This window comes from Bos taurus, chromosome 3, assembly GCF_002263795.3.
Source record: "Bos taurus isolate L1 Dominette 01449 registration number 42190680 breed Hereford chromosome 3, ARS-UCD2.0, whole genome shotgun sequence".
NCBI classification, from domain to species: Eukaryota; Metazoa; Chordata; class Mammalia; order Artiodactyla; family Bovidae; genus Bos; species Bos taurus.
The window spans coordinates 110,763,941-110,904,858 of NC_037330.1; the positions used below are offsets into that span (position 1 = coordinate 110,763,941).

Below are 140,918 nucleotides of genomic sequence, written 5' to 3' on the forward strand. Positions count from 1 at the left end.
CGTGGAGGGAACAGATGAAAACGACACCATTTCCTAATTCTAATATATGTCAATGCTTTTATACAAACTGTAAGAGAAAAGTAGAGAACCACACAAAATGTCCCTATCCTTTGTGAGATGCGTTTCCAGTTTCAGAATAGTGAACAGAATGTACATTTTAGAACTGAGAAGGACCTCCCTGGTGGTCCAGTGATTAAGAATCCGCCTGACAATGCAGGAGACATGGGTTCGATCCCTGTTCCGGGAAGATTCCACATGCTGTGCGACAACGATGACCATGTGCCCCAACTATTGGACCTGCACGCCCTAGAGCCTGTGCTCCGAAATAAGAAAAGCCGCTGCAATGGGACACCTGTGCACCATGCTCACTGCAACCAGAGAAAGCCTGCAGGCAGCAATGAAGACCCTGCACAGTCAAAAATAAATAAATAAAATAATAATAATTAAAAAAACCCTGAGAAAACGTGGCGGTGCCTTTTAACATCCTGCATGAAGGCTGTTCTTATGCTTCATGGCAAGTGAGATGCTTCTTGCAGTTCTAAAGTGGGTTCCTAGGATCAGCTTTCTATCTGATTTTCCCTGACATCTGGTCTTGGCTGATCTCTGGGCTGGGAATTCTCTGCAACCTCAGCTCAGGGTGAAACTTCTTGATTGACTAGGTCTTGTAGGCAGCAGGACAGGTGACCAGTCTACCTATCTCCCCCCAGAACTTTATGTCATGTGGCATCTTTAAACATCTTGGGAAAAGGGGAAAGAGTGTGACTCTCAGTTTTAATTCACTTGGGCCTGTGACTTCTACTTCTTCTATCTTCAGTTTCCCCCTTTATATAAGGAGAGCCAGTGGCCCCAAAGAGGTACAGGGAGAAGGTTGTCGGGTGGATATTGAATCAAAACTATTCCAAGGTCTGTCTATTTCTAGAGAGGAGGATGGTCAGTCTCCCTAGCCTCCCAAACCCACTCCTCACCGTCCCAGCTTTCCAGACCAGAAAAGGTGGACGAAGGAAGAGGGAAGATGGCTTTAAGGATGCACGCTACTCTCCACCCCAACTTTCAGCGCCTGAGGCCGAGCTCCCCTCACACCCACCTCAGGAAATCAGAACCCAGAGCCAGCCCCTCCCCAAGCGGTTTCCCCAGTGCGCCCCCTCCCCCCCATTACAGCACCGCCCTGGGCGCCAAGACGGATTCCAGCCAGGGACTGCTGCAGTCCTTTCTCCTCCGCCTCTCCTGGCTCCCGCAGCCCGAGTCCCGGCTCTGCAGCCTCCGGCTGTGCTCCGGACCGTCCCTTTTCCCTCCCCCACCCCGCCTCCGCCTTGGCACGACCCCTGGCTCAGGGCCTAGAGGTGGGCGGACACAGTGGGCACAGGTGGGGCCCCGGCAAAGCCCGCAGGTCGAGCGGGGTTTTCCCTCCACACAGTGGGGCTGCCTGGGCTGTGGGTGAGGGACTCTATCCAGTCTGTGGTTCTGAGCCCGGCACGGCGCCCCAGCCGGGGACGCAGGGCTGAAGAGGGGCCCTTAGACCTGCGGCCAGCAGCTGCAGTCGGGTAGCTCATCCGCGAAACCCGAAAAGCGTCTCCTAGAGGGATGCGCCCGGGGGGCTGTGTGACATTCAGGGTGTGACTGTGCCTCGGTGGGGCGCGAGACCCTGTCTGGGAGGCTGTGTGACTCTTTCCCCAAGCGCCCGTCTCTGGGCTTCGGACCTGTGCCTAGGCGGCCGTGCGTGACCGTGACACTGTGTGTGCCCGTTCCTGGGTCCCCAGCGGACGCGGACCCGGTGGTCCCCGGGGAGGGGGAGCTTATTCGCACCCCCGCCTGGGCCTCCCAGCGCCGTCGCTCAGCCTCCCCTAGGCGGGCGCTCCTCGGAGACCTGGGCGGCCGTCCGCTGGCGGCGACCTCGGCCCTCCTGGGTCCCGTGCGGGGGCGGGGAGCTCGGCCCCCTCCCTCTCGCCGGCTCCGGGCCCGGCAGCCCTGCGCGGGGGCGGGGGCGGGGGCGGAGCGCGCGGGCGGGATCCCCCCGCCTCCCCTTCCTGGTCCCCGGGAAATCCAGCCTCCGTGGCTTGGCCACCTCCCGCTCCCGCGCCCGCTGCCGCTCGGCGCTCGCTCGGGGCTCCGCAGCCGGCGCGGCCCCTCTGCCGGGGGCTCCGCAGTGCCGGGCCCCGTCCCTGCCCGCCCGCCCGCCGCCGCCGCAGCGCCCCCGGCCCGGACCGCCGGCACCATGTAACCCGGCCGGAGCCCGAGCCGGGCCAGGTAAGCCGCGGGGAGGGGTGGGGACCGGGCCGCGCGCGCCGCGCCCTCTGCAGCGCCCCCCAGCCTCGGCCTGGCTGCGGCCCCGGCGCCGCCCACGCCCCGGGCTCCGGCGGCCTCGGCTCCCGGTCCGGGGATGGGGGAAGGCTGGGCCTCCTCCGCCGCCCCCGCCCGGGCCTGGCTGTCGGCGGGCCTGACCAGAGGGACGGCTGGGAGACCACGAGGAGCGGGGACCGGCTCTTGGGGAGAGCCGCGGGGCTACCAGCCCCGGCCCAGCCCCGGGCCGGCTGAGGCTTGGGTCTGAGCGGGAGTAGCCAGCAGGGTGGTGGGGGGAAGTGGAGGTTTCAGGGAGATCCGGAGAGAAGTTTTCCTCTGCAGGTGTGTGAGTGTGAGTGCATGTCACTGTGTCTGTGATGAGCGTGTGTGTCACCGTGTGGGTCTGTGGGTGGCTGTGTGTGCCAGTGAGTGTATGCAGCGAGAGTGTGCGTGTGTCATTGTGGGTGAGTGTGTGCGTGTCCGTGGGTGTATGCAGTGTGAGTATGGAGGGTGTTCCCGTGTATGTATCTGTGAACATGTGTGTGAGTGTGTGTGTTGTCACCGTGTGTGCTTGGGGGGGGTCCTCTGAGTGTGTATGTGAACAGATGTGTGTGTGCTGGTGTGACTGTTTCCGAGAGTGGGTTCGGGTATCCGTGGCCTGCGTGAATGTGTGTGTGTGTGGTTGGGGGGTGCGTGCTGTGTGAGAATGTATCTGAGCTGGGTTCATTCGAAATCACGCACACCTAGGCTTTGTCCCCTCCTCCCCCAGGGGATGCCTGGTGAGGTGCTGGGGATGGGACAGAGAGATGGGACTTTTCTGAGGTCAGATCAAACCCCTTCCCCTGGGACTCCTCACCCCACTCAGGCAAGAGCTGCATGGCACTTTCCACCTTGGTTCCCACCTTCACCTACCCCAGGGGGTACCCTCTGTGATGCTACTGGTTGTGTTCTAGTTGGACACTGAGGCCCCTGGGGGTTGTGGGGTGGGGGTGCAGCTGGAGTGTATGTGCCTGTGTGTGCTTCTCCTTCTTGAGGTCTGGAACCTGTGTCACCCCAGTGATGTTTCACCAAGGGCCCTTTAGCGCCACGGGCTCAGGAGGCCAGGTGGAGGCTTCTGTCCTGTTCTTAGTCATCAGAGCAGGTGGCTGTCTCTAGACTCCCAAGTCCTCAATTTCTAAGTTCTGGGTCATTGGTTCAGCCCACTGACTCCAGGTGGGTCTGTGCAAAAGCTCTTTGAAGTAATAATAATTTAAGAGACAATGTCCTTGTATCAGTTCAGGGCTTTTGAAAAATGCTCCCCTCTCAACTCTTTCTCTTCTTCCCAACAGCCCCAGGAAACAGGCAGGGCAGGTTAAGTCATATGAAATTACCAATATTCAACTGTCTTTGCTTTTTACCTACAAAAACAGCAATTTCATGTGGTTCAACCTAATATAATGCCCACTTACAGATGAGGATGTTGAGGCTTGAGAGTTGAATTGCATTCCCCACAATCACACACTGCTAGTTACAGGTTCAGAAAGACTCCAACCCGGGTCTTTTGCTGACCCAAAGAGCTGGGTTGGGCCAAGGTTAGAGAGTGGTACTCCCTGGTGTGCTCTCTCTGACCCTGGTGGCACTGCCCTCCACCTCCGCCCAGCATTCCCTGAGTGCTGAGGCTACTTCTGCACCCAGCTGCCAAGGCCTAGCTGGGAGAGAGGGGGAGAAGAGAGGAGGGAGGGGTGGGAGAGGCTTCGTGAGTTGGCAGTGAATCAGGGTCTAAAAAGGGAGCTGGGAGGGCTAGGGTGGCAGGTGTTTCTAAAAGGAACACGAACATAGGATGAACAGCCTCAGATACACCCCCGCACCCCCACCCCCCACTGCCCCACTGATCTGGCAGGCAGTGCCCACTGCATTTAATGCCAGGGGGCTCATGTCCAAGGAGTGAGCTTATATGTAGTTACAGAATGATGGCCAGGGGAGGAAACTTAGAATTGACTTGGTCCAATCTCTTAATTACAAAGTGAGGAGACTGAAGCCCAGAGAAGGGAGAGGACTTGCCCAAGGTCACACAGCAAACTTGTGGGTTCCTAGCTATCTTAGCCCAGGAACTTTCCAAACTTCCATGTTGCTTTCCATTCCTGGAAACCCCCACTCCCACCTTTTGCTCCTTAAAACAGAGCCGAGGGGATTTGGGGAAAAGAAGCAAAGACTCAATAACCCTAAGGCTATAGACCCTTTGACCTGGGACCCCTTTCCAAAGAGAAGGAGTTAACAGATGTTCCTAAAAATGGGGATTCCTAGCCATACCCACCACTGAGGTAGGCCATGGCATCTCTTAATTCTTGCCAGTGAGGGGCTGAAACTGCTGCAGGCCAGACTCCCAGACTTTCTTCTGTGGCAGCAGCTGGCTGCTACCTGGCAGCTCACATCATCTCTCTCCAGTTGATGTTGGAACCTGGGCTGGCTGAGCTCCATTTTGCTTCATACCATCCAGTTTCTGATGCATTTTTTTGGCCTGATAGTTCCTTATTTTATAGGTTTATAGGTTCCAGTTAGGTAGAGAAGCTTCTGGGGCTTGTCTGATTTTGGAGGGTTTGTGGTTACTCTTAAACTCTTTCTGATTAAACTTTCCCAGAGTCTCGGGTAAATGATAAAGAAAAGTGTTCCCATTTTATAGGTGGGAAAATCAAAATTCATAGAAGAGCCTCCTATTTGTTCGTTTTTTCTAGTAATCTACTAATATCAGTAGAAGAGATTCTTTTGAGTGAGGGGACAGAGGAGCAAATGACAACAGAAGCTTTTGTCTAGAGGGACTTCTACAGACCCCTTCCAGTATCTTACCAGCCCCATGGTCAGGAAACCTTTCCAGAGTCTGATGTCATTCCCACTTGGTAGATTCAAAGCTTTGTCTCTCAGTGGGGGGTGGAAGAACAGCTGCGTACCCTCCACTCTACAAGCGCTATGTCTTGATTCCCTCTTCCCCCCCCCAGCCCCCCAGTCTGAAGGCTGCTGGCTCAGCGGGCCTCCTGCTGTCTGGGGAGTCTGGGTTTGAGCTGGGGTGAGGTGGTGGCAACATCGTTATGGTAACGAGCTGCCAGCTCATCGTTGCTAATAACTTGTCAAGTCCCTGGGCTCAAATGCAGCATGCCTTCCCACCATCCCTTCTCCCCATGTCACAGAAAGAAAAAGTGAGGCTTTGAGGGAGGGGCCTGTGAATAAGGGAGTCTGGGGAGGTGGGTGGCCTTGTCCTTGGGACTGTAGCTGGGGAGCTGTGGGGAGGTTGCTTGGGGACTGGTTTACACATATGATTATATAAGTTTGCATATGATTGCAGGGGCTGTTACATGTGCATATCCTGAAAACATACTTGTAGAAACCTGTACATGCTAGCTGACATGTTCATGTACCTTTACACAGCAGCCCACATGCAAACATGCCTCCAGCATCAGAACATGCTTGTGCATGAATACTGCCTCTACCATCTGAACATAAGGCACCCAAGAAATCTGGGTTTGTGGGGGTGTCCAGGTATGTGGGTGGGGATCTGATCTTTTTCTGATGCTGTTTCAAAGTGTCTTGTTAACAAAGGGACAGAATGGTCCCAGAGTTCCTTCTTCCTTCCAGTCAAGAGCTCAGAATGGAAATGACCTGGGGATGGTGTGAGCACCCAGCTCTCCAAGGCTCCTGCCTCTATCCCCTTTGAGCTCAGGTATCCCCTGCCCTCCTCACTCTCTGTTCTTTCTCATCCTCTCCTCTTCCTGTGTGTAAATATTAAAGAGCTGAGCCTGCAGGGCTGATGTAGACATGGGGAGAGAATGAAATTAAAAAGGATTCCCTCGCCCCTATCCTGACATCCCCACCCTGCAGTCCCCCGCTCTTGCCTCCTCCCCTCTTCCTTCTCCCCTCCCCTCACTCAGTGCTTCCACATATCTTTCCTCCCCCCAGTCCAGATGGGAGCTGGCTCTTTCAGAAAGGGGGCTCAGAACAGGGTGTGGGGAGCTACCTGTCTCTGCCTCCCCCCACCACATCTGCCTGCAGGGCTGGGAGCCCCCACGTGAGTATTTCTTTTATTTTTGGGGGTGGTGGTTGAGAAGGAAAGTGGTTTTAGAACCAGCTGTGAGTGGCGTTGAGAGGCTCAGGGCTGAAAGGAGGTGGGTGGGGTCCTCTCTCTAGGCTCACTCAGGGAAGTCTCGTGTCTGGGTTTCTTTCCTTTCTTTGGACACAGAGAGAAAGGAGGAGTACCAGGTGCCTCCGGTGGATGGGAGCGAGTGTGGGAGGGGCATGGGAGAGGGGCTTCTGTACTAAAGAGGGTGTATAGTGGGGTAAGCCTTTCGTTTCTGGCATCCTGCCTTTCTGGCAATGGGGCCACAGAGTGGCTGGGAGCTGTCCCAGGTGCTGAATTTGACTCGGTAGGATTTGCTGCTTTGGAACTGTCCTGAGTATTGAATGGGGCTGCACTGGGGGACCGGTGATGGGCAGAGTTGAGGGCTCACTATAAAAATTCTTCCAAATGACCCACTTTCCAAGGACAGAGTCCTTGGATGGACAGATAGATTTTGGGGTCCTTCCTCTGGCCTTAGGCCTCACTGTTCTTAATAGTATTTGGGAAAGGGACCCCTCTTTTCCTGTTTCAGTTCCTCCTCCCCTTTCTAAAACTACCATATGGTTAGTGTGCGGGTATGGCTAGATGATGATGTTTCTGCTGTGAGCTCTCTTCTCCTGGATAGTTTTTAGTGCAATAAGCTTGGGGGTACTGACATCAGCCTTTCTCCTACTGGGTCCCAGAAGTTCAGGCTCAAGGCAGATCTGAATTAAGAGGGTTCAGGTTTTGCTGGTTTAGGCCTGGGTTGGGTAGAGCTCAGGAGTTCTGGGTAATTATACCATGTAGCATACCCCTGCCCATTATACTTTTGAATTCGGGAAAGAGGCAGTGAAATACTCTGCAAGACTGTCTCATGTTTTGCCCAGCCCAGCCACAGCTCAGAGCAGCATTTGAGAGAGACTTTGGTTGGGGAGGAAGGTTTCCAAGCAAAGGACTCAAGGAGTGGGTGGGGTTGTTCAGTGCCATGGAGCAGAGAAGGAGGAGGCTACTAGTGATGGGGCAATGGGAAAAGAGGAAAATATGGGGGAGAAAAAAACTACTCAAATTGGGGGATTGGGGTTCTGGATTTCAATCCTCATCTTCTTTGTAAATCTTTTCCCCACTAACTTAGGGTCAGGATCATCTCAGTTTTCTGGGTTCTTATGCTCCATCTTTGTAAATCTGAAGGGAATAGAGCAAGGATTTATTTCTCTGGGTCCCTTCTCTTGTCATCCCAGGGGGATGAGAGCCAAATGTCAGGACATGCAGATGAGACTGGGGGGGAACAACAGGCAGGAGTGGATGATGGCAGCTTCACCTCCCATCCCCAGGAGAACAATCAAATATTCAAATGGCATCCTTCTTGAGGGGAGAGGAAGGAGAAAGTTTCTGGATGCTGGGCAAAAAATGGATGTGGCAGGGAGTTCAAGAAAAAAGGGGAGGCAGTTAGGGACCCCAAACGGAACCAGTTCTAACCTTTCCAGATGTGACTTCTGGTTAATAAGGAGCCCCTCACCCATCATGTTTTTCCTGTAACTCGTCAAGATGATTCTTCTCTGGTTGCTTGGGAGGAGCTGAGTTTTCCTGTGCTGTGGGTGCTGGGAGGTGGTGGGTGTGGGTGTGGGTGCCTGTTTGGGGAGGGGAGGTGTTTGTGCTCTACTCAGCTCTCTTGGTTACATAACAGCTTTGATAAGACTTTACTTTGGAGCTGCTGCTACTGCCTGAAGCAGTCACCCCTCCACCCCCACATGGAATGTTGGATGTCCACCCCCTTCTCCCTGGCCCCTTGGAGAGTCTTGCTACATTCACGATCTAGTGTTCCAGCAGCTGCTTTCCTGCTGGGAGGGGTCTTCAGTTTGCTTCCCTGCTCCCTAACCAGCTCCTGCTCTCTAAATAGTTGCTTCTTTTAGTCTTGTGAGCCCAGGTTACCCCCACTCTTTACATTTTTAAGCCTCCAGGGGTGGGAGGGTTTCACCGGACATCATGAAGCTGCCCTCTAGGGAAGAAGAGAGGTATTCCAAGAAGTTTTAGTGCCCAGAGACAATGTTTGTACTGTTCTTTTCTCTGCCCCAATAGCTGTTTTGGAATCTGGGAGCTGTGGGCCATACCCAGAGGGGCTGGGAGGAAGAACCCTGGCCTTAATATTTTCCCTTCATTTCTCCTTTTAGAATTAAAAAGTTTTAGATATATGGGAGTGAGGGCTGCCTTTTGGGTAGAAAAAGGTGCTCCTAGTCTGAGGTGCACTTGCTTCATGTTCCCTGCCTCCCAGGTTGTCTGTGGAAATACTGATTATTCCAGGCATGAGACAAGTGGATAACAAAGCCCTTTTTTGGAATGACATTTTTTTTTTTTTTCTGTGAGTGGGTAGAAATGGAGTATGTCCAGGAGTAGGGCATATCTTATTGATAATACGAACAACTTTCCAGAAGGAACTAGGAGACTGGCAAGAGGAGAGAGCAAATGCAAGCTTGTGGTGTCACTTGGAGAGAAGATGGACTTCCGGCTTTGTGCATAGGATAGAAAAGCCAGAGGAGAGGCTGGGTGTTTCTGCTCTTCCGGTGCCTGTGCATGTGTATTTCTGCCTGTGAGTGTGTATGTGACTGCGTGTATGTCCATACGTAAGTGTGAGAGTGCTGTATGAATGTGTACGAACACATTTGTGAGTTTGCATAGACACATGTGTATAGATATGTAGGAGTCTATGTATGCATCAGGGTATACATGTGACTATAAAGGCAATTACCTAATTAAACCTGTGGGGGTGGGGTGCTCACTCAACCGTATGTATATGTCAATGTAAGTGTGCACGTGAGCGTGTACGTGGCAGCACATGAATTAACAGCATATGAATATATGTATATAAGTTGTCATCCGCGTGAATAGATGTGACAGAAAGGATGAAAGAGAGAGATTCTGACTGAACACTGGGGCCGTTCAAAAGTTGTTTTCACACATGCTTGAACTCGATCCACTCTGATGCCTGTAGCTCTTCTCCAAAAATCAGGCTCCTTGAGGTCTCTCAAATTATCTTTCATGGGGCCTCACTCTTCCTCACCACCATCCGTATGAAGGAAGTTTGCAGAGGAGAAACCTGTTTAGGCCTTGGGGACAGCTGAGTAAGGGAGCTGAGCTCAAGGCTGATCAAATGCTATGGTGCCCAGGAGTGTATACAGGGAAAGAGTTTGAGAACTTGAACGTGAACATTACTACTGAGGTTTCAAGAATCAAACAGGACAGTCTGGGCTCAGTGGATGAAAGGGGCAGGGATTTTATGGAGGTCCACGTGTGTGTATCAGCCTGTGCACACATGTATATGTGTTTGTGTAGATGTATATGTGTACATCACTTGTCTTTGCCTTAATATGCATAACTCAACATAAATGCACTTTCTAATGTGTACATATGAAAAAATCTACAGGAATATACCTACCAAAAGAGGGATTTGTTGATGTAAACATACATGCTAATGCTCATATGTATATAGACAGAATATGCAAAATATGTATGCACTTACTAACTATGGAGGCATTTGCTAAAACTGAGCTTCCCAGGTGGTGCTAGTAGTAAAGAATTCAGGTGACTTAAGAGATGCAGGTTCGATCCCTGGGTCAGGAACATTCCCTGGACAAGGGCATGGCAACCTACTTCAGTATTCTTGCCTGGGGAATACCATGGACAGAGGAGCCTGGGGGGCTACAGTCCATGGGTCGCAAACAGTAAAGCATGATTGAAGCAAATTGACGTGCATGTGTGTCCTAACATTGGCCCGATGGCAACCCATGACCTCACTCACCCAGGTTAACCACAGCTTACGAAGAGTCCCTCTTCTACCACATGTGCCTCACATTCATCCATTCATTCAGCCAGTGTTTGTCTCATGCCTGTGTTGAGCCATGTACTGTGCCGGACACTGGGAATGGTCCTCGACCTCAGGTAACTTACAGTCTAGACCTGGATCCAAGAAAGGAGAGTGTTCAGGAAAGCAGGAGGACAGATGTATTCATGGGGGCTAAGGAGTGGGGGCAGTCTGTGGAGGGCTTGGTCAGTTCCGGAGTGTGAAAGGGAGGGCCTCAGTAAAGGATCCATAGAAGAGGAGGCCATTGAGCCAAGGCTTGAACAGCTATTCACCAGGTGGGCAACTTTAGAGAAAGGTGTTTCAGTGACAGGAAATGTCCCAACTGGTCTCCCTACCTCCTCCCTTGCCAGCCCCTCCTCCAGAGAGCTTTCCCATGAAAGCAGCCAGCCTAAGACAGTGTTAGTTGCTCAGTCATGTTGTATTCTTTACGACCCTGTAGACTGTAGCCTGCCAGGCTCCTCTGTCTATGGACTTCTCCAGGTGAGAATACTGGAGTGGATAGCTATTCCCTTCTCCAGGGGATCTTCCTGACCCAGGGATTGAACCCAGGTCTCCTGCATTGCAGGCAGATTCTTCACCGTCTGAGCCAGTGGGGAAGCAGAATCATGCCTTTCCCATGGCTTTCCATCTCACTCAGAGTGAAATCCTGAGTGCTTGCTTAGTAGGTCCTGAGTGACAGAAGTGCTGTGTGTAAAGTAGCCTCTGGTGACCTTCCTGATTTCAAGTTCCTTCCCTGCAAGTGCTTCCTTTCGGTTCCACAAAGATGCTGAGCTGAGCACAGCCTCATCTCAGGGCTGCTGCTTTCCCCTCAGCCTGAAGCGCTCTCCCCCCAGGTACCCACGTGACTTACTCCTTCATTTGATTCAAGTCTTCGCTCAAAAGTCACTTTTTTGGAGAGGCCTCCCCCACAGTCTATCTTAAATAGCCCCCTTGTCATGCTGTCCTCTCACCTCAAGAAAAAAATTTCAGCACTTACCACCTCCATTATTTCATGCATTTGCTCAGCATCTCCTTTTCCACTAGGATATAAACTTCATGAGAATGGAGCATGAAGAGATCTGGTGTTGCTTCGGCACCCACTGTGTTCCGAGAAGTGCCTGGCTCAGAGGCACCCACTACACACAGATCTTAGGTACATCACAGTGGCAGGCAGTGAGGAGAGTGGATCGGGCCGGGCCGAGATACAAGGTGGGGAGACCAGTTAGGAACCGGCTGGAAGAGCTTTGGTGGAAATTTAGGGTGAGGGCAGCCTGATGGGGAACATCAGGAGAGGAGGTGGCGAAAGGGAGACACAGTGTACACGACACACGCATGCATGCACATGCACACGTAGGCCCACGTGTGCACACGTATTACAGTTAAGCCAGTCATATCTACTGTCGTAGTCAAAGAAAGCTAAGGGAGAAAGTAAAAATGTCTTTATATGTTAATATGGTATGGATGCCATGAGCACTGAGTGACAAGCTGGACACCCTCCAGCTAACCCTGGATGATGCTCTCCACACATCTGCCTGCCTCTGTCAACCAGGCTCAAAGGACTGCCAGGCAGGTTCTGCCATCTATGGGGTCGCACAGAGTCCGACACGACTGAAGCGACTTAGCAGCAGCAGCAGCAGCAGCAGCAGCAGCAGGGCTTCTGCCTCAGCAAACAAGGGTAGGGTCCTGGGTCCTAGCAGGGAAAGGGTCTTCAGACATCAGAGTCACAGAGACTTAGAGACAAGTGGGGGAGGCACGTGGACCCTGAGAGGGGTGCTCAGAGGCAGCGACCTTTGGCTGGGCCCAGACTTCCTGAGGCCAGATGTGGTGGGAGGCAGGACAGCATCCTCAGAGGGCATCCACTGGGTGGCCCCCATCTTTCCCCGCCCCTCCTCCTCTCCCTGCTCCTCTCTGGTCCTTTTTCCTAGTAGGGTGGCTGCTGTGACCGCAAGTATGGATTTCGGAGTGAGCGGTTCCCGCCTGCCCCAGGGTGTGCGAGTTCAGGGATATGGGGACACCCAAGGAATGGAGAGCCAATTTCTAGGACAGACTGGGGGTTTGGTGGTAGGGGAGGAGTCTCTCTGAGAGTCTCAGCTTGGTTTGATTTCCTCCCTAAGGAGAGAGCAGGGAGACTTGAGCTTCGGTTGCAGAAAGAGGCACTGAGGTTAGCCCTCAGGCAGGCCCATTCAGCGTCTAGGGTGAAGCGACGGAAACTTAGTACCTGGGGGAAGCTTGGAGGCCGGCGGGTGAGAAACGGAGGAAGAGGTGGGAGCGTGGGGCAGCCCCTCCGGCGCCGCCCCCTGACTCCTAGGGGCCGGGGATGGGCGGGGATGAAGGCCTCAAGTCCTCTTTGAGAGCTCCTCCCCGAGACCCCCAAGCCTGCATCTGGGTTGCTTCCTTTCCAAGAGCTAGAGACCCGTCGGGCTTCTGGGGTGTGTGACAGGGGACTTCTGCCAATCTCTGCTCGCCTCTGGACCAGGGGCGGGGGCGCTGCCGCCGCTCCCCTCCCACCTGGGCTCTGAGCATGGGGGTTGGGCCGAGACAGCCGCCAGAGCCGCCCACCTGCCCGCGGTGTCATGGCAACGACTCTGCCCACGTGGACGTTGAAGAAAGGGAGAAGAGAAGCGAGGAGACACCACACAGACAGGAGGATGGGAGGGGGCTCCTCTAGGTCCTGCCTGCCTGAGCGCCCCCCGACCCCTCCGGTTGGACCCAGGGCCCCTAGCGTAGGGTGAGACTTGTGCTCCCGGCCTGGCTTCAGAGGATGCATGTCCTTGGGCGTCCTGAATGATGATGACCTTGGCCTCCTGTACCGGGGGCCGCAGTGGGGTCCTGGGGGGGAGGGGGAGCTTTGGCAGGTGCCGACCTCTCCTTCTCGCCCCACCCCACAAGGGATGGTGCCTGGGGCTGAGGGGATGAGAGCCCGACCTACTTCTCCATTTTCTCCCTATTTTTCAAAAGGAAAATGACCCACTTTTCAGCCAATCAGACTGGGGCCTGTTCCCAGGCTCGTTCCCTGAGCCCCCCTGCCCAGGCCTCTGCTCCTTCCTCAGCCTGTTAGTCACGTGCTGGCCCCTCTTCCTGAGGGAAGCAGGCCGCACCTGTGTGGAGGGCCCTTCCCCGCCCTCTGCGCCAGGCTGGGGAAGGGCCTGTTCCAGGGGTGGCCGGGGCCTGACTGATTCTGCATCAGTGCCCCTTTGGGCAGTCGATCACCATGGATGACGATGGTCCTGGGCACTTTGAATGTTCTGTCCCCCATCCCCTCACTCTCCTAAGATCCACACCCTGGAGAGACAGGAAGGGCTCTGGGGCTGGTGGGAGAAGGTCATACCCCCCTCTCATTCTGTATGAGTGGGTGCTGATGGGCCATCTTCCCAAGCTGCTCCATTTTCACATGGAAAGGGAGGGCTGGCAGCCCTGGAGAACCATGGCTGCTTGTCTGCCTTCTAAAGAACCCTCCTAGAGGGTTCTGTCTAGGCCTCTCTTCCCAAGCCCCTCCTCCTCTCTAGGATATTGGTCTGGGCCTGAGAGCCCCCTCCCTCCCTCAGCTATATTGGCTTGGGCTGGCTTGGGGGGTGATTAGGGATTTAATTATTTAGTTTCTCCAGCTCAGTAGATTAATTCCATCCATCACAGGCAGGCTGAGCCATCTCCCCATCTTAGGGCTGCCTGGCCAACCCCAGAGGGAGGCAGCATCATTGCTCACCTGGGCCCAGTATTAGATCTGGGAACAATGGATAAAGTTCTTGTTGGGGGAGGATTTGATGTATGACATTGAGCAGACGTGGGTGCTTAAGCGATGTGAGATGAACATGGGTATGTTGTATGGGGATAAATGTGAACATGTATGTGAGGTTTTGTGTCTGTGAAGCTTCCGTGTGCATAAGCATCCATGTCCTTTGGATGAAAATGCACATGTGTGAACCCTTGTGGGAACAAGTCTGTATGTATGTGTGCACATTATGTGACAGTGACTAGTTATTTGAGGACAAATGCCATGTGAGTTGTGTTGGATGAGTCTGCATGGCTGTGTAAGCTGCCTCTGGAGAACACACGTGTTAAATTGTGAATAAACATTCTTGGGGCCATGGATGCCCATGTGCAAGGGGAGGGATGGCGAGGGTGGAGATTTCCTGAGGCTGAGTGATGAGTCAGGGCACACTGGGAGTCCACTTGGTGATCTCATCAGACCAGTTTGGTCAGAGAGATGCTCCTTCAGATGTGCCAGGGCTTGATCTCCTAGTGGTTGAGAGTGTCAGGCCAGGACCAGATCCATATTCAAATCCTCTACCACCTGTGTGACTTTGGGCAATTTTTACATTTCTCAGCCTCAATCTCCTCATCTGTAAAATGGGAGTAATAATGGCACCTACTGCAAAGGATGGTTTTGAGGACTACACAAAAAAGTACACTCAGCACTTGACACAGTGCCTGCTCAGTTGTAGACATTCAGTGAGTTGAGCCTTAGGCTTTGGAGTTGAAAGGTGCCAGAGGTTGTGTGATCTGAAATGTGTTCTGTGCTTCAGTGCATCCTATACCATCCTCCAAGGTGGTTCTCCAATCTCCGCTTATATGCCTCCCTGGACAGGATACTCCCAGCTCTTCAGGAAACCCACATCATACTGGACCAGCCCTGTCTGCTACAGAGTTCTGGTCCAGCTGCAGGGAGTCATTTCCCTCATGCCTTCTCCCATTTCTCACCCTATTTCTATGCCCCAGCAGATGGGTACTACAATGGCTCAATTACTAACCTGAACTTATTGAGCATCTAGCCTATGCCAGATTTTGTTTATACAGAGATAAAGCAGATGGATCCTGGTTTTTAAGGAGCTCACACCCTGCAAACACATTTTTATCCTACTGTGTTGAAGTATGGGACCTTAGAGAAGGTAGCGACTGCTATGCCCTGGGGTTGATAAGGTGGGCAAGCTTAGGTGAGGTTTCTTGGAAGAGAGGGTGCCTGAACTGCATCGGAGGCAAAGGTAGGGGGACAGGCTTTCCATATGGAAGAATCCTACAGTCTGTGCTGACTCCTCTCCCCATTCTCTCTCCTGTTGTGGTCCTGGCTCCTGCTAAGCCCAGGAATCTAGAGAAGAGAGCAGAGGTTAAGATACCCTGGATGCTGGGGGAGGACCAGGCAGAGCTGAGGAGTGAGAGGTGCCACCTCATGAACCTGGCTGTTAACCAACCAGCCAGCCCTCATGGGACCCAGCTCTGTGCTTGAATCCTTTGTGGGAGAGGCCTGGAGGAGACAGCAGGCAGCCCCTGTCCCAACTCACACAGAGAGCCTGCAGGGCAGTGTGCCAGCCCAGGAGGCAGGCTTCGTGAGGGAACAAGACCTGTGGGCCAGGGAGTAGGACAGGCCACAGGCCTGACCTGGCTGAGAAACTGCTGCCCAGTGGACCCTTGCCATAGACTGGGGATTCTGCCTGTTGTTTTCTGATAGCAGGCTCAAGGCTGGCAGCATTCTGGAGCCCAGGGCAGCAACAGCCCAAGTCCCACCAAACACATACAAATAAAAGAAGACACTAAGGTGCTGAAGTCAGAAGTAGCCAACATGTGGAAACACATGTGCTAGTTGCCTTGGACGGATCAACTTGAGTACTCATTGCTGCAACTTAGGAGGTAGGTTTTGTTAGCCCTGCTTTACAGATGACAGAATTGAGACCTGTGGTCATGCAGGTAGGCTGAGAGAAAATGGTTGGAAGCAGATGATTGTCTTCGCAATACCCAGCAAAACGTCACTCTGGACTTGCCCTCCCAGATCCTTGGAGCTGGAAGAGAGACCATTAGCCCTGGCTGCAGGAGTTGCTGGGGTCTACAGATCAAGGGCCTCTGGTTCCCTCAGATGCCATCATCTTTGACCACTGGGGCTGCTCTGCTGTCTTCAGCATCTCCAGGGGTGGGAGGTCTTCAAAAAGAACCCAGGCAAACAGAAGGTCCTGGGTGAAACATGGAACAAGTGAGTTTTCAGTTGTGGATCCCTGGTCCAGATCTGAGTCAGGTGTGTCTCCAGCCTCTGCTGGAGGCTGAGAAATCCTCTCAAAGGCCCTGCTTCCAAATCTCACTGGTTCTCGCAGTTTCTCCCTGGTTGTCAGGAGCTAACTCTCAGCGCTGTGCTGTTTTACCTGCATGACCTTAATACTCATGACATTGTGGTGAGAAGGGACCTATGCTTGCTCCCATTTGAAAAGTGAAGACACTGAACTAGAGGGAGAGGTCCAGAGACTTCCTTAAGGCTTCATGTCTAGTAACCGGTGGACCCTGGAGGCCCAGGACCCACAGGCTGTCTCGCTAGCTATCCCTGACCAGGGTCCTATAGGATTCTAATCCTGGTGGTCTGTCTCTCAGTGGTGGACTGGGATGTCTTCCCCAAAACAGGCAGGTAGAAGGGGGAGCATAGGCAGGCAGACCCTCCTGAGGACTGATCAGTTGACAAAAAGGGAAGAATGGGCCCAAAGCAGTTGACCATGGCTGCGGCTAGGGGGTGAGGCGTGAGACTGAGCAGCCTGAACTGTATCGCTTATTGCCTTTGACAGCCCTGAAAAAGCCTGAACTTTGCTTCTGGCACCTCTTGGCCACATGGCTTCTGCTGGGAGAGGAGCTGGAGCCCAGATTGTCTGGAAGAAGAGAGCAATTTGGGGCTGGGAGATTCCCCTCCTCTTCCCCCTCACTGCCTTCCTTGAAGGCAAAGGGGGCACATCTGGAGAGCCCCAGACGTGGCTGAAAAAGGACTATCCTTACCTGCTAGTTGAGAGGGGCTAGATAAACATGATGAGCAGGGCTGGGTTTGGTGGTGGGATTTCTAATACCACACCCTCCAGAGGCTCTCCAGAGCCCTTAGGGGGAAAGGAGTGGAGGTCCTGTCTGTGGGCTGTTGGGCACAGGAGTAGAGTGGAAAGTGAAGACATGCAGCCATACACTTGATACTTTCTGAACACCTGTTCATGCCAGGCATTGTTCTAGACACTCAGAGTACCACAGCACGTGACAGACAAAGTCCCTGCCCCGCTGGGGCTTTTATTCTGCTATGGGGAGACATACTATAAACATGGGCTAGATAAAGAAAATAATTTCAAAGAGCGATAGCCCTATGAAGGCAATGGAAACAGGTGATGTGGAGCATTCCTGGGGGAGGGAGCTCGACTTCAGCTAGTGAGTGGTCAGGGAAGGCTTCTCGGAGCTGAGACCTGAAAGATCAGACAGAAGAAGCCATGGGAATATCTGGGGCAGAGTGTTCCAGCAGAGAGAACATCAAGTATAAAGCCCCCTGAGGTGGGATTTTCAAAGAGATTATAGGTAGTATGGGTTATTCACAGGCTGAGCACCGTCTGATGGGTCAGGAGATGGATTTAGCCTTTGGATCTTCCCGTGTCACAAGTGTTTTGGAGCAGTAAGCCCATTTTCTGTAAAATTCCTACCCTAAACCCCCAGGAGGAGTTCATTAAATAAAGTAATAAAAGTGAATGGAAAAGATCCCAACCCTCCCTCTTATTCTGTTCACCCTTCCTTCTTTCCACTTTTTGGGGCAGTGAGGGGAAGAGAACGTTTTTCTCGGGTCCAAAGGGTGGAGGTTGGGCAGAAGCCATGCGGAGTCTTCAGCGACAAATCTGGGGAGTGAGGTGAAGAGAGGCCAGGGGCGAGGAAACCAGCCCAGCAGCAGAGATCCTGCCCAAGAGAGCGGAACAAAGCCAGTGCTGAAATGGTCAAGGGGGCTCAGACAGCCCTGGATGCAGGATAAGGTGGGGGGCCAGAGGAGGAAGGCCCATCAGTGAGCATGGGGTACAGGTCAGAGGCTCTGTGTCAGGGCTCCCCAGTAGCTGGCCCCTTCACAGTGGACAAAACAGCCTCAGCCTCCAAGCTGCTGTCAGGATAGGGGGTGGAGGAGGACTGGAAAGGGAAACTGAGGCAGAATTCTGGCCATTCTGGTTAGGCTGACCCAGGGAAGGAGAAGAAAGCCTGAAGCTCTGAGGTCCTCCACCCACAGCCATGGAAGAGCCCAGGCCTACGGCAGTGAGCTGAGTTCCAGGCCTAAGTTGCTGTAAGTTCTGCTGTATTGGAACTGGTATGGGGATGACCTCAGAGGCTCAGTGTGAGGGGACTAGAGAAGGCTGATCCCCAGCCAGAGAGCAACCGTACCCTTTGCTGCCATCTGGACCATCATGTCCAGTGTGTACCTCTTCCAGACAGCTTCTTGGGGGAAGGCATGAAGCAGTTAATACTTGCTTTTTTGAAATCTTTAACCCAAATCATCACTTTGTGTTCACCTCTGAGACACTGGCCTTTGTCAAAGGCTCCTTGATCCTTGAGGGTGCAGGTGTGGATGATTTTGAGGAAGAACTGCCTTTTTCTTTTTTTTAAAATATGTATTTAATTATTTGACTGCACGAGGTCTCACTTGCAGCATGCAGAGCTTTTTTAGTTGCAGCATGGGAACTCTTAATTGTGGCATGTGGGATCTAGTTCCCTGACCAAGGATTGACCCTGGGCCACCCGCACTGGAAGTGAGGAATCTTAGTCACTGGACCACCAGGGAAGTCTCAGAACTGGTTTTTTTTTTTTTTTTTCCCTATAGAATACTTTTGGTCTTATACAATTGTCCCAGAGAGATTAAGTGACCTACTCAAGGTCACACTGTAAACCCATGGAGGAAGTTTAAAAAATGAAAATACAAATACCTATCGCTCCTTTATTGAGGATTCACCATGTGCCAGGCACAGTATTATATGCTTTACCTGGTTGACCCTCACAGCCTTCATAGCTTTCTGATAACTCTAATTGTACAAAGAGAAAATAGGCTGAACGAGGCGAACCATCTGCCCAGGTACATACAGCTAGCGAGTGAATGGAAAGGGATTTGAACCCAGAGAGTCTGACAACAGAGGCTATACCAGGAACTACTTTGATGCAGGAAATCCAGGAGTCACCTAGGTCTCAAGAAAGGAAAATCAGCTGGCTTGACCAAGCAGGGCCCTGGGGGAGAGGAAAAGAAAGCACCGTGACTCTTTTCCTCTGCAGCCCTTTTCCTTCCTCCATTTTCCATTCTTTTTCTGGAAGGTAATTGCTTGGGGCAGTGACAACCTCCTGGCGAATTACACAGCTGGTTTCCCAGTGAGATTTGTAACAACAACCCCGCCAGCCTGGCAGCCCCAGCAAGTTCCGGTTTAAGAAACTAATTGCTGGATTGTGTAGTTGGTGCTAAATTGGGTAATTTCTTGGTGACGGCATGTGTGCCACTTCTTCCAATCCCAGAAAGATGTGAGTTGCATCAGAGAATGTGTCACACATGGCACCCTCCTATTTCCCAGCCAGCCACAGGCGATCGCAAGAGTGGCTGCTTCCCTGGGCCCAGAAGTTCACCCCCTGGGCAGCTCGCTGTGTCCTGGGGAAGTAGGTAGATGCTTTGGTGCCATATAATGGGGGAAAGTAACACCAGCACCCAGAGTTGTCTGAGGGCTTCAGGGAGCCTCCTCTATTCTCTACTCGTTTGACCTTGGACTTGGGACAAATTCAGTACTCACCACACAGGGGAAAGGGCTAAACCACACTCTGGTTACCTCTGAAGAGTGTGGTATGTGTGAGGTTCTTAGTTTTGTGTTTCCCTTTTTTAAAAAAACAAATCCATTACTGCGTTCCTTCAGAACGGTGTTTAATCAGTTTGGCTTCCCTGGGCAGCAGCATGGGAAGGAGAAAAGCTAAGGCATTGGAGTGAGGCTATGCTGGGTTTCACTTCTGGGTTTGCCACCGACTGTGTAGTCTTGGAACTGTCTGTTAGGCCCTCCCAGCCTCAGTTTCTTCTCCTGCAAATTGTGGGGTGGGGTAATATCTATCCCTTGGCATTTCTGTTGTTGTTGTTCAGTTGCTCAGTCATGTCCGACTCTTTGTGACCCCATGAACTGCAGTACGCCAGGCTCCCCTGTCCTCCTCCATCTTCTGGAGTTTGCTCAAGTTCATACCCATTGAATTGGTGATCCCATCTAACCCATCTCATCCTTTGCCGCCCCCTTCTCCTTTTGCCTGCAATCTTTCCCAGCATCAGGGACTTTTCCAAGGAGGCAGTTAAAATGTCATAAGTGAATGGATCTTGTTCTTTGTAGGTTTGCATCCACTTTCCCAACACATGCCATCTGCCAAGCATTGTTCTAGGAATGGGGGAGATAATGCAGTGAATAAGATGGATGGAATTCCTGCACTTTCACGGAGCTTACCTTCTAATGGGAGAGACAGACAGTTTCTGAATCACACAAATTGAAAATGGTAATGATAGAAGAGCTATAGAGGTACACAGTGCCTTGAGAGCAAACAGCAGGGGGATCTGACCTAGTCAGGGAGGCCAGAGAAAGCTTCCCTGAGGAAGCAACAACTGGGCTGAGATCTGAAGGGTGTGTAGGAGTTAGCAAGGCAGAGGTGGATGGGAAAGGCTTTCCAGATGGGAGGGAAATAGGCCCCTTGATGGGAGGGATTGTGGGACTGCAAAAGACCAGCCTGGCTGGAGCAGAGGAAGCAAGTGGGGAGCGTGTTGTGAGAGGATTTTGGAAGCCCAGGAAGGGCCAGAGCCTGCAGGCCTTGTTGGATGGGTTAAGGCATTTTATCCTAAGAACATCAATAAGCCAGTGAAGAGTTTTAAGCAGGGAAGTGACATGATCAGATTTGTGTTTCCAAATGACCATTTGGAGGGGAACTGGGTAAGAATGGAGGCAGGGAGACCATTTAGGAGGCTTATGCAGACATCCAGGCAGGAGATGATGTTCTGAGGTAGTTAGATTAGGTAGCAGCACTTTCTGCTGCAAATACAGAAAATCTGGCCAACAGCGGTTTAAATAAAGAGGACTTTATTCCTTCCTGCGTTTAGGCCTGGAGGAAGGCGACTGCTTCTGTTGGTTCCCTGGCTCGATGACTCCAGGGCCGGCATTTCTGTGATTCTCTATGCCTTGCTCTCATGGTGGCAAGACAGCTGCCCTGGGTCCAGGCATTGTGATTGTATTCAAGCTGAAAAGAAAAGAAGGATGGTACTGGCGAGTCCTGCCCCTTTTATTATAAAGGCAAAATCTTTCCCAGAGACTCTCGTCAGATTTTTTTATGTATATATTATTATCGAAATGTGAATCATATGACTTCTAGGTACAAGGGAGTCTGGGAAAGGGGAAAGGAAGTTGAGAATGAGTTTTGGCCAGTCGGCCCACAGTGATTTGGTAGATATGGAAATAAGTGGGCAGATCTATTTTTAGGAAACAAAATCCATAGGACATGGTGATGGATTGAATTATTAGTCCCCTCCTTGCTTGTTTTTCCTTCTTATTGATTATGTTTAGTAATGGGGAGGCAGCAGAAGGAATGTGATGGTAATCGTGAGATATAGGAGGAAGTTTATATAATTAAATCTATATCAATTAAATCATCTCTTTAAGAAATCCAGAAATCGGATAGCTTCCTTTTCTCTCAGTAATTTGAATTTGATTGTTTTGTGTAGTATTTGGACATTGGGGATTTTGGAAATCCAGAATGAGGGCTTCACATGGGGGACTATATTGCTTAATCTTTAGAGTTTATAGCGTGGTTTCATGTACGTTGTATCACTTGATACTAAAATCCTTGGAGATAGGTGAGCAGGTATCATTAGGCTTCGAGAGGGTGGGTCACCAGGTCTCAGGGTGGTCTGAGGGTTTGTGGTGTCAGGGTTTGTGCTTTTTCTCCACTAGCAAGTACTACCCCATAGGACATGGGAAAGGGAGTTGGGAGTGCTTTGTCTGGAGAGAAATAAATACAGGGCACATCTCCTCTGAGACTAGAGCTGGGGGAACACGGTGCATGCGTGTGTGCTAAGTCGCTTCAGTTGTGTTCGATTCTTTGCAACCCTATGGACTAGAGCCTGCCAGGCTCCTCTGTCCATGGGATTCTCCAGCAAAAATACTGGAGTAGGTTGCCATGCCCTCCTCCGGGTGTGGGGGAGAACATGGATTGATGCTAAAGAGACTGAGTTTGATAAGATCTTGATGAAGGCTCAGTGGCTGGCAGCAGCACCTGTGTAGTGATGGGGGGCGTGGGAAAACCTGGGAATGTCCAAACCATTGGTGTGGACATTCCCAGGCTTGATGTGGCCACAGACAAAGCAAACGGGGTGGTCTGGGTTTCTGCCAAACTAGCCTTTTGTGCTGTGAGTCTCAGACATGGGTCCTGCTTGGGGAAGGAAGAGGAGGACTGTGCCATGGATGAAAGACCAAGCTATCAAAGCATCTTTCCAAGGTGGAGAGATGCTTCTCGGTGCTTTTCCAATAACTACTTGAGAGGCCATTTTGGTCTGAAGTCCCCTCTGCTTCCCCAGAGAGGGGTAAAGGTGGAGAAGAATTGCCATCTGGAGGTAGGCGGTTGATATCTGTAAGGTTACCCCAGTTCCCCCTCCTGGCAGGGTAACCAACAGCCTCTCCAGCTCAGGCCATAGGGTGGGCCAGAGGCTGGACAGGCCCTCCCCTCCCCTCTATGGAAGATTCCCAGGAGGCTTCACAATCTTCCTCATTGTCTCACATCCCTCAGGGTCAGGAAGTTCTTCTTGTTGTCTGACTGTGTCTCTTCCACTACTATTAATCATGTCCGCAAAGCTAGCTCTTCTTCCTGACATCCCTGTGTCTAATAATGGCATCATTAGTCTTCCAGTCACGGCTGCTGCGAACTTCAGAGTCGTCTTCCTTTCTGACTCTCTCCCATCTCTTCCCAGGGTTTTCCAAACCTCAAATGTCTGCTGGAACTCTCTCATCCCACCCCTCAAAATTGCTTATTTCCCACCTCCTCTGCCTTTGTGCATGCTCTTGCCTTCACTGGGAATTCCATCTCCCTTACACACAGCCATCTTGTTCTCCATCTCAAGCAAACTCTTCTCTGGGAAGTCTTCCTCGGTTTCCCTCTACTGGATCTGCTCTTGCCCTCATCTTAACTGGCCTAACATTTTGGAACCTCTTTCCAGCACGGTCATTTATTCATCTACTTAGTGAACATTTGTTAGGTACCCTCTCTGGGCAAAGCCCCGAGCTGAGTGCTGGAGATCCAGTGAGAAACAGAATTTGGTTCCTACTCTGCAGAAGACCAGATTCTACTTCGGGAGACAGAAACTGAAAGAGACAATTTCAGTGCAATGTGATAGTTGCTTTCATGGGGGAACCCAGGGTATTCTAAAAACGCAATAGAGAGGCATAACCCAGAAAAGTCTTCAAGGGAAGGCGGAGCTTAATCTGAATAAGTGTTAGCCAGGGGAATGTGTTGAGGGGTGGATGAAAGAAGATTCTAGGAGGAGGGAGCAGCTTATGCAAAAATACAGGGACCTAAAATAACCCTCTCATGTGAAAGGTTGGTCCCCCTGTTAGACTATAAGCCTCTTAATGACAGGGACCACTCTTAAATCACCTCTATTCATGTCTCACTCTGAGTCTTGTATGGTAGCTGCTCAACAAATATTTGTGGAATGGAATCATATTTGAGGGCAATGAAAATGCAGTGGCTCAGCACCACGGACAGATCACACAGACACCTGCAGTTGGAGGTAGTCCAACCTGTAAGCTTATTTGCATGCATTTGCATAATGAAGCCAACTTCATTTCCCTGGGGGTCCAGAGGCTCTGCATCATGGGGGATCCAATCAGTCCTGGCTTGGGGGGTTGGGCAGGGAAACTGTCAAGGCCAGAGACTGGTCCTCTGAGGACTCCGGGAGAATCTCTTTTCCTCTTTGCTTACCATCCTTTTCTTTCCGGTTAGGAGCCAGTGGTCCTGAGCCTTCTGAAGTTAGGATTCTGCCTGGCGGTGGAGATCCTGACACCAAGGATGGGACACCCCAGATGGTGAGTGATAGGAGAGTCTGGGGGATAAGGTTCTGAAATCAAAATAAGCTGGGTTTGAATCTTGATGCAAAGTGACTCACCCACTTTACCGGCTTTGTGACCTTACCATTTTGAGCTATTTTCTCATGGGTAGATGTGGATAACATCTACACATAGGATTTCAGGGGGATTAGAGAACATTGAGTATGCACAGTACCCAGTACATGGCAAGTGCTCAGAGATGAACTGTGAGCGGGATCTGGAAGAAGCTTGAACCATGGTGGGTATGGGGAGGCCGTGGTGGGGAGGAGGGGAGGGTGAGCCTTGGAGGGGCTGCTGTCTGGAGTCTTTGAGGCTGTCATCTCCTACAGTCAGCAGATGGCCCAGGAGCCTGGTCTGGGATGAGGGAGGGCGCCGTCTGCCAGCTCCTTGGTCCCCATCCCTCCTGCTGGCACTCCCTCCTGCTGTAGCTCCTGTCCTGGCAGCTCTGGAGTCCTGATTGGAGGCAGTTCTTGCTGAGAGCTGACCTCTCTGTCCTGTAGCCTTGGCAAGCCTGGGATGGGGGCCAGGGCCACTGGCTCCAATGCTTTCCCTCCATCTCCTCCCTGCCCTGCCAGCCCACTGTTCCTGGGAGGAGGAACTCCTGGGGTCTAACCCCAGTTTAGGATTCAGATGCTGCCTGGATAGCCAGTGTTCCTCTTTTATGTTTCTCCTCCCTTCATGACCTCTCCTCCACTGAAATGGGGGTGGCGGTAAAAGGCATGGGGGGAATTTCATCAGGGAATACTTGGAACCCAGCAGAGGAGGGAGGAGTCATCTCAGGTTATCCCTTCCTGTCTCAGCCCTGGAGGGGAGGGAGAATGAGCCTCCAGCCAGATGGAAGGAACTGGGTGTGGAAGGAAGGGGAGGGGTTATCCTACAGAATTGTGATGGATATGTAGATTTGGGTCCAATGTTCTCTTTGGTTATTGCTTCTGGGAGCTGTGACCCAGAGCCCTGGCTCTTCATAGCAGGGGAATTGGGTAGGGATGGGACACAGGTGTGGTGCTGACTCAATTTGCCTCACACCAGCTTGTTAAAAGCTAGTTCACATGATGGCTCGTATGTTTGACTATTGTTTTTATGTCTGTGTTGGTATCTTTTTACTTTTGTTTACCTAAGATTTTTTAAAAAAACCCGTTTGGTTGAGGACATTTCCTCTTGGGAATAAGTATTTATCATCTTTGCAGCATTTGATGAATGGTGATAGTACTTTGTGCCCTTGTGAGTGTCTTTGTCTAGTACGACTTTTAAGCCTGTAAGGACAGTACAATTAACCACAACGAACTGATATGCATTACCTAAGCAGTTCTAAGAATACCTGATAAAAGTTTCAGGTCAAGTGGCCTGTTGTTTGATCCTAATCCCATTGCTCCCTATTTTCCCAGGAGGTTCCTGGGGCCTGGCCCCCAGCGCTATGAAGAGCCCTTGCTGAGGCCATGAGGGGTTACCATGGCGACCGAGGCAGCCATCCCCGCCCAGCCCGCTTTGCCGACCAGCAGCATATGGACGTGGGCCCTGCTGCCAGGGCCCCGTACCTGGTGGGCTCCGGGGAGGCCTTCTCCACCGAGCCCCGCTTCTGTGCCCCAAGAGCTGGCCTGGGACACCTTTCTCCTGAAGGGCCCCTGAGCCTGAGTGAGGGGCCATCCATAGGCCCCGAGGGAGGGCCAGGAGGGGCCGGGGTTGGGGGGGGTAGCAGCACCTTCCCCAGGATGTACCCCGGCCAGGGCCCCTTCGACACCTGTGAAGACTGTGTGGGCCACCCGCAGGGCAAGGGTGCCCCCCGCCTGCCTCCCACACTGCTGGACCAGTTTGAAAAGCAGTTGCCAGTTCAACAGGATGGCTTCCACACGCTGCCATACCAGCGGGGTCCGGCAGGGGCTGGGCCCGGGCCTGGGCCGGGGTCTGGCACTGCCCCGGAGGCCCGCAGCGAGAGCCCCAGCCGCATCCGGCACCTGGTCCACTCTGTGCAGAAGCTGTTTGCCAAGTCCCACTCTCTGGAGGCTCCAGGGAAGCGGGACTACAATGGGCCCAAGGCCGAGGGAAGAGGTGGCTCCGGGGGAGACAGCTACCCAGGCCCGAGCTCTGGTGGCCCCCACGCCTCCCACCACCACCATCACCACCACCACCACCACCACCACCAGTCCCGGCATGGCAAGAGGAGTAAGAGCAAGGACCGCAAGGGGGATGGCCGGCACCAGGCCAAGGCCGCGGGCTGGTGGAGCTCCGATGACAACTTGGACAGTGACAGCGGCTTCCTGGCCGGTGGACGGCCCCCTGGGGAGCCCGGGGGTCCCTTCTGCCTGGAGGCTCCGGATGGGTCCTACCGGGACTTGAGCTTCAAGGGGCGCTCGGGGGGGTCAGAAGGCCGCTGTCTTGCCTGCACTGGCATGTCCATGTCACTGGATGGACAATCAGTCAAGCGAAGTGCCTGGCATACCATGATGGTCAGCCAGGGCCGGGATGGATACCCAGGGGCCGGGCCCAGCAAGGGGCTCCTGGGGCCGGAGGCTAAGGCCAAAGCCAGGACTTATCACTATCTGCAGGTGAGGCTTTGGTGGGGGTGGGGAACAGGAGCCTCAGTCCTCACCAGTGTTACCCTGGGGGCTGTGGAAGGGGTTGGATGGGAGCCAGCTCCTCCCATGATGACGGGTCTGCAGGCAGCGGGTTCTTCCCTGCCTCACTGTCTTGGGGACTTCAGTTTCCCCATTTGTGCAGTGAAAGGGCCCTTCTATTTTGATGTATGTCAGTGCCAGGAAGACTTTTCCTCTGCCTGCTGTTTAGGACAAGCTGTGCCGGCCTCTCTCTTGTGAGGCTGGAGGCAGAATGAGGTTGAGGGTGAGCAGTGAACAGGACAGAGTGGGGCTGCCTGCCTGTGCTTCCCCGAGATTGGAGGTCAGCAGTTGGAAAGCAGCTGTCTTGCCCCCAGGCCTTCTCCAGACCTCTTTTCTGCCCAAATCTGGGTGGTCCAGATAGTGTTTGGGTATGAAGGTCAGTTATTTCTAGAATGTGCCTCTGCTGGTATTGTCATTCTGGGGAACCTGCGGTGGGACACCCACGAGGCTGTGGAAGAGCCAGGAACCTGTCCTGTGGGTTTTGCTGAGCTGGGGTGCACACTGAAGTCTGAGCTCCAGACCTAGCAGCGGGCTAGGGCTTCCTGGGAGTGGATGGTGTGGGTGATAACTGGAACACTGTCCCTGTCTTCTTTTACCACCTCTGTGGTGTCTGCAGGTGAGGCTAGGAGCTCTGACCCTTTCTTCTTATGGAGCCTTGGTCCATCCCTCACTGTCCCCTCTCCATCATCCTACAGAGATGGGGTTAGGGGCTCTTCCTGCCATCCACCTTCCTCTTCTCTGCCTCACACTCCTCTCCCACATCCCACTTCTAGAACTTCCAGTTCTTCCAGTTCTAGAAGTCCAGTAGACTTAGGGTTATCCCCCAAACCCACATTTCACATAGTTAATCCACATCCATTCATTCTATGAGTGTTCCCTGGGTGCTGTGAATGCAAAGATGCAGACACAGATGCTGCCTGGAGGAGTTCACAGTTTAACAGTGGGATAGACAAGGCAGCTTCCCTGGTGGCTCAGATGGTAAAGAATCTTCCTGCAATGAAGGCGACCCGGGTTCAGTCCCTGGGTCGGGAAGATCCCTTGGAGGAGGGCATGGCAACCCACTCCAGTATTCTTGCCTGGAGAATCCCCATGGACAGAGGAGCCTAGCAGGCTACAGTCCATGGGGTGGCAAAGAGTCGGGCATGACAGCAACTAAGCACAGCACACAGAGAATAGAGTGCAGGGAGGCGGCGAGAGGAGAGAGCTTTGGGAACCTTGGGAGCCCAGAGGAGACACCTCACCCACTTGGGTGGTGGTGGCCAGGGGCTGCTCAGAGCAGCTTCTAGGAAGAATGTCCCCTGAACAGAGTCGCAGTGGACAAGTTGGAGTTAGTCGCGTGCAGTGTTTCCAGGACTGAGTGTTCCAGGAAGAGGCTGCAGCATTTTCAGAGGCATGGAGAATTGAGCTTGCACATGTCCTTTGGGTATCACTGGCCTGTTTGGTAAGTTGTTCACATGTTAGGGCTCTCCTGGGTGGGGAACTTGCTAAAGCTCAAGGGCCATAGTGGAAGCAGAAGGGGGAGAGAGAGAGAAGGGGAGACTGGAGACTTGTGGGATTCAGGATTGGTCTTGCACTGCCCTCTCCCTGGGTAGGAAGGCTCTCTAAACTGGGAATTGAAGGGTCCAGAAGAAAGGGCTCAGGAGAGAACACCAGCCCTTCTTCTCCCATCCCTGGAGCCTTGCCTCCACTCCGCTGCTCCCTGCTGCTTCTCCAGGGCTGCCCTGACCTCCCTGGGGGCTTCCTTTTTAACATGCACCTCACAGTGTCCTGCAGAGGAGCCGGCAGCTCTGCGGTGGCTATGGAGTGGGAACCCTGCAGAGTGGCAGAGCGTGTCCTGGCTGTCCTGTCACCTCCCTCTGCCTGCCTGTGGCTCCTCTCTGTAGAGTATGGGGAAGGGGAGGCCCTGTCAGGGGCTAGGGTTCCAGGGGGTCTGAGGACTGCGAAGTCTGAGCCTGTTTGGCAGAGAACAGACAACCTGCACTCCCCTGGCACAAAAGCAGGGGAAGCTGGCTGCATCTGCCCAGGTGTCTTGGTTGGTTCCCCAGCCCTTTTGTTGAGACTCTATTCTCCCACTGGATTCAGGTCTCCTGCCAACTTCCAGAACCCCCCTTCTCACTTGGAGCCCTTGTTCCTTTATGGAGCCTCATCTCCTCCCTGTGTTCCCATTTGATTGAGCCCAGCACCCCCCCATCCTCCCACCGAGGGCTCCTTCATGGGGCCCACCCATCCCTTAGTCCCTGTTCTCACACTAACCTCTGGCCTCTCCTCTAGCCTCACCCTACAGTCTCTGTTCCTCTCTGGAACCCTATGCTCTCCCCAAACCCTGATCCCCACCCCCACTTAGCCTGTTCTTTTCAACAGGCACAGGCCAACCATTATGGACTCCCTCACCCACGTGCAGACTCATCAAGATCCCCAGCCCCCATCATCCCCTTCCTTCTTGGCTCAGAGATGATGCTAGGACCACGCATCCCGCAGTGACCTCTCCATAGGGCTTGAGCCCATCTCCTCGGAATCCCTTTCATCCATGAACTGTCCCTGCTTCCTCCCCACATTTAAAGACTATCTTTCTCTTTACTGACTCTTTCCCTCATCCTGCAAACATGCCCAGATCGCTCTCATCCTAAAAACAAAACAAAACAAACTTTCCTTAACCCCATACCCCCTTCCATCTCCTTCCTGTCTCCCCTTCATTTCCAAGTTCTTAGAGCATAGACTCCACCATTTGCTTTCATTTTCCCCTTTACTGGACTGACTTCCACACTCCTGGCCTCTGAAATGTCCTGGCAGTGGTCACCAATGGCCTCTTGAGAACCCTCCTATCTCTCAATGCTTACCGTTATGGTAGTTAATCTTGAGCCCTTACTCTCTGTTGGTTCATTTATTGTTTCCACCAGTGCTGTGATGCAGGCGTAATTATCATTACCAGTTCACAGGTGAGGAAACTGTGGCAGAGTTTAACCAACTTTGCTCACATTTACACAGCTAGCAAGTGATGGGGCCAGAATTTGAATATGGTTCTAACTCCCCAGCCCAAACCGCTAACCTTAGCATGCACTGTGGCATTTGACATTATCAACTCCTTCTATTCTGGAAATGTCTCCTGTTTCCGTGACAGGGCGTTCTCCTGACTTCCCTCCCACCCATCTGCCCACTCCTTCTCAGGTGACTCCATAGGCTCCTCTCCCTTTCTTCTCATCCCCCTTTTAAATGTCAGTGGATCCCTGCCCACCTCTCTTTCTTCTTTCCTCTGGGCTCTTTCATTCACTCCTATGGATTCAGCTGCCACCCATGACTCCCCCATGTCTGCCTCCAGCTCAGATCTCTCCACTGAACTCCAGAACCAAACACTCAACCACCTGCTGCACAGTTCTTTGCCAGCTCAAGATGCTCAACCCTGAACCTATCACCTTTCCCCCAAATCTGTTTCTCTGGGATTCTGTGGCTCAGTGAGCAACAACACCATCCCCCAGGTCCTCAGCCGGCAGCCTCCCAGTCCTCCACGACTGCTCCCCGCCCCCTCACCCCCCAAGTCTAATCAGGCTCACTGATGCTCCTGAACACCTCTCATTTCCATCTTGTCTTCCCCCTCGTTGTCATTGTCTTAATTTAGGCCTCATCATCTCTTGCCTGGATAACAGCATCAGCCTCTTAATTGGTCTCCCTCTCACCACTTGAGCCCCTGCCCTGCTCCTGGCTCTCCACGATCCAACCTCTGTTTGGACTGTTGAAGTGCTCTTTCTGAAACACAAACTGATGTCGCTCCTCCTGTGGCTCTTCACAGAAGGGAGGGGGACGTCAGAGGATTTGGGATGTAAGCACATTAAGAGGATGAAGGAGAAGGAGGGGTGAAAGGTGACTGATGTCAGGGGCTGCCTTACTGCTAGGCGTGAGATTGACACAGGTCACTTTGGCCTCTGAGCTTCTTGGCACCTATCATGGGAGCCCTTAGACTCTTTAGATGGCCCTCAGTCAGGTAGCAGAAGGCCCATGGAGGATGAAGAGGCATGTCCTGTAGGGGAGACCTCACCTGATCTGCCTTGACATATTCCTGAGCGTGGTTTGCTTGAGCCAGGGCTGTGCATCTCCCACTGGCAGTGAAGAAAGAGGGTCCCTGCTTCAGGATTTAGTAGGTGCTTGAGGCCCCTTGTCCCTGCAGGTGCCGCAAGATGACTGGGGGGGTTACCCCACTGGGGGCAAGGACGGGGAGATCCCCTGCCGCAGGATGCGGAGCGGCAGCTACATCAAAGCCATGGGGGATGAGGAGAGCGGAGACTCAGACGGCAGCCCCAAGACATCTCCCAAAGCGGTCGCCCGGCGCTTCACCACTCGCCGCTCCTCCAGTGTGGACCAGGCCCGGATAAAGTAAGGACAAGGGAGAGCTGGGGGCTGGGGAGGGGGCAGCAAGCTGATGCTGGGTGCCTGCAGGAGGTGTGCATCCTGTGGGTACCATCAGGTTCCCTGCTTAGGGTTCCACTGGGCAGTCTCGCTCTGGCCCATATGAAGAGGGGGTGCCCGTGAAAGCCCCTATCTGAATGCCTCTTTAGCACAGTCCTTTTACTCAGCAGTCTCCTCCTGGAGGTTCTGGGGGCTTCTGAGGAACAGAACCCATTCAGGGACCCCAGTGCTCTCATTCCCCTCCCCCACCTCCTAGCAGACCCCCATTCTGAATCTGGAATTTTGACCTCTCCCAGCTGCTGTGTACCACCCCGGATCCACCCGCGGAGCTCCATTCCTGGCTACAGCCGTTCCCTCACCACCGGACAGGTAGGAAGCAGCCCAGCATGCCAGGGGTAAGGGGTGGGGAGGAGGACTCGCTCCCATGCTCAGCCTTGGTCTTAAAAATCAGGAATCTGCCCCTGGAGAGAGCACAGCTCTGGTTCTGGGGAGCTGGGAAGCATGCCCTGGGATTCTCAGAGCTGAATCAGACTGAGGATCTCAGAGAGGCACATCCTTAAAAACCGCCAAGCATCCTCCAAGTGATGGACTTGGAAGGGCAGTGTCAGTTCTCTGAGCTTCCCTAGCCCTGTCCTGGTCTGACTGCCCCAACTCCCCCACCCCATGTAAAAGGCAGGCCTGACCGCACAGACTGAAGAGGGCAGAGCTTCAGTCTCAGAGATGATCAGGGCTTGAGCTCTCTCCTCTCCACTCCACCCTGGGGACCACTGGCAAGATACTTTCCTCTCAACGCCTCTGTTTTCTCATGGTGGAAATGACAATTGTAGTGATGCTTATCTCAGAGGGTTTTTGGGAGTTCAGAAAAAATATATGCAAACACAAGGAAGCTAGTCCCAAACTGGTATTTTATAAGTGTGAGTTCTATACCCAAGTATAGACTTTCCCCTTAACTAAAGAAGGCAGTGCAGTTTAGTAATTGAATGCTTGAGGTGGGTTTGAATTCCAGCTCCACTTCTTACCAGCTGAGTGACCTGGAGCAAGTTACTTGACTTTTTTGAGCCCCACTCTCCCTATTTAAAAATAGGCATTATAATAGTGTTCTTGGCACAGAGCCAGCACTTGATAAAGGTTAGCTATTTTTACTGTTTGCTGGGGGAAAAAAGCAATGCAAAAAGCAAAAGTCTATCCTCCTTGGCTCTCATTGTTTGTTGCTGCTGCTGTCTCTCAGCATTTCTTTGTTACATTTCCTGAATCAGGGAATCTTGACTGGCACAGTCATCTTTTCAATAAGACCAGCCTATGTTGCTAAACTTACTTGTTAATGCTCCGTCTTTGCTTCACTTGAGCCATCAGCAACATCTAACACAGCTGATGATTCTCTCCTGCCTGAAACACTTCTCTCAGTGGGCCTTGAGGATGCCACATCTTTTAGATTCTTCTAGATTCTCTCTCTGGCTGCCTATTCTCAGTCTGTGTCACTGGGGCCCACAAACTCTTCAGGATCTAAACACTGGAGCTTTCCAGGGCTTACTTCCTGGACGACTTCTTACACTCACTCATTGGGTGAGCTCATCCAGGCTCATGGCTTTCAATCTTATTGAGAGCCTGATGACTTCCAAATGTTTATCATCAGCCCACATTCTCCCATAAATACTGGGCGTGTATATCTAACTGTGTATTGAAATCTTGCTTGGATGCTGAGTAGACATCTCAAAATTAAAATGTCCAAAACCAAACTGCTGGTGCCCTTTCCCTTCCTCTCCAGGTTACTTGCTCCATCCACTGTCTTCTCCATTTGCTTCTGATCACCTCTTCCTTTCTCACATGTACTTGTTGCAGTATTTTAGTTTGTACTTCAGTACTTTAGCATGTACAGTATTTTAGTTCCCTCTCACTATACCTTCTTGCGTTTCATTCCTTCCTTTTATTTTATTTTTTGCTGTGCCGTGTGGCTTGTGGGGTCTTAGTTCCCTGACCAGGGGTTGAACCTGGGCTCCAGGCAGCGAGAGCACCACATCCTACCCACAGGACCATCAGGGAATTCTCTCGTTCCTTCCTTTTAAAGTAAATTCTTTAGTAATTTTTTTCAGTACATGTCAGTGGCAAATTCTGCCTTTAACCAAAAATATAGTTTACCCTCACTATTGAACATAATTTAGCTTATTACAGAATTCTAGGTCAACATTTATTTTTCTCTGTGTTTTGAAGATATTCCTCTGTCATCTGTTCTGTTGTTACTGTTGAGAAGGCTGCTATTAACCCAACTGTCTTTGTTGGTAATTTTCACTTCTCTCTGGTTGCTGTCAAGATCTTTCCTTTGATTTCAGTGTCCCGCAGTTTCACAGTGATGTGTATGTGTGTGTGCATGCTCACACACACACACACACACACACACACACACACGTGTATGTTTCCAGAATCTGAGGATTCATGTCTTTCATCAAATCTGGAACGTTCTCTCATGTTCCTGTTCGCTGGTACACCCTTTTACTTTCAACCTATGTGCTTTTTGATCCAGTCTGACAATCTCTGGCTTTTGAATGAGTGTTTTGTCTGTTCACATTTAATGTGATTATTGATTTGGTTGGATTGTCTCATGTCATTTTTGTTCCTCTGTTCTTCCTTTATGCCTTCTTTTGTATTAAATATTTTGTGTACAGTTTTATTTCTTTTTGTTAATTCCCTTTACTATATTATTTAGTGCATTAGTGATTGCACTAAGAATTACCTGTGTAACTAATTAAAACCTAGTTTATTCTAGTAAAATATACAAGCATTGCTCTAATATATCTCCTTTTCCTCTCCCTTCTTTGTGCTATTATTGCCATATATATTTTCTATATATGTGTTATAAGCTAAAACTTATTATAAACTGATAATAGTAATGGAATAATTACTTTGCACACTCTTCTGTCTTTTTTAACCTTTTTAAAATCTTATGTCTTTTAAAGAATTTGAGAGAAAAAGTGTGAAACATATTTATATTTACTCACATATTTACCATTTCTGGTGCTTCTAATTTCTTCCTGTGGATTTGAATTACCCTTGGATGTCACTTCCTTTTAACCTGAATAACTTGCATTAGTATTTCTTATAAGATAACTCTGCTGGCAATACTTTCTTCAGTCTGTATTTATTTGGAAACATTTTTATTTTTCCTTCATTTTTTGAAGGATAGTTTTGCTGAATATAGAATTCCTGGTTGATTTTTTTTTCTTTAAGCACTTTGATTATACACTTTGAATATCACTGTTTTTGGTGTTCATGGTTTCTGACGAAAAGTCAATTAATAATTTTTTTTGGTATGCAATGAATTGTTTTTTCTCTTGTGGTTATTAAGATTTTCTTAAAAAATATGTTCTCTTTGTCTTTAGAAAGTTGACTGTAATGTGTCTGGGTATGGATCTCTTTGTATTTAGTCTGCTTTGGATTCATTGAGTTTCTTTGACCTGTGGATTAATGTTTTTCAGCAAATTTGGAAAGTTTGGGGCCATTATTTCTTCAGATATTTTTTCTTCCTCTCTCTCATCTTTTTTCTGGGACTCCAATTACATGCATACTGGTATACTTGATGTCGCCCATAGGTCTCTGAGACACTGCTCATTTCTATTCAATCTTTCACCCCACTCTATTCTTTATATTGGATAATCTATGCTGATTATCTTAAGTTTTACTGATAACTTTTTATGTTGAGCCTTTCTAGCCAATTTTAAATTTCAGTTATTGTACTTTTCAGGTCTAGAATTTCCATTTGATTCTTTTCTTCTTTTTTAAAAAATTTTCTCTTTGTTGTGATTTTCTATTAATGCCATCGCTGTTGTCATACTTTCCATTAAATATTTAAATATGATTTCCTTTAGTTCTTTGAACATTCTTATAATAACTACCTTGTAGTCTTTGTGTAATAAATCAAACATTCAGGGACATTCACATTTTCTCATTTATTTACACAGTGTCATGAATACTGTACATTTTATTTAATATATTGTAGCAACTCTGGATTCTTATTTTACCTCTTGAAGATTGCTATTGCTTTGTTTATTTGTTAATTCCTGGTCTAAATCTGTGAAATCTGTCTACCTTGCCAGATGTAGCCTCTGATGTCTCCACTAATTTTTTTTCTTTCTTGATTTTATTTTAAAGCCTGGTTTCCTAGGGGTTGACCCTGTCTCTGCATAGCTTAGTGTCCAGCCAGAGACTGATCAGAGGTTGTGCTCAAAAACTTCAAGCCAGTAAGGCTTCCTTCCTCTCCTTTCATGGTTCTGTGTGTGAGCTGAGGAATACAGACATTGCTGTTTTCAAGCCTGCTCTGGCTTCTATTTTTCACAGGCTCTCCTACATTCCTTCTGTACATATGCATAGGCTCTATTGGCCAGGGATATGTGGGTGGGCTCAAGGCCTTTCTGATTTTTGTAGTACATGCACCCAGCCTCTAGTTAACCCAGATTGTGTGAAGTGCTTTTCACTCTGTGGCTATCTTTCCCCTCTAGAATTCCCCATCAAGTTCCTGTCTAGTCTGCCAGGCCCATTGCTTGCCTCTAAACAGTGCTGAAACCTCAACCTGTTAGTGCTGCTGGTTATTCTTATTCTTGACACTATAATGGACAGTGCTCAGAATAAAGTGAGCCCCCCTTTGTTAGTTGCAGTTAAGCAGCTGGTTTTCATAGCCTGGTCCACCCTAGTTGAACTATTGCAACTTATAGAGCTGGGAACTTGTGTTATGGGATCAACTCCAGGTGAGGACACTACAGACTCATTGTTCTTACCCAAAGTTCAGCAATTTTCATGAATGTGTTTCTTTGTTGTATAACTTTGATTGATTTTCAGAGTGATAAAATGGTTGTTTTGGAGAGCTTTGTGCAGCTTTATAGTTGTCTTAGGGCATAGGGTTTGGTATCCTCACTCTGTTATGTCTGAAGTCAGAAGTCTGGAAAATTCTTAATGACTAGACTATTATTATCAACACACTCCAGTATTCTTGCCTGGAGAATCCCATGGACAGAGGAGCCTGACAGGCTACAGTCCATGGGGTCACAAGAGTTGGACATGACTTCACAACTAAACCACCATTATTATTTCTTAAAATATTGCTTCTTCTACATTTTATCTGGGCTTCCCTGGAGAGTCCACCTGCAATACAGGAAACCCAGGTTCGATCCATGGGTCAGGAAGACCCCTGGAGAAGGGACTGGGTACCCACTCCAGTATTCTTGCCTGGAGAATTCCGTGGAAAGAGGAGCCTGGCAAGCTACAGTCCATGGGGTAACACAGAGTCGGACACGACTAAGTGACTAACACAGACATATTTTATCTAGTCCCTCCTCTAGAACTTCTATTGGTTGTGTTTGGGGTATTTTTTATCATTTCCTTTATATATCTTAACCTCTCCTTCATATTTTCCATTTATTTACCTCTCTTTGCTGCCTTTGGAGTAAGTTCCTCGGATATATTTTCTGGTTCTCTATTTTTCTCTTCTGTTGTGTTTCATTTACTACTTAACTCATTATTTGTGTTTTAATTTTCCCCTCCCCTCCCCCCACCTAGAAATCTGATTTGGTTTCTTTGGAAATCTTTCTGCTTTTTTTCCCCAAAGCTTTTATTCTATCCTTATGTTTTCAGCTTTATTGATCTTTTAAGTTTTAGAAAATTTAAACATAGCTTAAAAGCTAATCTGCTTTAGCTAAGGTAATACTAGCTGCTATAGCAGATAAACCTTGAATTCTCAATAGCTTAACTCAATAAAAGTTTAGTTCTTATTTCTGTCGCTGTTTATATTAGTTACCTATTGTGCTAAGTTGCTTCAGTCATGTCCGACTCTTTCCTATCCTTTGGACTGTAGCCTACCAGGCTCCTCTGTCCCATGGGGTTCTCCAGGCAAGAATACTGAAGTGGGTTGCCATGGCCTCCTCCAGGGGATCTTCTCGACCCAGGGATCAAACCTGTGTCTCTTATGTCTCATGCATTGGCAGGCAGGCTCTTTTCTGCTAGCATTACTTGGGAGGCCCAGTTACCTATTGCTGCATAAAAAAATTACCCCAAAACATAGTGTCTTGGAACTTTCCTGATGGTCCAGTGGTTAAGAATCTGCCTTCCAGTGCAGGAGACGCAGGTTTGATCCCTCGACCAGGAACTGAGCCTGCACAGCACAACGAAGACCCAGTGTCGCCAAAACCAAACCAATAAAAACATGAGTCTTAAAACAAAAAATACTTATTATTTCACAATTTCTATAGGTCAGGAATCTGAGCACAGTTTAGCTGGTGCCACCTGGGTCAGATGTCTTATAGGCTGTATCAAGGTGTTGGCCAAGGCTGCAGTCATCTCAAGGTTTGAGTAGAGGAAGATCTCTTTCCATGCTCACCTGCGGTCAGCAGGCTTCATATCCGTAATGTGTAGGACTCACTGTATGGCTCATAATATAACACAACTCACAGCACAGCAACTTGCTTCCCCCAGAGCTAAGGCTCCGAGAGAGTGAGAGAATGTGTCCAAGATGGAAGCCCTGGTATTTCTGTGATCTAATCTCAGAAGTGACATGCCATTGTATCTGCCATATTCTTTTCATCAGAAGTGGACAAATAGGTCTAATCTGCACTCGAGAGGAGGGGACTATGCGAGAGTGTGAATGCCAGGAGGTGAAGATTTAGGGGCCACGTCAGATCACACTTTCTAATATGAGGTCATCTTCAGTGGAGCTTTATTTGTGATCATCCTCATCAGCTTGGCTTAAGAGTGGGTCCCCCAGATTTTTAGATTGCTCTGTTGGACTGTTCTTGGTCTGGGACCATTTCATGTTTATTTTTAATTTGGGGAGGGATCTGGCCCATGTAGATACAAAATCCTGTGTCTGTGTGAAAACTACCTTGTGAGTGTAAATCCTTAGGGAATTTATCTTCTTTCCCCCCTCCTCAGTGCCTAGACTTCTGACTACCTCCTTTGTCATCAGTCTGTGCCGATAATTGATTTTTTTCCTAGTTTATCATTTTATCAAAGCTTTCTCCTTTTCTACTTGTATGCAGGTTCCCATTTCCAATTCCATGCTTCATGTGGGCCCAGGGCCTTACTCCTACGCCCAAGTGGGCGTCAAAATCTAAGTCCTTTGGTTACTGAGACCAGCTCCCCCTTCCCCCTACCTCCCACCTCCACTGGGCTGTTTGCAGCATTGGCTCACACAGTTAATATTCTGGTTTTCCAATCTCCTCTTTGTTTTTGTCCCCTGGGGACTTATCTCTCTTTCTTGTGAGCTCAGCTATGCATATGAAATGTTTGTTATATTTTATCCAGTGTTTTAGAATGTTTTAAAATGAGAGGGTTTTCCAAAGTTATCTAAGCCAAATGCTATATGTAAAGTGTACAGGATGTTGCCTCGCCCCCAACTAGACCCACCAGCACCAGTACAGACAGTTTTCAGTTAGACACAAACAAAATATTTTCTTTTAAATATCCCACAGCCTTGGAAATACTGATTCTGAGTCTGGATTGCAGAAAGGCTAAGGTTCTTATTTCCCAAGAGGATTTTTTGATGTTTGACTCACCTGAAAGTAAGTGTCAGGGGGAGCAGGATAGAAGGCTGTATAGGGAAAATAGGAGAATTCACAGCATAATGTTACAATTTCATACTTGTAATACAGTAAATATCAGCTCAGATGCAATATTCCTCTGAGAGTCTATAAAAGTCTGCATTTCTCTTGGGTCCTGGTCCCTTATTGGAACTCTAGAAGTTCCTCTTGGCTAGTAGAGATGGAAGATGTGTGGCCCTGGGGAGTTCCTCACCCGCCTTCTGTCTGCCTTAGATAGAGTTGGTTATGGAACTAACATATGGTTGGGATTTCAAGAGCTTGAGAACCTTTGGGAAAGAGGGGCCTCTGAGAAGTATTGTCATTGTGATTTAAGAACCTCTTGCTACTAATAATAGTAGCAATGTAAATTTATTTGTTTTTATTATATACATGAGTATTTTAAAATTTTGGAGAAAGAAATGGCAACCCACTCCAGTACTCTTGCCTGAGAAATTCCATGGACAGAGGAGCCTGGGGTACTACAGCCCATGGGGTCGCAAAGAGTCAGACATGACTGAGCAACTTCAGTTTCTTTCTTTCTATTTTAAAATTTATTTATTTTATTATTTATTTTTGGCTGCACTGGGTCTTCATTGCTGGTGCAGGCTTTCTCTAGTTGCAGTGCATGGGCTTTTCATTGTGGTAGATTCTTTCATTGCAGAGCACAGGCTCTAGGTGCATGGGCTCAGTGGATGCGGCTTTTGGGCTTAGTTTTCCCATGGTATGTGGAATCTTCCTGGACCAGGGATTGAACCTATCTCCTGCATTGGCAGGTGGATTTTTAATCACTGGACCACCAGGGAAGTCTGCTCATGTTTATGAAGCATCTGCTATATGCCAGATATTATGCCTAGTGCTTTACACACAGAAGAGGGCTAGAGATACAGAGATAGGCCACAGAGTGAGACTCCTTCTATCCTTGGTGTTCAGACTTGAGGTCAAAATGCTCTCTCCTGGGGTTGGGTCAGCTTTCTTGTGCTTCAGAGGGACCCTCTGGGCTGGATTGGTTCTGGTTGGGGAGTGTCTTGAGCCTCGCCTAGAAATAGCAGGAGTTAGCTTATCTCTTGAGCTTTAGAAATAGCCTGGCACCACTGGTGCTAGGTACCCCAGAGGTCAAGAGACAGGAAACTGAGAGGTAGACTCACAAGGAGTTGTGATTTGTCCATTGGCTTCCCTTGTACCTCAGATGGTAAAGAATCTGCCCGCAATGCAGGAGACCTGGGCTTGATCCCTGGGTCGGGAAGATCCCCTGGAGAAGGGAATGGCTACCCACTCCAGTATTCTTATCTGGAGAATTCCATGGGCAAAGGAACCTGATAGGCTACAGTCCATGGGGTCACAAAGAGTTGGACACGAATGAGCGACTAACACTTTTTTTGTAATTTCTGTACACTTGTAATGAAGTTCGTTTAGAAAAAAGCTGAAGACAGTCTTCCTTTTTAATTACTGGGCCAATATTGGAATCACTGGACCTGAATCTCCAGAGAATTTGGCTCTGACCTTCAAAGCAGTCAAAACAAAGAGAGGCTTAGAGTTAGAGAACTCTGGGTTCAGATCCTTAGGGTAGTGCCCAAGTTAATGTAAATTTAACAAGGTCTCCAGGAAATTCTGATACTCAGTCAGCTTGGCAGGAGAGCCAGGAAACTGAGCACTTTGGTTTTCTCACGTACATGCTGGGCATCTTTGAATAATTCATCTACCTTCTCTGAGCCTTGGTTTGCCCATCGGTAGAATAGGATGGGAATTCCTGCTCAATTTGAGGTAGACTGTAGTGTTATAATATCATATATACTTTGGAGGCCGAGTTTGGAAATGAGCTACATTTTACACGTGGATCAAGCCGCTCCTTTCTCTGTTGACTGCACGTAAATAGGATGCCATGACTCTTTCCTGGGAGGTGTCACAAGATGCAGCCACGGGATACTTGCTGTCATATTCATCCTCTGGTTGCTACTGAGGACCTTGTCCATGACTTCATCCAGTGACCTCTGCATAATCACCCGTGGGGGAATTTCTCTGGGACTCAGTGACAAGACTAGTGTGGTTGTCATGAGTGCTGGCCTGTGTTTGCCAGGCAGGCCCTGAGACACACGGCACAGATGGAGGGCTTACAGGCACCAGGTGCCTCTCATGTTTTTCTTTGAGTTCCCTAAATAGCCCTACGAGTATGGTACCATTATCTTTCCTATTTGACTGGTGATTAAACTGGGGCCCAAAAACTTTAAATGACTTTCTCAGGCCACACTGCTAGGAACTAGCAGAGCCAGCATTTGAGTCCAGCTGAGTCTTACAACACAGCCCTTGCAAACAACCCACAGCCTATACGCAAAGTGCTGGCTGTTCTGAAGCTCAAGGTCAAAGATGCAACCATCCTGTTCCCTGAGTGTTGAGTTTACCACTAACCCACCTTCTTCCATACCTTTATATTTTCTTTTTGCCAGTTTGCTCATTCAAAGCAAATGAAGCAACAGCCTCTGGTGTATTTAGTCTTAGTGCAGTGTTATGCAACATGGTTCCATGAACAAAATTCTTGTTTTGCTTTTTCTTAGTTGCTTAAATTCTTTTTAACACATCACAAAGTGATTCTGCATCACAAACTATCAAAACCAAAAACAAGAATCTTGATCCTCAGTGACTGAACTTCCCTCAGAGGAGGAGGGCAGGCTAGGAACCTGTAGGCTGAACCAGGCTGAGTCCCTCGTTAGTTAGTGGGCAGAAGGTGGGGGAGGGCTTGAAACACTACAAGGTTGATAATTTTTGCTCCATTATGTACTCATTAATTTCCTTCCTTCCACATGATTATATCTCTATAGGTTGCTTTTGATCATTTTTGTAATGCAGTAGGTCATAAATGGGCTTCCCTGGTGGCTCAGACAGTAAAGAACCTGCCTGCAATGCAGGAGAACTGAGTTCAGTCCCTGGTTGGGGAAGATTCCCCTGGAGAAGGAAATGGCCACCCAATCCAGTATTCTTGCCTGGACAATTCCATGGACAGAGGAGTCTGGTGGACTGCAGTCCTTGGAGTCGCAAAGAGTTGGACATGACTGAGTGACTTTCACTTTTTCAGGTCATAAATAATAAAAGTTGTTCTTCCCTGCAGTACTCACCCCCCATACTTGGCTGTCAGCTCCCTTGTCCTCTCCCCCAGGGGTCAGGTGAGAGAACCCTGAGGGGATGGGATCAGGTGGAGAGGAAGATGGCGCTGTCTGGGAGAGGTATAGCTGGGGCAGAGGGAGGAGTATTTAGGGGAAAGATTAGACACCAAGGTTGATCCCAAAGCAGGCCCCGGGACCAGCACAGGGCAGAGGTGCCTCCATCTTTCTCTGCATGGGCTGGGGGTTTCTTTTAGTTCAAATACCTAAGTCTCACACTGAGACCCAGCCTCTGCAGAACTAGAGATGTTCCTAAGGCAAAGTGCCTCAGACACGCCCCCATTCCAGCACCACGGTAACTGTCCTTCTGGTCTCTGCTCCCAGCTCAGCGAGGAGCTGAACCAGCAGCTGGAGGCCGTGTGCGGGTCCGTGTTTGGGGAACTGGAGTCCCAGGCCGTGGACGCTCTGGATCTGCCCGGCTGTTTCCGCATGCGGAGCCACAGCTACCTCCGGGCCATCCAGGCTGGCTGCTCTCAAGACGACGACTGCCTGCCCCTCCTTGCTGCCCCTGCCTCTGTCTCAGGGAGGCCCGGCTCCTGTGAGTATGCCCTCTCTGCCCCTGGCCCAGCCCTAGGTTGGAGAGTGATCTGGGTTCCAGCTCCGGCCCTGGTCGCGGCCGTGCTGCTCAACTTTGGGCAGATCGCTTGCCTCTCTGGGCCGGATGAAGGGATGATCCGTGGTTCTTTACGTAGCGGCACGTGGGTTAGGCGTGGCTGCTGGGTCCTGTGCTACTGCGTGGGTGTGGGGGGTGGTCGGCCACAGACTCTTACCGGGACGGCGTTTCTCACCCGCTGTGTCTCTGGGTTCCCTGGCCGCAGCCTTCAACTTCAGAAAGGCCCCGCCCCCCATCCCGCCGGGAAGCCAGGCCCCGCCCCGCATCTCCATCACCGCCCAGAGCAGCACCGACTCCGCCCACGAGAGCTTCACCGCGGCGGAGGGCCCAGCCCGGCGCTGCAGCTCCGCGGACGGGCTGGACGGCCCGGCCATGGGCGCGCGCACCCTGGAGTTGGCGCCGGTGCCACCCCGGGCCAGCCCCAAGCCCCCCACACTCATCATCAAGACCATTCCTGGCAGGGAGGAGCTGCGGAGCCTGGCGCGGCAGCGGAAGTGGCGGCCGTCCATCGGGGTTCAGGTATGGCCGGAGGAGGCGCCAACGAAAGTTTTGCTTTTTCTTGGTTGCTTAAATTTTTAACACCATGGATTCTGTATGGCCTTGGCCATGTTGAGGATGGGTTGAGAGGGTCAGTGGGGCCTTCTGGATACACAGACCTTTTCCTCGCTTGCTCTTAGCCTGATCATCGACGGGGCGTGGGTTGGGGTTGCTGCTTCAAACAGCCGGGCCCACATCATTGTCCCTCATCCTGGCACCATCACCCCTGGCAAGCGGGGAGCGGTGCCCAGAAGTTGTAACCTTAATGCATCTAACCTCTGGGGTCTGCCGTCCTGTTCAGGCAGGTCATATTGGCAGGATCTACCCCCTGGCTTGAGATTCAGGCATCGCTTGCCCTTCTCCCTGAGGAAGAGCTTGAGGGCCTTGGTCTAGCTCTGCCTACTGACTCCCCAACCTTGCCACCAGGTGGAGACTATCTCGGACTCAGACACGGAGAATAGGAGTCGAAGAGAGTTCCATTCCATCGGTGTACAGGTAGAAGAAGACAAGAGGTAGGTCCCAGTGGGGATATCTCAGGCCTTGTGGGCAGGGGGAGAAGAGGAGAGAGGGCTGCATAAGGGCCTCACAGGCCTGGTCTCCCTGTAACCCTCTCCTCGTGGTCCTGGGGAGCAAGCCCTTTTACTGGGGAGGCATCAGAGCAGCCATAGAGGTTCTTCGAAGAGATGCCCCACCCTGGGCAGTCATCAGATCTCAAGTGAGTTCTCTTAGTTCCAGTGCCTGTCCCAGGTGCTGAGTGGTGGACAGGAGGTATACAGAGGTCCAGGGAAGGGGGTGGTAGGGAACAGTGGCAGGTGGGTGCAAGCAGCTGTGCTTTACAGAGGATCACAGGATTTTTCCAGTCCCTGCTGACTTCCTGTGGTGTACAAGTATGTGAGCTCAAAAAGAAATAAACATGAAGATTGCCTCTCAGGGACCCCTGGTCGATAACAACACTCCTCCTCATTCGGCTCACACAAGCATTTAACCAGTCGGGGGTACCTATTATATGCTTGAGTGTGTGTTGTACCCAAGAAATCAACAGCCACTCTCTGGCATTAGATGGCCTCAGAAAGATTGTTTTCTTAATTTCCAACTGAAAAATTAGCACTGAGAGCTCTGGAGGGAACACTGGAAGGAGTCCCTCTGTTGTTGCGTTCCTGTGGAAGATGCTTTCTTTCCCTAATGACCAGGCAGCAGTACCACAGTGGCCCATCTACCTTCTGGGCTGCCCTGCTCCCAGGCCAGTGGCCCTAAGTGGTGCCTGGGGCTGGCAGGAAGAGTTTCATGGTAATCTGTGTGGCCCAGGCGTACCCCCTGAAGGAATAAAACTAGAGTGCCCGTAGCAGTCCTTAGCAGCTCTGTTTCTGGTTGCCATTGTTGGGCTTTTAGACTTTCCCTAAATTCCCCCAGCTATTTCTGGGAACCCCTGGGAGCATTTTGTGTGTGTGTGTGTGTGTGTGATCAAGACTTCTTGAAGTTCCTGTGGGGCTTCACCATTTTCCTCCTCTTCATGTTAGCTCCCTGCAGCTCCATATGTTCTTAAGGCTGTGAACGTCTCTATCGAGGACAGCAAAAAGACACCCTTGTTGCCCCCATTATTCCTGAAAGCTCCTGTCCTCCAAATTCTTTTTATTTATTTACCTTCACCGGGTCTTAGTTACAGCATGTAGGATCTAGTCCTGACCAAGGATCGAACCCAGGCCCCTGCATTGGGAGTGTGGAGTCTTAGCCACTGGACCATCAGGGAGGTCCCCTTCAAATTCTTAATATACCGTAAAGAGCTCAGAAAAGTTGTACTTTATGGCAAACCAAATCCTGCAAGTCCATGACTTGAGTTCTTGAGAGGTGGGGTAGGAGTCATGGCTAGGTGCAGCTCTGTGTTCAGAACCCTGCCGCCAACTCTAATGCTGAACCATGGACCATCAACCAAGCCCACGTGGCCCCGTTTGCCTCTTGATGAGGCTTCTTGGTCCCTCATCCACAGAGACCCCCAGAGGTCCCCCATTCCGCAAAACAAACCTGAATCCTGGGAAGAGTACAGCAAGCATGCTGCTGAGACCTGAGCTAAATCAGCAAACTCTGTCCTTCACTCCTGGATTGATTCATTTAGAAAATGCTTATTAAGCATCTGTTACATGACAGCTTTGTTAAATGCTCCGGGAAGCGTGAAAGACATGACTTTTGCCCTCGTAGGAATTGTGGCCTAGAAGGGAATCAAGGCAACAAGTAAACAATCCATGAGTGGGATTTCCTCGGAGATCCAGTGGTTAAAACTGTGCTTCCAGTGCAGGGGGTGTGGGTTTGATCCTTGTCAGGGAACTAAGATCCCACAGGCTGTGTGGTTCAGCCAATAACTAAATACATTAAATAAAGTTTAAAAAGAAAATAATACATGAGTAAAAATATGATTACACACTATGGTATAACAAGTAATGGGATATTATTACACATTACAGTGGTCATATGAAAGAAAAAATCAGGTGCTAAGAGAGAAGGGACTTTATTCAGATTAAGCAGGAGACATTTAAGCTGAGACTTGAGGGCTGACTGGGAGCACTCAGGTGATAGCGGGTGGGGGGCTGGTGGGCTTGCGGGAAGCATCCCAGAAAGAGGGCATAGTGCTATGTGGGAGCATTGGGAGAGGAAAGAGTGACACGCTTCAGGAACTGAAAGAAGCTTCATATGGCTGGTGTGGAACAGGATGGGGTGGTTGTGAGGCAGTGGATTGGAGAATAGGTGGGGCCAGGTCATGTAGAGCATGGGCATGATAAAGAACTGGAACTTAATTCTTTTTGAAAAAACCTTCTTATTTTATATTGGAGTATAGTAGCTCAGATGGTAAAGAATCCGCCTGCAATGCAGGAGACCCAGGTTTGATCCCTGGGTCAGGAAGATCCCATGGTGAGGGGAATGGCTACCCACTCCAGTATTCTTGCCTGGAGAATTCTGTGGACAGAGGGGCCTGACGGGATCACAAAGAGTCAGACACGTCTGAGTGACTAACACTTGGACACTTGGATAGCTGATGAACAGTGTTGTGATGGTTTCAGGTGGACAGCAAAGGGACTCAGCCATGCATATACATGTATCCATTCTTCCCTAAACTCCCCTTGGAATTTGATTCTAACTGATGAGTGGCCTTTGAAAGGTTAAAGAAGGGGTGTGGTGTGATCTAATTTATGTTTACAAAGGATCACTAGCTGCTGAGTGAAGAATTAATTTGAGGGAAGTAAGGGCAGACATGGGGAGGCTAGGAAGCAGGATTTTTTCATGGTCCAGAAGGAGGGCATGGTGGACAATCTGAGGTTAGGGATCTTTTTTCCCTGTTAAATGTATACCTGGGTACTACCAATGTATGGGAACACTGTTAGGTTTTACATGTTGATTTTGTATTCAGCAACCTTCTGCTCTGTCTTATTAAGACCCAAAGTTTGTCTGAAAATCATGACTTTTTTTAATGTAGTCAGTTTTGCAAATGAGAATATTTCTTTTAAATCTATATTTTAAAAATTTCTTGGAATTCCCTGGCTGTCTAATGGTTAGGACTCCACATTTCCACTGCTGAGGGTGTGGGTTCAATCCGTGGTCAGGGAACTAAGATCCCACAAGCTGCATGGCACAGTCAAATAAGTAAATAAATAGATAAAAGTAAAATCTCTTTTTCTTATAACAGTGTGTCGACTAGGACTTCTAGTTCACTGTTGAGTGTAGCATTCGTGTGTCATTCCTGATATTAGGGAATATCTTCTAAGTCCCACTTAGAAGTATGATGATGTTGGCTGCAGATTTTGATGGAAATCGTTAACCAGTTAAGGAAATTCCTCTCTATTTCTAGTAGGCTAAGAGTTTTTATTTTTCAATAAAAAATGAGAGTGGAATTTTATTGAGTGCTTTTCCAGAATCTACTGAGATATGATCCTAGATTTTCTCCTTTCATCTGTAATGTGCTGAATTATATTGATAGATTTTTCCATGTTGACCCATTCCTTCATTCCTGGGTTAAACCTCGATGGATCCCATTATCAATTTGGATTAAGTTTGGCTAAACAGGGCTAAGTTTGGCTAAACAAGGCCTACTCACTCCAGGGTTCTTGGGCTTCCCTTGTGGCTCAGCTGGTAAAGAATCCTCCCCCAATGTGGGAGACCTGAGTTTGATCCTTGGGTTGGGAAGATCCCTTGGAGAAGGGAAAGTCTACCCACTCCAGTATTCTGGCCTGGAGAATTCCTTGGACTGTAGAGTCCATGGGGTTGCAAAGAGTCAGACACGACTGAGGGACTTTCACTTTCAGCAGACAGGGAAGATGCAGGATCCATCCCTGGGTTGGAAAGATGCCCTGGAGAAGGGCATGGCAACCCACTCCAGTATTCTTGCCTGGAGAATCCCATGGCTAGATGAGCCTGGCAGGCTACAGTCCATGGGGTCACAGAGAGTTGGACATGACTGAAGTGACTTAGCATGCACACAAACAAATAAAAAGCCTGGATGTTGAAGTTCAGTGTCAGGACCCCAGACTCCTCTTATCTTGCTGATCTTCCACCCTTTGTATAGCACTCATCCAAGAAGCTGATGATAAAACCCTAGCTATCCTGTCTGCATTCTGAGCAGTACCAAGGAGGAAGAGAGGAGGAGGATGCAGTCCCTCCTTTTTAAGAGACTTCCTAAAAGTTACAGACAGCACTTTCACACATCACATTGGCTAAAGCTTCATCCCATGGTGGCATCTGGCTGCAAGGGAGGCTGTGGAATAGTCTTTTATTGGGAAGCAAAGTGCAATGAGCAGAGCTGAAAATTAGGGTTCTTATTGCTGCAGACAAAGAGAAAAATGAGTATATGGAACTCTAACATTTTTTGTCACAGTCTTGTGGTGTTATTTTCATAGACATTGCTGGATTTTTGAATAGCTGTTACTTTACTTGAGATTTTTATATTTATGTTCATAAATGATATTGGCCTACAATTTTGTTTTGGTTGTTGTTATTTAGTTCAGGCATTAAGGTTATGCTCGACTCTGAAAATGAGCTTGGTTGTGTTCTCTGTGTTTCTGTTCTTTGAAACGATTTGTGTAAAATAAGGGTTATCTCTCCCTTAAAGTTTTGGTAAAGGCTGCCTATAAAGCTGTCTGGGCCTGATGCCTTTCTGGGATAGGAGAAACTTCAAACTACAGCTTCAGTTTCTTTAGCGGTTATTGATCTGCTGCTGCTAAGGCCCTTCAGTCGTGTCCGTGTTCAGTTGTGTGACCCCATAGACGGCAGCCCACCAGGCTCCCCCATCCCTGGGATTCTCCAGGTTATTGATCCAGTCTGGTTTTATTTTTCTTCTTGAGTCAATTTTTGTGACTCATGTATTTCTAAAAAATGGGCCCTATAACAAAAATCGACAGTTTTCAAAATTTTTGGTATAAATATTCTGATACTATTATAATTTTATAAAATTTTAACATATTTATAAGCTGTGCCTCATTTTTATTCCTAATACCACATATTTATACCCTGCCTCTCTTTCTTGACTCATTTTGCCCAAGGTTTGTATATTTTATTATTTTAATATATTGTTAAAAATTGTCCTTTATTAGTCTTAAAAAAAAAAACTAGCTTTTGGTTTGGCTGAGTGTCTCTATTGTTTCTCTTTGACCCTTAATATTTCCTTTCTTCTACTACTTTTGTGTTATTATTTTCTTTCTTTCACCATGTTTGTTTATTTTCAGCCTCTAGAACACTACTTCTTATTTTCTAATGTGTTTTTAAGGTTATCCATTCGCTTCTAACTACATTGCTGTATCTGTATCTCATCAGTTTTAGGGTGCAGTGTTTTCATTGTTCAGTTCTAACTAGTTTGTAACTTTCATCATAATTTCTTTTTTAACTTGTAAATTATTTAGAAGAATTTTTTTTAAAGATTTCCAAATGTATTTTGTGTGTGTGTGTGCGGGGCTCCTTTTCATTCTCAGTTTCTAGATTTTCTACATTGTGGTTATAGAATGCATTCTGTATGCTATTTATTCCTTAGAATATGTCAGGGCTTCTTCATCATATACGTATATGTAGTCAGACTTACAAATTACATTTTTCAAATGTTTACCTTTGGTTTTTGGATGTTTAACAGTTATGAGACAGGTGTGTTAAAAATGTCTTACATGATTATGGATGTGCTGTTTCCCCTGGGAATTTTATTAATCCTTTTCTTTAACTTGAAAGAATGCTATTTAGTATTGTCGACCACAAATTGGCACCTGCCGTGGGTGCTTGCCATCCATCCACCTCTACGAGGATTACATCATGTGCTGTTGCTGCAGCAGCACCTCCGATACCCATGAAGGAGCTCAGAATGGAGAGCAGAAATGAGGCATTCTGCGGGAAAACCGGCAGGACAGGCCTTCAGATAGTCAGATGTTCTCAGGAGCTGTTTCTATGAGCCCAGTTCTTGTATCTCATCATATCTAGAAAAGCACTAAAATCCTTCACCGTGACAACTGTTTATCAGCAGAAACTTTCTACAAAAAACTGAGCTTGATTGCACGTACTCCCCCTTTTCCAAAATCGCGTGTATACTGTCCCTCCACCTCACCTCTCTGAGCAGTTTCTCAGAGCTATCTGAGCGTGTATCTCCCAGGCTGCAGTCCTTTTTGCCTCCAGTAAAACTTAACTGGCAGCCCTTACATTGTGCATTTTTTTAAGTCAGTAGTATTCAGGCTTATGATTATTGTATCTTCTTGATGGGTTGGCCCTTTTATCATTAAATAGGATGCTTTTCATCCTTATTGCTGGTTTTTGCCTTGAAGTTGATTTTGCCTGGTTTAATTGCTATGTCTGCTTTCTTTTGATTAATTTTCCACTGCATCTTTTTCCATCCTTTGTCTCCTCATGTCTCTGTATCCTCGTGTTTTAGATATGTCGCTCATAAGCAGTATGGGGCTAGAGTTTAGTAGACCTATTTAATCCATTTATATATTTTTGATTACTGATTTATTTGGCCTTATCTCTATCATCTCTTGGAAAATTTTCTTCCGGACATGCTTTTTCTTTGTTTTTATCCTCCCCTACTTTCTGCCATCTATTGACCTGATCAAGGTGACTTTATTTCTCCTGTTCCCTCCATCTCTCCACTGGTTTGGAAGTATATGTTTTAGTAATGATTTCCCTCAGATTTCAAACAAATATACTTAATTTCACATTTCTCTAATAGAGTCTGAAATTACTATTTCTATCTTGAAATAGGCACAAAATAAGAACCTTGAAACACTTTAATTTCCTTCTTAGTTCTCATTTTCCATGTTATGTTTTTCTATTATTCTGATTATACCTCTTTAAAAAACCCTGCCAAATCAGTTGTTGTTATATCTTTTATGGTTTAATAGTTTGGATTTACAAACATGTTTTAACAATTTATGTGTTCACTATTGCTTGTTACTGCCCACTGCTTCCTCCTGGGTTCAATTCCCTTTATGCCAAAGTACTGCTTGAGCTTGGGACCAGTTTTAGAGTTAATATCTCAGCTTGAGGTTTCTGTATTTCACTGGTACTACTCATTCAGACCCCACACCCACACACAGGGCAGCCTTAATATTCTGATTTTTCAGCATCCTGCTTCCAGGCCACATACCTGAATCATGACATGAGTCTTTTAGTCTGCGTTTGTAAATGAAACAACCTTTTTTTTTTTTTTTTTTTTTGGCTGCTGGCTTTATTCATGGGGTCTCCTTCCAGGTCCCCAGGATGCACAGGCTCAGGGTGTCTCCTTTTATCCTCCCTGGGCATTACCATCTAGCCTCTAGCATATGTCTGGCCCGTATTCCTGTGGCTCACTTGGCTGAGATTCCTGTTCACCACTCAGATTTTGAATCTCTTCTTTGTTTCTGATACTTGAAGTTGTCTCTTTCCTATTTTCAAGCTTGGCATTGTAGCAAAACCACCTTTTGGGCTTTGCTTGATCCAGCATTTCTATGTGAATGGGGGTGGTGGGTGGGAACTTCTTAAGTTGGTTCAGTCCACTACATCGATCAGTCGTCTGGACTAGGCCATGAACAGCAGACAGAGAAGTGGACTGATTTTGGAAGCATTTGGAGTGAAGTCAGGAAGGGTGGGGACAGGTAGAGACTGAGGTCTTCCTTGTCCTCATGTAGGTGCTCAGAGAGGTTTGGAGGGGTGAGTTGGGGAGGGGAGATGGTGTTGGATCAATGTCTAAGGAACTGAATTGCTTGGGACAGGTGATCACATTGGGAGTCCGGAGGGGGTGACAGGTGGGGAGAGAAGAAATCTGGCGCATCTTTCTGGCCAGGTTCGCTTGTATGTCTGCTGGAGGCATCCTTAGTTATGCGCCTGCGCTGTCCTTTCTGTCCCTTATGTCCCTGGCACTCAAAGTCTGACTTACCACACACCATGTCCCAACTGGTACGTAAAAGTGAGCCATGAGTACCAGCAGCCGTTCTAGGCATGCATCCAGGCTTAGCCCCCCCACCCGCTGCCACCAAATTTTCTTGGACTCTCTCGTCCTTGCTCCTGTCTCACTGGTCCCAGTATTTCTCTCTTTCTCTCTCTGTACTTTGGTTTTAAAAATGGCAGGGGAGGAAAAGTTTCTCCTTTTCTGCCATGCAGGGGTTCTCTGCTAACGTTTTGGGTGAAAAATTCAGATTTATTGCCCATAACACCTGAGAGTTGCCTGTGGGTCTTTGCTGTTGTTCATCAGCAGTGGTGGCCTGGCTTAGAGACAGACAGGAGTTTGGGTTGGTGCCCCTTCAGTTCCATCTCCACCATGCCCCCACCTAAGATTCATTTGTCCACAGGCGTTAATTGTATCCCTGGTATTTGTGTTATATTTTGTGCTGGGCACCAAGGATACAGAGGGGGACCCAGCCAGACACAACCCTGCACTGTGAAGCTTGCTGCTGCATTAATCTAGGAACCTCCTAAGTGATGCAGAAGTATAACTGCAGGAGCCTCAGAGGAGAGGTATATACACTGTGAGAGTGTGTGATACGGGGCTTGGACCCGTCATGGGGGTCAGGCATGGACTCCCCATTGCGGAGAAGGTGACATTTGAGTGGAGACCTGAAGGATGAGCAAAAATCAACAAGGTGGAAGTGGGAGCTGAGCGTTCCCGGCAGAAGGACCAGCAGGTGCTAAGACTCTGTGGTGGGAAGGAGGGAGGGAGCATAGTTAAGAAACAGTTACCAGCCCTGTCTCAGAGCATCCCACAGCACCTGTCTTTCCAGACCCAGCATACTCTGGGCCTTGATAAAAGAATGCATCAAATGTCCTTGCTGAATATCAGAAGTCTGTTCTAGGGCCTTCTAAGAACATCGAAACCATGTGATTTTTACTTCTGACTCTCTCCAATCATGGGATCCCCTTGTAGCTTCCACTTCTAGATCTCTCCCACTAAGATCTTATCTTAAATCCCAAATTTAGCAAAAACAAAACAAAACAAAAAACATGAGTAGAAAACACTATACTAGCCAATTAAATTTGATTATCAGATAAGCAGTGAATTATTTTTAGTAAAACTATTTCCCAAAGAGTACTTGAGACATATACTAAAAAATTAGCTGTTATTTATTTGAAATTAAAATTTAACTGAGAGTCCTGTAGTATTTTATCTGACAACCCTGCTTACATCCAAATGCCCACTTAGGGATACCTGGTGAACTCTGTGCAGGAAGTCCACCCCTTTCTTAGTATCATGGTCATTTCTGGCACTTCGACTTGTGAAGGGAATGTGCTGAAAGAACAGGATGCATCCATCCTCATGATGTTATATTCCAAGAGCAGTCCTGCAAAAGCAGTGAGTTGCTGACTGGCCACAAGACTGGGGGGTGGACACCACCTCTAGTCCTCTGCTGTCAACTCCAAGATGGTCATGATTCTCAGTCTCCCATCCTAGCCCCACTTGGGTGGAGGTCGGGAGACAGCCCCCAGGCTAGGGATGGTGGACTCGGGGATCCCTGATTGATTATATGCTTAAGCTCTTGGATGCTTTCTCAGAGAGGGAGCTGGTACAATGGCTGAGCCTTGCTGAAATCTCCAGGCCCATTTTCCCTCCCACCCCTGCCAGTCTGCTGCCAAATACTCCTAGCAAAACCACTTGATAACTCCTAGAAAGTTGAGCGTTCCTTGGACAATGCATCTCATGGGATAAGCCAGTTTCTTCCCAGAGCCTTTTGTTATCCCTTAGAGAATCACAGTAGAAACATCTTCCAGAAGTAACCATGATGACAGCTTCCAGAAGCATCAGGAATGTGACATTGTCATTCTAAAGGACTTGAGGGGAGAAGGCCTCCTCAACCGTGTTAAAAGGCTTGGGGAGAAAATATTGTGAAAGGCATTGTTATGAGTTAATGGTGATTCATAACTGAAGCCAGTTTCTATCCTGTGTTTGCAGCTGTTGGTGAAGACTGCAGCAAATACTGCCAGATCCAGAACTAAATAGGGGCATAAGCCCTGCACTTCAGTGCCCTGAAAATGGATCTGTTAGAGTTACGATTAGGTTTGGCTGTGAGTTATAGAAAATCCCTAAATGACAGTGACTCAAATATGACAGAAGTTTATTTCTCTCTTGCCTAGAAGTCCAGAGAGTCAGTTGAGGGCTGGTGGGTGCTACACGGTGTCAGGGCCCAGTCTTCTTTTACCTTATTGCTTCTCCATCCTCAGTACTTGGCTTCCATCTCATGTTCCAAAGTGGCTGCTTGGGGTCCAGCCATCGTGTCTGCATTCTGGGCAGCAGGGAGGAGAAAGGAACAAAGAACGGCATACCCTTTCCCTTTAGGAACATTTTCTGAAAGTTGCACATTCTACTTCTGCTTATATCCCCTGAGCTACAACTTAACCACATGCTGCACCTGGCTGCAAGAGGAATTGGTAAAAGAATCTTTGTTTGAAGTGGCCATGTGTCTAACTTAAAACTGTGGGATTCTATAATTAAGGGAGAAGGGCAATGGATGTTGAAGGGTGATTCATAGTCTCTGCCATCCTTCCTTCCACCCAACAAACCAACCAACCTACCACTCAAGCAACGTTTATTTGAGGAACTGCCCGATTGAAGAAGGGAGACAGATATACAAATACACAACTATAATGCAGTGTGATATGGAGTATAAAAGAGGTTTTATTCAGAGTGCTGTGGGAGAACAGATGGAAATGATCAAAAGCAATCATGATAATCAGTAACTACAATGGTCTTGCTGGGTTCTCAGTGCTACACTCCCATTATTTTATTTTCCACCTCCCTTTCTTTTCAGTGCAAGCTACAAGCCTTCCTGCCTTACCATATAATAGCTAACATTTGCAATGGGCAGGCCAGGTGCTGTTAAATTTTTTAGATTTATCGTAACACTCCTGTGAATAGGTACTGTTATCGTTCTCATTTACAGACAAGGAAACTGAGGCACAAACCATAGAGCTGGGCTTTGGACCTAGGCCGTGTGGCTCCAGAGCATACATGCTTAACCACTCTGCTAGCCTGCATCCCCAAAAGCTGTTCATTCTCATTTCCTCTCCCAGCCTCCTTACCCCCTAATCTCCAGCAGACAACTGCCCTGCTTACTTTATTATTTTTTTAATTTATATTTCATTTTTTGGCCATGCCTTGCGGCAAGTAGGACCAGGGTTCAAACCTGTGCCACCTGTAGTTAAAGCATGGAGTCTTAACCACTGGACCTCCAGTGAAGTCCCGTCCCTGCGTATTTTATTGTAACAATTAAGGTCATCTGGTGGGATCTCTTTCCACTTCTGGACCAACCTCTAGCTTGCATGTCTTCCCTTGCCTTCTCCAACAGTCTGGTCTCAGGGCTTGAGGTATCTGCCTTTCTGGTTAAGGCTGCCCCTCTCCCTCAATCCTAGGGAAGCAGTGGAGTGTCATGGTTTAAGAGTTGGCCGCTGTGGACAGACTGCCCTAAATTGATACCACCAGGTCTCAGGAAGTCACCTAACTTCTCTAAGTCTTAGTTTTCTCACCTGTAAGTAGGGTTGATACTAATGTGATGATTGAGCATATTGATTAAAGCATATAAAGTGCTCTAGCACATGCTAACTGCTCAGAGGATATTCGTTTTTATTTATTCCCCTCATATCTGGTCCTTGGATTACTGCCTTTCTATTCTCTAGCTTCAGTTGACTTCTCTTTACAAATTGCATTGTTACCTATTGCTGATAGGATATATAGTCACAAATTTAGCAGCATCTAATAATCCATATTTATGATTTTACATTTCTAGAGGTTGGAAGTCTGAACTGGGTTTCACTGGGCTAAAATCAAGGTGTTGGCAGGACTGATCCCTTCTGGAGTCTCTGGCAAGCCTCCATTTTGTCACCTTTTCCAGTTTAGAGAGGCTGTCTGCGTTCCTTGGCTTGTAGCCCATTTCTGGTTTCAGAGCCAACAGTGGCGGGCAGAGTCCTCACATGATATCATTCCAGCCTTGATCCTGTTGCCCCATTGCCTTCTCTGATGCTGACTTTCCTGCTCCCCTCTTTCACTTATAAGGACTCTTTTGACTAAAATGTACACAACTGGAGAGTGCAGGATCTCAAGATCCTTGATGTGGTCATTTCTGCAAAGTCTTTTTTTGCTGTGGAAGGTAACCTATTCACAGGTTGTGGGGATTGGGACATGGACTTCTTTGGAGGGCCATTATTCTCCCTGCCCCTTAGGGATATAGCATGTGAGAACCATCCTTAATAAAATGTCCCTCCTCCCAGTCCTATTGAGATATAATTGCCAGATAATCATATTATCCCTTCCTTAAAAGTACTTTGCCTTCTCTCTTCCTGCCTTCTCTACCAGGCTCTTTAGAAGAGTTGTCTTGCCTGGTGGTGGTGGTTTAGTCGCTAAGTCCTGTCTGACTCTTTGAGACCCCATGGACTGTAGCCCACCGGGCTCCTCTGTCCATGGGATTTCCCAGGCAAGAATACTGGAGCGGGTTACCATGTCCTTCTCCAGGGGATCCTCCTGACCTGGGGATGGAACCCGTGTCTCCTGAATTGCAGACAGATTCTTTACCGCTGAGCCACCGGGGAAGCCCATTGTCTTGCCTGGTGTTCTCCACCTCCTGCCTGGGGAATCCCAGGGACAGAGGAGCCTGGCGGGCTACATACAGTCCATAGGGTCGAAAAGAGTCGGACACGACTGAGCACTCAGGCACACACTCCTTCTCACAGCCCCCTGCCTCTGCATCTTGCTCATACTCCACCAAACTGGCTCTTGCCCTGATCACAAGTGGCTTCCATGTTGCCAAGTTGGTGGACACCTTTCCTTCTCTGCTGCTGCTGCTGCTAAGTCGCTTCAGTCGTGTCCGACTCTGTGCGACCCCATAGATGGCAGCCCACCAGGCTTCCCCGTCCCTGGGATTCTCCAGGCAAGAACACTGGAGTGGGTTGCCATTTCCTTCTCCAGTGCATGAAAGTGAAAAGTGAAAGTGAAGGCGCTTAGTCGTGTCCGACTCTTTGCGACCCCATGGACTGCAGCCCACCAGGCTCCTCCATCCATGGATTTTCCGGGCAGGAGCACTGGAGTGGGTGCCATCGCCTTCTCTGAATTTCATTCTCAGTTGGTTGCATTTTCCAGTTGGCTGCTCATTCCCTCTTGAGACCCTTTTTTGGGGGGACTCCCCACTTTTTTGGTCTCCTTTCTGCTTTTAGGTGACTTTCTCTTGATTTTCTTCCTTTTCCTCGCTGGCTTAGACACATCTGGGGCTACACTGTCTCTACCAGCCCCTGAAATGCCTTTGCATCTTCGTTCCATTGCTCTTTTCTTGGGTAATCTTATCCCACATTGCTAGTTTTATTTATTTTTAAAATCATTTATTTATTTTTGGCTGTGCTGGGTCTTGTTGCTGCGGGCAGGTTTTCTCTAGTTGCGGCAAGCGGGGGCTACTCTCTGGTTGGTGTGCCCGCGGTTCTCATCGCGGTGACTTCTCTTGTTTCAGAGCACAGGTTCTAGGCACCCAGGCTCAGTAGTTGTGGTGCGTGGGCTTAGTTGCCCCACGGCATGCGGAATCTTTCTGGACCAGCGATCAAACACCTGCCCTGCAGGCAAATTCTTAACCATCGGACCCCCAGGGAAGTCCTACATTGCTAGTTGTAAGTGCCACTTGCTCAAGGATGACCAGTTCCTGCTTGCGCTGTGCAAATCTCTGGCTCCTGGCTGGAAGTGTTGGTAAAGATTGTGTTTCCAGTAATCCTATAAGCTCCTCAATTTCTTTGGTCTTCCTTCAAGTAGACACGATGAGAGAGCTCCTTGAGGTACTGATTTGAGAACCATGAAGCCTGGAGCACTCAGGCTTCTGAAGTTCCAGACTATGTGGCCTATTTCCATCAAGACACAGAGTGATCTTCTCAGGACCTCTCAGAGGATAGTGAAAGGCACAGACCCAGGGATACTGAAGGACAGGTCCATGCTTCGTGGGGGTAACAGGAAAGCAAATAGGAAAGGCATATTTTCACTAATGTATTTACTGGGGCAAGCCCCACCTTTCCCAGCGTGGTTTGCAATTGCTGGAGCACTGAAGGAGCCAGACACTAACTGGAGCTCAAAGCACAAAAATATTCAAAGGAAGCCAAAGGGCATCCTAACAGTTCAGTTAGACACACAAAACTCTCACCAGAAACAGAAAAATGTAACCAAACAGTGGCATGCATGAGTGCTCAGTCATGTCTGACTCTTTGCCACTCTATGGATTGTAGCCCAGCAGGCTCCTCTGTTCATGGGATTCCCCAGGCAAGAATACTGAAGTGAGTTACCATGCCTTTCTCCAGGGGATTTTCCTGACCCAGGGATGGAACCTGTGTCTCCTGCTCAGCAGGAGGATTCTTTACCCACTGAGCCACCTGCTGCTGCTGCTGCTGCTAAGTCGCTTCAGTCGTGTCCGACTCTGTGTGATCCCATGGACGGCAGCCCAGCAGGCTCCCCCATCCCTGGGATTCTCCAGGCAAGAACACTGGAGTGGGTGCCGTTTCAGCCCTAAAGAGTGGGATTGCCTCCGTGTGCAAGAAGACCGCTGAGAGAGACATGTTCTGAGGATGGTCTAGGGAAGGCTCACAGAAGAGGGCACTTGAGCAGGGAACCAACAGGTGGTGGGGAGGAGGAAGGCCCTTTCAAGTGAGGGAATAGCAAGCGCAGAGGCTAAAGTCAGGGCCACGAGAATCTACTTGGGGAGCAAAGAGGGTGCAAGCTGGATGAAATCAGAGGGAACTGCATCCAGAGTAAACATCAGCACAGGAAGCCTGGACTCTATCTTGGTGGCAGTGGGGAGCAATGAAGGGTTTTGAGCAGGGGAATGAGTTGGGCAGAGGTCAGCTTCAGAAAGACTACTCCAGGGACTTCCCTGGTGGTCCAGTGGCTAAGACTCTGCACTCCCCATGCCAGGGGCCCAGGTTTGATCCCTGGTCAGGGAACTATTATTAGATCCCACATGCTGCAACTGAGTTCTCATGCCACAACTAAAGATCCTGCACTGCAGAATAAAGATCCCTTGTGCCTTGACTAAGACACAGCACAGCTAAATAAGTAAATAAGTATTAAAGAAAGAAAGAAAGACTATTCTAGTCCTGGGTGGATTGGTGAGGGAAAGTTGGGCCCCAGATCCTAAAATATGCATAGGTATAGTTGTGTAAGACATAATTTTTAAAATTATAATTTTATTTAAAAATTCAGTATTTCCATACACTATATATATATATATATATATAAAATATATATTGCAGTGGTCACCACGATAAGTCTAGTTACCATCTGTCACCATATAAAGTTACTACAGTAGTATTGACTATATTATTCATGCTGCACATTTCACCCCTGTGAGTTATTTATAATATTTTATAGCTGGAAGTTTGTCCCTCTTAATCTCCCTCACCTATTACACTCATGCCCCACCTGCAAAGTATAATTTTAGAGAAACGAGATACCTTGACAATGGTACTGGTCCATTCATATCATTTTATATCATATATGGGTGTGTGTTTGTATGTAATATATATTCATATATACCATATAATGTATTTTACACACACACACACACACATATATGTACTAGGTGGTCCAGGTGGAAGGTGAGTGACTTCCCAAAGGCACATAGCATCAAGGCCAGCATTAGAACTCAGGTCTGCCTTCTATTCCTGTGCTCTTCTCTGCTATACTGAGTGGAGGCAGTGGTGTCTAAAAGGAGGCTGATCCAGTAGTCAAGGTAAGAATGATGCAAATCCTGATCAGGGAAGACAGGGCAGGCGGCAAGGTGAAGACCATGCAGGACGCAATGTGGATATGTTCTTGCTTTCTCTCTCTCTCGGTGGGGGTTGGGACATAGGGCTGGTTGGAGACTGCACATGAGTGCATCTCTCTTTCCTGGGTCCTGCTGCATCCTTGCGGGCCTGGTTTCTATGGCAACAGGCTCCCAGCAGGCAGCCCGCCAGCTGGAGGGAAGCAGGCAGGGAAAGAAGACCTGGACAGCAAGAGGAAGGCTGAAGTTGTGGGGGTTGTGGGAGTCTCCCAGGAAGCTGGAGGAGCCCCTAAACCTAGCTCCCAACCCCCTTTTTCTTCTGACCATGAGAGTGGAGGTAGCTTAGGACACATGGGCTTTTCTTGCCTGCTCCTTGAATTTCCAGACCGCAAACTTCTATTCATCTCTCCCTGCCACCCCTGCATCTCCTGACTCTCACTTTAAGTGTTGTCTGACCCCACCCTCATGCCCCTCGGGAGCAGTGACTTCTTCATAGAAAAGAGCCCTCACTCTGACTGAACTCAGTCAGGTGGCGGGGTGCGGGGGGCAGAACAAGGCCAATTGACTCTGTTTTGCATAAGATTTGCATATTATTAACTCAAAGACAAGAAATTTCCAGGCCCTGTGTCATTCCTGTCAACAACTTAATTCAGCTGTCTTGGCACTGGCTGACTGTCTGGCCAGGCTCTGTGCTGAGCCATGAGATCCCTAGAGGAGAAGTCCTCCCAGCTGAAGCCCACCCCCCTTCCCCCAGCTGCTCTAAGACAGTTCTTCCTGATGTTCTAGCAGCTGGTGTGATGGGGAGTTCTTGGGCTGTGGTGCGTGGCAGCCCTGTGTCCACATTCTGGCTCTGCTGTTTCGCAGCTGGGTGACCGTGGGCCTCTCTGGGCCATAGCTGATTTGTCTCTCCATAGAGCTAAGGACATACCCATACAGCTGGTATAAATTAGCAAAGACACAGTGTTAAAATGCTGAAATACTTCTGTGCTTGTGGCGAAGAGCCACCACCCTGGACCCTCCTGGGGCCCCTCTGGTCCACCCCTCAACCCAGCTTCTGCAGGATGACGCCCTAGCACTTTGGCTTTGTCTGTCTGATGGGTATATGCCAGCCTCTGCTCTGCCCATCGAGTATGTGTGGTTTAATGTTTTGACCATCACCCCTGTCCAGAACCGGTGCAGCAGGTAGGTATATTATGTGCTCACTGGTGGCAAAGACTGATCCATTTAAAGGTGGTGGATGACTGTCCATCACTTTGTAGGTTTCCTGTCTCATCCCTTTTGGCCTGGGGTGCAGGTGAGGCTGGGGTGAGACTGGGCAGGGGCAGAGATGACCGCCTCCTCTCTCACCAGGCGGGCGAGGTTCAAACGCTCTAACAGTGTGACAGCCGGCGTGCAGGCTGACCTGGAGCTAGAGGGCCTGGCCGGCCTGGCCACCGTGGCCACAGAAGACAAGGCCCTGCAGTTCGGACGCTCCTTCCAGAGGCACGCCTCTGAGCCCCAGCCCGGGCCTCGGGCCCCCACCTACTCAGTCTTCCGCACGGTCCACACGCAGGGCCAGTGGGCCTACCGCGAGGGCTACCCACTGCCGTACGAGCCGCCGGCCACCGATGGGTCGCCCGGCCCTGCCCCTGCCCCTACCCCTGGCCCCGGGTCCGGGCGCCGCGACTCCTGGATGGAGCGCGGCTCACGTAGCCTCCCGGACTCGGGCCGCACGTCCCCCTGCCCACGGGATGGCGAGTGGTTCATCAAGATGCTGAGGGCGGAGGTGGAGAAGCTGGAGCACTGGTGCCAGCAGATGGAGCGCGAGGCGGAGGACTATGAGCTGCCGGAGGAGAGTGAGTGCGGGGACTCTGTGCGCCGGAGGCACGGGGGCTGGCGGTGGCTGGGAATGCGGTGGGATAGGAGAGGACCTTGGGCGTGACTGTGCCTTTCTGTTTGGCGGCGTGACCCCAGGCCTTGGTGGCTCCCACTGGCAGCAAGCCGGGAGCTCCTGGAAGGAAGTGCAAGCAGCTTCAGAGGCCAGAGCTAGGACTGGGGAAAGTGAGCGGGTGAAAGGGCTGGGCTTTCTAGGATCGCTACCAGCCCAAGGCCATGGAGATTCCAGGAGCCCCTGTTCCCACCTGGACTGGCTGGGAATCCAGGTCTGATCCAGGTGTGAGAGCAGGACTTCAGGCAGAGGGGGAGGCGGTATGCGGGTCAGCTCTTGTCTGCGGCCTGGGAGAAGGAGACTCAGCCAGGAAGACATGGTCCTGCCAGAGGTGCCTGCCAGGTCCAGTGTGAGGGGAGACAACGGTTTACTGCCGAACCCTCAAGCTGATAGGATTGTGACTAGAAGATGAGTCGGGGACGTTTGGTAATTTGGTAATTCATTCTTTGGTAATTCTCAGTGAACCAAGGACTCACCTGCTGATGGGTGACGAAGTTCTGCCAGCGAGGCATCACTGAGCTAGTGCCTGGCTGGCTAAGGCTGTAGGACTGGACTGGTGCTGATTTCCATCTGTCCTCTGACATGGGAGGGAAGAGGACACAGGAGGATAACCAGTCAAGAAATGTAGATCGTATGATGGAAGAAACATCAGTGTCTGGGGAGTCAGTCTTCTTGGTGAAGTGGGGCAGGAATTGCTTGTTAGTATCTTGAACATATGGGATGGGGAGGGGCCGGAGGAGACGGATGGATGGTGCCAGATAACAAGAGGGGTCAGAGTCATCCCATGCAGACTTCCTGGAGGCAGAGGAAGGAGAGGCATCATTCCCCTCCCCCATCTCCTTTTGCTCTCCAGTCCTGGAGAAAATCCGCAGTGCCGTGGGCAGCACACAACTTCTCCTGTCCCAAAAGGTTCAGCAGTTCTTCCGACTGTGTCAGCAAAGCATGGTGAGTGCTCATGGGCATAGAGCCCACCGGGTGTGTGTGCCTGGTAGATGCCCAGAGCGTGTGGCTGCCTGGAAGTGAGCACAGGTGTTTGTGCCCATGATGGAGAGGTCTGGGCTCTTTCTTGTCTCCCTGCCTCCTGGTCCCCACTCCACTCTCCCAGATTGAACTGGACAATGAGGGTGGGGTGGGGCTTTCTCAGGTTCCGGCTGGGGCTCAGGCCTCTCTGACTGGCTGCCTCCCCTCTGACTCCTTCCACTGCAGGACCCCACTGCGTTCCCTGTGCCCACCTTCCAGGACCTGGCGGGTTTCTGGGACCTCCTGCAGCTCTCTATCGAGGATGTGACCCTCAAGTTCCTGGAGCTACAGCAACTCAAGGCCAACAGCTGGAAACTCCTGGAGCCTAAGGTGGGGGGAGGTCCCTTCAAGCCAAGAGTGCAGAGCCTGGGAAATGCCCTTCCCCAGAGAGTGCGGGCGGGGGAGAGGAGGGCAGGAGAAGAGACCCTGGGTAGCCAAGGCAGACCTGGACAGGTGATGGGGACCCTCTACGACCACCCTCTGGGTCACTGCCCTTTGCTTGGCTCCAAGGCAAGAACCATCTCATCACTGCCTGAGCTGCAAGAACCCCTTTCTTTGGTGGCTGCGGCTGTAGTTTGAGGGAGCCAGAATGGCAGACTGCCCTCAGCTTGGCTCTAGGCACGGTGGGGGGACCTTCAGCCCTCATCTCACTAGACCTTCATAGAGATGGGGCCCAACAGCTTGGAATGTGACCCGCATTGCCTAGCCCGGGTCAGGGGCGCTGCACTACCCCCTGGGTCTGGAGGGAGAGCATCCACTCCCCAAGAGGGAGCGAACCTTCTCTCTCAGATGCGAGAGGGCGAAAACGGCTTCACCAGGGGGCGCACGAGTCCACCTTTTTTAAAAGATGAAAAATGTGAGTTTGACCTTGGCAGAACAAGCACCCCTGGGGCTTCGGGGTGGGGGGTTGGGGGGGCCCGCACGCGCTCTCGAGAGCCTGGCTCACGAGTCAGAGGTGTGCGCTGTGAACTCCTCGGGGCCGAGGGGGAGCGAGGTGGGGAGTCGGCCGGGACCCCGCCCCCAAACTAAGCGCCGCTCCTCTGCCGGCAGGAGGAGAAGAAGGTCCCTCCGCCGATACCAAAGAAGCCCTCGCGGGGCCGGGGTGTGCCGGTGAAGGAGCGCTCCCTGGACTCGGTGGACCGGCAGCGGCAGGAAGCGCGCAAGCGGCTCCTGGCGGCCAAGCGCGCCGCCTCCTTCCGCCACAGCTCGGCCACCGAGAGCGCCGACAGCATCGAGATCTACATCCCCGAGGCCCAGACCAGGCTGTGACCGGCCCGGCCCGCCCAGCCCGGGCCCGGGCCCGCGGTTTTCTACCCGTACTGTACACCCAGCGTCGAGGTCACTGTGAACGCGGGCCGCCCCGTGCGCCCGCCCCGCCGGCACCGCACGCCCCGGCCCCTGCTGCCCGTCACGCGCTCGTGGGTTTTTTACCTTCCTGACCCCACGCGAAGGCGCCCGGGCTGGGCTGGGGGCCGTGCCTCTCCGCCCTGTGCCCCCACCGGGACCCCTCTTCCTCGAGGTCCGACGCTTCGTCCCCACCTGCTCCCCACGGGCACCATCTCTGCCATTACTCCCCCACCCCACCCCCGACGGGCCAGGCCGGGCCGGGTCCCCCATCTGGGCTCTGCGTCCCCCTTCTCCCCACCCCACACCCCCCTCCCCACCCCGCGGGGCTGGGCTTCGTGGGGAAATCAAGCTTCGTGGCTTTTTATGAAGAATCCCGAACCCCGCCTAGGAGCCCGCCCCACCCTCCCAGGGGCTCTCCCCTGAGCCCTCAGCCCACCGGGCCCAGGGACCACAGTGGCTGGACCAACCCAGGACCAGGGCGCCTGGGCCGCTCCCCTTTCCCCAGCTGCTGGGGAGGGGAGATGGGGGCTTCCCCTCACCACACCTGTGGCTGTTCCCACATCCCCTTGAGTATCCCAGGAAAAATAAAACGGCAGAACTGCACTTGAGCCAGCTGCTCTCTCCAGAAGAAGCCACTTCTGCGCGTGCGTGCGTGGGGGAGCCAGGGAGCCGGGTGGGAAGGCCCGAGCCCACATTCTTGATCTGGGGAGAGCAGGGTTTCGTGGGCCAGCTGGGGGAAAGGGGCTTTGGCCCCCTGGTGGCGACAGAAGGACCCTCCTAGAGGGGCCGGGGTGGGGGTGGAAAGGCCAGTCTTTCACCTCCTAGTTCAATCTGGTTTCCTTTACGCCTTCCAATTCCCTGGGCTTCCTAACCCCCTTCCCCGTGCCCCCACCTCCACCCCGCCCCAGAGGGAAGCATGTGCTTCATAAACAGTGAGGGCTGCTGTTCTTCGATATGAGCAAATATTGGTGTTCTTTCCCCTAAAAAGCCAGTGTTCTCTCTGCTCCGGAAAACTGTTAAGTTCTGCGCCGTCACATTTTCTGATGCCTCCAGTGCATGGGCACATTGATGGGAAGCAAAAGAGAACAGAACTTCCCTGGGAAGCTAAGTGGCATCCCCAACCTAATGTTTATCAGATGCTTGCTGTGGGTCAGGCAAGATGTGAGTGCTTTACATGAATGTAGCTCAATCTTCTAACAGATGAGAAAGCTGAAGCTCAGGAGAGGTCAAGTGTTCAGGCCAAAGTCACAGGCAGAGCTAAGAGTGTAGATCCAAGTCTGTCCAGTGTCAATCCTGAGCTTTTAGCTCTACAGCCTTTTGAGCCCAGAAAAAACTGGCAGCTCCTACCCACCATGTCTTCCTTACAGTCCTCAGGTTGACATGTCACCTTGAGACAGGAGGAAGAACTTTCCCAAGGGGTTGCCTGCTCTTCTGGGTCACTCTGGACTAGCCAGTTCTCATTCATTTATTCAGCAAGTATTTATCAAGAACCATGGTTGGCCCTGTCCATCACTGGGAAGATAGTCCTGAACAAGTTTCTACTCTTGTGGTGCTAGCAGCTGTATGGGAAAGTAAGCATGCAGTTACATTATAAGGATGAGTGCTGGAGAGATGACTAGGTATTAGCCCCTGAAAGAGGGCTCTGAAGAACATACAAGATCAGAGAACATCTCTGCAGAAGCCTGGAGGAGAAAGAGGCATTGGGAGTGCAGAGGCTTGATCATGCTGGGCTTTTGGGTCAATTTGAGGAAGGTGGGCCTGGGTCCTGAGGGCCATGGGGAGCCATGGAAGGGTTTTGAACAGGAGAGTGACATGAGCAGATATTTTACAGGCTGGTTTGGAAGACCACCTGAAAAGCAAGAGGTCCTCTATACACTGGGAGGTGAAGAGGGCTCCTGTGCAAGACAAAGTGAATAGAATCTTTGCCCTTGGATAAGTTTTTGACAAATGAGGTGATTCTGATGCTGGCCAGGTTTGGGAACACTAAAATTGTTTGGTTCTCTCAAGTTTCATCTAGAACTGCTCATAAGTCTGTTAACCCCAGACTTGCCAAGAGAGACATTGGCTGAGTGACTTTATCATCCTGAGGTTCGAAAGTGGGGACCTGGGTGAAGTTTGAACTAGACAACACTCAAAGCAATCATATGAGGCAGGTGTTGTTATCAACTCCAATTTACAGATGAAAAAACTGAGGCTTGGAGAGGTTCAACAACTTACCCCAAATCATGAAGCCAGGAAATGGCTGAGTCTAAGTTTACCCCTCTACATTATACAGCTTTTTATGAGTCTGCATGTTTTCCCAGAAACTAGGCCAGGCTTGCTGGGACCAAGAGGTATATGGGAGTGGATGGCAGAGGACAGGCAGCATCTGAGACTGTGCAGGCTCCCACTGCAGACGTGGTGTCTAAAACCTCCCTGTGTGGGGCCAATGGAGGGGCTGACGGGGGCAGTCTCCTTAGGGTGTTGTGGCCCAGGTTGTTGTGCTGGGCTCCATGGGCATGTGAAGGATTAGATCCAGTCCCTGAGTTGCTCCTGTCTGGCTTAGCGAGTCACATAAACACAAAGTTATGGCACAGTTCAGTTCAGTTCAGTTGCTCAGTCGTGTCCGACTGTTTGGGACCCCATGAATCGCAGCACGCCAGGCCTCCCTGTCCATCACCAACTCCCGGAGTTCACTCAGACTCACGTCCATCGAGTCAGTGATGCCATCCAGCCATCTCATCCTCTGTCGTCCCCTTCTCCTCCTGCCCCCAATCCCTCCCAGCATCAGAGTCTTTTCCAATGAGTCAACTCTCTCATGAGGTGGCCAAAGTACTGGAGTTTCAGCTTCAGCATCATTCTTTCCAAAGAAATCCCAGGGCTGATCTCCTTCAGAATGGACTGGTTGGATCTCTTTGCAGTTCAAGGGACTCTCAAGAGTCTTCTCCAACACCACAGTTCAAAAGCATCAATTCTTCAGCGCTCAGCCTTCTTCACAGTCCAACTCTCACATCCATACATGACCACAGGAAAAACCATAGCCTTGACTAGACGGACCTTTGTTGGCAAAGTAATGTCTCTGCTTTTGAATATGCTATCTAGATTGGTCATAACTTTCCTTCCAAGGAGTAAGCGTCTTTTAAAAAATTTCATGGCTGCAGTCACCATCTGCAGTGATTTTGGAGCCCAGAAAAATAAAGTTTGACACTGTTTCCACTGTTTCCCCATCTATTTCCCATGAAGTGATGGGACCGGATGCCATGATCTTCATTTTCTGAATGTTGAGCTTTAAGCCAACTTTTTCACTCCCCACTTTCACTTTCATCAAGAGGCTTTTGAGTTCCTCTTCACTTTCTGCCATAAGGGTGGTGTCATCTGCATATCTGAGGTTATTGATATTTCTCCCTGCAATCTTGATTCCAGCTTGTGCTTCTTCCAGTCCAGCGTTTCTCATGATGTACTCTGCATATAAGTTAAATAAGCAGGGTGACAATACACAAAGGGAGGCGTATTCACCCAGGGGGCTGAAGAGACCAGAGGAGGGAGCCTCTAACAGCCAGCAAGTCTGGGAAAGCTTTCTGCAAGAGAGGCCTTTTGAACTGGGTCTTGCATGATGAATTAAGAGTTTTGCAGTCAGGGATGAAAAGGGAAGACATTCATTTCAGGCAAACGAACCCACTTGGGCAAAGTCATGGAACAGTACGTGTGTAGTAGATGATGGGAAGAGCAGAGACTGAGAGAGGTGACAGGCAGGACGGGGGTAGAGAAGAAATAAAGGAGGTGTGGCTGGAAGGGACCCATGAGTGTAAGCTGGAGATGTCATGGTTTTATTTAGGCGTTTGAAAGAAATGGACTGAAGGAGACAATGGAAGGCAGGGAGATCACTGAAGGAGTTGCCAAGGTGGTCCAGGTAAGGGATGATGTTGAATTTGAGAGACACTGAGGAGGCCTAGGTGCCGTAAACTGGATCTGGGGACTAATGCAAAGATGAAGAGGCCTTGAAAATGTCAGTCAAGTTTTTGGCTTACTAAATAATGCCATAAATGGACATAGGACATTGCAGAAGGAGGCCTGAATTTGAGGAACACTAAAAATAAAGTGAAAGCAAAACATATGGGTGACCAATTACCAAGCACTTAGGAGGAGCTGAAAGTGAAGTGTGTGAAAGTGTGTAAGTTGCTCAGTCGTGTCTGATTCTTTGTGACCCCATGGACATGGAATTCTACAGGCCAGAGTACTGGAGTGGGTAGCCTTTCCCTTCTCCAGGGGATCTTCCCAACCCAGGGATTTTTTTTTTTTTTATTAAGATTTTTTTTTTTTTTTGGAAGTGGACCAATTTTAAAGTTTTCATTGAATTTGTTACAATGCTGTTTCTGTTTTGTTTTGTTTTTTTCCCGATTTTTTGACCGAGAGCATGTGTGATCTTAGCTCCCAATCAGGAATCGAAAGTGCACATGGCACCCCTCCCCCCTCATCCCCGAAGGTGAAATCTTAACCACTAGACTAACAGGAAAGTGTCTCTTTGTCATTTTTTTTAAAACACTGGGTGAACAGATTTTCTGAGATTAGCAGGCAGCAGGGCCAGCATTTGAATCTACAACTCTCTGATTCCTAAGTCTGTGTCCTGGAGCCCCACTCAGTTCTCAGGCAACAGAACTGCTCGCCAGCACTTGAGACTCAAGGTTCCTCTGGGGAATCTTCCCTGATTCTTCCTGGGGATCCTTCTCTGTGCTGCTTGTGCACACTCCTGTCATCACATTTTGCACCCTCTCTCGACATTTCCTAGACCCTTCTGCTTCCACATTAGACAACTCCTGAGGGAAAAGATGGTCCCAGCTATTTTTGCATCCCCAATGCCTAGCACATGTTAATTGGCTGACAGAAAGCTAGTTAATGTAGGCAATTCTGTTCCCTTCTCTGTTGTTGTTGTTCAGCACTAAGTCACGTCCAGCTCTTTGCAACCCCCTGAACTTCAGCACACCAGGTTCCTCTGTCCTCCACTATTTCCCAAAGTTTGCTCAAACTCATGTCCATGGAGTCAACAGTGCTATCCAACCATCTCATCCTCTTTCACCCCCTTCTCTTCCTGCCTTCAATCTTTCCCAGCATCAAGGTCTTTTCCAATGAGTCAGTTCTTCATATCAGGTGGCCAAAGTATTGGGAGTTTCAGCTTCAGCATCAGTCCTTCCAATGAATATCAGGATTGATTTCCTTTAGGATGGACTGGTTGGATCTCCTTGCTGTCCAAGGGACTCTCAAGAGTCATTTCCATCACCACAATTCAAAAGCATCAATTCTTCAGCACTCGGCTTTCTTCATGGTCCAACTCTTACATACATACATGACTACTGGAAAAAACCATAGCTTTGACTAGACGAACCTTTGTTGGCAAAGTGATATCTCTGCTTTTTAATATGCTGTCTAGGTTTGTCATAGCTTTCTTCTCTCTACATATTCAATTAGTGAACACTTTATGCTAATAGTGGTTTCCTATACATTTCTTTTTCAAATACTTATTTACTTGGCTGTTCTGGGTCTTAGTTGCAGCATGGGATCTTTGATCATCATTGTAGCTTTAGGGATCTTTCAGTTGCAGCATCTGGGAGCTAGTTCCCTGACCAGGGATCAAACCTGGGCCCCCTGCATAGGGAGCACAGAGTCTTGGCCACAGCACCACCAGGGAAGTCCCTGGTTTCCTACACCTTTCTTTATCAGTTCCTTTTTCTCCTCCTCCATTGTCAGAACTTAGCATTGAGATCTTTGAGATTGTACAGGAAGGGGATCTAACCTGATAATGCAATCTAGGAGGCTTCCTACCAAGGTGTCCTTTAAGCTTGAAAAACAAGCCAGAGCTCCTTTGGTAAAGAAAGGTGGGAAGGGCAATCCAGGTAGATGAAAAAGTGTAAATAAAGGGCATGGAGGTGTGAAACAATGGTCTCTATTGGGGGAAGAGGAGGGGTTAATATGTGTTACTGCTGCATCACATGGGTGGTGACGCAGAGCTAGTTGGGGTGTTATGAAGCCTACACTCTGGTGTTTTTTTCTTCTTCTTCTATACACTATAAAATAAACATCTGTACAGGGTGCAGTCGGGACACAGAGGAGGGAGTGAATACTTGCACCTGGGGGGCCAAGTAAGACTTAGGTGTTGCTGCTGCTGCTGCTAAGTCGCTTCAGTTGTGTCCGACTCTGTGCGACCCCAGAGACGGCAGCCCACCAGGCTCCCCCGTCCCTGGGATTCTCCAGGCAAGAACACTGGAGTGGGTTGCCATTTCCTTCTCCAATGCATGAAAGTGAAAAGTGAAAGTGAAGTCACGCAGTCGTGTCTGACTCTTAGCGACCCCATGGACTGCAGCCTACCAGGCTCCTCCGTCCATGGGATTCTCCAGGCAAGAGTACTGGAGTGGGGTGCCAGGCCAAGTAAGACTTAGGTGTTACTGTATTTTAATTATTTGTATGAGAGAAGAGTGAAGAAGTTGGCTTAAAGCTCAACATTCAGAAAACTAAGATCATGGCATCTGGTTCCATCACTTCATGGCAAATAGATGAGGAAACAGTGGAAACAGTGGCTGACTTTATTTTTTTGGGCTCCAAAATCACTGCAGATGGTGCCTGCAGCCATGAAATTAAAAGACGTTTACTCCTCGGTAGGAAAGTTATGACCAACCTAGACAGCATGTTAAAAAGCAGAGATATTACTTTGCCAGCAAAGGTCCCTGTGGTCAAGGCTATGGTTTTTTCCAGTAGTCATGTATGGAGGTGAGAGTTGGACTACAAAGAAAGCTGAACGCCCCGAAAAATTGATGCTTTTGAACTGTGGTGTTGGAGAAGACTCTTGAGAGTCCCTTGGACTGCAAGGAGATCCAACCAGTTCATCCTAAAGCAGATCAGTCCTGAGTGTTCATTGGAAGGATTGATGTTTAAGCTGAAACGCCAATACTTTGGCCACCTGATGCCAAGAGCTGACTCATTTGAAAAGACCCTGATGCTGGGACGGATTGGGGGCAGGAGGAGAAGGTGACGACAGAGGATGAGATGGTTGGATGGCATCACCGACTCAATGGAGATGAGTTTGAGTAAACTCCAGGAGTTGGTGATGGACAGGGAGGCCTGGCGTTCTGTGGTCCATGGGGTCGCGAAGAGTCGGACACGACTGAGCGACGGAACTGAACTGATACTAACGGTAGTGTCATTTATTCCCCTGCTTGCGATGTGCCAGCAGAGCACTTTGCATACATTATCTCATCAACTCTCACAACATCCTGTGAAATGGGTGTTATTACGTCTATGCATAAGACGGAAAGGAGGCTCAGTCACACGGCTGAATGTCACACATTTCCCAATGTCACACGGCTAGAAAGCTAGCCCAGATCGGAATAGTTTTTTAAGAGTTCTAGATTTTACTCTGCTGAACCCTTCTTGAGGTCAAGGGTCATGTTTTTTATTTTTCTGTGCCCAGACCAAAGTCTTAGGAGCCGCCTAGTCAACATCACGGAGAAGGCGACGGCACCCCACTCTAGTACTCTTGCCTGGAGAATCCCATGGACGGAGGAGCCCGGTGGGCTGCAGTCCATGGGGTCGCTCAGAGTCGGACAGGACTGAGCGACTTCACCTTCACTTTTCACTTTCATGCACTGGAGAAAGAAATGGCAACCCACTCCAGTATTCTTGCCTGGAGAATCCCAGGGACGGGGGAGCCTGGTGGGCTGCCGTCTATGGGGTCGCACAGAGTCGGACACGACTGAAGCAACTTAGCAGCAGTCAACATCAGTTGAATCCTTTCTCCAACCGAAAGCCCGTGGTGACGTCACTGAGAAACCTCCCGGCCGGAAGGCGACGCTCTACGCATCTCAGCTCAGCGCGGCCGGCTGCGGGCGCCTAGCTTCCCCAGTCCTTGCAGCCAATCCCTGCGCTCCGAGGGAGCCGGAGCCAGTGGGCGGGTCCCGGGGCTAGGCCCCGCGGGCCGCTGGGAGAGGCGGTGTCTGGGCTCCAGGAGCTCGGCTGGAGGGCGGGGTCCGGACGGTGGTGTGCGGACTTTCGCGCAGGTGAGCACGCGTCCCGGCAGGCGGTCCCTCTTCCGGAGCTGCTGCTGGGCCGCCCGTAGCTGTGGTGACGCCTCGTGGCCTTGACCTCTGAGTTAGGGGAGGGGTAATGCCTAGCTTTGGCTCTGGCCCTGACGAGGCCTGAGAAGAAGAGATGGCCCCTCTCTCATCCCCGGGCTCGGCGTGAGCGTCTGAGCGCCCTGCGAACACTTAGCGGTCAGGGCTTCTCGGTCTTAGGCACGTGGGTGAGGACGGACCCGACGAGGTCAGACAGGTGGGACAGGGGCCGGGCCCGGGCAACCCAGAGAAGGGCGAAGGGCAGACCCTTGGACCCTGACCTCCTTGCGCTCTCATCCCTGGACCGGTCTCAGTGAAGGTCAGGGTTGATTTTTCCACCCAGTCTGGTCTCCTTTGCCCTTGTTAACGGTTTTCAAATCTCCTGACTGCAGTTTCTCATCTCACTGGGCCTCCAGGACCCCCGGCACAAGGGCAGGTTTCCCCTGCTACCCGTTTGACCTTTTCTTGCTCAGACTTCCTCCGTGCGGGGCTGGAAATAGGCCTAGCGGTATTTGCCAGACACTTTGGCCTCTCGTTTTGACCTCTTAGGGATGACTTGTTAGAGTATCTAGAGTATCTAGAACATGCTGTGTTCCTGCCGCCTTTTAAGGGCGGGTGGTTGAATGACTGCAGTGGTTTTACACAAGCCAGTTGCTCATTCATTCAACAGACTTCCTCAGCATTTAATGCCGGACGGAGGGGGAAGGTTGGGAGATGGATAGGCCACACTGGGAACGCACAAACCTCTGCCTTGCCCTTTTGGACCGCAAAGTGTTTTGAGAAATGCGCACAAATGGGATAGGCCAGCCCAATGTGCGACACAGACAAAGTGGTTCTAAATGTTGACTAAATGAATAGATTAAGTTATTTGGGGATGATTAGAATGTGAACCACAGAGGGAGACCTTGGGCTGCATATGAGAGAGAAAAACATGGTGGACTCATGCTTCATATATTTTAAGACAAATTGGTGACCTGTGCTGAGAGTTGCTGTTGAGGGAAAGTGTTTACTCACAGAGGACTTGCTTACAAGATAGGAAAGAAAATGAAGACGTATTAGGTTTGAGATTCTTCAAGGGTGACTTATCATTTCACAAATCTCAGAGTGTATCACAAATCTCAGAGTTTTCAAAAAGAGAAGCTCTTCTAGGTAATGAAGTGCCAAGTTGATGGGGAAGAACTACAGGAAGCTCTCTTCAAGACCAGGATTTGGACAGAAGCCAGTCCATGGGGTCACAAAGAGGCGGACAGGACTGCGTGGAGCGAACTGTGTGCTCACACACACACCTATTTGCAGGGTGTTCTTTCCAGTTGAAGGAACATAGGTGTTGAAGATGGAGAGGCCTGGGTTCCAATTAGTGGCTTTGTCATTTCTGGTGATCTTGGGCCAGTTAAGGTTATGTTCCTGAGCCTTTGTGGCCTTCAACAACAATCTGGACTAGTAATGCCTTCCTCATAGAGGCGATCTTCCCCTGTGAAGGTCAGGTGACGACCGCTGTGTGAATTGTCTGGCATAGTGCCTGGTGCTAAGACAGGGACTCAGCGCAACCTCAGAGCTGCTCTGGCAGTTTTTCCCCCAGTGATGGTCCGTTACAATCTTGGGTCCACAAAATGCTGGGATTCCTCCAAAGAGAACTGGAACCAAGGAGAGAGGGAGAGAGTCATCTGAGCTTTGGTGAGGCAGACCAGAGACAGCCGAGCTGGGGAAACACCTACAGGGGTACAAAAGGAGTGATATTTCAGGTGAGACTTTTGGGCACGTGGCTTAATCCTCTGGTAATGCCATCTATCACAGAGTGGCCGTGTGTTTTAGAGAAGATGGAATATATAGAGCGCTCACCCCAAGCTTTGGCACTTGGTGCACAATAAATAAACATGATTATCACTATCATGATAATTGTGCGGCGTCCTCGATAATTGTTAATAATAATCATTTGAGACTGAACGGCCATTAGAGTGACCCACTCTGTGTGTTTTTACATTCTTCTGGTGTTGTCTTCATTTCTGGAAACTCTAGGGCCATGGCTTGTACAGTGTTGTGTTTTGTTTTATGGAAAAAAAAAGTGAAAGTGTTAGTCACTCAGTAGTGTCTGACTCTTTGTAACTCCATGGACTGTAGCCTGCTAGGGTCCTCTGTCCATGGACTTCTTCATGCAAGAATACTGGAGTGGGTTGCCATTTCCTTCTCCAGGGGATCTTCCTGGCCCAGGGATCGAACCCACGTCTCCTGCATTGGCAGGCAGATTCTTTATCAACTGCTATTTATTTGGCTGTGTGCTGCCTCAGTTGTGGCAAGCAGAATCTCTAGTTGGTGGCATTTGAACTCTTAGTTGCCGCCTGTGGGATCTAGTTCCCTGACCAGGAAGCGTACCCAGGCCCCATCCACTGGGAGCGTGGAGTCTTAACCACTGGATCACCAGGGAAGTTCTGTACAGTGGCTTTTTCTTTTTTTAAAAAAGCATAGAATTTTCACTTTCAAGTTCTAGTGTGTCCAGAGAATGTATAATGGGTTGGTGATATTTTTAAGAGATTATTATGTAAATATGAGGATATGGCTTTGGTTGAAGAGAGTGTATTTTGAAAGGGGTTTGGCCAGCAGATTTGTAGAGGTTCGTCTAGTCAGGAAAGTCAGGTTCAGAATAGGAAAAAACCGTTATCTCTTTACCTAAAATCCAGACTGGTTGGGTAATGGATTTGGCTGCCTAAACATGCTCCTCCTTCTTTACGTGGGTCAAAGGACAAGAGACTCACTGTGGGATTGTGTGCGGTGGGGAAGGGTGGCTAGCTCTGCTGATGGAGAAACTGTATAGAGCAAAGGAAGGCTCTTACCGACTCTTGAAATGTTGGCAGACTGTGCAGGGAGGACCTGGGGTCACCGGCAGGCTTGAAGCTTTATTAGGTAAGGCTCAGAAGGTCTCTTGTGGGGAACACTGCCATACATGGTTGCGTAACTGTCAAAGAGTGTAGTCCATAAAATAGACTCTCACCCTCTTCCCTAACAGTGGGATCTTCTGACCTTGCCTAGATTGTTTCAGGGACCCCACTGTTGCATAAAGCGGGGTGCCCTCTTGCGTTGCTCTGCACGGGGTGGATGCTCAGTACGTCGTGCCAGGCCGCCTGGTAAGCGGAGCACCGCGGTGGGTTATCCGTGCCTGGTGGGGAGGGCGCTCCTCTCCCTAATGGCCTTGTGCTCTCCTGCAGATGCCATGTGGCCTGTGCTTTGGACCGTGGTGCGCACCTATGCTCCGTATGTCACCTTTCCCGTGGCCTTCGTGGTCGGGGCTGTGGGCTACCACCTGGAATGGTTCATCAGGGGGAAGGAGCCACAGCCTGTGGAGGAGGAGAAGAGCATCTCAGAGCGCCGGGAGGACCGCAAGCTGGATGAGCTGCTAGGCAAGGACCACACCCAGGTGGTGAGCCTTAAGGACAAGCTGGAATTTGCTCCTAAAGCCGTCCTGAACAGAAACCGCCCGGAGAAGAACTAATGGAGGACCCAGGGCCCTCTGGGGCCTTCCGCAGGCCATGGCTGGGCCTGCCACCATGTCAACGCAGCCCCAGAACCCACGTCTGATTTGCTTTATTGCTGCTTCTGGCCCCTCCCACCCCCCACAGCCACACACATACTGGCTGCTCTGCTGTGGCGAGGCAGACGCACTGGAAGCGGAGGGGCCAGTGAAGAGGAAGGCCTGGGAGGGTTCCGGCCTGAAGGTCCTGAAGGTTGGCCACGACTGCTGGGGCTTCTGCACTGCTGGGTGCACCACTGGGGGCAGAGTTACGAAACGAACACTGGCTGTCAGTCCCGGGGGGAGGCAGTTTGGCCTCAAGTGGGAGTGGCTGGGATTGGGGTGGTGGGGTACCTCATGCCTAGTTCCGGTTTGCACTGTCAAGAGTTGACAGATCTACCTGGCTCTCTTAACTAGCTTGCCCTGCCCTTTGTGCTCATTCTCCCTGAAATCCTGTCCTGGCAGCTCAGGGAGGGGATTCCCCTGGGAAGGAACGCCGTTTTCTGTTCTTGGGAGCCCAGACTGTTCGCCTCGGGGCAGGTGAAGTAGCTTGAAAACAGTCACCATCTTTCACCCCCGCTCCCCATTACTGTGTAGTGCAAAACTTGATTAAAGTGGCGTCTGAGAACCATTTTGATCTATCTTCCAGGTGGTGTTTGGGGTCTCCTTAGGAGTTATGTAAGTGCAGACATCTCCAGGTAGGATAACATTGGCCTTTAACTAAGGACTTCAGGGCCCTGGAGCCTTGTTTTACTAGTGTGATTGCATTGGATCCTGGAGACGGTGAGTCCTAGAGGCACAGGTTCCCATGGGCCTTTTTATCGTGATAACAAGAGGCTTATAGACTTTCAAAGTCTAAATTAGAGTAGACTAGGGAGCTTGACAATTAACATCAAATTTTCCAACTTCATACTCATATGCACACATAAAAAGTAGAATATATACATAATATTTGGTAGGGGGTTTGAAAAATGGTTACCCACACTCCGAGGTCTCTAGTACAGATAAAAAGGTAACATTTTGATATTTTCACTAATTCTTGGCCTAGTTGATTTTAGTTACTTACCATTACTGAACATGTAATTTTATATTCTCTTTTTACATAGTATTTCATATCAGAATCACTTTTCCATCTTATCACATGGTCTTCATAATCCTAATTTTTTTCAGTTGCCCATCAAGTGGGACTATAGCTTAGTTTGTTTTTTAACTGTTTCCTGGACATTTGGGTTGTTTCTGATTGTTCACTCAGAAATACTGCCAAGAGTGTCTTATATGAGACTTTTCCTGCATTTTGGAATACAGGAAATGGGTGGGAACAGTAAATGGCGTTCTGGATGAAGTGGAATGATTAATTTAAGGGTCTTAATGCATAATAACTGAACGTCTGTCCTGAAGCGCAGTTGGAGCTTATACTAAATGCTGCCACTAAGGACGTTGCCAGTGAGGTTGGAGAGGGTGAGAGCAGAGAGCAGACCTGTTGCCTCATGAAGTCAGTTGACCTTCACCCTGAGTGAGCAAAGGCAAGTAGTGTGTTTGATGAAGAATGAACTACCTTAAAAGGGGGAGGGCGTTTGCCCTGCTTCTTACCTCAGGATTGAGGCCTGATGGTGTTACCAGGTGGGTGAAGGTAGAACTGAACAGGCGAGCTTCTGGCTGTGGCGTGGGGGGACCGGGGGATACAAAGGATGCTCGCCAGAGAAGGAGGGGCAAGTCAAGTCAGTGGCTTCCCCCTCAGTGGCCGAAGCCTGGTGGGAATGTTGAGGTGAACTGCTGCTGTTTCTCAGGGAGTAAATTTGGTGGGGAACGTGGGGTAGCAGCATCTGCTACTGATGAGGTTTCTGGTTCTGAAAGGATGTGCTGGGATCAGTTTGGTTATGGGCTGGGGCTGACGCGGGCCTCATCAGCGCGCCACTGCTGCCCCCCTGTGGCAGTCTCGAGTGCCACCAAGCCTGGGATCCCTTCACGGGAGCAGCACTCAGGCCCACAGGGGTCAGTGAGGTGTCTTAAATGACAGGCGCTGGAAAGCACGGGCCTGCCTGAAGGGGGCAGTGGCTGTGCAGCTTCTTCCAGTTTGTGCTTTTGGCCAGAGATAGCAGATTTTTATCTTTTTTTTTTTTCCCCTAAAAAGATACTAGAAATTCAGATTTTTGTGATTTTTTTTTTTTGGCATGGAAACTTCTGATTTTCAAATGTTGACAGTTTATTTTTTAAAACAATTCTAAGTATGCTCACATACCCATAGGGTTAATTTGACCTGGCGGCTGCCAGTTTGCCACCTGTCAAGCTGCCCCTCGCGTTCTAATGAAATCTGAGAGAGGACCTTTAAGGACAACTGTGGCAAACATGAGATCCCTCGAAACACTTCTGGGCATCTTGCACATACGTAGTTTAATATCAGCCTAAGCAAAACATCGGACAACAGAAACCATAACAGAAGTAACACCAAAAACATTTTCCCACGGATGAGGACGTTTCTGGGTTTCCAGATGTTTTAGAATAACCCTGCCAGCCCTGCCGGCCCTCCTCCCAGTGCCTGGCAGAGGAAGCCCTGTCCTTGGAAATCCGAGTTGCTCCCTTCTTCTAGTCTCACTTTGTGCCCCCTTTAAGTAATTTCATTTCGGAGGGCTTGCTCTCACTGAATTTCTGCTGTAGCAAGTCTATCAATATTCCCAGCTGGCTGTTGTTTCCCACAGGCTGGCTGAGCTCTCCTGCTGCTGTGGGGCCCTGAGATAGCGCCTGCTTTCTTGCCTCTGCTCAGGTAATGTTAGGCAGCAGGGTGGTGTTTTTTTTTTTGATGTGGACCATTTTTAAAGTCATTTTTGGAATGTGTTACAATATTACTTCTGTTTTACTTGTTTTTTTGCCCATGAGGCATGTGGGATCTTAGCACCTGACCAGGGATCGAACCCACTCCTCCTACGTTGGAAGGGGAAGTCTTAACCACTAGACTACTAGGGAAGTCCCAAGCAGCAGGCTTTCCGTGGATTTGGCAAAGGTCGGCCAGACTTGCTGGGACCAACCAGGGCACAGCCTGGTTTTCTCCCACACTTTCTGATTCCCTGAAACATACTGGTAGCAGATGTCCCTGGGGTTTGCCTCCCCACCCCGGTAATAGTGGTGGCTTTGTTGCTATTTAGTCACTGGTTATGTCTGACTCTGCGGCTCCGTGAATTGTATCCTGCCAGGCTCCTTTGTCCGTGGGATTTTTCAGGCAAGGATGTTGTGAGTGGGTAGCCATTTCCTTCTTCAGGTGGTCTTCCCAACCCAGGGCTCGAACCTGCGCTTCCTGCAGTGGCAGGCGGCTTCTTTACTGCTGGGCCACCAGGGGAGCCCAGTGCTGGCCTTGGAGCAGCATTGCCCTGTCTGAGCATGTCAGGGCTCACTGCTCTGCCCTCAGGGGCCTGGTGTCTGGTGCTTTTCCACTCCCTCTCTTGCCTTTCCTGTGCCTGTTGCTGTGTTAGTGCAAGTCAGCTGGGCAGCTGCCAGGACAAGCCAGCCGGGGGCCCTCTGACCCTTGTCAGCTTGCCAGGGCCCAGGCTGATGAGGCTGTCAGCTGAGCGAAGCACCGTGAGATTAGACTCCCCAGAGTCACTTGGGAACCGGGCAGTGAAAACGAAGAGGCTTGCTCGTGTCTTATCTTACTTTTCCTTTTCCCCTCTGGCACGGGTCTCTGGGCACTTGTAGAATGGTGAACCAGGGCTGTGTGGCACAGTGAAAATAAAGTGGATCCTGAGTTCGGCAGATGTGTGATACTGCCTCAACTGCTAACTGAGTGATGTAGCCTTTCTCAACTTCAGGTGTCAGTTTTCTGGTAAACAGGAATAAGAATACCTATTTTTGCTGGGTTATTGCAAAGCTAAGATATCATATGTAAAGTTCTTAGCAGAGCCCATGGCAGTAGGTAGGTGCTCAGTAAATGTTGGCTGCTTTAGTTTTTTCGCAAGAAAAAGAGTTCCGTGTATCCTTGTGGTCCTGGTGAGCTGCGATCAGGAGGAGAGAGCAAGCAACTGTGGCTGGGAGAGTGATCCTGCGACCCACCCTCATAGGTCTGCTGGTCCAGAGCTTCTTGGGGAGTGTTTCACAGGAGGGACTGCCTTATCCCAGAACCAGGCTGCCTAGGGAAGTGCAGGCTTCGACCTGTGTTGCCAAGTAGTAGTCATATGGGTGCTGTCTCAAGGTCAGAGACGAGCAGTGGGGAGCAAGGTGTGGGGGAGCACCCGAGAGTGTTGCCCTCAGGATGGCTGGAACAGGGAGCCTTGGACCTGGAGGCACGAGAGCGGTGCGACCTCCACCCCGGCTGGCCTTGGAAGGATGGGGATACCGCTGTCCTCCCTGTTGTGTAAAAAGAGTGAGAAGCCAGCTTAGAGCTTCAGAAACACGCAAGTGCTGTTGTATCCCGGTAAAGTCCCCCTTTTATCGAATTGGGACGGCAGCCAGTCTGATAATGGAATAGACAGACATAAATGCTCCTCTGTGCTTTTCCTGAACAGTCTCTCCAAAGTCTGCTAAGGAGAAGTCACGGGGAATCAGCTTTAAGAGTAAAGAGGCGTTATTAATAATTAGTATGTGTCGTTTTGCTTCCTGTCCCATGGGTACCTTGATGTACTTCAGTCAGTTCAGTCGCTCCGTTGTATTCGACTCTTTGCAACCCCATGGACCGCAGCACACCAGGCCTCCCTGTCCCTCACCAACTCCCGGAGTTCACTCAAGCTCATGTCCATTGAGTTGGTGATGCCATCCAGCTATCTCATCGTCTGTATGTACGTAAAAGCTGTTTATTCCTTTTGAGTTAAGTTTGTTAACTTTAGTTATCTGTTTATCAAATCCTTCTTAGTGCAGATATAAGCCTTGGCTTTGTTTTTTGTTTAAAAATTCCAAATGGGTCCTCCACATATTTTTGATATTTTTAAACATGTTTACTGGAGTCCCAGAAAGGGCAGTTCTTTTCTCTGGAAGAGTCAAGTCCTTCGTGTCCTTAGGCCTGTATCCACTGCCCCTGTTCCACTTCCAGCCCCGGCTCCACTGTCCATTTCTGTCTGGTTCCGGGCCTGAGCTGCTTAGCGCAGCGGGAGGATTGTATGTGACCATGTGGCCTGGCCGTCCCCTTGTATGGTTTCAGAGGCAACCTTCAAGGTGACTTCTTTTATTTTTTTATATAAACCAGCCTCCTCAGCCCATCCCTGCATCCCTCTTGACCCTTGCTGCTTGCTTTCTGCCTCCACCACTACAGTGCTGAAGCCAGTTTGGCTAAAAGCCTTTGTGATTGCAAGTCTGGTGTCCATTCCTAGCCATACTGACGCTTTGCAGTGTCCGGCACGCGTCGTGGAATTCTGTCTCAATACCACCACCTCCGTTTCCTTTCCCGGCTGTCTCTTCTGCCATTGCCGCCTCCTGTGCTCCTAAGTATGAGTGTTCCTCCAGCTTCATCCATGTTTGTTTTCTTGTCGGACAGCTTCAGCCTCACCTGTGCCTTCAGCCACCTGCTGATCTACCTTGAAGACTCCCAGATGTCTGTCTCGAGTTGTGAGTTTCACCCCCCAGGCTCCAGATCATTCTCCGAAACAGCTCACTATGTATCTCTGTGTCTTGATTTTTGTGATGGTTCAAGGTGTTGACGTGGGTTTGCAGCTTAACTGTGTAATCTAGTCGTGTGACCAGGGAAGTCACTTCAGCTTTCCTAAGCAGCCTCGGTACAGTGGGGATGAAGATGGAGTGTTTGTGAAACACCAGCGCAGTGTTCAGCGTAGATTCTGTCTCCTTTCTCCTGTTGCTCAGCTGGGTTCTGACCCTCCCGCCCCATCCCGTCCCCACCCACCTGGCGGGTGGGGAAGAAGAGAAACATGGCAGTTTCTCTCCTTCTTCTGTTTTCTCCATCTCGCTTCCCTGCCCTCATCACCTCTGGCCTAAACGTTTGGTCTCTTCCTGAAAATTCTTCCCATTCCTACCAGCATTTTCTCTCTCAAACACATCTCTGATGAGGTCACTCCTCAAAGACCTCCATGGCTTCTCTCACCTGAGCCCCATGTGCGCCACGCACGTCCTTTCGCCGTCTTGCCCCCGCCTCCCTCGCACCATCCCCAGGACAGTCTGGCTTGTGCCACCTCCTGACTGTGCTGTGCCCATCTGGATCCTGAGGCCTCTGTCTGCGCTGCGCAGCGGGCCTCCTGGGCTGCCTGGTGAATTCTGATCTACTCCAGGACGGCCCAGGAGTTTGAGCAGAGACTGCCTCTCCGGCCTGGGGTCCGCTCTCCTCCCGCGGCATTTACAAAGGGCATTGGGTTGGTTGTGTGTCTGTTCCCCTAGACTGTGAGTTCCTTGAGGGCAGGGACGAAGCCTTGCACAGAGCCATTTCCAATAAATGTTGAATGACTTCAGAGGTCCCTGAGTGTGATTCTGGGACGGAGCACGTCCTGGGGCTGGGTGTGGAGACGAGCCTCTTGGGAAGACGGAGCGAGGGTCCCAGATGTCTGTCTCTAGTTGTGAATTCCCCCCATCCCCAGCCACTGCCCCTGGCCCCCCAGGTGTGTGCTCTGTGCTGCCTGGCAGTCTTGAGCTCATGGCAGCCGTGTTTCCTATGGCTTTGCCGTGCTGAGGCTGGTAATGTGCTAAAACGGGTGAACGCACTGGCTGAATTTTCCCGGGGGAAGTGGGGCTTGGACAGAGGGCGGGCTTTCCCCACTGGGTAGGACCTGGACCAGCCTAGCCCATGATGAATTTGACCTTGATGACTCTGTAGAGGGGAACAATGTCCTCAGGAAAGCATTCAGGAAACCCTTCGTGTAGTGGTGATCAGAGTCGTGCAGCAGCTCAGCAGGGTGGATGGGAGCCCTCCAAGGCGCCCGCGGGGCCCTGGGTCAGAGCCTGGGGAACTGTAATGCCTTTACCAGCTGGAGCTCGCTCTCAGCCTCTGTGGACCCCTGGGTTGACTCCGAGCAACACAGATGCTGGGAAGGCGTGGGAACGCCCGTGAGCCTGAGGGTACCACTGCTTCTGGAGCGTCTGTGCGTGTGCTCTCTCTCTCTTCCCCTTCATGCCTCCCCTCTGGCTGTGGCCTGGAAGGGAAGGGTGGGTTCATAGGTGAGTTGGAAGCCTTGGAAACAAGAGAAGGAACAGGCTTTGGTGTCCTCAATTTTTTTTTTCCTTAATTAATCATTTTACTTTATTTTTTGGCCACACTGCGCACCATGGGGAATCTTAGGTTTCTCTCTCTTTCTTTTTTTTTCTTTTACTATGTGGCACGGCTTGCAGGATCTTAGTTCCCTGACCAGGGATCGAACCCGCACCACAGGAGTGAGAGAGCCAAGTCCTAACCACTGGACCTCCAGGGAACTCCCGGGGTGTCCTCATTTTATCAAGGAGCTGGCCTGGGACGTCTGGTGTTTATCTGAAGCCCTCCTTGTTTGCCCCTCCTCCCCAAGGAGCACAAATAGAGAGGAGAGGAGTCCCGGTTCTGCTTCTGGTCACTCGGGGGATCAGGCCCAGAACGGGAAGCAGCTCACCCGAGATAACACTGGGAATTCTTGGCAAGGCCGGGCTTGCGGCCACCCCACCACCCCTCCCCTTCCCGGTTTGCTTCTCGTCATCACAGCAAACTGGGGTCCACTGGTCTGCCCACTGGTTGACCTGACCAAGGGAAACACCCTTGAGAGTGTGCTGGCACCGGGTGCAGAGCTGGCACTGCCGTGGCCCCTCTGCTGCCGGCTGGCCTGACTTATCTCTGCAGCCTGCTTCTCCTGCCTTTCCCTGTTTGGTTTTCCCGGCATACAGACCAAAGATAAACCTTTGGGGCAGCTCTGCCCCTTTGATGCTCTCCAAGCTGTTTTCCTCATGTGTGGGAGGGTAGGAGGTCACAGTCTTTCCCACAGATGGAGGTCTCTGTGTTTCTTGTTTGGTCAGTTGACAACAAGGTGGGTTGTTCCGCTGCTGTTGTCCCTAAACCCCTGTCCTTGGCTGGCCCCTGCCTCACCGTCCTGCGCCAGGACCTCGATGGGCTCGGATCCCAGCCCGCCCCCTTTGCCCTCTGAGAAACTCGGCTCTGCAGTTAGACTGCTTGGGTTCACAGCCCAGCACTTCCACGGACAGCTGCGTGGCCTTTCCCAAGCTGCTTCTCAGTGGTTCATCTCACGTGTCAGGCGGGACTAACATATTACTTACCTCAGGGTTACCGTGAGGATGGAGAGAAAACCCCCGCAAGGCATTTGGCACAAGAGACTTACACGTGTAGTTAGCACTTAGGAAAGGTTGGTTATTTTGATCAGTGGTAGTTAAAAAGCGTGTGTTTATTTGGCTGTGCTGGGTCTTGGTTGTGGCACTTGGGATCTGGTTCCCCGGCCAGGGATCTAACCCAGGCCCCCTGCACTGAGAGCATGGGGTCTTAGCCACTGGACCCCCAGGGAAGCCCCTGATTGGTGGTAATTTTCCATCCGGTGCCTCTACCCACACTTCAAGACTCAGGTCTCTGGCCTGACTGGAGAGGGAAACCGAGGCCTCCGGCAGTGCCGTGGCAGAGGGCTGGGAATGATGAGGGGCCCCAGTCCTCAGCCCTGGGGCCCCTTGGCTCTGCCACCTGATGCTGCCCTCCTGCTGTTTGCCTCCCCCGCCCGCATCCCTCAGTACTCCTTCTGTCTTCCATCCCCAGCTCTGGGGAGTCCCTGATGCCCACACAGCCCTGCCTTGGTTGGCTCACAGATAGGCCTGCAGGCAGATGGGGTTTCCGAGGGGCAGAAGGGCTAGGGCTCAGCTGAAGGGGCCCTGCCTGGGTTGCCATGGCTCTCAGAGCACCAGCCCATTGTGAGGCTCGGCTGGGAGTGGAGAGAACCCCCAGACCCTTCTTCACAATCCCCTGACGAGGCAGGGGAAGTGTCTTAGCTTGCTAGAGCTGCTGCAACAGAATACCACAGACAGGGTGGCTTAAACAACAAAAATGTGTTCTCCCACAGTCTGGAGACTTAAAGTCCAAGATCAAGGTGCCGGCCAGCAGGGTGGGTTTCCTCTGGGGCCTCTCTCCTTGGCTTCAGAGGCCGTGCTCTTGATGTCTCCTCAAAAGGTTGTTCCTCTTGGCCCCTGAGCCTCTGGCATCTGTGTCTAGATCTCCTCTTTTTCTAAAGACCCCGATCAGATCGGATTAGGGCCCACGAATGGCCTCATTGTCACTTAATCACTTTGTGAAAGGCCTTGTCCCTGGATGCAGTCACAAGCTCAGGGGAAGCGGTCAGGCCTTCCATGTATGAATTTGGGGGGACACAATTCAACCCATACCAGAAGGGCAGACAGAGTAGCGACTCAGAAGAGGGGAAATCTCCGCTGGGGAGAGTGGCTGTGGCCAGAGCCTTGGACACAGGTCCCTGCCTCCTGAGGTGGGAGCCCACGGATCCCTGGCCTGGTCCTCAGGTGAGGCTGGGGCTGGCTTCTCCGCTCCCTCACGGAACCCTCTGAGCCAATGATCCCTGTGATCTCTTGGGTGAAGGAGCAGTCAGCGGTCTGGACCACAGGCACGGGTCCTATCCTTCCCCTTCTTATCGGAGTCTGGACATCCTTCTGCCTTTAGGCAGCTATTAGAGGCCAGCCGTAACCCCTGAATCTCCCCGCGGGGGCACTTTGAAGGGAACGGCTCCAGCCGTCTTGGTTTTAGCTGAACTCTGCAACTGTGGACCTTCCATGCTGGGAGGGTAGACACAGCACTGAGAATCCAAGCATCCCTCCTGTTCATTTTTTCCCGGAAGATATCCCTACCCGATTGGTTTGGTTCAGGCTGATATTCTGGTGAAGACTTTCCCTTTGAGCTGTGTCCTCTGGTAAAAAGCTGAGTGTGGGGGGAAAGTGGCTCAGAGGTTTACCAGGATTCTGAATTGGTCACAGATGACAAATCCAGGAGCCCACATCCTTGTCACTGTTAGGCCGCCCCACTCGGTGCTCTAGAGATCACTGCAAGGGCCTCCCCTGGTGCCTTGGCCCTCCTCAGCCCTGGGTACCTCCCTCGGGTCAGCAGCCCTGGGTCTCACGTGGCTTCGGGTTCCCGGAGGGTCCAGGAGCCAGCGTTGGAGGCAGGCATGATATGATGGTGCTTTCGGCCAGGCTGCCAGCGACCTCCTGCCCTGCCGGCTCCTTGAGTCCTGGGATGGCAGAGGTTTCCTGCTTCTTGGCAAAGGGCTGGATGTGAGGAACCACCCTCGTCGACCTTATTAGTCTGGGGAACCTGAGGCAGAGAAAGCCCAGAAAAGTTGAGAAGGAAAAGCTGCTTGCTCCCTGAGCTCGAATGAGAGTGGGGCTGGGTGCTCCATGATATCTCATTTAATCCCTTCCAGGTAAGGACACTGAGACTCAGAGGCTAAGTCACAGGTGGAGAAGGCAGTGGGAGGTATGCCCTGGGCTGGTGGCTTTGGGTTCTTCTGTACCCCCAGGAAAGCTGGCTGTTGCTCCCTTTACCCTGTGACGGTGGAGGGTGGAGGGTGGGAAAGTTGGCGAGGGCTTCCTCCCCTCCTTCCTTCCATCTCCAGAGACCTCTTTGTTCTGCCCGATTCCTGGACTCACGGAACCTGGGGCTCCTGCTGGCTGAGCTGCTGGCTCTCAGGTCTCCCGTGGCTGAGGGCGATGAATAGGTTGTCATTTCTTGACCTCTCCCTGCTTCCCACAGCAGCCGCCCCCTCCTACCAGCGACCACAATGGCCTGAGGCTGATTCAGTGCCCTGGTATTGAAACTGTAGAACAATGCTCACAGTGGCAGGCTGCTGAGGGTGGAGGTGCAGCCCCCTGCCCCTCTCCAGGGTTGGGGGAATTTCAATGTCTGGAGGGTGGGTGGGTGTCCTAGAGCGGGTATGAGAGGAGGGGTTGAAAGGTATCCTCCCCTTTCCTCTATCTAAACCTATCTCCCGGTGCCAAGCAAGGCTGGGGAGGTCTGGCTCAGCCTCTCATTAGCTGAGTGACCCTGGGCCAGTGACTTAGCTTCTCCATGTGCTTGTCTTTTTTTAAAAAATTGTTTTTATTGAGGGTAGTTGATGTCCAATATTATGTTGCAGGTGTACAACAGAGTGATTCACACTTTTTAAAGATTATACCCATTTATAGTTATTGTAAAATATTACTGCAAGGAGATCCAACCAGTCCATCCTAAAGGAAATCAGCCCTGAATATTCACTGGAAGGACTGATGCCGAAGCTGAAACTCCAATACTTTGGTTGCCTGATGCGAAGAGCTGACTCATTGGAAAAGACCCTGATGCAGGGAAAGATTGAAGGCAGGAGGAGAAGGGGACAGCAGAGGATGAGATGGCTGGATAGCATCACTGATTGGATGGACATAAGTTTGAGTAAACTCCGGGAGTTGGCAATGGACAGGGAAGCCTGGCGTGCTGCAGTCCATGGGGTCTCGAAGAGTCGGACGCGACTTAGCTGATAAAATATTAGCTATGTTCTCTGTGCTGTACAACATATCTTTGTAGCTTATTTATTTTATACACAGTAGTTGGTACCTCTTAACCCCCTACCCCTGTCTTGCCCCTCCCCACTTCCCTCTGCCCACTGGTAACCACTCGTTTGGGAGTGTCTGTCTGTCTGGTTTTTCACCAGTTTGTTTTTTAGATTCTGTATATAGGTGATGACATATAGTATTTGTCTTCCTCCGTCTGGCTTATTTCAGTGGTTGTCTTTAACTTGAGGATTTACTACCTCTGTCACCAGACGGTCGAAGGGGAGAGCGCTAAGCATTGTGCTTGACTCCGTGGAAGACACTCCGGACGCTTGCCCTACCAGTCGGCAGGCGGTCTCAGTCTCTTTGGCCAGCTCCTTCTAGGGGACATAGTGCTTGGGGAGGCAAAGCCTGGGAAAGCCTTTTCCTGAGTCCCGCTGGAGCTCAGCGAGGGTAGAGGCGTCCCCGCCTTCCCGGCTCTTGCTGTGCTGTGCTTTTTTTTTTTGGACAAGGAGGAAGCTGAAGGAATTGTGATTGTCCCCTCTGGGGAGATAAGGTGGAAGGGTAGACTTAATGTGCATTCATAAGCCTGTTGAAGGTTATCCTTCGGTGTCGAGTGACCTGCGGACAGGGGAAGTGTGTTCATAGCGCACCCGAGGTATGCAAGTAGCCATGGGAAAGCCCTTCCCAGCAGAAGGCCTGGGATCCTGGAACTGGGCGCAGGCGGGCGGGGTCGGTGGGGGCGGTGTGACTGAGGAAGGCTGCAGACTCTTAAGAATAGGTCCTCTGTTGTGCCTGGGCTGGGGCGGGTTTTGGCCAGGAGTCGGGTGAGACTGGTGGCATGGGGGTGGGGGTGGAGAGAGGGTTGAATAGTGCCTGGGCCTGGGGGGTGGACTCTGCCCCTGCCCCCAGCTCTGCCTTGCTGTATTTTCGGAGACAGCACAGGAAGTGGGCCTTCACAATGTCAGGATACAGGAAGCTATCGGACTATTGAAGGCCACTTCCTGTGAGCTGGTCATTCACATACATTTGTCACCGGTTATCAGGCCTGTTGGGCCCTGCCATTGTCTGGAGGGGCTGCAGAAGCCAGGGGGCCGCCAGCAGAGGCTCCTGGACACAGAATGCTCTATTGTGCTAAACTGGCAGCACCCCGCGGGGTGGGGAGGAAAGTGGTGGGTGAGGAGGGGACGCCTGCCTGCCTCTCATTGTCATCGGTAGCACAATGGGCTTGGGGGCTGGGGTCCACTCTTGCTCCTGGGAACTTGAACTTTTGGGAGAAAGGATGACTGTAGCCGGAACCTGGCTTCAGGTGTGGTGCCCAAGAGAGCTGGAAAGGAGTTCAGGCACTTTGTTAGCAGGTGGGTTTTCTAGATCTCTACCGAGAGCCAGTGTGAGAAAAAGTGGCCTTGGAAACAGGCAGACCTGAGTTTTGAAGTCCTGCTCTGCCCCCCTCGAAGGTGTGACTTTGGGCAAATTGCTTCACCTCTCTGAGCTTCAGTCTTCATTCCTGTAAGGCACGGACACTCATCTTACTTGCGTAACTTGTTGAAGTGCTTAGCTCGGTACCTGGCACGCTTTGGATGTCTGGGCAGTGGTGGTGCCCTCTCCACCCTCAGCTCCTTCCCTTCCAGCTCACTTCTGCCCATGCTGTCTGGTTCTCCGGTGAGTGAGCGAATCACCGTGCAGAGCGGGTGAAGAGGCATTTTAATAGCCCAGACAAAGCAGAGCTCTGCCTTCCTTTATGCCAAGAATATCAAATCAGCTGTTAATTATCTGCACTAAGGGAAGGCGCAGAAGCAGATAATTTTTCTTTGGCCATGTGCCTTTGGCCTTATGTGTGGGTCTGGGTTTGTCCGAGTTCTAGAAATGCACTTCAGGCCAAGTAATGAGGTTGTAACAGAACAGACCTCGCACAGGAAGAGGCTCGTTAGAACACTGTCTGGCTGCCCACGGCTTTGCCCTCCAAGCCCTGATCCGTCAGTGCCAGGAAAGGGCACTTGTTCCTCAGCCACATGGTGAGGTGGAAAAACCGTGGACATTGGAGTCAGACACTTGGGTTCCAACCTGTCTCTGGCCTAACTAAGTGTGTGACCCTAGGCAAGTTACTAGACTTATTTGAGTCTCAGTCTCTCCATTTGTATAGTGGAGATAATCGCATTGACTTTGCAGGGTTTCTGTGAAGATGAAATAAGGTAGATATGCTTTCCTTTCTCTTCTTCCCCCTCTTGTCTCTGTCACTCCAGCCCTACCTTGAACAGAGAGCCCTTCTGAGCGTTGCCTGACAGTGTTCCACGGCCCCCATGCATGTACGAATCCCAACTGCCTCGACCTGGGGGAGCGACTACCACCATGAGACTCTTTACCCCAAAGGCTGCTGCTCTAGACTCTCTTCCCGCTTTGTCTCTCCTTTCCTTGATGTAGACACTAGAACCGTTCCTGTGGCCTTGCTGGCCTCCAGCATCAGCTCTGAGGCCTCTGGATCTTAGTCGTCTCAGCCCAGCTGCACCTTCCCAGTTGATGTCGTTTAAGACCTGCTTTCCTTCCTGACCTGCTTTGGGCTTCCCTTGTGGCTCAGCCGGTAAAGAATCCACCTGCAATGTGGGAGACCTGGGCTCGATCCCTGGGTTGGGAAGATCCCCTGGAGAAGGGAAAGGCTACCCACTCCAGTATTCTGGCTGGAGAATTCCAGGGACTGTATAGTCCATGGAGTCGCAAAGAGTAGGACACGACTGAGCGACTTTCACGTTCACGTTGCTTCCTGACACCCCAGCTAGCCTCGTTAGTATCCCTCTCTTCATCCCTAGAGGGGCTGGGCTGGGTTTCCGTACTCCTGAGCTGCGGGACTGGGGTCCTGCTCTGAATACACGCATCTCCTGAAACTCCAGTTCTGAAATCTGTCTGCCTTGAACATCAGACTGGCTGAAATCATTAGCGTTGGGCTGGATCTTGCCTGTGGAGGAGCTCACCCTCCCTGCCCATGTCCCAGCTTTCTGTCCTTTCCCAGCAGCTTGCACCAACAGTGAGCTCCAGCTTGCCTCCAGTGGAGGCCAGTGGTGTGGGCCCCTGTGCTTGCCCACCTTGGGCAGGTGCCACTCTCACAGCAGTCAGAGTTCAGAGGAGCTTGGCAGGTGCTAAGGTTAGGAGTGAGCCTGGGATCGCACAGGAGGCCGAGTTGTCTTCAGACTCGGGGGATATCAGGGTTCTCTAACTCAGAGTATATTCTGTTCCCATTGCATGTTTCACAGTTGGGGACCCTGCAGGAAAGAAAAGAGAAAGGGCTGACTCAAGCCGCTCTGAGTAGGGCTCTCCTGGTGGCTCAGTGGTACAGAATCTGCCTGCCAGTGCAGGGGACTCAAGAGATGCAGGTTTGACCCCTGGGTCGGGAAGATCCCCTGGAGAAGGATAATGGTAACCCACTCCAGTATTCTTGCCTGGAAAATTCCGTGGACAGAGGAGCCTGGCAGGCTGCACCCCATGGGGTGGCGGAAGAGTCGGACACAACCTAGCAACCAAACAACAACAACAAGCATCTAATTTGCTTCTGTTGGCCAGACACCTCCCAGCCCCTTCTCCACCCGAGCCCAGGGTCGGCCCCTTCCTCCCCAGCATAGAGCAAGCCATTCTCTTATCTCCCATCTGACCTCTCCTCTTTGTCTCCCTGCTCACGCAAAGTTCGGTCAGGGATGTGGTCCCCAGGCATCAGAAGGTTTCCAAAGATACTGGCAACTGCCCCTACCACCCGTTTCTGCCTCTCCCTGCCTCGCTGCCGGCAAGGGGCTGGAGGTATCTGGGGACACATCTCCACCCAGAACAGTGTGCTGCCCATGCCATTGTCGGGAGAAGTCCCAAGGGACGGCCCCACTGGCGCTCCCCCTTCCAGCTTTTCTTTTCCCTGGCGCTGCTCCTTGTCTTGCCCATCCAGCGATGGAGGGGAAAGGGCACATGGGGGCTGGGCAGGGCCTCGTGCGAGTGACCAAAATCCAACTTACGCTTTTCAGGCAAAGAAGAGCTTCATGGTTCTCAGAGCTGCTTCAGGGGCAGACCTGAGGGTCCCTAGCACACCCGCTCTCCACTTCGTACCTGTGTCTCGCTCTTTGCACGCTCCAGCCTATTTCGTTGCAAACCGGTTTCTTCCACGTGGAGGACAATAGAGCGGCTGAGAGCTCCCAAGTCTGACATGTTACAGTAACAACTCTGATCCTTTGTTTCCGAATCCAGAAACCCCGGAGAAGAGACGCACTGGTGCTTGGCTAGTAGGTGGCGCCTGGGGGAAGAGAAGCGTTTGGTGAGACGTGGTCGCTTCTGCAGGGCCTGCGGACGGGGCCCCGGTCTTCAGAGGAGGCTGATATTTAGGGGAAACAGGTGTGCTGATGCCTCTCGGGCAGGGCAGGGGTTTGCCACATGGGCTCAGCCCTCTCTGCTGCAGTAGTTTTTAGTGGAAATGCACTGGCTTTAGAAATGGAACTGGGGGACTTCCCTGGTGGCCCCGTGACTAAGACTCAGCGCTCCCAATGCAGAGGGCCCAAGTTCAACCCCGGGTCAAGGAGGTAGATCTGCATGCTGCAACTAAAGATCCCACGTGCTGAAATGAAGACTGAAGGTCTCATATGCTGCAACTGAGATCTGGTGGTGCCAAATAAATACATAGTTTGAAAAGACAAAAAAGAAATGGAACCGGGGTGGGGCTGACCAAGAGGATTAATGGGACCTTGGGGTTGAAGTGGGTGTGAGAAGTGACCCAGGTCGGCTGGTGTCCTGGATGCAGTGTGGCTGTGGAACCAGAAACTTGCCCTCTTTGAGCTTCACCCCCATCTCTATCATGCATGAGATGTGACCTTCCCTGGCCTCACCAACCTGTGGCTGCAAACGAAATCACACTGGCCTTAATGTCCCACTTTTCCTGCCTCACAGTTCCCCACCTCTGGGACCCAGACTTCTGTCTACTCAGGGTCCCTGGTAGATCTCACATGTGTTCACAGTCTGTTGTTTCATGACTGGTCCTGGCCTGCCAGCCACAGAGGGCTATGGAGCCCCTGAAAAGGCCCTTATTCTCTGCCTAATGCTGTCTCAGGGCCTTCAGATTTGCAAACTGACTGGCTACCAGGTAGCACCATACTTCTGTCAGTCCACAGAACTGGATCCACAGGGATTTCCATCAAGTGAGGAGAAGGTTCCTCTCCCCAAATCTGGATCGTGCACATCGCTGCTGGGCCCCAGAGCAGTGTGGCCTGTGAGCTTTCTCTCACGTGATCCCTTGGGAAAGAAAGCCCCACAGCCAGCCGTTCTTCCTCTCTCCCTGAGATTCTGACCCAGTCCCAGGAGCTGGTCCGGGGGAAGGTCATCGTGCTCTGGTCCCCTTCGTCTAGGAGCCTGCTTCCCGTATATGCCCCCATGTCTGACCCCCCCCTTGTGAAGGGGTGCTGGGGAGAGGGGGCATTGCCCATCCAATGTGTCAGAGACAACCCGACTTGGAATCCTGGCTTAGCCTCCCCTGGAAGCCCCTTCTTCAACAGAATAGCAGTTCCCTTGGAGGGTTCATCATGTCGTGTGCACGCTCAGTCATGTCCAACTCTTTGCACCCCTGCCCCCCATGGACTGCAGTTCATTAGGCTCCTCTGTCCGTGGAATTTTCCAGGCAAGAATACTGGAGTGGGTTGCCATTGCCTACTCCAGGGTATCTTCCTGACCCAGGGATCAAACCTGCGTCTCTGTCGTCTCCTGCATTGGCAGGCGGATTCTTTACCAATTGTGTCCGTTAAAGGAGACACATGATAGGTGCTCCACAAATTACTTCCTGTTATTTAATCCAGCAGTTCACTGGTCTCCTTTAGGAGGCAGTGGATGATAGCACCTCTCACTTGTGCAGCCACTAGGGAGCCAGAGCAGTGGCCCCAGGGAGGGACAGGAAGGTCTGGCCGCCTGGTCAGAAGAAGCCAGTGTGCCTCCAGGCTTGAAGCTCTTCTGTGGTCTTTTGGGGTGAGCTTCCTGGGCCCCAGTATGGTGGAATCAAAGGTCCTGGCTGGTTGTTAGGTGTGTCAGAGTTTGAGGTGACATGGGCTAAGACTTCAGACTTAGGAGGAGAGTGAGGGAACATAATTTTGATTGTCCCGAAAGCCCTTGTTTCACCTGGACGAGTGTGTGAGTCTACCCAGCCGAAAATGAAAGCCCTGTCAGAAATCCCCTTTGCAGCAGTCCAGCAACTGGCCACTCAGTCTCTGCTAGGATGTTTCAGAAAGCAGGTCCATCAAACAGGAAAAATGTGTGCACTAGATTCAAAGACATCGCATGTTTCGGAGAGAGAATCTAACAAGGGGGACTTCCCTGGTGGTGCAGTGGCTAGGAATCCACCTGCTAATGCAGGGGACAAGGGTTCAATCCCTGGTCCGGGAAGATTCCACATGCTGTGGAGCAACTGGGCCTGTGCACCACAGCTACTGAGCCCGAGCTCTAGAGCCTGCGCTCTGCAACAAGAGAAACCACCACAGGACAAGCCTGCGCACTGAAAGGAAACGTAGCCCCTATTCCCTGCAACAAGATAAAGGCTGCTTGCAGCAGTGAAGACCCAGCACGGCCAAAAATAAATAAATCAACCTAACAGAGGTTGTGGGTAAAATAATAAACTGCATGAAAACAGGATGGAGAGAGCTGGTTTAAAGATAGTCTCAAAAACTACCTTGGGAAATGTGGGGACAGGGACTCAGGGAGGCGGCTCGGGGGAGGGCCGGGCAGGAGGCACGGAGAAGGCCCTGGGGGATGTTAGGGATCTCCCTAAGGGGAGGGTGTCTTCCCCCATTAGATGTTCTGGGCTCTGGAGGCCACCCAGCCCTCTTCCTGTTCCTGGGAAGGGTCCTCAGGGAAGGTTCTGGCTGGATCACTCAGTCCCCAGCAGAAGTTGGGACCAGGTCATTGACCAGAGAAGGGAGAAGGCAGGATAAAGAGGCCCCTGGAAGCTGCTCCAGGAACACTGACGCTGGTGGCTTCCCAGAGGAGACGGCTTGTGTCCTCAAGAAGTTTCCAGAGGAGCCCTTTGTCCCCAGACCTAAGACAGGGAGGTGGCTGCCATGACCTGCTGTGTGTCCACCCAGCCTTCATTTGTCACAAAGAGACCCATGAACCCCAGGATCAGCCATGTGCACACAGAGGCACATCACCCCACCCGGGGTCCCTTCCTGCACACACAGCCCCGGCACATACGTGGACACGCTTCCTTCCCATCTTGAGCCACTCTCCTCCGAGAGACTACATCCCCTCCTCCTCTGCCCTCACTGCCCCACCCCTACCAGCCCCACCCCTGAGAAAGTGCAGCTCAGGGGTCCCCAGGGCTGCACAGGAAATGCTTTGTACACTATGGGTCAGCCAGGCTATTTTCTGTCCCAGAGCTGGAGGGAGGTTGGGCCAGGAACAGCCAGGCATGACACAGTCAGCTGTTTTCTGCCTCTTTCTCTGCCTCTCTACTCTGCAGTCAGTGTTGGTCTCTCAATGGCTCTGTCTTGTCTCTGCATTTCTCTTTCAGGCTTCAGGGTCTTTTTGACCCAATGCCCTTTGACACCTTGCACTATTGCCTACACACCCTTCAAATTTCGGCTCAGTTCCACCTCTTCCAGAAAGCCTTCCCTGACTCCTATCTAATCAGGACCCTCCCATTGTGCTCCCAGAGCCGTGAGCAGATGCCCTCAGAGCACTGGGCTGATGAGTTGGTCTCCACCTCCTGCTGGACTGTGAGAAATGTGAGCACAGGACTTCTGTCTTCAGGAGACCTGGTTCCTCAGCATCTGCACACACAGACATCCGTCCGCACGCATATCCATGTGCATTTTGCACACCTGCCTCATTTATTCATTTGCTCTCATACTGGGGGCCAGGATATGCAGTGGTTAGGAGCCCAGACTGGAGCCAGACCATCTGAATTAAAATCTCAGCTGTGTGACTAAACTCTTTGTAAGATGGGGCTGAGACCAGCACCTGCTCCAGTGAGTTGTTGAGAGGATGAAATGTGTTAACACATGTAGCACTAAAAATAGTGCCTGGCTTGTAGCAAGTGCTCCCAGATGTTAGCTAATTATTATTTTCACTTGTAAGGTGGAGAAAATCAGTTTATTGGCACTTCCTTCCAGGAGAATATCTCAGAGTATTGTATCAATCTGGAAGGAGTATTTTGATTAGTTGTGAAGATGTGAGCCTGCTTGTTGAGGGATATGCCTTGTATAACAAAAGATGGTTGCTACACAGCCTTTTAAGAAGGGTGGATTTGGGCAAACTGCAGGGCTTTTGTCCAGCTGGGTGAGCTGTGCAAGTCTGGGGCCAGAGTGGAATTGCTGGAGAGTGTGGGCATGGTAAGGGGGAAGGGCAAGAGGATGCATTAGTGCCCTGTAGTTGCTGACACAGATGACCGTGAACTTGGTGGCCTAAAACGAGTGTGCTCCAGTGGTCCTGGGAGTCAGAAGTCTGAAACTGGTCTCACTGGGCTAAAACCAGGCATCCTCAGGCTGCATTCTTCTTTGGAGGTTTCAGGGGAGAATCTGTTTCCTTGCCTTTTCCAGCTTCCAGGCGCCACCTCCATTCCTTGATACATATCTCCCTTTCTCCTTTTCCCGTCTTTAAAGCCAGCCTGAATCCTTCTCATATTACATCACTTTAACCTCTCACCTGTGCTGTCTTTGTCTGCTTTTTATGACCCCTTTGATAATTCAGGATAATCCCCCACCTTAATGTCAGCTAACTAGTAACTTTAATTCCATCTGCAAGTTAATTCCCCTTTGCCATGTAGCCTGACATAATCACAGGTTTGGGGATTAGGACATGGATTTCTTGGGAGGGGGACATCATTCTGGTTACCATCGAGGACTACTGGTGTCATAGGAAGGAGATTGGAAATAACATGTCTGACGAGTACTTGGAGGATCTTGCTGTGGGGTGTGCGTGTGGTCTGTCTTCTTTACAAAATGTCCAGCCGTCAGATGCTATGTGGAATGTGTTTTCTTTAGGGTAAATGGGAAGGCATGTGGACTCTTGCTTCAAGGATTGGCATGAGGGAAAACCCCAGGCTTCCCACAACAGAAGGAGCTGAAAGTTGGGTTACATTCTTTAACTCAACCTGTATGTGCTGGACTAGACTTATAGCCCTCGTCATTCACAGTCCACTTCGGGAGACAAGTGTACAGACAGGTAAGATCCCTCTAGGACAGGAGGATCAGTGATGAGAGTCTGCACACAGAAAGCACAGAGGGGGCATCAGCTCAGGTTGGAGAGAGGAGAGGCCAGGAAGAATTTCCCTGGGGAGGTGACCCCTTGTCCTAGGTTGGCAGGATAAATAGAAATCTCCCAGGTTAAGAGGGAAAGTTTATTCTGGGCAGCATGGACTGTCAGGGCAGACATGGAAGGTGTGAGCCAGTGTGAAGTGTGTGTGTGTGTAACTCTGAGCCCAATTCCTGGCACTCTAGTCGCATTCAGGAAATATTGCTGGAATGAATACCTCATGCCAGTGCTATCCTGTCTCTGTTTCTAGGTAGGCCATGGGCATGCCTAACATAACCAAATAGGAGACACCTCTTTCTGGGGAAGACCCCCCACCCAGAGTTGCCATGACCTACCTGCAAAGTCTTTTTCAGGGTCTCTCATTAAGAAAAAGAAGCACATTTGTTTCAACAGTACTTCATATCTGAAGAATACTTCACACTTTACTGAATCTTTTTTTGGCTGTGCATCATAGCATGTGGGATCTTAGTTCCCAGACCAAGGATCAAACCCACACTCCCTGCAGTGGAAGTGTGGAGTCCTAACCACTGGATGTCCAGGGAGATCCTATGGAGTCATTTATAATTCAGTGGATTTTCTTTCAGCTGAAGAAACTGAGGCTCAGAGACTTAACTAACCTTCCCAAGGTAACACAGCCATGCAGCGGTGGGAGAGAAGGTTAGGGGGCCTGGACTCTGGCACACCTCCTCAGCCAGGTCCTGGGCTCCTGCTAATGGCTGGGTGTCCTGCCTCCTTCCCTCTGATGCTGAGGCAACTGGGACCTGGCTCTGAATGGCCTTGGGCTGCCATGACTGGCCTTCCTTCCCTGGAAGGGGTTTCCTGAAGGTGGAAGTGGGCCCCGAAGGCCTAGAGAGTGTGCATTGTTCATCTGCACCTGGAGGTGAGCTCATGTCGGCGGGCACCAGGCCGGGGAGAGGGCCTGAGCAATTGTCTTGGCCCAGGTCGCTGCCTCCATCTTGGCCCCTCTCCTGGGAGCAGGTCCCTTTCCTGAGTCCTGGCTGGACAGTCAGAAGGCCGGGGAGCCACGGAGGCAGGAAAGTCCCTCAGTTTCCCTGTCTGAAGGTTGAGTTAGATCGGAGTTTCCCTTAATGTGGTACGGGAACAGAATACCCGTCCTATGGAATACTCTCCAAGGAAAGGGTTGTGTGGTCGAACAGGGGGAAAGCTGATGCTCTCTTCCTCTCCGGGACCTTCACAGCACACGCTGGCACATCTAAGGCTCTGCTGCTGCTGCTGCTAAGTTGCTTCAGTCGTGTCCGACTCTGTACGACCCCATAGACGGCAGCCCACCAGGCTCCCCGTCCCTGGGATTCTCCAGGCAAGAACACTGGAGTGGGTTGCCATTTCCTTCTCCAATGCATGAAAGTGAAAAGTGAAAGTGAAGTCGCTCAGTCGTGTCCGACTCCTAGCGACCCCATGGAGTGCAGCCCATCAGGCTCCTCCATCCATGGGATTTTCCAGGCAAGAGTACTGGAGTGGGGTGCCATTGCCTTCTCCGTCAAAGGCTCTAAGAGGCCTGAAATGAGGGAACCGGGCTAGCCAGGGCCTCTCTCTGAGCCTTCCTCATACTCACGTCCTCAGAAAGCTCCACTGACAACACCCGGGAAACGTGGGAATCACGTGCTCCAAGGTCAGGCTCACCTCTCCTCCTATACTGTTAGCTCCTCAAGGCAAAGGTCTAGGGCTGACCTCTGCCATGGAGTTTTGGCTGCCTGGCACCCTTCTCTTGGTTTTGAGGCAATCTCACGTAAGTCTCGGAAGGAAGCTGAGCCCCATCCCTCACTACGGAGGTGTCCCTCTGCAAGGTAGTCCTCCCGTGCCCTTTCTGGCAGCTCGGGTGGGGATGTATCATTGGGCTCAGGACTCTGAGTCCAGAGAGAATGGCCCAGGGATCGGCGGCCGCTGCAGGGTCTGTTCAGGGGGCTGAGCCTGCAGTGTGTCTGCCCTGGTCTTCTGTCTGCGATGTCACTTCAGCTGGAGCCCCCGCCGCTGAGCCTCCTCGGATTCCTGGGGTGGGGTGGGGGTCTCTGAGCCTCATTTTAAAAAACTTATTAAAGTGTAGTTGATTTACAATGTTGTGTAGTTTCTGATGAACTGAAGTGATTTGGTTATACACATACACACATCCTTTCTCATATTGTTTTCCATTTTGCTTTATCGCAAGATATTAAATATAGTTTCCTGTGCTATACAGAAGGACCTTGTTGTTTTTCCATTCTCTATATAATAGTTTACATCTACTAATCCCAGACTCCTCATCCATTCCTCCCCCATCCCTTGGGAACCACAAGTCTGTTCTCTATGTCTGTGAGTCTGTTTCTACTTTGTAGATAAGTTAATTTGTGTCATATTTCGGAGAAGGCAATGGCACCCCACTCCAGTACTCTTGCCTGGAAAATCCCATGGATGGAGGAGCCTGGTAGGCTGCAGTCCATGGGGTCGCTAAGAATCAGACACGACTGAGCGACTTCACTTTCACTTTTCACTTTCATGCATCGGATAAGGAAATGGCAACCCACTCCAGTGTTCTTGCCTGGAGAATCCCAGGACGGGGGAGCCTGGTGGGCTGCCGTCTATGGGGTCGCACAGAGTCGGACACGACTGAGTGACTTAGCAGCAGCAGCAGCAGTGTCATATTTTAGATTCAACATGTGAGTGATATCATGCGGCACTTATCTGACTTACTTCAACTTAATATGAGAATCTCTAGGTCCACCCGTGTTGCTGCAGATGACATTATTTCATTATTTTTATGGCCAATATTCCATTGTACATATATATATATATATAAAGAAAAGATGTTACATATATGTATAGACACACACATTGTAAAGCAACTGCACTCCAATAAAAAATAACAAGTGAAAAAGTAAAAAGAAACCCCCAAACCAAGAAATAAACAAGAAACATATTATTAACTTGGTAATAATAATGGTAAATGCTACCGAGGGCTCACTACACATCTGACAATTCAGCTGCCCATTCAATCCCTATAACCTTTGAGATGGGTATTACTACTTTTGCTATCTTGTTGGTGAAATGATACTAGGCTTTGGAGAGGTTAAGAATCAGACTGTCTGCTTCCAGGGTCCTAGCGCTCAGACACTCTGCTCTCCTGCCTTCTGAGTTTTGATCCCATGGACTACTGAGAGGTTGAGCAGATGCTGGGGGCAGATGCAGACCTCAGGGAACGAGAGGGGTGGTGAGAGTACAGGTAGGAGTCTGGAGGGCGCAGCAGGGCTGTGGGGTGGCTGAGAGGGGCAGAGGAGCCCAAGGGCCTCGGAGGTGGAGGCTACCCCAGCGGGGTCCAAAGTGTGGGCTGAGGAAAACTCATCTGACTCTTTCAGCTGCTAGCTTCTGCATGCATTCCGTGTCCCAGGGACTGCTCTAGGTAGCGGATGCAGCAGGGAGTAAGATGGACCAGGTTTCTGTCCTTTTGAAATTTATTTTCCAGTGGAGGGAGACAGACCCTAAACCTAAGCACAGCTATCGTATAACTTCAGATAGTGATCAACCGTCAAACCCAGACCTCCCTTAAGGGGATTTTTCAGAGGGCACGTGGATGACGCAATGCACGGGTGAAGACGTCACCTTCCAGTGCTCCCTGTGGGTCTGTGCAGTGTGAGCATCAAGAGATCACTGCCCAGAGGTAAGCCAGCTGGAGGCCAAGCATTTTGGGTATGAATTCTCAGGCCAGGACCCTGGGTGCCGTGGGGGAGGAAGCAGGTGTGCTGCTGGACAAGAGCAGAGCAAATATAGAGCAGAGGACAATAAGGGAAGCTGAGTGAGGACTGTGAAATCAGAGAGGAGGTGGGAGTTGAGTCAAGTGTGAGCGATTGTGGTTCAGGCTAGATCCCTAGTCAGAGAACAGTCTGAGGAACACTTCTTGGAGAAGGTCTGGGCCAGGGAGCTTAGTGCCAGGGATCAGATTGATGCCAGCTGAGAGCAGGATTGCACAGGGTAGTGTGTGGAGGAAGAGTTTGGAGGCAGCACCTCCCTTCTGTGGGAAGGAGAGGCCTGCCTGGCTCGTCATGAATGTCAGTCACAGAGTGGGAGGGGAGGGGCACTGAGCACCGGTGCCTTGGGGGTGGTGGTGGGAGCCGCCCACCTTGGTGGCGGGGTGCTAGCTCATCAATAACATTCTCTAGAATTGCTGCTGTGTGGCAAAAACGAAAAGGAGGCTGAGTTCTAGCCAGTTTTATTATTTTAAAATTTGCTACAGACAATGCCCCCCTTTATTGCCCACATGAGGGGTGGACTACTTGTGAAAAGTGAAAGTCGCTCAGTTGTGTCGGACTCTGCGACCCAATGGACTATACAGTCCATGGAATCCTCCAGGCCAGAATACTGGAGTGGGTAGCCATTCCCTTCTCCAGGGGATCTTCCCAACCCAGGGATCGAACCCAGGTCTCCCACATTGCAGGTGGATTCTTTACCAGATGAGCCGCCAGGGAAACCCCCCCACCTCTACCTTGGTGTACCCCTATGTAGGGGCCAATGTTGGGACCAAAGCGGACAGAGCACTGCTTTCTAGCATCTGTTACAAACCTCAAGTGACAGGATGCTCACCCTGTATTTTCCAAAGACTTGGAATCAGGAGGGAGTGTCCTGGGTTAAAGTTTGTTGACTTAAAAACATATGCGCATCCTAAAAGTTGGGAGTTATGTTTTAAATTTTATTTATTTAGGCTGCCCTGGGCCTTCATTGTGACATATGGGCTTCGTTGCCTCTCGGCTCTTGGGATCCTAGTTCCCCAACCAGGGCTGGAACCCACGTCCCCAGCATTGCAAGGCAGATTTCTAACCACTGGACCACAAGGTAAGTCCCTGGGAGTTACGTTTTATTTGTCAGAAATTTTTATGACTTCAAGCCCAGGAGCATCACCTCAAAAAATTCTGAGAGAACTATTCTGAGGAGGCAAAGGGGGAAGTCAGGATATACAGGAGTTTTGTAACAAAGGGCAGATAGTCTGATCATCAAAAGATATTGTTAATTAAAACCAAATATCTTAAGGAATCTAGTGCTTTTCTGTGTAAGGGAAGCTGCAAGAATCTGGGCTCATGGAAATTATTTCTTTGATATGTACTTCAGCTATCTGGGACCAGTATCCTATATTTTCGCATCTGAGTTTCCTCAGGGTTTACCATGAGGAGGGGCTGCAGTCTGATGGCTATTAGAAGTCAGGGATTCTTCTCCTTCCTGAGTTTCCTCAGGGCTCACCAGTTCCTGTTGGAGGGCTGCATTCGCTGATGACCAGGACATCCTTTGTTTAATGATATGACAGGCAATATCCCATTTCTCAAGGTGACAAGGTGACTTTCAGAGCTTTCCCTCATCTGTGCTGCAGAATGCTGGCTGCAGCCTCATTTATGTGTCTGCATTGGGCACTCTGGCATCGAGTGAGCAGCCCACCATGGATCTTCTTTGAACAAGAGCCTGGGCATCATTGGAGAAATGGTGAGGGGCAATGGGGAACTGCTTATATGGCTCCTTAATATTAAGATCATCTCCCCCAAAAGGAGAAGAAATGCTATCCCAGCCTTTTGGAGGGGAAGTCGTGGGTGGAGATGGAAGGCAGAGGTGGCAGTGGGAGGGATCGAAGGACCTGGGCTCTCTCTGGGCAGGGTCAGAATTGCTGAGGATGGTGGGACTCAAAATATCCTCATGGGGTGCAAATCCTTTGGGGTTGGCTGCAGGGGCTGTCACCCTTGATGAGAGATCAGACTCTTAGAGCTGAGGAGGGGCCTATGGGACCACAACTCTCATATGCATAGCGTATGGGGATGGTTTAGCCTAAGGGGACAAGGGGTTATGTCTACAAAAGAGAGTGATGCTCCCTGTTTTACTAACTGTCACAGTGGCTGTCAGTGCCCACTCCACTCATGTCCTCTGGACCCTGACTATTCCCACACATACTGTGTCAGCTTGTGTTTCTCTGCCTGAGGACTTTCTCTGGCTGCAGGACCATGCTCAGCACCCTCACGGGGCAGTCTGAAGGCTTGGAGAGCTAAGGGACCAGGAGCAGCACCTTAGCTCTCAGCCAGAGCTGGGAGGAAGTGGTGGGTAAATACCGCAGCTTCCTCGTGTCTCTGGGCACAATTTCGTCCTGTGTGTGTCCCAGAGTCTCCACCAGGACTGAGCCCTGACTGCCCATAGCAGTCCCAGCTTCTTGAGTCACTCTGAGTTCGTTTCCTTCTTCCCTCCCTTGTAGGAGCTTCCTGGGATCAACTCCAGAATAAACGACTTTGCATTCAAATCCTTACCGCAGGATCTGCTTTGGGGAATATAGAAACTAAGACACTGATAGCTTCCTGATAAAAATGGCAGGTTGATAGCAGCTCCCACTGTAGCCCTAAAGAAAGTAATACAGTCAACTTGTTAAGTGTCTCGTGAGCTAAAGACCCCTGTGAATACAAAGGTCTGTAGGACTGTCTAGAGTGTGATCAGAAGGACATGACGTTTCTGGCCTGGCAAGTGTAGATTCAGATCCTAAACGGGCACCGGTCGCCATGTGGCCTTGGGTGTGTCACTTTGCCTCCCTGAACCTCAGTCTCCTCATCTAAGAAAGGTGATGGGCAGCAGTCCTCACTTTTCATGTTCTCTGAGGACTGAAAACGGTGATGCTGGTAATAGGCTTGGCGTAGAGGCTGGCCGAGAAGCAGGCACTGGTGGATGGGCACTTGCACCCACATAGGTCAGTGTGCTGGGTGTCTAGAGTCAGTGATGGTGCTTGTAGCCTGGCAGCCCCTGAGGTCTTCTCTTTTCAGTAAAGGCAGATTGGAGGTTGGGAGCTTTATCCCTGGAGCAGCCAGGGCCTTGCTGTTCCTCTTCTGACTCTGAACCTGGCCTTTTGGCCAGAATGGTCTCCCAGGTAGGCCTGGCCCTGGCCCTACTCCTGTCTCCACCACCCCAGCTGGCACCCTGGCAGCCAGGCCTGTCTGTGCTTATCAGCTCCTGTGTTGACTCAGGATGGGTACGAGCCTCCTGTCCCCCCTTGGAAAACAAGAAAACATGTTTTGCCAGTGGCGGGGTGGAATGGGGTGGCCTCTCTGGCTCCAGGCCGGGCCCCCGCAAGGCCACCAGTGGGCAGGCAGCCTGTTGTTATTGGAGTGGAGAGCTGGCTCCCCAGCGCCTGTTTCCTCCAGCTGTCCAAGCACGGCAGGCTGGCGGGCTGGGGAGGAAGCCCCCGGTCTGCAGGCCCCAGCTGAACCCCCTGTCACAACACGGGAACAATGGCCTGGAGGGGCTGGAGGGTGCGCACCAGAGCAGCCCCGTCTGTTCCAGGCTCCCACCAGCGACAGGGACAGGTTGCTGCAAGGTCTGCTTCCCCTCCCCCGTCTTGTTTTCCACCTTGCTGGGCACACTATCTCCCACCACGGAGCCAAGGAAAATAGTGGCCTCAGGAAATGGCTCTGGGCTGTTGCTGGGGTTCTACAGCTCTGGGAGGTAGCAGAATGGGAGGAGGGGACCACAGCAGGACGAGCATTGCACAGGCTCCATTCTGCTTGGGACTGTAGTTAATGAGTCGGGGTCTCTTTCCGTGAGCACCTTGAGGACTTGGTCTCCTTGCATTTTTGTGTCTTCAGGCCCAGCCTAGGGCCTGGCACAGAGCAGGGAGCAGAAATGATTTGTTGAATAAATCAAAGGACGATTGAACGTATGAACAGGTCAATTTCTAGCTTTGCTATCTAATGGCTATGTGACTTTCAGCAGGTTACTTAAAATCTATCTGAACTTTGCTTTCTTCATCGGTAGAATAAGTACCTCCTAGGCTTGCTTTGAAAATGAAATGTGCTTCTAGCATCTTATTTTTCTTCTGGGGAATATATACCACAATAAATCCCATAGATGGTAACCAGCATTAGTACATGATGGGTGCTGCTGGTGTTACTGTCAGTGTGTGATTTAAAGGAGGTAGCTGCAATATTAGCAGTAAGAGGTCTATAGTCCTGTTTCCTTGGGTTCAGGAAAGGGGTTGAGCAGATGCTATCCTACCTGGGGCCAGGAGTACCTCTCCCCACCTATTCACAGACCTCTGCTCTGTAGGCTGGCTCCTGGGAGCCTGGCCAGCCTTGGTAACCCTTGGGGATGAGGCAAGTAGTTCTGGGTTCACTTGGAGGACTCATGTGGATCAGGCTGTATAGGCTCTACCATCTGTTACCTACTTTAACCTTCACAACAATCATTTGAAGAAGACGCTGGTATTCCCAACTTACAGATGGGGACACTGAGTCTCAGAGAGAAAGGCACACAACCAAGGTCACAGTGCTGGCAATTTATAGAGAGATTTGGATATAAGTCTTAGAAATGCCAAGTTATGTTCATTCTATTGTGCCTCACTGCCCATAGATAAAGTGTACTATGTAGAACCTTGAATTGTTGGTGGGATTTGGTCTTTCAATGACTTTGGACTAGGGACTATAAGAAAAAATAAAGATGGAGGTTGAGCATAGAGCAAGGGATGGAAACTGAAGAATAGAAAGCTGAGAGCTTTTGGGAAGTGGTGTTCAGAGTAGGAAGGATGAGGATGGGTATACATATATTTGATTAGTCAAGCAGACTAATGCTATAGCAATAACACCAGCAATAAGAACTCACTCAGCTCTCCACGGGGCTTCTCAGGTGGCTTAGTGGTAAAGAACCCTCCTGGCAATGCAGGAGACCTGGGTTTGATCCCTGAGTCAGGAAGATTCCCTGGAGGAGGAAATGGCAATCCACTTCAGTGTTCTTGCTGGGATATTCTCAGCAAGATGGATGGAGGAGCCTGGTGGGCTACAGTCCATGGGGTCACAAAGAGTCAGACGTGACTAAGTGACTGAGCACACACGCGTGCACGCACACACACACACACACACTCACAACTCTCCACGGCTTAATACAGGTAAAGTTCCTTTGTTGCTTATTTCATAGTGGGGGAAGGAGGGAGCTATTTTATGCAGTCCTTCAGGGACCCAGGCTTCTTCCAGGTTGTAATTTCATTCTCTTTTAGGGTCTGAGTCCTCCACCGGATCCTCTCTATCCTCCAGCAAACGGAGAGATCATGGGGAAGGCAACCCTCTCCTAACTGCCATGCTCACAAGTAACTCATATCACTACATTTCATCATACACATTTCATCTACATATGGGTGAGAACTAGTTGTGTGGTCCTACCCAAATGCAAAGAGGCTAGAAATGGGGTCTAGCAGTGTGTCCAGGAAGAAGTTGACAACATGATATGGGTGAATCCTAGCAGGCTCTGCCACAAAAATATCAGTGCTTTGAAAAATATGTGTAACTAACAATCACTAGGGCTTCCCTGGTGGCTCAGATGGTAAAGAATCCACCTGCAATGTGGGAGACCTGGGTTCAATCCCTGGGTTGGGAAGATCCCCTGGAAAAGGGAATAGCTGGAGAAGGGAATGGCCACCCACTCCAGTATTCTTGCCTGAAGTCCATGGACAGAGAAGCCTGGCAGGTTACAGTCCATGGGGTCGCAAAGAGTCGGACACGACTGAGCGACTCTCACTTCACAACCATCACTGAATTCTTTCCATGTGTGAGGTCTGTACTAAGTTCCCTAGAGAGATTATCTCATTTAATTCTTACTTAATCCTTGCAACAACCCTGTGAGGTAGGTTCTAATAGAGATGGTGCCCTACTTACAGCCCAGGAAATTGGCAACCATCAATCTGCTTTCTCTCACTGAAGTTTGGTCATTTCCAGAATTTTATAAATGGAATTGTATAACTTATCATCTTTTGTGTTTTTTACTCAGCTTGTTTTTAAAATTCATCCATGTTCCTGGTATGATCAATCTTTTATCCTTCCAAGTGGGTTTTGTTATGGTATTTCATTATGGTTTTAACTTGCATTTCCTTGTTTACTTATATTATTGATGAAATTCCATTTATCAATTTTTTCTTGCATGGTTTGTACTTTTGTGTTCTAACAAATCTTTACTCAACCCGAGAATTTATCTTCTTTTGCTTCTAGAAGTTTTTATTATTAGCTCTCATGTTTAGGGTTTTGACCTACTTGGTGCTAATTTCTATGTATGGTGTGAGGTAAGGGCTCAGGTTCCTTTTCCCTTCAATATCCAATTGTTCCAGGACCATCTGATGAAGAAACCATCCTTTCCTCACTTGCTTATCTTACATCTTTGTGAAAAAGCAACTGGCAACATATGTGTAGATCTATTTCTGAATTTTCTATTCCGTTCTGTTGATCTATTGTTTATTGCTCTACTAATACCACACCTTTTTAATCACAGTAAGTCCTTAAAACAGGTAGTGTTTGTCCTCCAACCTAGTTCTTTTTTTTTTTTTTTTTTTAAGAATATTGCATTTTGAGACTCTGTTATTAGGAGCATTAATACCCATTTAAGAAAAGCAGAGACATTACTTTGCCAACAAAGGTCTGTCTAGTCAAGGCTATGGTTTTTCCTGTGGTCATGTATGGATGTGAGAGTCGGACTGTGAAGAAGGCTGAGTGCTGAAGAATTGATGCTTTTGAACTATGGTGTTGGAGAAGACTCTTGAGAGTCCCTTGGACTGCAAGGGGATCCAACCAGTCCATTCTGAAGGAGATCAGCCCTGGGATTTCTTGGAAGGAATGATGCTAAAGCTGAAACTCCAGTACTTTGGCCACCTCATGCGAAGAGTTGACTCATTGGAAAAGACTCTGATGCTGGGAGAGATTGGGGGCAGGAGAAGAAGGGGACGGCAGAGGATGAGATGGCTGGATGGCATCACTGACTTGACGGACGTGAGTCTGAGTGAACTCCGGGAGTTGGTGATGGACAGGGAGGCCTGGCGTGCTGCGATTCATGGGGTCGCAAAGAGTCGGACACGACTGAGCGACTGATCTGATCTGATCTGATCTGATATCTTCTTAAACTTGTTTTTTTTTTTTTTTTTTGGCTACACTGTGTGGCATGTGGGATCTTAGTTCCCCAACCAGGGATTGAACCCACACCCCCTGCAATGGAAGTGTGGTGTCTTAACCACTGGGCCACCAGGGAAGTCCCTTGAATTGGTGCCTTTACATTATGAGATGCTCTCCTACCCCTGGTAGTATTCTTTGTTCTAAAGTGTATCTTGTCTATATAGCCATTCAACTATCTGTTAGTATTTGTGTGGTATATTTTTTCCATTTTTACTTTTTAGTTAAAGGATTCATGTTGATGTATGGCAAAACCAATACAATATTGTAAAGTAATTAACCTCCAATTAAAATAAATAAATTTATATTAAAAAATACAAATCATTTTTACAGAAGTTTTAGGTTTACAGCAAAATTGAACAGAAAGTATGGAGTTCGCATATACCGCCTTCCTTCTTCCCTCCCCACCTCCAGTCTCTCCCACTATCAACATCCAGAACCAGAGTGATACATTTGTTGTAATTAATGAACCTACATTGATACATCATCATCACTCAAAGTCTTTAGTTTACATTAGGGTGCACTCTTCCTGCTGTATATTCTGTGGGTTTTGACAATTGTATAAGGACATGTATTCACTGTTAGAGTACCATACAGAATATTTTAATTGTCCTAAAATCATCAGTACTCTTATTTATCCCTCTCTCCTCTCTAACCCTTGGCAACCATTGATCTTTTTTCATTGTTCCCATAATTTCACCTTTGCCAGAATGTCCTATAGTTGGAATCATACAGTATGTAAGCTTTTTAACTTCTTTTACTAGGTAATAAGCATTTAAGTTTCTTTCATGTCTTTCATTGGCTTAATAGCTCATTTCTTGTTAGTGCTGTATAATATTCCATTGTCTGAATGTACCACAGTTTATCCACTCACCTACTTAAGGCTATCTTAGCTGTCTCCAAGTTTTGGAAAATTTTAATAAAGCTGCTATAAACACCTATGTGCAAGTTTTTGTGTGGGTATAAAATTTCTTTGTTTTTCATTTTTTGGACATAAGTATTTTTTAATAGTTCTTTTTCGTCTACATGCATATACACTCTTTATTTTATATTGGAATATAGCTGGTTAACAAACAACGTTAAACCTCCCTCTGGAGGCTGCCACATAGCAGTGAGCAGAGTTCCATGTGCTATACAGAAGGTCCTTGTTGGTTATCCACTTACAGTAGTGTGTGCATAGACATCTGAGAAGGCGATGGCACCCCACTCCAGTACTCTTGCCTGGAAAATCCCATGGACAGAGGAGCCTGGTGGGCTGCAGTCCATGGGGTTGCGAAGAGTCGGACACGACTGAACAACTTCACTTTCACTTTACACTTTCATGCATTGGAGAAGGAAATGGCAACCCACTCCAGTGTTCTTGCCTGGAGAATCCCAGGGACGGGAGAGCCTGGTGGGCTGCCGTCTATGGGGTCGCACAGAGTCGGACACGACTGAAGCGACTTAGCAGCAGCAGCAGCAGTACATAGACATAACTTTTTGACTCCTTTGATTGTGACATTGAGAAGGAGTGGAGAAAGGAGACATCTTTGCCTTATTCCTAATCTGAGTGGGAAAGTTTCTAGTTTCTCACCACGAGGTATGCTTACTGTAGGTTTTTTGTAGATGCTCTTTGTCAAGTTGAGGTCTTTACCCTCTGTTCTGAGTTTATTTCACTTTACTTTCTTCTTGCTTGCATAGTTTCTGAGGAGAGGTAGATGTAATTCTTATCTTTGTTCTTCCTATAGGTAAGGTGTTTTTCCCTTCTGAATTCTTTCAGGACTTTTTTTTCTTCATTTTTGATTTTCTGCAATTTGAATATGATATTTTCCCTGGTGGTTCCTATGGTAAAGAATCTGCTTGCAATGCAGCAAACTTGGGTTCAATCCCTGGGTTGGGAAGATACTCTTGAGAAGGGAATGGCAACCCACTCCAGCATTCTTGCCTGGGAAATCCCATGCATAGAGGAGCCTGGTGGACTATAGTCCATGGGGGTCGCAAAGAGTTGGACATGACTGAGTGACTAACACACACTTGCCTTGTTGTTGTTCAGTCACTCAGTCGTGTCTGACTCTTTGAGACCCCATAGACTGCAGCACACCAGGCTTTCCTGTCCTTCACCATCTCCTGGAGTTTGCTCAAACCCATGTCTATTGAGTCAGTGATGCCACACTTGCCTGGTTTTAGTATTTTTGACATTTATCCTGCTTATTGTTTCCTGAGCTTCTTAGGTCTGTGGTTTGGTATCAGACATTAATTTTGGGGAAATTCTGAGTCATTATTGCTTCAAATAATTCTTCTGTTCTTTTATCTTTTTCTTCTTCTTTTATTCCCATTATGTATATATTATACTTTTCGTAGTTATCCCATAGTTCCTGGATATTCTATTCTGTTGTTGGTTTCAGGTTTTTTTGTTTGCTTTTCAGTTTTGAAATTTTCTTCTGTGTTATCTTTAAGCTCAGAGATTCTTTCCTCAGCTGTGTGCATTCTACTTATAAACTCCTCAAAGGCATTCTTTAATTCTATTATACCGTTTTAAAAAAATCTCTAGTAGTTCTTTTGATTCTTTCTTAGCATTTCTGTCTCTCTGCTTACATCGACCACCTGTTCTTGCATCTTATCTCTTTTATTCACTAGAGCCCTTATCATATTAATCATAGTTATTTACAATTCCCAGGCTGGTAAATTCAACATCCCCATCATATCTGTATCTGGTTCTGATGTTTGCTCTGTCTCCTCAAACTGTTTTTGCCTTTTAGTATGTCTCATACTTTTTTCCTGCTAGCTGGTCATGATGTACTAGGTAAAGAGAACTGCTGTAAATAGAACTTTAGTAATGTGGTGGGGAGGTGTGGGGACAAGGCAAGTGTTCTGTAGTCCTATGATTGTCTCTATGAGGTTCTTGACTGTGAGCCTCACAAGATCTTCTCATGTATTTCCTCCCTGCTTCCCGTTGGTGAGACAAGTTGGCAATAGGGGATTGGAGCTGAATATTTTCCTTCCCTCACAGGTCAGTTAGGCTCTGATAAAACTCCAGCAAGTAATGTGTGTGCTATGTCGCTTCAGTTGTGTCCAACTGTTTGCGACCCAAGGGGCTGTAGCCCGCCAGGCTCCTCTGTCCATGGGAGTCGCCTCCTCCAGGGGATCTTCTCTTATGTCCCCTGCACTGCCAGGCGGGTTCTTTACCTCTAGTGCCACCTAGGAAGCCCACAGTAGCTTAAAGTGAAAGGAAAGTGAAGTCTCTCAGTTGGGTCTGACTCTTTGCGACCCCATGGACTGTAGCCTACCAAGCTCCTCTGTCCATGGGATTTTCCAGGCAATAGTACTGGAGTGGATTGCCATTTCCCTCTCCAGGGGAATCTTCCCGACTCAGGGATCGAACCCAGGTCTCCCACATTGTAGACAGACGCTTTACCGTCTGAGCCACCAGGGAAGTCAGCTCTGGTTAAATAGTTTCCCCTGAGGATCAGTTCAGTTCAGTTACTCAGTCGTGTCCAACTTTTTGCAACCCCAGGGACTGTAGCATGCCAGGGCTTCCCTGCCTATCACTATCTCCTGGAGCTTGCTCAAACTCATGTCCATAGAGTTGGTAATGCCATCCAACCATCTCATCCTCTGTAATCCCCTTCTCCTCCCACCTTCAATCTTTCCCAGCATCAGGGTCTTTTCAAATGAGTCAGCTCTTGGCATCAGGTGGCCAAAGTATTGGAGTTTCAGCTTCAACATCAATCCTTCCAATGAACACTCAGGACTGATCTCCTTCAGAATGGACTGGTTGGATCTCCTTACAGTGCAAGGGACTCTCAAGAGTCTTTTCCAATACCACAGTTCAAAAGCATCAATTCTTTGGTGCTCAGCTTTCTTTATAGTCCAACTCTCACATGACTATTGGAAAAACCATAGCTTTGACTAGACGGACATTTGTCGGCAAGATAATGTCTCTGCTTTTCAATATGCTGTCTAGGTGGGTCATAGCTTTACTTCCAAGGAGCAAGCATCTTTTAATTTCATGGCTGCAGTCACCATCTTCAGTGATTTTGGAGCCCAAGAAAATAAAGTCTATCACTATTTCCATTGTTTCCCCTTTTATTTACCGTGAAGTGACGGGACCAGATGCTATGATCTTAGTTTTTTGAAAGTTGAGTTTTAAGCCAGCTTTTTCACTCTCCTCTTTCACTTTCATCAAGAGGCTTTTTAGTTCCTCTTCACTTTCTGCCCTAAGGGTGGTATCATCTGCGTATCTGAGGTTATTGATATTTTTCCCTGCAATCTTGATTCCAGCTTGTGCTGCCTCCAGCCCAATGCTTCTCATGATGTACTCTACATAGAAGTTAAATATATGCAGGGTGACAATATACAGCCTTGATGTACTCTTTTCCTGATTTGGAACCAGTCTGTTGTTCCATGTCCAATTCTAACTGTTGCTTCCTGACCGGCATACAGATTTCTCAGGAGGTAGTTTAGGTGGTCTGGTATTCCCATCTCTTGAAGAATTTTCCACAGTTTGTGGTGATGTACACAGTCAAAGGCTTTGATGTAATCAATAAAGCAGAAGTAGTTGTTTTTCTGGTATTCTCTTGCTTTTTTGATGATCCATTGGATGTTGGCAATTTGATCTCTGGTTCCTCTGCCTTTTCTAAATACAGCTTGAACATCAGGAAGTTTGCGGTTCATGTACTGTTGAAGCTTCGCTTGGAGAACTTTGAGCATTACTTTGCTAGCCTGTGAGATGAGTGCAATTGTGTGTTAGTTTGAACATTCTTTGGCATTGTCTTTCTTTGGGATTGGAGTGAAAACTGACCTTTCCAGTCCTGTGGTCACTGCTGAGTTTTCCAGATTTGCTGGCATATTGAGTGCAGCTCTTTCACAGCATCATCTTTTAGGATTTGAAATAGCTCAACTGGAATCCCATCACCTCCACTATCTTTGTTTGTACTGATGCTTCCTAAGGCCCACTTGACTTTGCATTCCAGGATGTCTGGCTCTAGGTGAGTGGTCACACCATCGTGGTTATCTGGGTCTTGAAGATCTTTTTTAATAGTTCTTCTGTGTATTCTTTAGCAAAGAACTGTATAGAGAGTTACAAAAATTGTGTAATGTTTCAAATATGTCAATATTTAATGCTTTTTAACATGTATGTTAGAACCCAATTCTGTATTTAACCTCGTTTGGAAATAATGTCAAAACTCCATTAATGTCTCTGCCGGGTTGGTCGAGTTCTTGGTCTTGGTTGTCTCTCATTGTCTCTAGTTTAGGTCTGTCTGGCTCTGACCACACTCAGTTGTCATCACCTCAGTCTGTCTAGAGGCCTCTTTAGAGCCCATCTTTGGGAGCCATCCTGGGCTCGCTGCCTTACTGAGTTCTGTTCTCTGCAGGAACCAACTACTGTAGGGCTGAGAATGGGTCTTCCCATGGCTAAAACTTGGCTTGTGCACCTATAGTCCTAACCTAACACAGCTCATGCTTCTGGGCTGTGTGCTGGGCTTGGTCTCCTGTGTCTGCCCTCATTCCCCCTTGTGGGAATTCACCCTCCCTACACTGAGCTTCTGTTTCTGGTTTTAGAGCTCCTCTGGGCCACAGCCAAGCCTGACTGACCACTGTTCACTGAGCCCAGGACATGGCCTGGGTAGTCAGGTCCCCCACATCTCAGGTTCGTGCGGCACTTTGCTCTCCTGCCTCCCCACCTTTGGAGGGGGCGGAGCAAAGGCTATGCCTTTTATATGCTTACTTTTATTTTTTAAAGTATTTATTTATTTGGATGTGCTGGGTCTTAGTTGCCACATGAGGGATCTTCAGCTGCAGCCTGTGGGACTTATTAATAGTTCTCTCACCAGAGATGGAACCTGCGCTCCCTGCATTGGGAGTGTGGAGTCTTAGCCACTAGGCTCCCAGGGAAGCCTTAGGATATGCCTTTTAGAAACAACATCTTCCACTTAACAAAGACCCCAAACATACAGATCCTGGAATAAACATAGTCTCCATCAGGAAAGGCTATTTAATTGCATTAAACTCTCAAGATTTGTCAGATGAAAAATAAATCCAATTTCTGGAAGCTAGAAGTGGCTAATAGTCCAGATGACAGAATCCAGATTTAAGAGGATGATTCCTGTCAGCTGGAGCAATGGACTGAAGTGGACATGATGGCATTTTGCTGGTGCAGATGTCAGATGTGTCATTTTTAATTCTCAGATTCACAATTACAGGAGCTCAGGCTTAGTCATAGCTTAGTGGCATCCCACATGTAAAACACTTGAGGGTTTTAGCTGGAAAGCCTTCCAATTATATTTTGCCAAACTAGCATGACCCTGATTTTGAAACGTCTCTCTCTACATGGCACACAAAGAAGCCTAGGAACGATTTTACTAAGGCTTTTAGTTGAAGTGTAAGTAAAGTGAGAATATATGGTCTGATGACAAAAGATTGCTCAAACAATTGAACAGGTAATTTTTGTGCCAAAATATAAATGACTAAGATAGATTCATGAAGAAGAAAATTTTGAATAGGCAAATAGTCACCGAGTGACAGTGAAAAACATTTTAAAGGATGACATAAAGATGGCATTGAGTCCAACTGGCTTTATAGCAAGTTTGTTCAAGCCTTCAGGGAATCTGCTATTAAAACAATTGCAGAGCATATAGTCTAGTTTTGTTGGTCATTGTCCTGGGTGTAGAATTTCACCTTGAAAATCACTTGACTCAGAATTTTGAAGGCTGTGATTCATTTTCTACTATTGTAGCCTCTGGCATTGTTGCAAAGTGTGATGCCATTCTGATTCTTGAGACTGTGTTTTATCTTCCTCTGGAAATTTGTAGGCGCATCTCTTTGTCTTCTGTGTTTTGAAAATATTCAGACAATATAGAGGACCTATGTTGTCCATTGAGCCGGGCACTACTGATTGAAAATCCTCTCAATCTAGGATTTTCTCTGATTACTTTCACTTTTTTCTCTGTTCCCCTTTTTAGAACTCCTGTTAGTTGGTCTTCTAACTTAAAAAAAGCTAAACTTTTGTAATGTCTATATCTTTGTCTTTTACTCTATTTTCTGGAGTGGTTGCCTAGCTATCTTCCAAAATATTTATTGAAGTAGTAGTAGTGTGATTATGATAGTAGTAGAGTTGAAAACTTCAATAAACATTTTGGAAGATAGCTAGGCAACCACATCAGAAAATAGAGTAAAAGACAAAGATACAGATATTATGAAGATCCAACTCACTGGAAAAGACCCTGATGCTGGGAAAGATTGAAGGCAGGAGGAGAAGGGGATGACAGAGAATGATAAGGTTGGATGGCATCACCGACTCAATGGACTTGAATTTGAGCAAGCTCTGGGAGACAGTGAAGGACAGGGAAGCCCGGTATGCTGCAGTCCACGGGGTCACAAAGAGTTGGACGTGACTGAGTGACTGAAAAACAACAAATTATGTTTTGTTTTGTTTTCCAAGAATTTGATTTTGTTGTTCTCTGCATGTTTCTTATTTGGCATATCGTCACTTTTTTTCAAGGCTGTAATACACTTTTATCTTTCTAAAGAAAGGAGTGATAGTTAGAAGAAGTTTTAGTCTCCATACATAATCTGTATTCTCTGGAAAACTTGGTTCTTTTTGTTTCAGACTCTTTCACGTAAGATGCTTCCCTTGAGTGCCTGACGTCCTTGGCTGTGTGCTCATATTTGAGAGAGAGTCACTGAGAAGTTGCTCTGGGTGAATGGGTGGGGCTTCCTGCTTGCGGTCTTCATTGCATGAGCATCTAGCTCTCTGTTTCCTTGGGGAACCCTAGTGCCCCTTTCTATAGGTCTTTTCTTTTGGATCTGTCGGATTCCACACAGAAGATTCTTTCAAACATCTGCCTGGAGAATATATATCTGGCTTCCAAGATTCTCAAGAAAAGTGAAAACAATTGTTTGTTGTTCAGTCGCTTAGCACGTCTGACGGTTTGTTACCTCATGGACTGTAGCACGCCAGGCTTCTCTGTCCTCCACTGTCTCCTGGAGTTTGCTCAGATCCATGTTCATTGAGTCAGTGATGCTGTCTAACCATCTTATCCTCTGCCACCCCTTTCTCCTCTTACATTCAATCTTTCCCACTATCAGGGTCTTTTCCAGTGAGTCGATTTTTCACATCAGGTGGCCAAAGTATTGGGGCTTCAGCTTCAGCAATAGTCCTTTCAATGAATATTCAGGTTGATTTCCTTTAGAATTGACTGGTTTGATTTCTCTGTAGTCCAAGGGATTCTCAAGAAAGAAGCACCACAATTTGAAAGCATCAATTCTTTGGTAGAATGTATTCTACCAGATATTAAGATGTGTTACAAAGCTACTCTAATGAAAAGGGTGGTAGTATCATGTAATTTGATAGGTTGATGGAACAGAATTCTGGTAGTCCAGAAATAGGCCATTTTATGTACAAAAATGCAATATATGGTCAAGCTAATATCAAAAATTTGTGTAGTAAGGATTATTGTAAAGAAAAAATTAATGAGATATCACCTCACACCGGTCAGAATGGCCATCATCAAAAAGTCTACAAGTAGTAACTGCTGGAGCGGGTGTGGGGAAAAGGGAATGCTCTTGCATTGTTGGTGGGACTGTAAATTGATATAGCTACTATGGAAGACAGTATGGAGATTTCTTTAAAAATTAGGAATAAAAACACCATATGACCCAGCAATCCCACTCCTAGGCATATACCCTGAGGAAGCCAAAATTGAAAGAGACACATGTATCCCATTGTTCATTGCAGCACTATTTACAATAGCCAGAACATGGAAGCAACCTAGATGTCCATCGACAGATGAATGGAGAAAGAAGTTGTGGTACATATACTCAAGGAATATTACTCAGCTATAAAAGGAATGCATTTGAGTCAGTTCTAATGAGGTGGATGAAACTAGAACCTATTATACGAGTGAAGTGAGTCAGAAAGAGAAAGATAAATATCATATACTAATGCATATATACAGAATCTCAAAAAATGGTACTGAAGAATTTATTTACAGGGCAGCAATGGAGAAACAGACATAGAGAATAGACTTACGGACATGGGGAGAGGGGAGGAGAGGGTGAGATGAATGGAAAGAGTAACATGAAACTTACATCACCATATGTAAAATAGATAGCCAACAGGAATTTGCTGTATGTCTCAGGAAACTGAAACAGGGGCTCTGTATCAACCTAGAGTTGGGATGGGAAGGGAGAGAGGAGGGAGGTTCAAAAGGGAGGGGATCTATGTATACCTATGGCTGATTCATGTTGAGTTTTGACAGAAAACAACAAAATTCTTTAAAGCAACTATCCTTCAATAAAAAAAAATTAATAAAAAAGAAAAAAACTGATATATTTGACTAAATAGAAATTAAAAACGACAAAATAACACACTGAGAGTTTTTTTTTGTTTTTTTTTTGACTGGGCTTCATTGAGGTGGAAACGAAGACTGGGTCTTCCCTGCGGTGCATGGGCTCTGCATTGCGGTGGGCAGGCTTTCTCTAGTTGCAGAGCGCAGGCTTTAGAATGCGTGGGCTCAGTAGCTGTGACAAAGGTTTAGTCGCCCTGTCAAGGGTAGGATCTTACTTGCCTGAGCAGGGGAACCGGTAATGGAAGAGCAGATTCTCAAACACTGTACCACCAGGAAAGTCCCAAGAAATTTTTTAAATAACAAATATACCAGATAAAGAGTTGAAATTTTCTGTCTATAAAGAAGTTACACAAACTGATCAGAAAGCAGAAAACCTGAGTGAAAAATGGGCCAAAAAAAAAAAAAAATCACAGAAGAAACACACGTTAAAGATTATATCTTAAAATCTTTAGGCTCACTACTAATCAAAGCTTATTCATTGAAAGATGATATTTTTTTCCTTATTAATAATTAATAAAGGAATCAACAATTTTAATAGTGCTAGTGTGAGTGCTTTGAAATGGACACTTTCATACAATACTATTGAATATATGCGACATTTTTGCCAGAAAGAAGCTTGTGTTACGTCTAAAACCGTCCTGAACAACTGTATGGATCCCCTCTCTTCTCCAGCTGTTCCCTCCATGTGAGATGTTCTTCCCCGTCTCTTCCCTGGAGCCTTCCTCCTCACCTTTCAGGTGCTGAAGCTCACCTTCTCAGGGAGCCTTCCCTGCCTGGATGTCTAGATCAGATCTTCTTTTAGTCTTATCTATCAACCAGCCCTCTGGGAGCCAGCTAGGGGGAGATGGCTGAGGGTCTCGTCATTCAGTGTGTAACTTCCATTTCATTCCTCCATGTTCTTTATGGTGCTCCCACTCTCTACTCAGCTCCAGAGGGTAGGGAGGCGTAGGGTGGTCACCTTGCTGCTCAGAATGGAGGAGGGGACACATGAGCATCTACTTTCAGTCTTTTTGGCTCCACTGTCTCTACACCCTCAGATGTAGTTTACTTCTTATGATTTAGCTGTGCTTTTCTGAATCAACCACAATGAATTACTTTCACAATCAGAAAAAAGCCCCTAACTTTTAAAAAGTTTAAATGTCATACCTTTTGACCCAGTAATTTCACTTCTTAGAATGTCTTTCTTTTAAGGAAACAGACAACTTGGAAAACACGTACAGAGATCCACATCACAGTACAATTTATTTGAATTTTTGAAAGTCGTTCACTTGTGCCCGACTCTTTGTGACTCCATGGACTATACCATGAAATTCTCCAGGCCAGAGTACTGGAGTGGGTAGCCTTTCCCTTCTCCAGGGGATCTTCCCAACCCAGGGATCAAACCCAGGTCTCCCACATTACAGGCGGATTCTTTACCAGCTGAGCTACCGGGGAAGCCCAGATTTATAATAGAGGATAATTAGTTGTAAACAATCTAAAAATCCAACATTAGGGTCATGGTTAAGTAGATACTTTTTGTTGTTCAGTTGCTAAGTCGTGTCCAATACTTTGTGACTCCATGGACTGCAGCATGCCACGCTTCCCTGTCCTTCACTATCTCCCAGAGTTTGGTAAAACTCATGTCTATTGAGTTGATGAAGCTGTCCAACCATCTCATCCTCTGTTGTCCCCTTCTCCTCCTGCCCCCAATCTTTCCCAGCATCAGGGAAATGAGTTGGCTTTGCATCAGGTGGCCAAAGTATTGGAACTTCAGCTTCAGCATCAGTCCTTTCAATGAATATTCAGGGTTGATTTCCTTTAGGATTGACTGGTTTGAGCTCCTTGCTGACAAAGGGACTCTCAAGAATCCTCTCCAGCACCACAGTTCAAAAATATTAATTCTTCAGTGCTCGGCCTTCTTTATGGTCCAACTTTCACATCCATGCATGACTACTGGAAAAACCAGAGCTTTAACTATATGGATCTTTGTCAGCAAAGAGATGTCTGATTTTTAACATGCCGTCTAGTGATAAAGCCATATGATAAAGACATGAAACGGTTTCCAAAAGATACCTGATAACATGAAGAAAAGGCTTATGATTTAATGTAAACTTAAAAAAAAGCAGAATACAAAATTATGGTTATACCTTTATTCAGATTTTATTTAAATATATACATGGAAGTGTCTGGAAGGAATCTCTTCTGAATATTAGCAATTGTTACCCCTAGATGGTGGGATCTCATTGTCTATAATGATCATGCATTACTACCTTTATTTATTTCCCCAATAATATAGAATATTATTATATTCCATAATAGTATATATAGAACCATATATTATTCATATATGGTTCTATATATGAAAAAGAGAAGAAAATAGAAAAGTTAACATAAGCCTAGATTGCATTAATAGAGGTAGAAATTTTGAGACAAGAGAGGTGATAATCTGGATTCTGACCACCTGGAGTATCTTATCTAGCACCCAGGGGACTGTGGCACATGTTTAGAGGAAAGTAGACAAACTTCAGGTTGGCTGGAAACTTCTGAAATTCAGCCAGCTGGAGGAATAGGAGAAGAACATGCTCAGGACCAGCCTGGTGGCTATCAGTAGGTGGCTGCAGTGCTTGGGTGGGAAGGGCAGAGCTGTTGAGCCTTAAGTGGCCCTTGAAGTCTGAGCCACGGCTGGTGGGAGAAACCGTAAGGTGGAAAAAGAAGTTCTAACAATCCTGAGAGGAATACCTCTTCCTGGAAACATCAGTAATCAAGTTGACGTTAGTGTGAAAGGAAATGAAGGACCCCCCCCTCCCCCGCCATTGAAGGCACTGGAGGTCAGTGGTAAATTCACGAGGTCAGCAACCCAGTGGTCAGTGAGTCAGCACACTAGACTGGGAAGAAGTTTTGCCATCAGCCAGCCCATGAGCTCTCGGCTTTGTTTATGTGCAGCTCATGATGTTCACCGCTCCCATGGGCTGCAGATAAGATGACCTTGGCTTGTGAAAAATTCCCAGTGCACTCCACATAACCCTGTCTTTTTCTTACTCAGAAAGGCAATGTGGATTCAAGTGACTGGAATTGACCTTATTATAAGAAATGAACCTAGAGTCTATTATACAGAGTGAAGTAAATCAAAAAGAGGAAGATAAATATCGTGAAGCGAAGTGAAAGTGAAGTTGCTCAGTCGTGTCTGACTCTTTGCTACCCCATGGACTGTAGCTCCTCCGTCCATGGGATTTTCTGGGCAAGGTACTGGAATGGGTTGCCATTTCCTTCTCCAGGCAAATATCGTATACTAATGCATATATACGGAATCTAGAAAAATGGAACCGAAGAATTTATTTGCAAGGCAGCAATGGAGAAACAGACATAGAGAACAGACTTATGGAAATGAGGAGAGGGGAGGAGAGGGTGAGATGTATGGAAAGAGTAACATGGAAACTTACATCACCATATGTAAAATAGATAGCCCATGGGAATTTGCTGTAGATCTCAGGAAACTGAAACAGGGGCTCTGTATCAACCTAGAGGGGTGGGATGTGGAGGGAGATGGGAGGGAGGTTCAAGAGGGATATATGTATACCTATGGCTGATTCATCTTGAGTTTTGACAGGAAACAACAAAATTCTGTAAAGCAATTATCCGTCAATTAAAAATAAACAAATTTAAAAAAATCTTGAATCTGTTCTGATTCATGAAAAATAACAAATCTCTTGTGAGCTGCAGGTCAATGATTAGGGACGAGTTACTCCTGTGATGCTCCTCACAGCTGCCAAGTACCTGTCTCTCATCCAATCCTTTCATTTCACAATGGTGACACTAAAGACCCAGAGAGGAGAAAGGGCCACAGTGAAGTGAGTGGGAGGCAGGAGTCAAGCCTCCTCCAGCTCTTTCTGTGACTGAGAGTTGCCTGTTACCAACTTAGATTTTGGTGGTGAGGGATAGGCTGGTGGGAGGAAAAAGAATGTGATGGAAGAAATGAAATGTGAATCTGCTGTGTTCCATCCAAGCCACATCACAAATGAGATGCCTGAGTACTATATGTGCTCCTATTGTTCATACATATAAGTAATTTTTATTTTATATTAGAGCATATTTGATTAACAATGCTGTGTTAGCTTCAGGTGTACTGCAAAGTGATTCAGTTATACATATACACGTATCTGTTCTTTCTCAAATTCTTTTCTGGTTTAGGTTATTACAGAATATTGAGCAGAGTTCCCTGTCCTTGTTGGTTATCTGTTTTAAATACAGTAGTGTTCAGTTCAGCATGTATTAACCTTCTCCTTGACTTCCTCTATCAGTGCTTGGAGGTGAGGTGGGCCCATGGAGTGGTGGCATGGGTTGAATTGTGTTCCCCCAAAAGGTATTGCTAACCCCCAGCCACTTCGAATGTGACCTTATATGGAAATAGGGTCTTTACAGAAGTGAGCAAGTTAAAATGAAGTCATGGAATGTGTACTCAGTTGCATCTGACTTTTTTGCCACCCTATGGACTATAGCCCGCAAGTGTCCTCTGTCCATGGGATTTCCCAGGCAAGAATACTGGAGGGGGTTGCCATTTCCTCCTCCAGGGGATCTTCCCGACCCAGCGATCATTGAACCTGCATCTCCTACACTGGCAGGCAGATTCTTTACCATTGAGCCACCTGGGAAGCCCTAAAATGAAGTCATTAGGATGACACTAATCCAATAGGAATGGTATCTTTATAAAAAGGAGAAGTTTGGACCCACGACAGACAGGCACACAGGGAGAATGCCACACAAAGATGAAGGCAAAGATGGGGGTGATGCATCTATAAGCTGAGGAATGCCAAGGATGGCAGCAAGCCACCAGAAGTCAGGAGGGAGGCATGGAACAAACTCTCCCTCACAGCCAGGAGCCAGCCCTGTGGACACCTTGGTCTTGGACTTCTGGCCTCCAGAACTGAGACAATACATTTCTGTCACTGGAGCCACCCAGTCTGTGGAACTTTGTTATGACAGCCCTAGGAAGTGAGTAGGGCTGGGCCGGGGCTTACAGCCGCTCTTCATTGCATAAGTCCTCATCTCAAGGCCCCTAATCTGTGTGAGCCCTTCCCCACTGCACTAGCCTCATCCTTAAATCCCCAGCCCACTTGCCCTTGTGTTTGTGCGGCCACCAGTCTGGGACTCAACACCAGCCTTGCCGAAGGCCCACGTCCCTGGGCCCTGGCCTGACCTCAGCCCTGACACCAAGCTCAGAGTGGGTGAGCCTTGAGGGAGGGGAAGGATGCCCTCCTCACTCACCTACACCTGTCTTCTCCCACCTTTCCAGGCCAAGACAGGCAGAGGACATCAGAAACACAGGCTCCCGGGGCCCCCAGGTGGGTTTGGCTCTAAGAGACCAACCTCTGACCCCACAGCTCTGGCCTCTCAGCCTGACTGAGGGAGAATGCCCTCCTGCTACCTTTTAAAATTTACAGTGCTCTTTATTTTGCACAGCCTTCTGTCATTTTAGAGCTGTCTTTATTTTTCTTTTTAACTTTTTGTTTTTATGTTAGAGTGTAGCTGATTAACGAGGACTTCCCTGGTGGCTCAGACGGTAAAGCATCCGCCTACAATGTGGGAGACCTGGGTTCAATCTCTGGGTTGGGAAGATCTCCTGGAGAAGAAAATGGCAACCCACTCCAGTATTCTTGCCTGGAACACTGTGTGGACAGAGGAGCCTGGTAGGCTATAGTCCATGGGGCTGCAAAGAGTCGGACACGACTGAGTGATTTTACTTTACTTTTTCTAGCTGATTAACAATGTTGTGATAGTTTCAGGGGGACAGCAAATGAACTCAGCCATACATGTACATGTATCCATTCTCTCCCACAGAGCTCTTTAGATCGTACAGGTGTAGCAGTTAATTGAAGTGGTAAGTCTAACAATGGGAGAGAGGCTAAAAGATGCTCTGAATTCAGATCTTGATAATTTAGTTGTTTTGCTAATGGATATTTAGAAAATTGGAAAAATTTAAAATGTTGGACAAGCATCCAGATAACAGATCAAAATGTCTTACTTGTACTTGGTTTCAAGAAGGCAAGAATCCCTTGAAGGGGACTTCAGCCTCCTGGAGTTACGCCCTTCTAATGCATGAATGGTGTGCTTTCTGCCCAGCCTAACTTAATTCCTCCTTTCATAGTCAAAGTCAATGCAGGTCTAGGCCCGTAGTGACTTCAGAGCATCACCCCAGCGATCCTTAGGGACTCAGTGGGGTGGAGAGTGTGTGAAATAGGCTCATACCAAGCAGCGATCCAGATTGCTGAAAGGTAGTCTCCATCACTGGAGACTGGGTGGAGGTCAGGAAGGGCTTCCTGGAGGAGGAAGAACCAATGCTAAGCTTGCTGAAGAGGGTGAGCTGAGTATTATTGCATGACATTAGGAGCCAGGTGCAATCATGTACTTTCTCTTATTTTTATTTCTTATACCTGTGAGGCAGGCAATATTATCTGCATTTTATAGTTGAGAAAACTGAGATTTGGAGAAATGAAATGATTAAAACCACATGGCTTTATGTGTCTTAGCTGCTGCTGCTAAATCGCTTCAGTCGTGTCCGACTCTGTGTGACGCCATAGACAGCAGCCCACCAGGCTCCCCCGTCCCTGGGACTCTCAAGGCAAGAACACTGGAGTGGGTTGCCATTTCCTTCTCCAATGCATGAAAGTGAAGAGTGAAAGTGAAGTCGCTCAGTCGTGTCTGACTCTTAGCGACCCCATGGACTGCAGCCTACCAGGCTCCTGCATCCATGGGATTTTCCAGGCAAAAGTACTGGAGTGGGGTGCTATTGCCTTCTCCTATGTGTCTTAGAGGCCTTATTTAAACTGAGGACTCTCTAACATCAAAGCTTATCTTACTCTTTCTTCTGCATTCAGGCTCTGCCTTTTTGGGGTACAGCTGTGTTTAAAGGACTGGTGGGGTTTGGAAGTGTTGGGGAAGAGGCTGGCAAAGGACCAGGATGAGAACCTACCCAGTGAGTCTGGGGAACTATGACAGGGCTGGTCTGATTGGATCTCAGGGAATTCAGAGGGAACAAGGGGAACCAAAGTTAGAAGAGTGAGGACTGTAACTTATCAGGCTGAGCATTCAGACTTGCTGGGTAAGCAGTGAGTGAGTGAACCCTGGGGTCAAGGATACAGAGCTGGTGCTTTGAAGACCTACCTTGGTGGGAAGGGCCAAGTTGCTCCCCTGCTGTAAAGGCTCTCAAGGAGAAGTGTGTGGCCACATGAGATGGACCCCACTCCCTCCTAAAAGCCCAGCCCCATACCTCCCTGGGTAGGGGAGACAACCAGCTTCCTTCAAGGGCCACTGAGTGTTCCCTCCATCTGGGTCAGCTTCCACATGGAAGGTCATCTCTGCCAGCACTGGACTCATCAGCTGTACCTCCCACATCCCAGATGGCTCATCAGGCCCTGAGCACCCCCTTAATCCTCAGTGGTTCCCCTCCTCTTGCCTGTGCGCAATTTTCTGTCTAAATAAGACGTCCTCTTCCCTTCACGGTAGACTTCTATTTTATCTGTCAAGATCCAGTTCAATTGTTCCCCCCCCCACCCCCGAAACCTTTGTGACTCAGAGGCAAGATTCCATTCCTCCACTGGACCTTGACAGTCCCGTGCACCTCTCTACACGACCACTGTCTGTTCTGAGTTTTAGGTGCATGGGGAGGAGGTATGATGCAGGTCCTTAAGTTGCTCCTTCTGGTGGGCAGACAAGAAAGGGCCAAGGCAGCAGGGGTAAGTGGTCTAAACCAGCCTCCCCAAACACCAAGGACTGCAGGCCCACTTGAGCCAGACTCTGAAGGGCTTGGCTGGCAGGCAGACAGGTGAAGAGTGTTAATTGCTCAGTCACGTCCGACTCTTTGCAAAGCCCCTGTACTGTGGCCTGCCAGACTCCTCAGTCTACGGGATTCTCCAGGCAAGAATACTAGAATGGGTTGCCACTCCCTTCTCCAGGGGATCTTCCTGATCCAGGGACTGAACCCGGGTCTCCCACATTGCAGGCAGATTCTTTACCCTCTGAGCCACCAGGGAAGCCCAGGGCAGGTGAGGAGCAGTGTCCAGTAAGGAAGCACACTGCAGTGGGGAGCATGGCCGGGGCGCTGGATGGCCGGGGGGCAGGATGAGGATAGACACTGTTTAGCCCACTGATTAATGGACAGGTTGAAGGGGCTGGGACAGTGAGGATGGAAAGAAGAGGCTGGTGCTGAGGCATTTCAGAAGGCAGAGTGTTCAGGACTCAGAGCTGCTGAGAGCTGGTACATAGGAGTTTGAGGGTTTAAGGCACTGGCTGGTGTTGGGATTGCAGAGGCCAAAGGCAGAGGCAAGGAACCCTGGGCAAAGCAACTGTCCTCCAACCCCCCACACCAAGGTACATCATGACAGTATCAACACACACCTCGCTTGTGATCAAGTCCTGTTTATTTTAGAAGGATAAACAGTGGAAGTAGGAAGGAGTGATGAGAACAAGACCCCACTCCCCTTGACAGGGCCAGATGCAGCACAGGCTGTGTGTGTGTGAGTCTGTGTGTGTGTGTGTGTGATCAAGGCTGACCCAGCAGCCTCCACCAGCCTTTCCTGAGAGGACAGGGCGTGCAGACAACCTGGGTGGAGGTGAATCTGCCACGGGGGTGGGGGTGGGGGTGGGGTAAGTTGTCTCCGAATCCCTCTGAACCAGGTGAAAAAGACCAAAGGGCTCAAACACCCTTGGCTAAGAGCACCCCACGCTGGCTCTGTCTGTGCCTGGGACAAAGCCACATTCTGGAGGGCAAAGTGTGGTGCCCTCTGGTCATTAGAAAGGACGCAGGTGTCAAGAACAACATGCAAGGAGGCTCTCTGGCCAGCCAGCACCTGTTTCCCCCAGCCATCTCTGTGGAACCTTGCATTAAAAGGCAGCAAGACTTCCCAGGCCCCGCTGCGGGGTGATGGAAGCCTCAGGCCCTTACACATACTGTTTCTTGGAAGCAGAGCTACTGGGGCGACTGGGGGATTTCCGGCCAGTCTGGGGGGGTGGGTCCAGGAAGAGGGGGGCTCTGGAAGAAGCCAGCCTCTCCTCCGTAGTCAGGTTGGCCCAGTTCTGCTCACTGGACGACAGCCCGTTGTAGGTGGGGCACGGCGGGGATGAGGGCCCCTCACTCATGGGGAGGTAGAAGAAGACCTGGTCGGCGTAAGGCTCCGAGGAGGTGCCCGGGGCTGGGGGCGCATCCTGGCGCTGCCGGGCCCTCACCCCCCGGCTGAGGCAGCGGCATAGCAGGTACGCCAGCTCCAGCAGGTTGAGCACCAGGGAGATGAGTCCGACCACCAGCATGAAGATGATGAAGATAGTCTTCTCCGTGGGGCGAGAGACGAAGCAGTCCACGAGGTAGGGGCAGGGTGAGCGCTGGCACACAAACACGGGCTCCATGGTCCAGCCATAGAGACGCCACTGGCCGTACAGGAAGCCTGCCTCCAGCACGCTCTTGCAGAGCACGCTGGCCACATAGGTGCCCATCAGTGCCCCGCGGATCCGCAGGTGACCGTCTTCCGCCACCGAGATCTTGGCCATCTGGCGCTCTATGGATGCCAGCGCCCGCTCCACGCGTGGGTCCTTGGCTGGCAGTGCCCGGAGCTCCCCCTCCTTCTGCCGCAGGCGCTCCTCGCGCCGAGACAGGTAGATGACGTGGCCCAGGTAGACCAGGGTGGGCGTGCTGACGAAGAGGAACTGCAGCACCCAGTAGCGGATGTGGGAGATGGGGAAGGCCTGGTCATAGCAGACATTGGTGCAGCCCGGCTGGGCCGTGTTACACTCGAAATCCGACTGCTCGTCGCCCCATACCGACTCGCCGGCCAGGCCCAGGATGAGAATGCGGAAGATGAAAAGGACTGTCAGCCAGATCTTGCCCACCACGGTCGAGTGCTCCTGGACCTGGTCTAGCAGCTTCTCAAGGAAGCCCCAGTCACCCATGGCTCCCGGGCCTCCGTCTGTAGGGAGGCATAAGACACGGTCAGCGTCCTTCTCAGCTGTCCTAGCAACAGGCCTTCGGGAGGTTGCCCACGCGTATTCCACCTACAGGGAAACAGCTCACAGAGGGGAAGGGACTGGCCTGGGGGCTCACACCCAGCAGGACTAAAAGCAGACCTTTGGCTGATGGCTGCTAAGCTCTGGCAAGGGTACAGCTAAGAGCCCTGTCTAGTCCCACCTGGGTCCCTCCTGACCCAGCCGAAGGAGCTCTGGATCCAGGTGAGCCTCCTGAGCCTAAGGGAACAGAGAATTTGAGGAACCCATCCAAGGTCACAGAGCTGCGCCATGCTCCTCCTCCCTTTGGCCCAGGACAGGCTGTCCCCAGACAGTGAGGGGGAGGTGGTGGTGATAACTCCAGCTTCCAGGGGGCTAAAAGCCTCAGGTCCCCTCTCCCCTCCCCAGCAGCTCTCGCCCAGCTGGCCTCACTCTAACCTCTGAGTTCCTGGTGAAGGCATGCTAGACACTCAAGGCAGCATCCTGCATTAGCTCCACCTGTCAGCAATAGCGAGCACCTGCCGCTTAAGTACCCACTCTTGATCTCCGGTCCCATTTCTCCATTCCCTCCCCCTGCCAAAGCTGTTGCTGCCAGATTCTAGGCTCTTGAAAGGAACTGTCATAGCAGGCTGGAGGCACAGGCCACAGAGTTCCCAGAACTTCAGGGGGAGAGTTGGCGGGGAGGAAGGTGGGGGAAAGGGGATGGGGAGGTGCTTCTTCGTGGGAGCAAAGCGGTTTACAGCCGGGCTCTGGAGCCAGACCTGGGTTCAAATCCTGCCTCTCCTACTAACGGAGACCTCGACCTCGGAGAAGTGACAGCCCCTTAGTACCTCAGTCTCCTCTCCTGGAAAATGTTAACGTTCCTACCTCCGAGGGTTATGAGGGTCCAGCGAGAGACTGCAGGAACCCGGCTTAGCCTCTGAGGCCAGCTCAGGTAGGCTGGGTGAGCCAGGCCCGCTGTGGGTGCCCCCCGCAGCAACCCTCCGCCCCTGGCAGGTGGCCCCCTGTCCCTTGCCCGCTGGTCCGCTGGCAGGTGGCGCCCCAGCACGCCCCCCAGCCCAACTCACCGCCGGCCTGCGGGCGGCCCAGGTGGCGGAGGGGACGCAAGTCGGCCGGAGCGGCGCCCGCGGGAGCCCTGCTGGACGGCGCCGGGCGGCGGGGGCGCCTTAAATAGCGCGCGGGGCGGGGTGGGGGCAGGAAGCGGCGGGCGGGCGGCGGGCGCTGTTCCGAGCGGGAGGTGGGGGGCGGGACGGGAGGCGCCGGCTCCCTGAAGCCACTTTCAAGGAAAGGGCCCGGGAAGTGGCACTGGGAGTCGGGGGCGAGGAGCGTGGGGGAGAGACTGCTTCTTTGGCTGTGCAACAGAGAGGTTCTCCGGAGGGATGATGTTTTCCAGGGTGGCTGCATGCGAAAGGATTACAGCCAGAACTTTCTGACCTCAGGCAGCTGTCCTGGGAGGCTCTGAGAGATGGGCAGGTGGGGGTGAGGGTGTGGGGCCTCCTGGGAAGGGCAGCTCCTTGACCGTGGGGGCCTCTTGCTTTTGTTGAGAAGACCCCTCATTTGTGGGGTGGCCACTGTGTGCCCAGAGCCATACCAGGGCTTGATAATGAAGCCTCCTTAGGGCATGGGAGAGAGGGGGTTATAATCTGCCTTCCCTAGTGTCTGTGGTGAAGCTGGGGGTCTCTAGTCAGCCCCTGTTCTTGCCGAAATCTTAAACATCCCCATTCTTGGGAAGGCTGCACCATCAGAGGGCAGCAATGCCCGTGGTCCTCTAGAGATAGGCTGGGGGTGGTGGGGGGACCTCTCCTGACCTTTAGCTTGGATCCCATCCTCATGCCTCTAAATGTGGGGTGGGGGGAGGCATCCAGAAGAAGTAAGGGGGGGGGCAGGGCCTGCCCGTTGTTCATTCAGGCATTATCCTTTCTGTGAACTTCTGTGGGCTGCAGGCGTTGTCTGTGGAGCTGGGGAGTTGAGCATAAAACCAGCCAGATGTGGTCCCTGGCCTGTGACTCTCACTGGCTAGAGGAGACAGGCGGGAACTGTGCCCATCGGCCCTTGGTGAAGAGTAAAGATGCAAAGTTCTCCTGACTTGGGGGGCTCAGTTAGGAATGTTTCCTGGAGAAGACAGCATTAGCCAGGGGGATGGGAATAATCAGGAGTCTATAATAGGAATAGAAAAGAGTTTTATTTGAGCCAAACTGAGTATTCTTGCCCAGGAGACAGCCTCTCAGATAACTCGGTGCAACTGCTCTGGAGAAGCATGATTTTTCAGCACAGTTTATATCTTGTTAGAACAAAGAACGTCAAACAAGTGAGGGATATTTCAAAGTTGCGAAAAAATAAAACCAAAACCCACGAAATCACAGATCAGCAGTACACAGCGAGTCAGTACGGCCTTGGCACCTGGGAAGAAAATCTTATCATTGAAGGAGGAGCAGCATCGGTGTTCCAGAAAGGGAGGCGTGATGTAACCTTTATTTTTAACATGAACATTCTTTACTTCTGGCCAATGCACCCTTTTCTTTCATACTTAAAGCACTGTGCGATGTGTTTGATAGGGCCACAAACAGGATGTTTTAGTTAGCATAAAATTCGAATTAACTCTTGCATAAGCTGTGACTTCCCCATACTTAGATATGTGCAACTCTCATCAGCCAGGTGGAGGGTGGGGAGAATATTCTAGGCAAAATAACTGCAGGAACAAAGGCTGCCAGGTCCTGAGGCTGTACCTGCCTTGGTGGGAGAGGCCATAGGGCCTAGAAGTTGAGGCTGCTGTTGACCCCTGGGCCCTTAGGTAAGTTGCTCACACCCTGCTGCCTCAGTGTATTCCTCTGTAGATTGGGGACATAATAGATCCTACCCGTAGGGCTAATGGGAGATCCAATCAAAGCTCACAGCATAATACAAGTACACCGAAAGGTTTCCAATGGCTGGTGGCTAAAAGCGTTGTAACGAAACATTTCTGTGACCGAAAGGGTCGGTGGGTGGGTCTTGGTGGAGCAGAAAGCGCTGAGAGGGAGGCAGCTCAGGTGGAATACTGCTGAAGGATGGTGCAGCTCAGGAAACGGGATGTGGAAGGTGGTGTCTGAGGCTTGGTGGCAGAAAGGTCCTGCGTTTCTCCACAACAGGATTCAGCTTGTGGACTCCTGGTGTCCCATGACGGGTCCCCAAGGGTCCTGCCTTTGGAGGACCTCTGGGGCACCAAGTGCGGTGGGCTCAGCTCCGACCTCAGAACTTTCAGGATCAGGCTGAGCTGACTTCCCGTTCCAGGCCTGTCCCTGAGGACCATGCTGAGCTGAGCCTCCTGGACTTCCAGAGCTGACAACTGCGCCCACTAAGTTCTGACCTCCGAGGGCATGAGAACCGAGGTCCCTGGAGGCGGGTTCTCACCACGCCCCCACTGCAGCCTCTGCTCCCAGAGTTCCTCTCCTGTGGCTGGCTCTCCCAGAGCCAGATCTGATTTGATCCCATCTACTGGGAAGGAGGGAGGAGCTGCCTTCACCCTTCCCCAGGGGCTCTGGAGGTCAGAGTTTGAATGACCCCACCCCTTCTGGGAAGGGATGAGCTGGGGTCAGCCAAGACAATCCCACACCTGGCCCTTCCACCTGGGAAACATCCTTAGATCTCCACACTCCCCACCGTTCCCACTGCCCTGACCCTGTGTAGGCCACCATCTCAGTGGCCTCCCAACTGGTCTCCTGGCTTCCCGCCCAGCCTCCACCCTTCCCCAGAAATCAGACCACACACCGCCCTGCTTAAAATCCTCCTTTGCCTCCTGGCCTCAGCTACCTCTGCAGCCTCCTCTCTCTTCTTTCTCTCAACCATCCAGCCATACTTGACTCTCGCCTTTGTCTGTGCTGTTCCCTCTTACCTCATGTGCTCAGCTACTCGGGACTTTGCTCCATGTCCCTTCTCCTAGAAGGTCCCCTTGCTGGCCTCCTCTGGATTAGGCGTGCCCTCGGCGGCTCACCTACCGCCCCTGGGCACACTGTTGAGTTGTGTTAAGTTCATTCACATTATTGTGCAATGGATCTCTAGAGCATTTTCAACTTGCAAAACGGAATCTCTAGAGAGATGGAACACTCCCATTTCCCCGACTCACCCAGGGTGCATCGCTTACTTCTGTTTGTTGTCATTCCTCCCCTGGTGGGCCCCTTGAGGGCAGGTGACTGAGTCCTGTTTACATGCCCAGCACCTAGCAGGGAACCAGGCTCATATATAAATTTGTGAATCCAATAAATTATTTACTGAGGACTAAACACTAGAGCTCAACCAGGGAACCGCAATAACACAAATCCCTGTCTTGTGGGCTTTACATTTTAGCTGGAGGGAGACAGACAAATACAGAACTGTTAGAGGGTGATAGAGGGTGATACCTGGTAGGTGGAGAGTAAAGCAGGAAAGGAGGATCAGGGCCTGGTGGTGGGGGTGGGGGAGGGCTTTGATTTTGAGCAGGAGAGGTGCGAAATCCTTAAGAAGCAGCTGGCCTTTGTTGTGGACCCTGAAGGAAAAGAGGGAGCCCAGTGGCTCTCTAGGAGAAAGCACATTCCAGGCAGAGGGAAAGAGAGAGCAAAGGTCCTGAGTCAGGAAGGTGCCTGGTGTTTCCTGCTTGAGGGAACAGCAAGAAGGTCAACATGACATTGAGGTCAGCAAGGAGAAGAGATGGGTTCTCAAAGGGAACAGGTGGGACCAATCCTGTAGGTCTCTGCAGGCCTTTAGAGGTTTGGGGCAGGGGAGTGACACAGCCTGACTTAGGTTTTAGGGGATCGCTCTGACCACCTTCCGGGACTAGACTGTGGGAGTAGGTGGTAGATGCAGACGGCCTCCCTCAACAGAGGACTCGCTGCCCAGCTGGGGAGCGTGGCCAGCTGACACAGCCTGACTTAGGTTTTAGGGGATTGCTCTGACCACCTTCCGGGACTAGACTGTGGGAGTGGGTGGTGGATGCAGACGGCCTCCCTCAACAGAGGACTCGCTGCCCAGCTGGGGAGCGTGGCCAGCTGACAGTCCCCAGCTGTTGGCACTTACAGGCCTGCTTCAGCGGTGCAGGTGGCCAGGCCCTGCTGGAGTGGCCCGGGGCAACGGCTGAGCCAAGTGTGGTCAAGGGTCGGGCCATTTCCATGCAACATGGGACTCCTCTCACCGACCGCATTTGTCTGATGGACACAGAGCTCCCACAGACGAGTCTTATTGTTCAGTTCTGTTCCTCCCCTTTCCGCTGACGCCCTTTTGCTCTCCTAACTCTTCTGCAGCATCTACAGAGTCGGGGGGCAGGAAGCAGGGAGACTGTTGCAATGATCGCTGAGCGATGATGGGGGTGTCTCAGCCCAGGCTGCTGTAACAACACACAGACTGGGTGTTTAAACAACAGAGCTTTACTTCTCGTGGTTCTGAGGCTGGAAGTCCAAGATCAGGGTGCCAGCCTGGTGGGGTTCCTGCTGAAGGCCCTTTTCCTGGTTTATGCTGCACTGTCTCCTTAGTGTGTCCTCACGTGGCAGTGAGAGAGAGACCACCCCCCTCGTGTCTCTTCTCATCAGAGCATAGATCCACCCTCATGGCCCATCACTTCCCAAAGGCCCCACCTGTTAATACCATGGCACTGGAAGTTAGCATTTTAACAAATGAGTTGTGGGAGGACACAAACATTCCGTCCATATCAAGGGGCTTGGATCAGGGTGATGAATACAAAATAACCTGTTGGCCTTGGGCTGCAGGTTGGCTGTCACACCATGCAGCTGATGTAAACTTGAAGTGTGTATATGAAATCTACATCATCAGCATAAGCACTGTTGAAGGAAGCCTGCAGTGAATCTAGCTGGTGGGGGAAGAGGACACAGAGGTGTGTACCCTCAGAAGAAATAGAGGAAAACAACAGAATGGGAAAGACTAGAGATCTCTTCAAGAAAATTAGAGATACCAAGGGAATATTTCATGCAAAGATGGGCACAATAAAGGACAGAAATGGTATGGACCTAACAGAAGCAGAAGATATTAAGAAGAGGTGGCAAGATTACACAGAAGAACTATACAAAAAAGCCTTCATGACCCAGATAACAACAATGGTGTGATCACTGACCTAGAGCCAGACATCCTGGAATGCAAAGTCAAGAGGGCCTTAGGAAGCATCACTACGAACAAAGCTAGTGGAGGTGATGGGATTCCAGTTGAGCTATTTCAAATCCTAAAAGATGATGCTGTGAAAGTGCTGCACTCAATATGCCAGCAAATCTGGAAAACTCAGCAGTGGCTACAGGACTGGAAAGGTCAGTTTTCATTCCAATCCCAAAGAAAGACAATGCCAAAGAATGCTCAAACTACTGCACAATTGCACTCATCTCACATGCTAGCAAAGTAATGCTCAAAATTCTCCAAGCCAGGCTTCAACAGTACATGAACTGTGAACTTTCAGATGTTCAAGCTGGATTTAGAAAAGGCAGAGGAACCAGAGATTAAATTGCCAACATCTGTTGGATCATCAAAAAAGCAAGAGAATACCAGAAAAACATATACTTCTGCTTTATTGACTATGCCAAAGCCTTTGACTGTGTGGATCACAACAAACTGGAAAATTCTTCAAGAGATGGGAATACCAGACCACCTGACTTGCCTCCTGAGAAATCTGTATGCAGGTCAGGAAGCAACAATTAGAATTGGACATGGAACAACAGACTAGTTCCAAATTGGGAAAAGAGTACATCAAGGCTGTATATTGTCACCCTGCTTATTTAACTTATATGCAGAGTACATCATGAGAAATGCTGTGGTGGATGAAGCATAGGCTGGAATCAAGGTTGCCGGGAGAAATATCAATAACTCAGATATGCAGATGACACCACCCTTATGGCAGAAAGTGAAGAACTAAAGAGCCTTTTGATGAAAGTGAAAGAGGAGAGAGTGAAAAATTTGGCTTAAAGCTCAACATTCAGAAAACTAAGATCATGGCATCTGGTCCCATCACTCCATGGCAAATAGATAGGGAGACAGTGGCAGACTTTATTTTTTGGGGCTCCAAAATCACTGCAGATGGTGACAGCAGCCATGAAATTGAAAGACGCTTACACCTTGGAAGGAAAGTTATGACCAACCTAGACAGCATATTAAAAAGCAGAGATATTACTTTGCCAACAAAGGTCCATCTTGTCAAAGCTATGGATTTTCCAGTAGTCATGTATGGATATGAGAGTTGGATCATAAAGAAAGCTGCGCGCCAAAGAATTGATGCTTTTGAACTGTGGTGTTGGAGAAGACTCTTGAGAGTCCCTTGGACTCTAAGGAGATCCAATCAATCCATCCTTAAGGAAATCAATCCTGAATATTCATTGGAAGGACTGATGCTGAAGCTGAAACTGCAATACTTTGGCCACCTGATGGGAAGAACTGACTCATTGGAAAAGACCCTGATGCTGGAGAAGATTGAAGGTGGGAGGAGAAGGGGATGACAGAGGATGAGATGGCTGGATGGCATCATCGACTCAATGGACATCAGTTTGAGTAAGCTCTGGGAGTTGGTGATGGACAGGGCGGCCTGGGGTGTTGCAGTTCATGGGGTCTCAGAGTCGGACACGATGGAGCGACTGAACTGAACCCTCAGAAGAGAAGGCCAGGAGACTTGAGAGTCACTTTGTGATGGTGGTGTGTGTGCTGGGGACTCTGGATAGTGAATAGTAACTCAACACGCGTTGGATGGAAAGTGTGAATGGCACTGCTGGGGTCAGCTCTCAGGCCCAAGGTGGGATGCTTAGGGCTGGAATATTCCCTCATTTGTGGTCCTGGCCCACAGCCTGGAGAAGTGGGGCCAGGACTGGAGGCCCAGTCCGTGCTGGGATAACTGGTGGTATTCTTTGGTTGCTCTGACCTCCAAGCCACTCTTAACCAGGCCCTGGAAGGTGCTGGAATGCAAGGCAGTAAATAGGTGGAGATCACCCCTCCCTGGGACCTTTGCAACCATCCACTCCAAGCTGGGATTGACACAGGAGATGGCCTGGGTGGTGAGCAGACTTTCCTAAGCATGGGTGTGCTTGGATATCTACTGGATATGTTAGAACTGAACTAATGTGTTACTGACATTGTCTCCTTTTATCTCTACAACAATCCTAGGAGTGGACACTATTCTGAGACCGGGCTGAATATGTTCCTTTTGCCCCTCGGATCTGCTCTGTGCCCTGGGAGCCTGAGCTGTACTGCCTCAATGGGCGTCCTTGCCCTTGTTTCTGATTGTGTTGGGTCAGTGGGAGCCACTGGCTGGGTGAGCAGGAGATGGGAGAGTGAAGCCATGGTATTTGATTGCCGTACTTCGATGCATCCTTGCAGCTCCTGTGTAGCAACCCCCTCCATTGCTACCCTGGTACTAGCCCCAGAGCACCCTTTGCAGGTTTCCTTAATCATGTCCATACCTTTGGGGCTTCCCAGGTGGCGCTAGTGGCAAAGAATCCGCCTGCCAATGCAGAGACACAGGAGACGTGGGTTCGATCCCTGGGTTGGGAAGATCCCCTGGAGGAGGGCATGGCAACCCACTCCGGTATTCTTGCCTGGAGAATCCCATGGACAGAGGCACCTGGCAGGTTATAGTCCATAGGATCACAAAGAGTCAGATACAACTGAGCAACTAACACACACACACACACATACACACACACACACACGGCCCATACCTTCAAAAACAGTCCCTCAAGGAAAACTCTTTGCAGTTCCTTGGTTTGAATGTGCCATCTTATTTCTTTGAGACCCTGACTGATACAATTCCCATTGTATTGATGACAAGACTGAGGTTCTGAAAGCCTGCTCAAGGTGCAGTGTGGTGAAGCTGTGGTCCTGAAGTGCTTAAGCTGTGATTCAACCTGGGAGGTGGGTGTCAGCCCAGCCCTGGGCCCTTTAAACTTGGCTGGCTTATCCACCCGGGTCATGGCCACACAGGAGAGCAAAGGTGAACCCCAGCCTGTTCTGTCGACGCAATGACTGGTCCCTTTCCCTGCATTAGCTCTTGGCTCAGTGCCTCCTGGATTTCTGGCTCCTGGCCTTGGCTTTGATAGTTACTAAATGTTCCTCTGGGTTAGTACAACCTTGCACCCCCTTTTGCTTTCCATCCTGACCTGGCTTGGGTGTTGGGTGTTCCCTAAATTTCGGGTCAGCACATGGTGTTGGGAGCAGGGCTGGGAACCACCTGGGCTTGGTTAGTGCAGGGCACGAGTGCATCTGTCTCCCCCAGACTCTGAGCTCCTTGGGCTCAGATCCTACTCCCCTGCACAGTCCTTGTGTCTGCCTGGGAGCCTGGGATGGAGAAAATGCTCAGGGCAAAGGAAAGAGCTGGACAGTACTTGGGTGAGGCTGGGCTGCATGCTGTTGGAGAAGCCTGTAGAGAGCACACAGGAGTGAAAAGTATGAGCAACAGGGATTTTGTGTACATAGGGTGAGGCAACGGATGTGGATGGCAATGATCAGGTTACAAAGGAGGAGGGTGGTGTGGTTTGTCTTTACAACCAGAGGGCTGTGATTGTGTGTGCTCAGGGCGGAGTGTGGTTGTAAAGTAGCGGTCCTGTTGTAGAGGGAGCACAGCGCCCTCTTGTGACAACATATGCAATCGCAGCATATGTATCTGTAGGTTCCATTCCGGATAGCACCCAGCCCCAGCCTGGAGCTCTGTCCTCTTCTGGGGGCTACCTTCTCTGGCCCTAGGGTCTTGTGGGTGGGTTGGGTTTAGGGTGTGTTGAGCTTTCTGTGTCTGCTGCTACTGCTGCTAAGTCGCTTCAGTCGTGTCCGACTCTGTACGACCGCATAGACAGCAGCCCACCAGGCTTCCCCGTCCCTGGGATTCTCCAGGCAAGAACACTGGAGTAGGTTGCCATTTCCTTCTCCAATGCATGAAAGTGAAAAGTGAAAGTGAAGTCGCTCAGTCGTGTCTGACTCCTAGCGACCCCATGGACTGCAGCCCACCAAAGGTACATCTAAAAGGATATAATTAAGATGAAAAATGAAAAAGTTTTTAAACAATTTGTTGTGAAAAATTAAAAATGAAAATATTTTAGAAAATACTTGAATACATTCCAAATGTGTGTAAATTCATGTTATAGTTGTATTGCTTCCCCAGTGGTTCAAGGGGCAAAGAATGTGTCTGGGGTCATGCAAATAGAGCTGCTTGGTGGCATTTGGTGGAAGATTTGGGCTGGAGATATTATCTGGTAAAGTGTTAATTGCTCAGTCGTGTCTGACTCTTTGCGACCCGTCCATGGAATTTTCCAGGCAAGAATACTGGAGTGGGTTGCCATTTCCTTCTTCCAGGGTATCTTCCCGACCGAGGTCTTCCCAACCAAACCCTGGTCTCCCGCATTGCAGGCAGATTCTTTACTGTCTGAGCCACCAGGGAAGTGGGTGGGAGCATGGGAGAAAAGAGGAGAGCCGACCTGTATAAAACACAGCCTTTATTGATTTCAAGGAAAATGCCTTGGGGATGTTCCTATCAGTACATCCATCTCAAGTCCCTGAAAGGCTGGCACCAGACTGAGCACAGTGTGGAAGGAAAATGGGAGCAAAGCTGCCCGAGGCTGGAGAAATGACCAGGGGCGTGGGGGCTTCCTGGAGGGCAGTGGTGACCCAGAGGCTCTCTGGGTGTCGCCAGAGCCTCCTTCTCTTCCCAGGCTCTCCAGGCCCCCACTGCTGGGTGGACACTTCCTTTCCTCCCCAGGAATCTGGGTGCCACTCCAGAAGGAAGATGCCCTTTGGCCGGGTGCATTCAACCCAAGGCAAGCATTTTTCTTTTATGGCCTCTGGCCATCTGCACTTGCTTTCCCCTGCTGAGAAGCTCATCTTACCTCCCTTAAACATTCCTCCCTCGAGGAAGCCTCTCCTGATCACTCCTTCCTGGGTTAGGGGAAGCCCTGCCAAGTGTCACCTGGTAGGCAGCAGTTAACTGGCTTGTTTCAAGTCCCAGGAGGGCTGCCACTGGGCCTGTGGTGTCACCTATACCAGATAGACAGCACAGTGCCCAGCGTTCGAAAGGGAAAAACCTGCTAAAAATGAAATTGCATAGTGTAGTGAATTCAGAGTGGGGGCATCCAGTACCTGTAGGGCCCCTCCACCGGCACCATACGACCCTGCTTCTGTCCCCACGGGCAGCCCCAGGATGGCCCCCAGCCCCGTGGTCAGATGGGGGTCATGGTGGGAGCCGAAGCACACAGCTTGTTGTCGTGGGAGTCCGGGCTCAGGTCCCCAGCCTCCAGCAGCTTGTGGTGGCAGCGGCAGGTGGAGGCCCGGCTGGCAGAGGGGGCGTGGCCGCGGCCCCCGGGCTGCCTCTTCCTGTGAAGGCTTCGCACGACCCTGTGGAAGATGAGGTAGCAGATCTCGCAGAAGGTGAGCACGATGCAGACGGCGGAGGCGCCCACCATGAAGTAGGTGAAGAGCTTCTTCTCAGTAGGCCGGGCGATGTAGCAGTCCACGGTGTTGGGGCAGGGCGCCACGTTGGCGCACTGCACCAGGCGGGGCATGCCGAAGCCGTACCAGAGCGTGTGCAGCAAGTAGAGGAAGAGGAATTCGATGAGGAGCTTGAAGACGAGGCTCAGCAGGTAGGTCCACCAGAGGCCGCCGTGCTTCTTGCCCGTGTCGTCGTAGAGCTTGGTGCACTGGTCGCCGTGCTTCTGCCGGTGCCGCCGCTCGCGCTCCTCGCGGTAGGCCACGTGCAGGATGACCAGCAGCGACGGGCACGTGACGAAGATGAGCTGCAGGGCCCAGAGGCGGATGTTGGAGATGGGGAAGAACTCGTCGTAGCAGACGTTGGTGCAGCCCGGCTGCTTGGTGTTGCAGTCAAAGTCCTTCTGCTCGTCCCCCCACACGCGCTCCGCGGCCACCACGTAGACCAGCACGCGGAAGACGAACACCACGGACAGCCAGATGCGCCCGAAGGCTGTGGAGTACTTGTTGACTCCGCTCAGCAGAGCCTGGAGCGTCTTCCAGTCCATGGTGCCTGGGGCGGGGCGCCGGGGCCGTGCCCTCCTGACAGAATAGGAAAACCCCTATGTGAACCAATAGGCCCTAGAGAACTTCTCCCTGGAGGGGTGCGCATGGCAAGCCACTCCGGTATTCTTGCCCGGAGAATCCCCATGGACAGAGGAGCCTGGCAGGCTACCGTCTAAAGGGTCGCAGAGTTGGACACGGCTGAAGTGACTTCGCCATGCACACAGGGCTTTTACTGAGTGCCAGATGCCATTCTCAGTTCTTTATGTGCATGGATTCGTTTGCTCATCCCAACGACTCTAAGACATCAGGACTATTCTTACTAAGCTACAGGGAGGAAACAGGCACAGACAGGTAAAGTAACCTGCCCAAAGTAACAGAGCCAGTATGCTGGCAGGAAGGGAATGCACACTTGCTGATAACAATAATTATTACTTATTGAACATTTACTATGAGGCCAGGCCAGAAGCTAAACACTTTATGTGTGAAAGTGAAGCTGCTCAGTTGTGTCCGACTCTTTGCAACCTCATGGACTGTAGCCCACCAGGCTCCTCAGTCCATGGAATTTTCCAGGCAAGAGTACTGGAGTGGGTTGCCATATCCTTCTCCAGGGGATCTTCCTGACCTAGGGATCGAATCCAGGTCTCCGGCACTGCAGGCAGACGCTTTACCGTCTGAGCCACCAGGGAACTCATTCAATCCTTATAACGACCCTGTGAGGTAGGCACTATTATGCTTCTCATTGACAGATAAAGAAATTGATAATCAAATGAGAAAATGATTGCAAAGCACTCAGTACACAGTAAGTGCTCAGTAAATGCTGGCTACTCATTGTGATGTGAAATATAAAGTGGTCAGGTCACTCATTTAAAACTAGAACTGAATTCAGAGCTGGGCTCTCTACCACCTTCTCTCTCCTTTTCCGATGGATGTCTGCCCCAGACCAGGTTCTCAGAACTGACCTCGTTGATGCCACACTACCATCCTGTGAAACTGGGGTCATGAACCCCATTCTTTGGAGAGGAAACTGGGGCTCAGAGAGGGAAAATCAACCTCCCCAAGGTCTCACAGCCAGTGAGGGTGGTGAAGTTGGGAGACCAATTCATGCTGAGGGGGTGCATGGAGAGGGTGATGGTCTGGTTCCTGGGGACATCAGTTCCAGGGAAAATCTAGGGACACCCGTTGCAGGCTGTGCTGGAGCCTGAGGGACCCCAGCCACCCCAGCCATGTGGGATGCCAAGGCTTTGTGGTGGGGAGCCATACTTTGCTAAGGTCCCTGGATCACACATTTTCCTCCCAGTCCTGGAGTGACTCACAGGGTGTGGATGGGTGGGTCTGCCTGAGTGCACCTAGTATCTGCCTAGAGGGTATAGGAGCATACGCCTCTTCATGTGTCCATGCGGGCCTGTGAGCTCCTGGACCTGCTGTGTGACTGAGCGTGCACAAGGACTGCAGGACCATCCCTGTATCGCTGCTTCTCACCCCTCCACTGCCACCACCCTGCTCCCAGCCACCATCACCCTGGCTAGTATTATTGCCATAGCCTCTTGGCTGGCCTAGAAGGCTTCTTGGGCTTCCCTTGTGGCTCGACTGGTAAAGAATCCGCCTGTACTGTGGGAGACCTGGGTTCGATCCTTGGGTTGGGAAGATCCCCTGGAGAAGGGAAAGGCTACCCACTCCAGTGTTCTGGCCTAGAAAATTCCATGGACTGTATAGTCCACGGGGTTGCAAAGAGTCAGACATGACTGAGGCTCAGACATGACTGAGGCACTTTCGCTCACTTGGCTGGCCTAAGTGTCTGCTCCTATGCCCCCCGAGTTCATTAAGTTGAGTCATGTCACTCCCTCGTTTAAAACCTTCTACTAGGGCTTCCCTGGTGGCTCAGTGGTAAAGAAGCCACCTGCCAATGCAGGGGACATGGGTTTGATCCCTGGTCCAGGAAGATCCCACGTGCCACGGAGCAGCTAGGCCCATGTGCCACAACTATTGAGCTTGTACTCTGGAGCCTGGGAAATGCAACTACTGAGCCCTAGAGCCACAACTATTGAAGCCTGAGGGTCTTAGAGCCTGTGCTCTGCAACAAGAGAAGCCACGGCAATGAGAAGACTGCGCACTGCAACAAGAGTAGCCCCTGGCTTGCCACAGTTAAGGAAAAGCCTCCTCAGCAACAAAGACCCAGCAAAGCAAAAAAACAGTAACAACAACAACAACTTTCTACTAGCTTCTCATTACACTTAGAATAAAACTCCGGATTCTACATCCTCACCCTACTCTCCTACACGCTAATGAGTGCCTCTGGGACTTTGTAATTATTCCTGTTGCCTGGAGTGCTCTTCCTCCAGAACCTTGCATGACTGGACCTTTGTCATCACTAAAACATCTGCTAAAACATCTTCTAATTAGAGGTTTCCCTAGATACCTGGAGGCCCTGCCCTCCCAGTCATTCTTCTCCTGTCCCCTTTATTTTCTTCCTAGAATTTAATTACCATTAGGAATTAAAGTGAAAAAGTGAAGTCGCTTAGTTGTGTCCGACTCTTTGTGACCGCATGGACTGTAACCTATCAGGGTCCTCCAACCGTGGGATTTTCCAGGCAAGAATACTGGAGTGGGGTGCCATTTCCTTCTCCAGGGGATCTTCCCGACCCAGGGAATTAGGAGTTAAAGTATTTGTTTAATCCTCTACCTCTCCGAATTTTCATAAATTTCTGTTTCACAAGGGCAATTATTGTATATGCACTGGCAGTAGCATATAAAAGTGTCATTCCCCCCACCGCCCCCCCCCCCCCAATTCCTTCCGAGACCTTTGGGTAGGGGCAGTGGGATGTATATGGAGCCTGGAGCCACATCTGGATTCAAGCCTCAGCTCTACCCCTTCTCCTTGGGTGACTTCCCAGATAATCTCTTTGACTTTCTTGCCTTATCTCCAAAGGGTGAAAATAATTCCTACTTTCTTGAGCTGTTGTAAGGATCATAAAAGACCATTCCCTCCGCAGCCTTCCACTCACCTGGTGGGAGTTCAAGAAGACTGCAGTGGAGGTTGGAACTCCTTCTGCTAGCCTGGGGAGGAGCGGGGTCCTGACAGGTGTTTCCACCTGAGCCATCCCAGGCCAGCCCACTTGGGGGCTGTCCCTCCT

At 49.9% G+C, this 140,918-nt stretch overlaps 4 protein-coding genes across 10 annotated transcripts in view; 2 read left to right on the plus strand and 2 right to left on the minus strand.

Moving 5' to 3' along the window:
- Positions 1–2,061: 2,061 nt before the first annotated feature.
- Positions 2,062–63,989, plus strand: DLGAP3 (DLG associated protein 3). 4 transcript variants are annotated; one of them, XM_010803623.4, is made up of 13 exons: positions 5,873–5,968; positions 6,205–6,313; positions 23,916–23,998; positions 25,405–26,562; positions 30,791–30,996; positions 31,326–31,398; positions 42,065–42,278; positions 42,559–42,872; positions 43,317–43,402; positions 60,443–60,927; positions 61,873–61,964; positions 62,226–62,369; positions 63,090–63,989. In XM_010803623.4, the coding sequence occupies exons 4-13, from the start codon at positions 25,456–25,458 to the stop codon at positions 63,306–63,308; spliced, it is 2,940 nt and encodes a 979-aa protein (XP_010801925.1). In that variant the 5' UTR covers positions 5,873–5,968; positions 6,205–6,313; positions 23,916–23,998; positions 25,405–25,455; the 3' UTR covers positions 63,309–63,989. The 4 variants fall into 4 exon arrangements, with proteins under 4 accessions (XP_005204790.1, XP_010801925.1, XP_059740363.1 ...); XM_005204733.5 differs by lacking the exons at positions 5,873–5,968; positions 6,205–6,313 and adding an exon at positions 2,062–2,244; XM_059884380.1 differs by lacking the exon at positions 5,873–5,968 and having other exon boundaries at positions 6,068–6,313.
- A 7,327-nt stretch (positions 63,990–71,316) lies between these two features.
- On the plus strand, positions 71,317–75,597 carry SMIM12 (small integral membrane protein 12). 2 transcript variants are annotated; one of them, XM_059883645.1, is made up of 2 exons: positions 71,317–71,681; positions 74,665–75,597. In XM_059883645.1, the coding sequence occupies exon 2, from the start codon at positions 74,670–74,672 to the stop codon at positions 74,946–74,948; it is 279 nt and encodes a 92-aa protein (XP_059739628.1). In that variant the 5' UTR covers positions 71,317–71,681; positions 74,665–74,669; the 3' UTR covers positions 74,949–75,597. The 2 variants fall into 2 exon arrangements, with proteins under 2 accessions (XP_059739628.1, NP_001092420.1); NM_001098950.1 differs by having other exon boundaries at positions 71,336–71,410.
- Positions 75,598–124,253: 48,656 nt separating this feature from the next.
- On the minus strand, positions 124,254–126,988 carry GJA4 (gap junction protein alpha 4). 2 transcript variants are annotated; one of them, XM_059884774.1, is made up of 2 exons: positions 126,712–126,988; positions 124,254–125,810 (listed from the first exon to the last, which is right to left on the minus strand). In XM_059884774.1, exon 2 carries the CDS (start codon positions 125,791–125,793, stop codon positions 124,792–124,794), a length of 1,002 nt encoding a protein of 333 aa, XP_059740757.1. In that variant the 5' UTR covers positions 125,794–125,810; positions 126,712–126,988; the 3' UTR covers positions 124,254–124,791.
- Positions 126,989–136,239: 9,251 nt separating this feature from the next.
- Positions 136,240–140,918, minus strand: part of GJB3 (gap junction protein beta 3) — a 5,670-nt gene continuing 991 nt past the window's right edge. Inside the window, exons 1-2 of one of the 2 annotated variants that reach the window (XM_005204817.5) lie at positions 140,790–140,918; positions 136,240–137,823 (exon numbers count right to left, since the gene is read on the minus strand). The exon at positions 140,790–140,918 is cut by the window's right edge and continues 246 nt beyond it. In XM_005204817.5, the coding sequence (XP_005204874.1) occupies positions 136,977–137,789 (813 nt within the window). In that variant the 5' untranslated portion in view covers positions 137,790–137,823; positions 140,790–140,918 and the 3' untranslated portion in view covers positions 136,240–136,976. The remainder of the gene's footprint in view (positions 137,824–140,789) is intronic. The other variant, NM_001104995.1, reaches the window with a different exon arrangement.

Bases quoted from the DNA above. Each gene is read 5' to 3' on its own strand.
- DLGAP3 (XM_005204733.5), top strand. From the start codon at position 25,456: ATGAGGGGTTACCATGGCGACCGAGGCAGCCATCCCCGCCCAGCCCGC. The intron at 42,279-42,558 runs GTGAGTATGCCC...CCCTGGCCGCAG, and splicing joins CTCAGGGAGGCCCGGCTCCT to CCTTCAACTTCAGAAAGGCC. The intron at 43,403-60,442 runs GTAGGTCCCAGT...CTCTCTCACCAG, and splicing joins CAGGTAGAAGAAGACAAGAG to GCGGGCGAGGTTCAAACGCT.
- SMIM12 (XM_059883645.1), top strand. From the start codon at position 74,670: ATGTGGCCTGTGCTTTGGACCGTGGTGCGCACCTATGCTCCGTATGTC.
- GJA4 (XM_059884774.1), bottom strand. From the start codon at position 125,793: ATGGGTGACTGGGGCTTCCTTGAGAAGCTGCTAGACCAGGTCCAGGAG.